This window comes from Tauraco erythrolophus, unplaced genomic scaffold (assembly GCF_009769465.1).
Source record: "Tauraco erythrolophus isolate bTauEry1 unplaced genomic scaffold, bTauEry1.pri scaffold_53_arrow_ctg1, whole genome shotgun sequence".
Lineage (NCBI taxonomy): Eukaryota > Metazoa > Chordata > Aves > Musophagiformes > Musophagidae > Tauraco > Tauraco erythrolophus.
The window spans coordinates 82,216-226,394 of NW_028238621.1; the positions used below are offsets into that span (position 1 = coordinate 82,216).

Sequence of the window (144,179 nt, forward strand, 5' to 3'; positions counted from 1 at the left end):
TGTGGTATTGAAGTTGCTATATGTTAGGTTAGTGGTGTTTACTAGCCCTCTAAAGGCTGCCACTTTCCATGTTGGCACTCCTATGAGACAGGTACGGAATGGGTTTCCAATACCACCCAGGGCTAGGCAGATTGATGACTGGTTTGTTTTGTTAGCAATGGTTATGTTGTCTCTCGGGCTGATGGAGTTGATTCCGTAGGTCATTTGGCACCAAACTAAGATTCCTGTTACTATAGGTATTGTCTTACCAATAAACTCCTCCATCCTTGTCATGATGTCTACACTGCCTCTGATATCTGGTACCCATCACTTGTGTCTTTTGTGCTACTTCTACAACAGTCAGTAGTTTTTGTAACCTAAAGGCTGCGTATGCTAATATAGCTTCTTCTGCACTTTCAAACAACGCAGTTAACCTTTGTCGTGAAGCGTTCTCTATTTTAAGCCAAGCAGCGAGCGCCTGGTATGGGTTAATATCTAAAGCGCGTCTACAATCTGCACAGCCTTGCACTGCATCACGTTGCGATTCATGACATATGCGACTACAACCTCCACACTCTATAGTTATAACCTGTAAATTTCTACATCTACACCTACAGTGCGTTAGCGGGTATAATTTTGCAGCTTTGCGCGTGCGTATCAGACTACGGATAAAGGCAAAATCTATCTCATCTGGATCAGAGTCGTCTAATATGTTCTTTGGAAGATTTAGCACTTCTTCTATTCTTCTGCAGAAAGGTCCGAGTCTTTGGGAACTCCTGGATTGCCTCCGCCTTCGCCTTTCAGTTCGCTCAGCCACGGTCGTACCCACTTGGCTGGAAGCCACCTTGGAACAGATGTACCTGTAACGACACAAGCGTAGCCCTGTCCCCAGGTCAATAAACGACTCCTGCAACCTTCCCATCCTCCTTTCACTGGATCCCAGGCTTCCACCCACACATCCCATTTGCTTAAATCATGTGGATTGCCAGTTAAATGATAGTCCATTGGAACAGCATCATCATCGCCGACGGGATTTTTCCAATTTAGAACATAGCAGGTCTTCATTAATACGGCGTTGGGGGACATCTCCCCCTCTTTTTTCAAAATGGCAGCGAGTCGCTTTACATCTTGATGGCACCGTTCAACAATAGCCTGACCCGTACTGTTGTACGGAACACCTTTTCTATGTTTAATTCCCCAATCCGCTAAAAACGCAGCACATGCTGTTCCTGCGTATGCAGGAGCATTGTCTGGTTTGATGACTTGTGGTAAGCCAAGGGCAGCAAATGCTGAAAGCCAATGTTGTTTTACACATCGGAAGGCGGTAGAAGGCGCTGGTGTCGCCCATACAGCTCTGCTGCAAGTGTCCACGGTGACGTGGATATGGCGCAGTCGACCAAAGGCGGGAAACTCAGTTACATCAGTTTGCCACACTCCTCTTGGTTGCAATCCTCGAGGGTTGGTGCCTTGATCTTGTAAGGCTATAAGACGGGCACAATCAGGACATGCAGCGACGATGGCACGGGCTTGTGCTCGCGACAGTGCAAACTCTGAAGAGCTCGAGCAGATTGGTGAAAAAATTTGTGTGATCGATGTGCTTTTGTCAGGAGAGGGGTGTCGGCAGTTACAGCTGAGAGGGGCTGGGAAACTGCCTGATCCATGACAGTGTTGCCCTTTCTTTTCTTGCACGAATAAAACCCTGTGTAGGAGGCTGGCAATTCCAGTTACTAGCATATTGTTTTGGTACAGCCTTGCAAAAGCAGTTTCTAGTATACTACTTCCCTTTCCGAGGGCCTTACTATTTCCACTATACCCAAGATTCTGCTGAGCAGGAGGGTGTCAATTGGCAGGGTCGTTGTGGAGAAGGGAGGCAGGCACGGCACCTTCAGGGCGTCCCCTGTTTATCTACACAGTGTGCTCTGCAGCCTCCCTCAGCTCCGCTCTGAGCCATCTCTTTTCACCCTCAGCAGAGTCTACGACAAAGGTACTGACACGGCGTTGCCGCACGCATGGCCAATGCGTGCAACAAGGCTGCCCAGTATGTGCTCTGCCGGCTAACAGCGATTTTTGCGAATCGCAACATGTTGTTCAATAACAATCCTCCTAGCTTCTCTTTTCAAAGTTACATGCTTACAACTAAGTCCAGTTAGTAATTCTTTGTCATTAATTTGGTACCAGTTAATTCTTTTCCTTCCAGTAGCTACGGGTGGAATCCATACACTTTCCGATCGGAGAAAAGACACAAAGCATATATACAAGCAACTTTCACACACATAATATACCTAACAATGAGAAACATAAGAACAGTTGATATATTAACATGAAATCTTCTATTACAAGTCTGTCCATTTGAACCATTCTCTTCATTCGGTGTTTCTGTGATCTCTGCTTGCTCTGCTAATTCTTGGATCTCCCCTTCTCTATTTGTAGTTTCAAAAGTCCTGGTTGGCTTTACGTTTCTTGCTGGTAACCAGTATGGACCTGTGGGAAGAACACAAACATACCCTCTTCCCCATGTAAGCAGAGGCGCAGGGCCATCCCATGAGTTGAGTCCAGCTTCTTATAACATGCTGTTGATTTTTCTGCAAAAATGGCACTGGGTTTAAAATTGTGATCCACAGCCATAGTATGTTGCCTAGAAGCAGACAAATTAAGAAAATTTAAAACATATGTGGCTTTGTCCAAGGATTCTTGCGGGGAAATATACGGAAGACTGCCCCTTTTTGTTTATCAAACATTTGTTTTAACGTTAAATGAGTTTGTTCAATAACAGCTTGTCCCATAGGTGAATGAGGGATACTGGTAGTGTGAGTCACTCCCCAATCCTGTAAAAAGGCACCATACCGGATCACTGTCTGTCCCAATTTTCTTTGGTACTCCCATGGTTTTCTTCAGTGTGAGCAGTAGCAATAACAAAGGCAGAAAACATATTTAGATCGATTAAACGATGGAATATAAGTAATATCAGATTGCCATAATTCATTGGCACATAAACCTGTTGGATTTACTCCTGCTGGAGTATTTGAAGGCACAATACATTGACGGTCAAGGTAGGCACGTACAATCTGCTAAGCTTGATTTACTGTCTGACCTGACAGAGAGCATCATCTAACACCAACTGACAAACTGTAGGACTATTCATCATTCCTTGAGGCAGTACAATCCAATGATATTGTTGCGTGGGTCATTCATTGTTAAGCACTGGAACTGAAAAGGCAAATCTAGGACAATCGTTAGGGTGTAAATAAATAAAAAAGTAAAAAAGTGAAATAACCCAATCTTTTAAATCAATCGCCATCAAATGCTAACATTCTGGAATCATAGTAGGATTTGGTACACCCGGTTGTAATGCACCCATTGGTGAAATGATTGTATTAATAGCTCTTAAATCTTTTAACATAAATCTCCATTTTCCTGATTTCTTTGGGATAACAAATATTGGAGGGAATTATATGTCCTAATTTGAGCTGTTCATTGACTAATTTTTGAGTTCAGTCCAGTCGCTCACCTTTTAGTGGCCACTGATCAACTCAGACCGGCTTGCCAGCTTGAGTCAGGGCTGGACATCAGTGATGTGTGCTAAAAATTTGAGGTTAGCCTCACATTCCACTGATTCAACAAATCCCGACCTCATAATGTACATGGGACATCAAAAACATATGGTTTCAAAACAGCTTGTTTGTTACCTGGGCCTACTACTAACAAGATCTGTGCACTCTGCTGTGGGATCTGTGTTCCACTTACTCCGATCACAGCTGCCAGGGCTTGTATCAGAGGCTGAGAGGGCGGCCAGTCAGGATTTTTCACTATAGATACATCAGCCCCTGTGTCAACTAGGCCAGAAAAGCCTCCCCATTAATGATTACTGTTAAAGGAGGCTGTGCAGCTGTGACTGTCTGTGTCCAAAATTCTTTTGTGATAGCAGAGTGACCTTTATTGTTGTTATACACGCAGCTTTTATAGATTATTACTCTGGCCACGATGTGTCCATGCGGCCCTCACCCAACTGTGATTGATTACAAACAATAATGCACGCACCTATTTTAATTTTACTATTGGCTATGCCTAAAAAGGAGCTATTTTTTACTTGCTAAACTAAACATCATTTTCTCACACACTCTATATCAGCTTCCCAAACTCCTCATGTCAACTTCTCACACTCCCTGCACCAGCTGTTCACACTCCCTTTTCTTTCTCATCCTCTTTATCGGTGTTTCCCAACTTCAGAAAAGAGCACAGGCTTAAATCATCAAGGTCAAACCTCAACTGTAGCTGTGTGTATGATGCCACAACTCCCCCTTTTTTGTTTTTCTGTGACCATTACTTGATGAACCGTACTCTGTACCGTCTGCTGGGAGCGTGACAATAGGCAGGGGGTGATTATTATTATGCATAAAAGAACTACTAGCAATATAATGTCTGCTTTATTAAAGATTTTAACCATCCTGTCAATTAAGAGCATTGATAAAGCAGAAGCTGTAGCATTAATCTGTTTTGCAAGCCAACAACCCAACTTATTCAGTGTAGTTAACACCTGTGCCACTCCAACTTCTGGTGCAAATATTGAAGCTGCAATGATTTTAGCTGGTTCCCAAAATTCTGCTTTATAGTGTTCCGAGCCTACATTGTGACATGCCTTTACTAAATCTGCAATCGTTTTTGCCCGATTTCTGATAAGATCAAGAGCTTGTTGGCAGTCTGTGTTAGCATTTTCAATGGCTAGCTGGAATACCAACACATCTGCAGTAGCCGGATTTTCTGTTTATCTCTGAACTGCCATTTGTAGCTGATCAAAGAAATGCTCATAAGGTTCCTGTGCTCCGTGCCGAATGGAAGCAAAGGAAGCCTCCCCTGTCCCAAAAATCAGGGACACGTCTTAATGCTCTCGTAGCCAATTCAGTCAGTTGTTGGAAAGCCACTTGCTGTAACCCTGCCTGTGCCTGATTTTGACATGAGTGACATTTTATTCATCCCAAAATATTTAGCTCTCGATTTAAGAGATTTAACACCTATAACACTTTAGCTATTGTTTCATTGGGAGATTTCCCCATCATTCCTCTTTCTTGTTTCAAAAGCATATTCTCCAAAGTACCATGTGCGTATTCTATGATTGGTTGCCCAGTAGGATTGTAAGAAATACCAGCAACATGCTCAATACTTTATGATGACAAAAATACATATGTCTGATAAGAAGTGTATGCCAAAGTTCCTGCGAGCGTAAACCATGAAGATTAACACCATTCACTGGTGGCATGATCATATTTTAACAGCTAGTACACAATTGTACGATTGAGCGGGCTTGTTGTCGTGTTAAACCAAATTGTCACTTAATAGCGTCAGCATCCTGATGGTAGAAGTCCTGCAAGATTTTGCCTGTATTAACGAGTTTGTTACAAGAGCTGCACTCGTGAGAGGCTCAGCTCGCCTGTTCCCTTCTGCTATAGGCCCTGGAAGCGTGGTGTGTGCTCGCAGATGTACAATGGAATGTGCATGTTTACGGTTTTGCAACACTGATATTAACTGTTGAAATTGCTGGAACAAAAGAGGATTAGTTATTTCCCGCGATGCCAATCGAGACGATCCAAGTTACGATGTGCTCTCTCTCGGGGGGGTTCAGCAGCGGCGGGGGGGGGGGGGGGGGGGGGGGCGGTGTCAGCCCTCCCTCGCCTCAGCCGGGCGGGGTGGCGATGACGACCCAGCAGCCCTGTGCCGCCCCCCCCCCTTGTTGTTGTTGCTCTTGTTGTTGTTGCCGCAGCTCCGGCCGCTCGCGCTCCGTAACCGCCGCCGCCCCCTCCCGCCGAGGGGACCATCAGCCGCGAACGAACCGGCGCAGCGGGGCCCGCCGCGCGTCTCCATCCTTTCCAGCCGCGGTTCGTTCCCGCACACGAGCGGCAGCGCCGAGGCAAACGCCGCCCGCGGCCCCGGCCGGCAGCAGCAGCGGCGTTCCCGGGGCGCCGCCGGGCGCGGTGGGCGGCGCGGCGCGGGAGTGCCGGTGTACCGACTTCGTTGGAGGAGGGGGAAAGAAATAAGTCTGTCTTTCGTTCGGGGCCCTGGATTAAAAGATTCGATGATGACTTTTCCAGGCCAGCAGCATCCCCACAGGTGGCTGCACGGCAAAGTTTAACGTCTATAGTGTCCCAAGTCCTTGTCAGGCCTCCGGTACATGGGCTGATACCCAAACCAGGAGTACCGGGAGTTTTATCAAGTTAGAACTGTTAGTAGTGCTGGTTTCTCTAGCACTTTGTCCCAGTCGCTTACCTCCTCCTGTTGAGGCAGTTGTCGCTTATTTGTTTGTTTTTTGTTTTTTTTTTTCTTTTTTTTTTCAGTCACTTACTTCTTCTTTCCTTTGGTTCCTAATTCTTCGTGTTTCTGATAATATCTTTTGCATACCCCCCTGCAATCAGGGGCCAATATCTTTTTCCAAGTTTTAATCCACGCTCCTCTAAGAAGCTTCCCAACAACGACAATGCAACGTCCCGTTCCATCATCTCGTTCCCAGGCTGTCATTGCAGCGTTCCCCATCCCGAACCAGACCTCGGTCTGCCTGACTCACCGGTCAGCCGTAGCGCTACGCTGTCGCCTCTCTCGGGCGATCCGCCTCTCACGGGCTATCCGCCTCTCTCGGGCCGTCCGCCTCTCACGGGCTATCCGCCCAATCCCTTGGGCGCCGGGATGGCCGTCCTCTCTCTCGTCCGCGTTGTGGTCGTTGCAAACCCTCTCGATCACGTCGGGGTCACCAGATGTCGCGGCCGAAGACGGGGAAGCAAGACGCATCAATATGATGAGTAAAAAGGCTTCAGCTTTATTCTGTGACACTGCTCTTTTTATAGCATAGCTCGGTTCTGTACATGCCTTCATGCGCTGTACTTAGCAAGTTAATTGGTCTAGCACTACTGTTCACGCGACAAGCACGAGTATGATATACACTGTGATTGGATAGAGATTTCTACGTTTGTTACAATGTTTCAACATTTTTGCGGTTAGTATGTTTTGCTCAGCATCTTGTTTTTCATAGTTTCATCCTACCTTCTTATCTCAAGGACAGTGCTCTTTTTATATTCGCTGATATACATTTCTTACTGTTAACACTTTGGCTCCAACAGGCTCCAGGCGCTGCCGAGCAGGGAGCCCACGGCCGGGTGAGGAGGCATGTGGAAAAGGCTGTGTGCCGCCCCTGCTCAGAGGGGATCCTCAGCACGGCAGGGCAGATTTTCACACCAGACCTGGGAGTGGCCCGAGGTGGTTCTCTGGAGAAGGGTCGTGCAGACTGGAAGCAGATGGAGGCGGGAGAAGGTCTCACGTCGAGCACAAGCACTGAGCTCTGACACTGCTGTTGTGTGACAGCCATTTTTTAACACCATAATACCCACATGTGTACAATACGTACATTTCAAGAAAAAAATATACATGAAAGTGACTGTACAAATATGTATGTATTTTTATTGATGATAGATACAATATTTAAAAGAGAGATACCTCGATGCATGTAAATATATATCAAAGCATTCATAAAGCCAGAGAAATTAAATATATATGGCCATTATAACAGAGGTATAAAATGGATAAAACCTTCCCTAAAAAGAGCTAATGGAATGAACACTCAGAGTTTAAATGTGAATAAAAACAACAGTACAAGGAGGGGTCGATGTCCCCCACTTTACCAGGTTCCTGGAGGTGGCCAGACATGTTTGGAATGAGGGGGACTTCAAGAGGTAGGGATGATAGGGGGATAGGGTTGTAACTCCTGAACCATAGGGAGAAAAACAGACAAAGAGGAGAGATAAGGACTAACAAGAACTAACATTTGTCTTCAAGCAATAACAAGTAAGAGACAGCCAGGTGTCCACTCAAGGCCAGGGAAACGGTTTGGCTCTACGGGCCCAGCCAAAACAAGAATTTTAGAGATTTAGGGAAGAAGTGAAAAACACACAGCGAGGAAGACCTGCGGCCTTCATCCCAAAGACCCCTGCCCACGACCACCAGGAGGCATGTCAAGGAGGAGCCTGAGGTGGATCCTGAGGCGAGGACTATGGAAATGATCTCCCGAGAGAGAGACTGCCCTTTTGGGGAGGGGGTTATGAGTGTGTCTGTATAAATACAAGAAAACTGCTACGGCGGGTGTGCACGCTAGGAGGAGAAATCCCCCGTGCATCCAGCGCTGCAATAAAGAATACCTGCTTTCTAAAACTTTAAAACGAGTCTTGGAAAGTCCAATTTCCTTTTCAGGTATCAGGGAGAACACAGAGAAGCTGGAACATGCCAGAGGGCTATTGTCTCCTCCCAGGAGGCCACCAAGGGGCCCTCTGCACTAATCCTCTTAAAGCGTAAAGAAGACCCCAATCCTGTGAACTGATCTAGGAAGCCCCTGAGTCCCAGCCCTGCCCAGTAGGATGACCATGCAGGGTTACTGGGGCAGACTCTGAGCTTTTCTCCGTGCTGCAAGACACAGGCAATGCTGTCTGTGAACATGGAAAACCAGTACAAAATGCATGCCAGCTTCAGAAGAATACGTGTATAGGAACAATATGGACAAGACCTGAAAGGGATCTCCAAAATGACCATGTGAACCAGAAGGACCAGGCAATGAACCCATGAGCTGCACTCTGGATTTTGAGGTGCTAAAGAGGAAGAGTGGTGGTGGGGAACTCCCTTTCCCCATGGTGCTGGAGGATCTCACAGCTACCTGCAAGACCACTGTGGGCTGCAGGCTGGTGCTCTATAGGTTCCCTTGTCCTTAGGTTGATGATGTGATTGTTTCAGAAAGCTCTGGCTGAGTGAGTGAGGGGAGTCAGAAGTGTGCCAGGACATGTCCAGGTCCACTGAGCCGCATCCGCCAAAGCCAGTATGTGTGTGTATGTCGTGTGAAAGGATGTGGAAGGTGGTGATGGTGGATGAAAGTGTATTGGATACTGTAGGACCTGAGCAGCATGCAAACAGGATGGATTAAGGGGTGGAGATTGCACTGGGTCTGGCTGGGATGGAGCTAATTTTATTGTCAGCAGCCCCTGTGGTGCTGTGCTTTGCCTTGGTGGCCAAACCAGCTTTGGTAACACACCAACGTTGTAGCTATTGCTGAGCAGCACTTGTACCGTGTCATGGCCGCCTCTGTTTCTCACTGCCCTGGCAGCAAGGAGGTGGGAGGTGGTGAGCGTCTGGGAGGGGACAAAGGCAGGACAGCTGCCATGACGTCATGGTCAGCAATAAAACTGGGGGAGTGGTGGGGCACTCTTCAAAGTGTCCTTTGCCCAGTACTGGCTGGGCATTGATACGCTGTTGTGAGTGATTACTCCACCTATTAAACTGTATTTCGATCCATGAGATTTTTTTCTTGCTTTTGTCCTTCTAGTTCCCTCTCCCAACCCACAGGTGGGGATTGAGCAGGTAAGTGGGTGGGGGCTGCCAGATGGGGTCACCCACCCATTATGTGAGTAAATCAAAAAAATAGGTTGGTATGTGCTTGTGTCTGAGTAGCTGATAGGGCAGCAGGTGGCACATAGCTTGTGTAGGTGCTTCTGATGTCACCAAAATCACATTTAAACAATGCCCAAATATGCCTTTTCAGAAGAACCATTCTCAGCAGAAGTCCATGTGCTGCACACACGTGCGATGATGTAACTCATACACACACATAGCAGTGGCTGTAGGAGAAGTGTGATGTCACTGTCACTATAACCCGTAAGCACACAGCAGTGGCAGTAGGAGGGCATGAGTTCACAGCACCAATGGCACCCCATGGCTCTGGGTTTCGGTGCAGAGCAGCCATGTGCTGTCACAAGGGCATCATGGAGGACAAGAGCTGCCTGGCCCCTTGTCTGCGAGGCCGAAGGAGCAGCCCCTGCAGCCCTGGCTGGAGCAGTCGGAGTAGGGTGGCTTGGGGGCACCGCAGGGATGCACCCGGGCATGGCGCCAGGAGAAAACCGCAGACTTCCTGCCCAGGCGCAGCAGGGGGAGCACGGCGAGCGCTGCGAGGTGACGTGGGCTGTGGTTTGTGCACCTGCAGGCTGCAGCTCCTGAGCCACCCGTGGGGAATAACGGCCCCTTGGTGACAGTCTGAGAGTCAGGGATCTGTCTGAGCCTCTGGTCTGAGTGTCTGCTGCCAGGACAGGGATGTGTCCCAGCTCTGGCTCCTGTGAGGGACCTTCCGTGGGGCTCTCCAGGGAGGGATGGGGGAGCCAGTGCTCCTGGGATGGGGCTCTGGCCTGGGCTAAGGCCCTTTCCCACCTCTGCTCCCAGCACAGCGGGGTGTGGATCAGGGGCAGGACCTGTTTCCTTCCTGACCCAGACTCCAGTGCAGTCCTAGCCCGGTGGTTCCCATGGCATGGGGATGGCTGGACACTCACCCATTGGGCTCTTGGATGTGCCCAGCATTGGAGATGTTCAGTGCTCCTGATCCACACGGTGAGGTTCAAGGAGTGAAAGACCCATTTCCCCCACTACAACCAGCCCTGTCCGTGACAGCCTCCCACCACAGTGACGTGACACCTGCGGTGGAGCCGTCCCTCATATATGGTCATGAATGGCGCTGGAGAAGTTCATTGGAGGGCTGGGCTGTGTCGGAGGCGAGATAGCTCCCAATAATGTCTAAAAAGGTGCTGCTGCTTCGATTGGCTGCTCCTGTAGCTGGGCTGGTGTCTGCAGAGATATATTGCCATCCCATCATTGTTGTTCCCTGAGTCCGCAGGAGCTGTTGCAGGGAGTGTGGTGCAGCAGGGATGTGCTGGCAGGGCAGGAGGCTCAGGATGGGCAGAGAGGGACTTCTGTCCCCTCGGATGCTGTGGCTGCTCCTCTGGGTGCAGCTGTGCAAGGGTAAGTACCGGGTCCCTTGTCCCACAGCCCAGGGCCAGCGGGTACCAGCATGGTCATCGGGATCTATCGGGAGTTTCTTTGCAAGATGCTCCTGAGAAGGGCCAGAAGGCGCTCAAGTCCATGGACCCCAGGCCCTTCTCTATGCCCATTGGTGTGGGAGAGAGTGTCTCCTTTTCCAGGGCTCCAGTGTTTAGGGCAGCCTGTGGCTGGCTGGATTCCTAGACACCCTGTCCTGGGGTACCATTTTGGGACTCACTCTTCCCTACCTCTGAGCTCTGGAGCTGGTGGTGGCCTAGCTCGTGATGGCAGCACCCAGAGATGCCCAAGGCACAGCCAACCGCTGGGGTCCCTGGAGGACCTGTGTGCTGCTCACTGGCCCCTTGTTCCAGGTGACCAATGACCCCATCAGGGCAGTTTGTGCCCCACAGAGAAAAGAAGACTGGGGCATCTTCAGTAGAGAGACATCCTTCCTGGAGCGTCCGGCCAAGTGCAGGGGCTGGACTGACACCCAGGGCGAGGAGGGGATGTGGGAGGCACGATCCTCTGGATCATCTCAGAGGGAACATGGAAAGCCTTGGGGGTGGGGGTGGGTTTGGATGGTGCCAGGGCAGGTGGTTTGCATGGGAAGCTGCAGGTTTGGGTACCTGGGGTTGTTCAAGGATTGCTGGGCTGGGGAGGAGTGGGTGCCCAGAGGAATAGGTGGTCAGTGCAGGGCTGGTCAGCATGCGGGAGGGCATGAGCAGAGGTAGGTGGCCATTAGGGTGGGGAAAGGTGCCTTGTGTGGTGAGATGGTGAATGACCCAGCAGGGCTGGACCTGGGCATACCCAGCCTTGCACAGTCCGTGGGGATAGAAGGGACCCCTGCACTGCAGTAGGGACAGCCCAGATGGCAGAGGGTTCCCACCCTGACTCTGCACGAGTGACAAATTCCCCCAGTCCTGCACTGCTGGGCCTCAGCGCTCTCCTAAGTGATCTCATGTTGGTGTTTGAAGGAGCTGCGGAGATGAGGCTGGTGAATGGCAGCAGGCGCTGTGCTGGGAGAGTGGAGGTGAAACACGAGGGCCAGTGGGGCACCATGTGTGATGACTACTGGAGCATGAACGATGCGGCAGTGGTTTGTAAGCAGCTGGACTGTGGATCTGCTGTTGGAGCTCCTCATTACGGACACTTTGGTCCAGGATCTGGCCCCATTTGGATGGATGATGTTGGCTGTAATGGCACGGAGTCTGCCGTGTCTGACTGCACACACAGAGGATGGGGTAAACATAACTGTGCTCACACTGAAGACGCTGGAGTGATGTGTTCAGGTAAGGAGACAACCTCTTCCTCACGTTTGGGGTCCAGATGGGAGAAGGGACCTTGCCGATGCCCTCAGGGAGCAACAGCAGACACCAGAGCAGGGCCTGGTGATGCTGGTCTAACTGCTGAGCTGGGATTGTCATTGCTGATGTCCTCAGGCCCTGGGAAAAGCCCAGAGAGAGTTTACCCAAGGCTGAACTGACCGTGCCACTGTGTCTCAGCCAGTGTCTTTGGCTGCAGATGATTCGTCCAATCCTGCCCCAGGATGTCCACTGATCTCTCCCGGTCTCCACTCATTCAGCCAGCTCCAAGCCAACAACGCTGAGGGTCCTTGTGTACCACTTTTCCTGACATATATATACACACAGACACACAGAGCGATATCATTTCTTGAATCTATGGGTCATCCCTCTAACGTGTTTGTTGAGTTCATTTCATCCATGACTTTGGGGCTCCATCTGTCATACCAGTCTTTCAGGTCAGGAGAGATGGTGTGCGGTGTTAGGTTGTTGCACGCTGCACCCGGAGCTCATGGCTGGTGTACCTGGCACGATCCATGTCCATGGGTTGAAGACGTCAAAAGTGGGAAAGCTGCTGGACACCAGTTGCTGAAGCCAGTTCTAGGCTCCATCATTGCTGCAATTTGCTTGGCTTCATCAAAGTCCGTGCATCGTTGGTTTGGGTGATTCTTGCAGTAAGACCATTAATATAGCATACAGCAATGGCTGTGATGATGACATACAGTATCAGGGTTATTTAGCAACTAACATAATCAATTTAATTCATGGGCTATTCTCTCCCAAAATCAAATCCCCTCGAGGCACACGTTGGATTTCCCCCTTGTTCTGCATCACCCACCAAGTGCACCCAAGTCCTTGGGCAAAAGCAATCCCATGGGTGGATTTGCCTTTGCCTGAGGCAGGACTAACCCAGACCACCGTCCCCAACATATTCTTCATGCGCACTACAGGGACTTTATCCCCTTCTACAGTACGTGGGAGTTGTGATGGGGCAGGGCCAGGTCGGTTGGCAGATCCACTAGTGTTAACTAGCCAGGCGACTTTTGCTAAATGATCATCCCAATGTTTGAAGGTTCCACCACCCATTGCTTTTAGTGTTGTTTTTAGCAGCCAATTGGATTGTTCAATTTTCCCAGAGGCCGGTGCGTGATGGGGGATGTGATACTCCCACTCGATGCCATGTTCTTTGGCCCAAGTGTCTATGAGGTTGTTGCGGAAATGAGTCCTGTAGTCTGACTCAATTCTGGGGTGCCATGCTGCCATAGGACTTGTTTGTCGAGGCTCAGGATAGTGTTCTGGGCAGTGGCATGGGGCACAGGATATGTTTCCAGCCATCCAGTCATTGCTTCCACCATTGTGAGCACATGGCACTTTTCTTGGTGAGTTTGTGGAACTGTGATGTAATCGATCTGCCAGGCCTCCCCATGCTTATATTTTGACCATCAGCCTCCATACCAGAAAGGCTTTAACCGCTTGGCCTGCTTGATTGTAGTGCATGTCTCACACTCATGGATAACCTGTGCAATCGCATCCAGTTGGGTCCACCCCTCAATCACAAGCCCATTTGTATGTGGCATCCCTTCCTTGATGGCCTGAGGTATCATGTGCCCAATGAGCTAAAAATTTTTCACCCTTATGTTGCCAGTCGAGCTCCACTTGAGCAACTTCAATCTTAGCAGCCTGATCCACTGTCTAGTTGGTTGCTTCAGTGTTCTTCAGTGGCCTGACTCTTGGGTACATGAGCATCTACATGACGTACTTTCACAACCAGCTTTTCTACTCGTGCAGCAATGTCTTGCCACAACGGGGCAGCCCAGATGGGTTTGCCTCTGCGTTGCCAGTTGCTCTGCTTCCACTGCTGTAGCCACTCCCACAGAGCATTTGCCACCATCCATTAGTAAGTACAGAGACAGAGCACTGGCCACTTTTCCCTCTCAGCAATATCTAAGGCCAGTTGGATGGCTTTTACCTCTGCAAACTGACCCGATTCACCTTCTCCTTCAGCAGCTTCTCCTTCAGCAGCTTCTGCAACTCGTTGCGTAGGACTTCACACAGCAGCTTTCCACCTTCGATGATTCCCTACAATGCAACAGGACCCGTCCGTGAACAGAGCACATCGCTTTTCACTCTCTGATAGTTCATTATACAGGGGGGCCTCTTCAGCGCGTGGCACCTCCTCCTCTGGTGACATTCCAAACTCTTTGCCTTCTGGCCCATTTGTGATCGCTTCCAAAATTCCCAGATGACTGAGGTTTCTTATTCGGGCCCTTTGTGTGATCAGTGCAACCCACTTACTCCATGTGGCACCGGTTGCATGATGTGTGGAGGGGATCCTTCCTTTGAACATCCAGCCCAGCACCAGCAGTCGGGGTGCCAGGAGGAGCTGCTTTTCAGTACCAACCACTTCTGAAGCAGCTCAGACTCCTTCATATGCTGCCAATATCTCCTTTTCAGTTGGAGTACAGTGGGCTTTAGATCCTCTGCACCCTTGACTCCAAAACCTGAGGGGCTGACCTCAAGCCTCCCCTGGTGCTTTCTGCCAGAGGGTCCAAGTAGGGCCATTCTCCCCGGCTGCAAGGTAGAGCACGTTTGTAACATCTTGTCCTGCCTGGACTGGCTCGAGGGCTATTGCATGAACACTCTCCCATTTAATTTGTTCAAAGGCTTGCTGTTGCTCAGGTCCCCATTTAAAATCGTTCTTCTTCTGGGTCACTTGGTAGAGAGGGCTCACAATTAGGCTGTAACTTGGAATGTGCCTCCTCCAAAAATGCACAACACCTAGGAAGGCTTGTGTTTCCTTCTTCATTGTTAGTGGGGACACAGCTGATATTTTGTTGATCACTTCCCCTGGAATGTGACATTTTATTCCTAAGAACTGGATCTCCTGTGCAGGTCCCTTGACCTTACCTCCCCTTCGTTTGCTGCCATTTTATACTTTTTCATATTTTTTTAGGTGGAGCTCGAGTGACTCTAGTCATACATAACTTTTATTAGGATTGGTGTAAATTTCTCTCATGAGGGGTGTTCACAAATTAGGATTGGTGTAAATTGCTTGTTTGAGGGGTGTTCGCAGCTCAGAGGCGGGTGGAGGTGTGACTTAGTAGCTGAAGGACACAATTTCGCCATCACTGCTGAGGCAGCGGTTGTGATTCACTTCCCTTGATGGCATTTTTGTGGTTATCTTTACCAGGCGCCTCTCATCCCTGACAACAAGGATGAGCCGTGATACCTCCGTACCACTCTACTCCCCATTTCAAGGGTATTGCGTAGGCCTTGTTCGTTATTTCTTATCCCCGATAAGAGGGATGAGCCATGATACCTTCGTATCACTCCACTCCCCATTTCAGGGATATTGAGGCCTTGTTTGTTCCTGGGAGCAGCAGCTGTGCTTCATGTCAGAGCTGCTCTAATATTAGCTGAATTCTGGGGAACAATATTCTCCCATTCCCCTCCAATTTCAGTCATTTTCCCACACCGACATAATGTTAAATGCAACGACTGAAACTGGGAAACAGTTTAAAAACCGCCCGAACTCATGTGCAGGCTGGAATGACAGCCGGAACGCTGGCAGGGGGAGTCGATCCATGTGTTCCTCTGACTGCCCCGCATTGGGATCCAGATGATAATACAGACTATCGCACGTTAAAGCGATATCAAAATTGGATAAAATTTGGATTAGAGAACGCGATCCCAAAGGCTGTAAATTGGTCAGCACTCCATGCTGTGAAGCAAGGGCAAACCGAAACCCCCATGGAATTCTTAGATTACGATGGACAATGCATAAATCTACCACCTTAGACCCCTCATCTGATGTAGGGCAGCAACAATTGGTATTGTTGGGTTTGGGCCAGTCATCAGAAGATATTAGAAGAAAACTCGAAAAACTAAAAGAGCCCAAAGTGTGGGATTTTGAAAAAGCACGGAGGGTGTACAGGAACAGAGGAAGAAATGAAAGAACAATCGCCACAGCAACAATCCCGGCATTAGGACAACGAAGTGCTGGACCCCAAGGACCCCCTGGAGGCAGAGGCAGAGGAGGGTCTTGGGGATCTCGAGGGGGTTTCCAAACATTATGATCAGACCAGTGTGCCTACTGTGGAAAACGAGGGCATTGGAGAAGGGAATGCCCTAAATTAAAGCCCGAGGTGGTTGCTGAAGCTAAATGACAGGGGAATCTACCCTGGTGAATCCACTGGTGAAATTAAAGCTGGGGAACCAGAATGAGGAAGTAGAATTTTTGATAGATTCGGGTGCCTCATATTCTGTATTAAATCAAGAACTAATACCTGTAGATCATGATTTCGTAGCTGTAATAGGAGCCACTGGCCAGCAGAAAAAGGCTTTCTTTCTACAGCCAATTAAATTTCAGTTTGGAAAACAAATAGGGATTCACCAATTCCTTTATTTACCAGAATCTCCGAAACCTTTACTTGGACAGGACCTGTTAGAGCAATTGGAGGCAGAAATAATTTTTGAAAAGGGTAAAGTAGAATTCAAAGCAAAAGATGATTGATTAATTGAAGTCTTAAGTTTGACTATGATCCAAATTGAAAACAAACTGAAGGTACCTCAGAGATGGAAGAAATCCCAGATCAAGTGTGTCCAGGGGTATGGGCTTCTGAGATTCCAGGGAAAGCAAAGAACTGTACCGATAAAGGTGGAAGTAAAACCTGGTTCTGGTGTGGTTAGAATAAAACAATATCCTTTAAGGTTGGAAGGCCGAAGGGGCATAAAGGAAACAACTGAAAAATTCCAAGAGTTTGGGTTACTGGTTGAATGTGAATCAGAATATAATACCTCAATTTTACCAGTAAAGAAACCAGATGGGAATTACGGAATAATACAAGATTTAAGAGCAGTAATCAGAATTGTGGAGGAACTGTATCCCGTAGTAGCAAACCCGTACACCTTGTTGTCCAGCCTGAAAGAAACGTGTGAATGATTCACAGTTCTGAATTTAAAGGATGCATTCTTGTGCCTCACCTCGGCCCCCAAAAGCCGTAATCTATTTGCTTTTGAATGGGAAAACCCCGATTTGGGACGTAAAACTCAACTCACATGGACAGTGTTACCCCAAGGATTTAAAAATAGCCCTACAATTTTTGGAAACTGATTAGCAAGGGAATTGGAACTTTGGGAAAGGCCTCCAGGCAATGGCATTCTTTCACAATACGTGGATGACATTTTGATAGCTACAGAAAGGAGAGAAGAGTGTAAAGAATGGACTGTGAGTTTATTGAACTTCCTTGGATTAAGCGGTTATCGAGTGTCATTACAGAAAGCCCAAATCCTGGAGAGGGAAGTGATCTACTTGGGATACCTGATTTCCAAAGGACACCGGCAGCTTGGAAATGAACGGAAAGAGGCCATCTGCCAGACTCCAGAACCAACTATGGGAAAGGAACTTTGAACTTCTCTAGGAACGACAGGTTGGTGTGGCTTATGGATTCATAATGACGGACTGTTAGTGAAACCTTTATATGAATTACTGAAAGACAATCAGAAACAATTAATCTGGACTGACGAGGCCAAAAGAGCATTCAAAGAGTTAAAATTAGAACTGCTGAGAGCCCCTGCTTTGGGCTTGCCAAATGTCACTAAACTTTTTTGGTTATGGAAAACAAGGAGTGACCCTGGGAATTTTAGCCCAACGGCTGGGACCCTGCAAGCGAGCAGCAGCGTATTTTTCCAAACAATTGGATGCAGTCAGCACAGGATGGCCAGGATGTCTCCGGGCAGTGGCGGCTGTCGTCATGATCATTCCAGAGGCTCACAAGTGTCGCACTTTGGGGAAGCGTGGCTGGAAAGCTGCACAGCAGAGAAGGACCTGGGGGTGCTGGTCAACAGCCGATTGAACATGAGCCAGCACTGTGCCCAAGCAGCCAAGAAAGCCAACGGAATCCTGGCATGGATCAGAAACAGTGTGGCCAGCAGGAGCACGGAAGTGATTGTCCCCCTATACTCAGCACTGGTGAGGCCACACCTGGAGTACTGTGTCCAGTTTTGGGCCACTCACTTCAAGAAGGACATTGAAGTGCTGGAGCGGGTTCAGAGAAGTGCAACGAAACTAGTGAAGGGTTTAGAGAACTTGTCCTATGAGGAGCAGCTGAGGGAGCTGGGACTGGTCAGTCTGGAGAAGAGGAGGCTCAGGGGGGACCTTATCGCTCTCTACAATTACCTGAAAGGAAGTTGTAGGGAGATGGGGGTCGGTCTCTTTTTCCACTTTATGAATGACAGGACGAGAGGGAATGGCCTCAAGTTGCGCCAGGGAAAATTTAGGTTAGATAAACCTTCTAGGCTGGTTCAGGATTTTCTTCTTGGTGGTCAGAGCCCACGCAGATAGTGAATGGCCTCACAGTGGCCTGCCTGGTGCTCTACAGCATGTATGAGCACTGATGGCAGGTGAACGTTCTTCTGGAGAGCCCTGGGAGGTGCCAGAAGAGCACAGGCAATCTGCAGGGACAGGTGTGTGAGGGAGTCAGCAGTAAAGGGAGTCCAGCCAGTGTGAGCCTGTCCATCCTGGAGTCACCCAGAGATAATTCTCAGGTGCTTCTGTGGTTTCTAATACACCAACAACCCTTGTGTCTTTGCTGCCACATGGATATCTATCCCCTACATCCATTGAGACAGCAGACCAATGACCTCACTAGCACATCTTCCCTCAAACACTGGCATACCACCCCTAGACTTATCCCTGGTGAACCTGATTTTATCCCTTTTCCCCTTCAAATCCAGTTTAAAGCTCTTTCAATGAGCCCTGCTGATTCCTGGGCAAAGATCCAAATGCATCACAGGGCACATGGGAGCCCTTCTGCAGCATGATCTGGTAGCAGACAGGCTACCTTGGGGTGGTGGAAGGCATCACCTGCCTTCAACACTGCTGGGGAGGCTGTGAAGAGGCCTCTCCAGCACAGCAGCACATTGTGCCCCCTTGGATGCTGTCTGTGAGGTCATTTCTGACCTTGAAAGCCATTACAGTACTATGTAATGAGGAGGATGAGGAGCTGACAAAGAGCTTATGGGTCAGGACTAAAGGGAGGGCAGGGACAGGTGACATTATAGTGGGGGTCTTCCACCCGACCAGTAAGATGGAGCAGATGAGATGATTTCCTCCTCCCAACAAGAGGAAAGATTTGGGGAGGTCAGCGTTAGGTGGCACACGATTTGGGGGAGGTAAGAGAGGTTTGTGCAACACAGATGAAAGATTTTGAAGAGGAAAGATATGTTTGGGTAATATTGATGCTACTGTGATGCTGACTGTGAAAACATTCACATTAGGTCTTTATGCTGTTTCTAACAAGTAACTTTAAACCATGACCCTACCTATAAATGGCACCCATCACCCTGACAGGAATCCACTACACTAATCCCAAACCTCAAACCTTACCTCTAGACCAAATCCCAAAACCACCAACACTTACTCTTACCCCATTACTCACTCTCATTCCTCGCCTTTATCCCAAACACTAAAATGCTCCCCTTGACCCTGACCCTCCCCCTACCCTACACACAACCCTTCTCCGCAAAGCGAGCCCATGCCCTAACACCAACTAGACACCCTCAGCAGAACACCAGACCCTCCCTTAAGCCCAACAGGACTGAGGTCTTTGTCCTCTTGGCTACGGCACCTGCCTCTGCCATTGAGGCCTTCCAGGAGAAACATGATCTTGAGGCTCTGCACTCAGTTTCTCAATCCCCTCTGCTTGGGTAGGCCAGGAGTTGTTTCCCAGTTTTTCTACACTTGCCATTGCTCGCCCTCACATCCCACTGCCCTCAGGAGGAGCCCTGATCCATGCAGGAAGGGCAGGATCTGCTGTCCCAGGGCCTGCAGGTTGGGACTTGGCCTTTCTGCACCATAAAACAAACCAAGGGGGTTTGCAGCATTACAGCCACCTGCACGGGCCTTTGCCCACCTGCAAGTACGGCCTCCAGTCCTCTGCTCTAACGAGTCCATGGGGAAGCTTTGTCAGTAATGGTCCTCAGTGGGGCCAATCAATGCTTCAGGGTTTTTCTTCTGGCTTCAACTTCTTGAGAGGTTTGTTCAGTCTCATCTCAGTATTGGAGTTTCACGGACTCAGGGCCAAACACACCATGGGGCTCATTAAAATACAGAAAGCCCTAATGAGCTATTTCTCTTCCTGTAATTCCCTTCAGCTCTTCAAGACTTGTACAGCTAATTGGAGCTGTTTCACAATGTAGTTAAGGAGGAAGATTTCCAAGTGCATCTAATAAAATATATTCTTTATTTTAAAGGTTATATTTATTAATTTCAGTTTTGAGAAGAGGTGCGAGAAGAATTCTCCAACTGATATTGATGCAGAGGGTCTCCTCAGGAGATCTGGACAGGGAGGAATAGTAGTCCCCTGAGGTCTGACACTGTATGGACAACGTTGCTCCTCACACCCTAACTTCTCCATGTCTCTCATTGGCCACCTGGGATTTACATCACTGTCTTTACATCAGACTTCACTGAACTCGGAGTTGAAGGTTACAGCTCCATTGCACCATCTCCCACCTGCTCTCCTTAGAGAACTGGCTGCACACAGGCACAGCTGGACTTTTCCTCTTTGCAAGCAAAGAAAATTAAGCGTGATGAAGGTTCATAAACAATAAAATACACTCCTCAGGCACATGCTAAGGACAATCTGTCTCTAATGAAATTGCCTTTCTACAGGAGATAATCGTAGGGAAATGCTTTAGATGGACAGATACAGAAAGGTAGATCGAAACATAATAAAATGTTGGCTAAAGAGACAATTATACTACAGAAAGACAGGCAAGCTTTACTTCCTGAAGCTCAAAGCAGCAGCAGAGGTGAGAAGCATCTGAATGCACACGAGCAAGGGCAGGAGAAAACGAGACTCTAGAACATGCCAAAGTCTGCTCTCCTGAAATCGAATGTAGGGAGCTTGCTGTGCACCCTCCTTGCTGCCCTCAGGATCTTGAACTCCACCATTTCATGGTCACTGCAGCCAAGGCTGCCCTTGAGCTTTTCACTCCCCACCAGCCTCTCCTTGTTGGTGAGAACAAGGTCCAGCATAGCACCTCTCCTCATTGGTTGCTCTATCACTAGGAGGGGGACATTTTCATCAACACCTTCCAGGAATCTCCTGGATTGCTTATGCTGTGCTGTGTTGTCCCTCCAACAGATCCTGAGGTGGTTGAAGTCCTCCATGAAGACCAGGGCTCGCAAACGTGATGCTGCTCTTATCTGTCTCTAGAGGGCCTCATCTGCTCCATCTTACTGGTCGGGTGGAAGACCCCCACTATAGTGTCACCTGTCCCTGCCCTCCCTTTAGTCCTGACCCATAAGCTCTTTGTCAGCTCCTCATCCATCCCAAGGCAGAGGTTGAACTGGTCGTTCACATAGACGATGACAATTTCTCTTTGTCTCCCCTGCCTGTCCTTCCTAAAGAGCCTGTATCCTTCCATTCCAACACTCCAGTCATAAGATTCGTACTCCCACGTCTCTGTGATGCCAATAAGATCATAACCCTGCAGGTGCACACACACCTGTAACTCCTCTTGTTTATTCCCCATGCTTTGTGGGTTTGCATAGAGGCACTTAAGTTGGGCCCCCACTGAGGCTGACTTCCCGGCTGGAGTGTCTGGAATTTCTTTCTGCTGCTCCTCAGGTGCTCTCAGCTTGTCTTGATGAAGCTTGACATTATCCCCAGCACCCTTCGAATATAGTTTAAAGCCCTGTCAAGGAGCCCCGCCAGCTGTTGCGCTAAGACCCTCGTTCCCCTTTGAGAATGGCGAATGCCATCTGGTGCCAGCAAGCCTGCTGCCATGTAGGCCATCCCATTATCAAAAAACCTAAAATTATGACAGTGGATACCAGCCATGGAGCCACGTATTAATAGGACTGGGGTGTGTCTGGTTCTTCCAATGTCCCTGCTCGCAACTGGCCAGAGAGAGGAAAAGGTAACCTGTGTCCCAGATCCCCTTACCAACTGTCTCAAGGCCCTGAAGTCTCTTTTGGTCGCCCTTAGACTACGTGTTGCAGTTTCATCACCACCCACATGGAAGAGCAATAAATAGTGCGAGGGCCGTACCAGGCTGGGAAGTTTCCTAGCGATGTCCTTAACCCAGGCGACAGGGAAGCAGCAGAATTCCCTAAGAGGAGGGTCTGCCCAGCATATTGAACCCTCTGTTCCCCTCAGAGGGGAGTTTGCCTACAACTATTACGCAATTTTCCTTCCTCGTGGAGGTGGTCATGATATGCCTTTCTGACCCTGACAACACCTCTGGTGTAAATGGACCGTCATCCACATCATCCATCGACAGGCCTTCCACATCCAGAGCCTCAAACCTGCTGTACAGAGGCACCTGGGAAGGTGAGGTGGGCAAGGAGGGGGTTTGCCTGTTGCCTTGAGCACAGACTTGCCTCCATTCACGCCTTTCCTTTAAGCTACGGCCTTCAGCCTGGTGAGGGGAGGATATAGGATCCCCTTCATCTTGGAGGCTTTTTTGAGGCTCTTCCTGTCCACTGTCTCAGGTTGGGCAAGCATGACACCACCATCTCTCTCTCTTTCTCAGACTCAGTGATGCTCCTTAACCTTTCCACTTCCTCTCGCAGCTCTGCCACCATGCTGAGCAGATCGTCCACCTGCTCACCCCTCATGTCGTGGGTTAGGCCAAACCTCACACACAGCTGGTCACTCACCCTCCCCCACTCCCAGGAATGAGGGAGAGAATTAAAGGAGAAACCGAAACCCGTGGGTCAGATAAGAACAATTTAATACAGATGATTTAATACACAGCGTAGGTGCTCACCACCCCCTCGTATCCGAAGCCCGTCTCGTCCCGAAGCTGCAATCCCGGACGAACTTGAGGCCCCGAAATAGAGAGGGGCAGAGAGAGATAGTACTGCAAGAGTGGGAGTTCTGGGAGAGAGAGGGGGAAAAAAGGCAATAGAGCAAAAGCGCAGCAAGCGCAAAGAGCAAAAGCAGTGAAAGAGCCAAAGCGCATAAACCTTCTTTCCGGCTGACCCTCACTTTTATACTGGGCATGACGCTGCAGGATATGGAATACTAATTGGCCAGTTTGGCCCTCAATCTTAAGTTCCACCACAAATCACAAGGGGAATCGTGTCCCCCTTGTCCCAACTATGCTCCCCCCTTATCCCACCGTGTTTTTTGCACTCCGGCACACTAAAAAGTCCTTGGAGTTTCAGGTCCAACCACAAACATCAACTTGCTATCAGCATCCTTCTCAGAGCAAGCCTCTGAGTAAACCAAAACACGGAGCTCTTCTAGCTGCTAAAAAGAAGAGCTAACCCTGTACTAGCTAAACCAGGACACCTCACCAGCTGTTCCCACCACTACGGCCACATCCCTCCTTCCGAGTGCAAAGGACTCAGCCTTCCGCCGGGTGGAGACCATAGCTGAGCTCCTCCTGAGAGAGTGATGGCCACCAACTAAACTGACGGTCTCGAGCTGGTGGGGTGACTGCGCCCTTCCCACACGCCTTTCCTCTGGAACTGCCATGAAAACTGCTGTGCCACGCACTGACTGCTGTACCACTCCTAACACCGCCATGCCATGCCATGTTTTTCTACCCTGTTCACAGCACTCCTGGTCAACAGCACTCCCCAGATTGCATTTTGTAGGGGTGAGGGTGGCGGCCATTGCTCTGGCAATGCCCAGGCCACGTAGGGCCATGCTCGCACCACACAGAAGATTGGGCTGGTGCCGGAGCAGCTCCCCTTGTGACTCTAATTTCTCCAAATTGTAGATGATCCATTTAGAGGGAGAACCCGTTTGGAATCATATAATCATAGGATCATAGAATGGTAAGGGCTGGAAGGGACCTTCAAAGGTCATCTAGTCCAACCCCCCTGCAAGAAACAGAGATATCTCCAACTAGATCAGGGCTGCTCAGGGCCTTGTCCAACCTGGCCTTGAACATCTCCAGGGATGGAGCATCCACCACCAATCTGGGCAACCTGTTCCAGTGTTCTACAAACTCTCATGGGTAAAAAATTTTTTCCTAGTATCCAGTCTGAATCTACCTCCCTCTATTTTAAAACCATTACCCCTTGTCCTATCACAACTGGCCCTCCTGAACAGCCTCTCCCCATCTTTCTTGTAGGCCCCCTTGAGGTACTGGAGACCGCTATAAGGTCACCCCAGAGCCTCCTCTTCTCCAGGCTGAACAGCCCCAACTCTTTCAGCCCGTCCTCATAGGAAAGGTGCTCCAGCCCTCTTATCATCTTCATAGCCCTCCTCTGGACCCTCTCCAACTGGTCCATGTCCTTCTTATGCTGGGGGCTCCAGAACTGGACGCAATACTCCAAGTGAGTCTCACGAGGGCAGAGTAGAGGGGGAGAATCACCTCTCTCGACCTGCTGGCCACACTCCTCTTGATGCAGCCCAGGATGCGGTTGGCCTTCTGGGCCGCAAGAGCACATTGCCGGCTCTATTGAGCTTCTCGTCCACCAGTACTCCCAAGTCCTTCTCCTCAGGGCTGCTCTCGATCCATTCACCACCCAGTCTGTATTTGTGCCTGGGATTGCCACGACCCAGATGTAGGACCTTGCATTTGCCTGGTTGAACTTCATGAGGTTGACATGGGCCCACCTCTCCAGCCTGTTGAGGTCCCTCTGGATGGCATCCCTCCCTTCCAGCGTGTCAATGGCAGCACACAGCTTGGTGTCATCGGCGAACTTGCTGAGGGTGCACTCCATGCCACTGTCCACGTCACCGACAAAGATGTTGAAGAGGACCGGGCCCAACACAGACCCCGAGGGACCGCCACTCGTGACCGGTCCTCCACTTGGACATCGAGCCGTTGACCACCACTCTCTGAGTGTGGCCATTGCGCCAATTCCTTATCCACCGAGTGGTCCATCCATCAAACCCATGCCTCTCTAGTTTAGAGAGAAGAATGTCGTGCGGACAGTGTCAAAAGCTTTGCACAAGTCCAGGTAAATGATATCCGTGGTCGACCCTTGTCCACCGATGCTGTCACCCCATCATAAAAGGCCACCAAGTTGGTCAGGCACGATCTGCCTTTGGTGAAGCCATGTTGGCTCTCACCCACCCACCTCCTTGCTCTCCATGTGCCTTAGCATGGTTCCCAGGAGAATCCGCTCCATGACCTTGCCAGGCACAGAGGTGAGGCTCACCGGCCTGTAGTTGCCCGGGTCCTCCTTGTTCCCCTTTTTAAATATGGGGGTTATGTTCCCTCTCTTCCAGTCATCGGGGACCTCGCCAGACCGCCACGACTTCTCAAATACAATGGCCAGTGGCTTGGCAACTTCATCCACCAGTTCCTTCAGGACCCGTGGATGGATCTCATCAGGTCCCATGGACTTGTGCACCTTAAAGTTCCTCAGATGTTCCCGAACCTTCTCTTCAAGTACAGTGGGCGGTGGTTCATCCTCACAGTCCCTGCTAGTTCTTTCCACAGCTTGGGTGGTAAGACAAGAGGCTTTATCAGTGAAGACTGAGACAAAAAAGTCATTGAGTAACTCAGCCTTCTCTATGTCCTGGGTAACCAGAGCACCAGTATCCTTCCAGAGGGGACCTACATTCTCCTTGGACTTCCTTTTGTCCCCTACATACCTATAAAAGCTTTTCTTATTGCTTTTTATATCCCTTGCCAAATTTAATTCCTTCAGGGCTTTAGCCTTCCTCACCTGATCCCTGGTTGCTCATACAGGAAGTTTTCCCGGTTTGGGGACAGAGGCCAGGTGGTGACTGAGGGCCTCAAGGGAGGGGCTGGTTCTGCTCTGTGCCCTTGGCCTGGTGCTCACAGTTGGGAACGGGCTTTCCAAAATCCTGCTGGAAGGAGCCAGACATGGCCACCCCCGGCACTGCCTCAGGATCTGCTGCCATCCTGCCTTCAGATCAGCTCTTCCCAGCTGGACACTGCCCAGGAGATACTTGGAGTTTTGCTGTTCTCCTTCAGGAAGCATGGTACACACCAACCACACCCACAGCTCTTCCTGTGGCAGGAGAAGATTTCAAGCACTGCTGTGGCTGATGTGCCCACCAGCTGTCCAGCGCAGGAAGATGCCACAAATGGGACATCAGCTAGTTGTCACTTCCCTGCAGGAAAAGGATTCAAGAGCAGAAGAGAAGCAGGAAGAAAGGGCTCTTTGAGATCAGAAGTGCATCAGACAACTGGCACAGTCACAATGAGAGCAGAGGGAAAAGAGAGAAAGATGCAGGTGCCACGGCTGGGACAATGCTTCCAAGGTAACATCTGCCCCACAAACACAAAGACAGAGAGAGGCACTGGGAGGTGGCTGAGCAGTGTGATAGGGTAGGTGCAGGATCTGCCTTGTACAGCTGCTTCTGATGCCACTGGTGTCTAGAGTGGCTGCTGGGTAGGAATGAAAACCCGGCTTTTGCAGGTGCTTTTGCTGTCAGTGATGACTGATGAGGTGGCAGGGCTGACACAGGCCCCTGGCTTGCAAAGGTCTTTTTGAGGTATCTCCTGTCTCAGTATCTGCTTGGCAATGAAAGGGCCCTGGCTTGTGGGGGTTCTTGTGTTGTCACATGGAGCTGCATATTGATAGATCTGGAGGAGGCACCTGGCCTTGTGATGCTTGTGCATCAAGGTGCTTGTGATGCAGGTGCTTGTGACGTTGTGAGTGACAGAGCAGCTGCAGAACTTGGCTAATACAGCTGCTTCTGATGTCACTGGTGTCATCACCAGTAGTAGCTGTTTAGGAAAGACTATCTGGCTTGTACAGTTGTTTGCGATGTCATAGGTGGCCAGGCAGGTCACAGGGAAAGTGCAGGTGCTGGCTTGTATGGCTGCTTCTGATGCCACTGGTGTCTAAGGAGCAGCTGGTTCCAAATGCCCACCTGTCTTTTGCAGGAGATTGTGATGTCATAGGTGGCCAAGTAGGTGACAGAGCAGCTGCAGGACCCGGTTTGTACAGCTGCTTCTGGTGTTGTTGGTGTCTGTGAAGCTGCTGGGTATGAATGACCACCTGGCTTTTGCATGTGCTCTTGATGTCACTGGTGCTGAGGAGCTGGAAGGGCTGAAATAGGCCCCTGACATGCAGAGGTACTTTTCAGGGATCAGTTTACCTTAGTATCTGCTGGGGAATGAAAGGACCTGCTGCTGGCGGAGGTTCTTGTTTTGTCACATTGATCTGCATATTGACAGGTCTGGTGGAGGCACCTGTCCTGTGCAGGTGCTTATGATGTCATAGGTGGCTGAGTATGTGATAGGGCACATGAAGGAACTGTCTTGTACACCAGCACCTGATGTCAGTGGTGTTTTAGTAGCTGCTGGTTATGATAATCACCTGCTTTGCAGGTGCTGCTGATGTCATAAGTGGCTAAGCAGGTGATAGGGCAGGTGCAGGACCTGACTTGTACAACTCCTTTTGATATAACTTGTGTCTAAGAAGCTGCTGGGTGTGAATGGCTCCCTGTCTTTTTCAGGTGCTTCTGATGTCTCTGGTTTCTGATGAGGTGGTGGTGCTGGGTTTATGGGTGGGGCTGTGGAAACAGCCCCTGTAAGTAGCTGTGAAAAGCTTACTGTGCTGGGTTTACGTGATGGGGTTTTGGTAGCACAGGAGGGGCTGTAAAAATGGTCCGGGTAAGTAGCTGTGAAAAAATTCCCCACCTCCAAATCCAGTTGAACCAGACTCTGGCCAGGTCAGACCCTCCTCATCCCCTCAGTCCAGGACTGAGCCAATCAGTACCTCTGCGAATGCCCTAATTAAGACGGGGTCGAAGGAGCCCGAGCTGGGGATGGACCTACACTGAAAAAGGGGAATGTGGGGGCTGGCTGTGTGCCGGAGCTGGGATTCCCCTGCAACCTTGCGGTGAGATGATCGACGGCCCCACTGCCACCTGTGGAGATTAACGGTGGAGCAGAGACCACCCGCAGCCCTTGGAGAACCTCGTGCTGGAGAAGAGACGCCTGTGCCTGAAGGAGGTCATAGAGAATGGTCTCTGTGAGCTGCTGGAGGCTGACGACGAAGCGGACAGGCATCTGAAGGCCGTGGAGAACCCCATGCCAGAGCAGGTGGCAGCTCCCTAAGAAGCCATGACTCTGTGGGGAAGAAGCTTGTGCTGGAGGCAATCTGATGGGTAAGGGATTGCATCCTGCAGGAAGGACTCACGTTGTAGAAGTTGTGGGCTGTCTGATGATGAGATGATCCATTGGGTCAGAGGAATAGGAGCTCGGAAGAAAGGACGGGTGAGGGGAAGGTGTTTTTTGAGATCTGGCTTTGTTTCGTTATCCTCTCTGAATGAGATGTTAAGGAATTAAATTGATTGGTCCCCAAGTTGAATCTGTTTGCCCAGGGCCATGGTTTGTGGGTGCTCCCCCCTGTTCTTATCTCAATCCTTGGACATTTTGTTACATTTTTCCTCCTCTCCACCACACTGAGGGGAAGGAGTGACAAAGGGTCCACAACTCCCCTTATGATTGAACTTGGCCTTAGGATTGAGGGCCAAATTGGCCATGGAGATTTCCATATCATGCAACATCATGCCAGTATATAGATGAGGGTTGACCGGAAGTTGAATTCTTTCTCTGCTGGGGGGACTAGTCTCGGACTCTTGGAGTCTCATCTCTCTCTCGTTCTCTTTCAGGCCTCTCACATGTTCACACGTCCAGGAGTGTGGTATTGAGACTTACCTATTCAGGATTGCTAGCTGGGATGGGACAGGCATTGGTCACCAGGTGGTGAGCGATTACACTGCACTTGGTTGTATATATAAACATCATTATATATACATTTACATATATTATTATTTCATCAGTAGTACTTTAATTTTGTATTACTATTATTATTATTAATATGTTCTTATCTCAACTGATGAGTCTCTTTCCCTTTTCACCTCTAATTCTCTTCCCCATTCCCTGGGTGGCGAGGAAGGTGAGCGAGCGGCTGCGTGGCCTTTAGTTGCTGGCCAGGTTAAACCACAACAGTACGGAGCAGAAGAATGTGTGAGCCTGGGCTTCCTCCATGTCCCCCCAGGGTCTTCCCAGGGCTGGAGGAGCTCCCAGCAGGGAACAGGGTAATGCTGTAGTGGGGGAGGAGACTGGCAACAGCCGCCTCCTCCCCTCTTCTCCTCAAGGGCCAGATCCTGCTGTTTGCAGCAGTGCTGAGCTGCAGCAGCTCCCCAGAGAGCCAACACACCTTCCAGTCTGCAGCAGGGGAGCCTTCTGGGGAAGAGCTGGAGGGGGGTGGAGACCCACCAGTTTAGGTGCCAGGTCCTTCCAGGTGTCAAACCCTTCACCCCGCCAAGTTCCTGTGTAAGACGTTTCTCAGCTCATGGGCGCTGGGCAGGTGAAAGCCTCAGCCAAGGGAGAGGGACCCTGGCTGTGCTCCCAGCAGCACCTTTATAATCCACATGTCTCTTCCAGCTTCCCAGGATTTGGGTTAGGACTCCTAAAGCCACTTGTTGTCTCTCGTGCATATATAGCTGAAAGGGCTTTTCCAAATTTGAAAGTCCTAATGCAGGAGCTTCCATAAGTCTTTTCTTGATTTCATCAAACCTTTATGGCACTCAACAGTCCATTCCAACAGTTTCTCTGGACCCTTGCTGGCAGCATATAGTGGTTTAACAATCAGTCCCAAATTCGGGATCCACAGCCGACATCGTCCAGCCATACCCACAAATTCTCTCTGCTGTTTTTTGATGTGGTACAGAAATTCTGCAAGTTGCCTCTTCCTGTTCTGCGCTCAGTTTCCTCTGGCCTTGCATGGTTTCAAATCCCAGGTATCGGACTCTGTCTTTTGCTATTTGGGCCTTTTTCTTGGAAACACGATATCCTGTAGTCCTAGAAAGTTTAACAATCTTCTTGAAGCTTCTCGACATTCACTGATGTTACTCGAGTCAATTAATAAATCATCAACATACTGCAACCAGGTTATGTGCCCATTATTATTGTGCCACTGTTCCAATTCTTTTGCCAATACATGACCAAATAACGTTGGGCTATTTGGAATCCTTGTGGTAGCACAGTCTGAGGAAAAATAACAGAAACTGAGGGGGGGGTGTGTGGGGGGAATGGAAGAATATTGTCCCCCAAAGTTCAGCATACCTCTTAACATGAGTTCTAATATTAGAGCAGCCTTGAGATGAGACACAGTTGCTGCCTCCAGGAACAGAACGCACTTGGAATGGACAAAGCCTGCATCTAGTGAAACGGAATGTGCAATATCCGTGACGTGGGGAACAGAGTGGTACGGAGGTACCATGGCTCATCCCTATTATCATGGATAAAGAACGTCCGGCGAGGATAACCACATATTTGATATCAAGGAAGATGGATCACAACTACTGCCTCAGCAATAATGGTGAATTCGTGTTCTGAAGCTGAACTTTGCTCATTATAACGTCATTATAACACTAAAACACACCTCCACCTCAAAAGCTACCCACCTCCGGGCTGCACAAAAGTATGTATGACTAAATTCACTCAAGCTCCACCTGAAAGTAAAGAAATAGTATAAAATGGCTAAGGGAAGGGGGATGTTGGGGAGAAGACCTGAGTACGTGATAGGGCATGTAAAGGAACTGTCTTGTACAGTTGCTTCTGATGTCACTGGTGGTTAAGTAGCTGCTGGTTATGAATAATTGCCTGGCTTTTGCAGGTGCTTCTGATGTCATAGGTGGCTGAGCAGGTGATAGGGCAGCTGCAGGACCTGGCTCGTAAAACTGCTTGTCCTGGTTTTAGCTGGGACAGAGTTAGCTCTTCTTTTTAGCAGCTAGAAGAGCTCCGTGTTTTGGTTTTACTCAGAGGTTCGCCTCTGAGAAGAATCTTATAGCAAGTTGATGTTTGTAGTTGGCCAAGGACTTTTCAGTGTGCCAGAGTGCAGAAGCACGGCGGGATAAGGGGGGAGCATAGCCGGGACAAGGGGGCTGTGGAAGGATACCTGAGAATCAACGGACATGTGAACAATCCAGCCTTTCCTGAGAGCACGTGCCTGGATGCGGAACAGGAATTTGACACCATGATGACGTTGCTTCCGGGATGCAACCAATCATACTGAGGGGTGAGCTATTGTTTGTATTGTAACCAATCATAGATTTCCAAGTCTTGTTTAGAAAGCTATAAATCACGCTGAGTGTAAACAAATAAAGGTTCACTTGTTTGATCACATTGATTGTGCCAGGTGTCCTCACCCATGTCCCGCAAATGGCACCCAAACAGGGACCTCAGATTCCTCACGGCAAAGTTGTGAGACTTGGCGAGGAAGAGGGTGGATGGCCGACCGAATGATCCGCTGCCCTGGCGGAATGAGCATTGACCTGCCCAGTCACTGAGTGGGAAAAGGTTGCACCTGTTTAGTCGTTGGTCGACGCTGGAATCTCGCCTAGAAGAGGTGAGCGGTCGGGGAGACAGATGAGGGTTGGATAAGCAACAAGAGGCTGTCCTAAATCTGCTCCAACACATGCTCTCTGTGAGAAAGCTTAAATATGAGTCCTCGGCTCTTAAAGGGCTGTTAATGTGGGCATGGAACAAGAGTTAATCCCCTCAGTAGGAGTCATTTTTGAACTCGCTACGTGGGAAGCCATAGGCACAGAGCTATGGGAGGATATCAGTTCGGGGGGAGCGAGCGCGAAGGAGGCGAATAAATATGCCACCCGTGGAAGTTAATTAAAGAAACGTTGCATACCATGGAAGTCGAACGAACTGTCGCTGCTGCTGCTTTTGCTGCCTTCACCCCCCTCTCCGATTGATTCTTCACCAACAACTATGAACACTTCCTCTATCTTTTCTACGCAAATTTCTGTGCCTGTACCACCACCCTTATCCCCTACTAACAAAGTAGAAACCGCGAGTTCAGGAGAAAAAAGGAACCCCATAGGACCACATCCTTAGAAGAGGGACTGCGCTGAATGACGAGAGCCAAAATGGCAACAGCACGTCTGCAGAAAAAGGGGACTCGAAAGAGAAGGCGGAAAGAACTACAAAGGGGCGTGGAAATAGGTAGACCATCATGGTCGACCTAAGTCCCGCCTCTACCCCGACCTCACACTGTCCCGCCCAGAGCCCCCCTGCAGCTCTGCCCAGAGCTCACCCACAGCTCCGCCCAGAGCTCCACCCAGTGGAGGAACCTTTGTCCCCACCGATTTCTTTAGGAGAACAACAGAAAAAGGAACTATTTGAAGAAGTCTTGCAGCAAGTCAGGACAAAATATCAGAATTGAAAATGACAGATGCCGACGACAAGAAAAATCCACAGTATTCTTCTGATACTACAGTCCACAATACACCTAATCTTTTTACTACGCCGTTATCACCGCCAGTGCCGACTGCCCCACCACCCTTTGCGCCACCGAATGAACAAGAGAGAAGCAAAAGCCCATTATCACAGACTTTGGGGGAAATAGAAAGTGGGAACCTTTTGACTGGAAAGTTTTAGAAAAGGCGCGTTCTGTGGTATCGCAATATGGGCTTCAGTCCAGTTATACTCAACAACTGTTGCAATTTATTTTCACAGCAGATGTGCTGTCGCCACATGAATCTCAACAAGTTGCCAATATTCTTTTGTCCCCTTCTCAGCAGCTTGTGCTCTCCAGGGCCTGGCAACAACTATGTGAACGTGAAGCTGCATGACCTCAACAGCAGGGAGATCCTCTATATGGTGTTCAAGCACCAAAGCTGATGGGTCAAGGTCCTTTTCCAAATACAGCATTACAGCAAGGGTTTCTGGGAGAAGTATTGCAGTTGTCACAACAATTAGCTTATCAAGCAATGACTTCAATTAGAGAACTGGGGAAAAGTATATTCCTTTGCAAATATTAAACAAGGCCCCCAGGAAAGTTTTCCTTCCTTTATTGATCGTTTACATCAGGCTGTTTGAGGTCATCCTGATTTGGATGACACAATGAAGGAACAAGTCTTTAAAATGTTTGCTTTTGAGAATGCCAATGATAAAGCAAAAAGGGTCTTGAGCACATTGCCTAAAGATGCCCAAGTGGTAGATATGTTAGAAGTTATGGAACGCACCACCGGTCCTCCATCTCTAGTTGCTGCTGCGGTATATAGTGCTGTTCGTCCTCTATAAGAACACAAAGGGGGAGGAGCTAAGCAAAAGAAATGCTTTAATTGTGGGAAACCAGGCCATTACAGAAACCAATGTAAACAGCCACAACAACAGCAGCAATATGGTAGCAAGAAACGGTGCAAAAATTGCAAAATGGATAATCATAATACCAACGAGTGCCAGAAGCTGGGAAACTGGAAATCGAGCGCGCCAGCCCCGCATGTGATGATAGTAAATCAGGAAGCAACACCAGCATCAACTCAGGAATTTGTCCCCTCCACGCCACCACCACAGGAAGTGCTGGCGTGGATGTGGAAACCACAGTGGATTCAACGTTCGTATCTGACAAAGTAGTAGTAACAGACACAAACGTAAAAGGACCATTAGGTGAGGGGTTATCAGCTTTATTAATTGGTCACTCATCTACATCACGTCAAGGTATTTTTGTATTACCAGGAGTTATTGATGCAGACTACACAGGGATTATTAAGATCATGGTATACACATTAACTCCACCTGTTTTTATTCCAAAGGGCAGTAAAATTGCTCAACTAGTGCCTTTCTGTGCCTGTGTGCCTTCATCTGATAATACTGAACGAAGAGAAGGGAGGCTTTGGCTCCACTGGTCAACCAGAAGTATACTTTGCTTTGGATCTAAAAGGACGAAACCTGAAATGGTGGTCTTCGCTTTGCTCGCTTTTGCAATCTTTGGGGTATCACTCACTGCACTGGGATACTGTATTCTCCCACTGGTCAAGCCATCATTGAGCGCTCCCACCACACATTAAAAACCAAGTTGTTAAAACAAAAAGGGGGAACTCAGGGTTGGCTGCCCAGTGATCAATTAATGAAAATGTTGTATGTCCTGAACTTTTTACGGCTGGCAGGAAACAATGATGAGCCGCCTATGATAGTACACAGTAAAGGAATGGGCTTGTTCTGGAAAGAAAAAATGCAAGGCCTAGTACTCTATAAAGATTTAAAACCACGGAAGTGGGAAGGACCAGTAGAATTAAAAGTAACAGGCAAGGATATATACGTTTATTTACAGGAAATGGACCACTGTGGGTTCCGGCGAAGTGGGTAAAACCATATATACCTGAAGCAAACTAGAATGTGGCTTCTTCCCACAGATACATACTGGTTACTGACAAGAATGTTTCAAAAGACTCAGTAATAGAAGATTTCATGTTAATATGTAAACTGTTTTTATGTTTCTTGTTGTTTGGTGTATTGTGGGTGTGGGGGTTGCTTGCATGCAATTCGAAAAATCCGCTGTTGGCCAGCAGAGCACATACTGGCAGCCTTGTTGCGCGCACTGGCCACGCATGCAGCAACGCCCAGTCAGTATCTTTTTCATAGACTCTGCTGAGGGTATAAAAGAGATGGCTCAGAGCAGAGTGGGGGGAGGCTGCAGATAAACAGGGGACGCCCTGAAGGTGCTGTGCCTGCCTCCCTTCTCCGCCATGACCCTGCTGTTTGACATACTCCTGCTCAGCGGAATCTTGGGCATAGTAATAGACAAAGCAAGCATTGGGTTTCAATATTTGCACCAGGATGAAAAGTCGTCTAGCAGTTTGAGTAGCTATTGCAATGATTCTCTTATAATTCCTTGTCTGTTACACTTGCTTACGAAAATGATTGAACCGGCAGTAAAACAAGTCCTGGATTCTTCAAAAACAAGAAGGGAGATGTGTGGAAGGATACCTAAGGGTTAACATGTGAACAATCCAGCCTTTCTGGAGAGCACATGCCCGGATGCAGAACAGGAATTGGACACCATGATGACATTGCTTCCGTGATGCAACCCATCTACTAAGGGGTGGACTATTGCTTGTATTGTAACCAATCATAGATTACAAAGTCTTGTTTAGAAAGCTATAAATCACCCTGAGGTGTAAACAAATAAAGGTTCAATTGTTTGATCACATTGATCGTGTCAGGTGTCCTCACTCATCTCCCGCAGCAGTGCACTGCCTGTGCATGTGCAAGGGAAGGGCTCGTGTCTCTGAACAGCCCTGTAAGATGAGTGCACAAGGGCAGGTCAGGGGCGGACACCTGACAGAGCCCTGACACTTCTGTGTGTGACTCCAGGAACAACATCCACCCTCCTGGTGAATTTTGTCTCACCCACTTTTGAGAGGTTCATTGGAAATGCTCCAGTCTGCTCCATTGGCTTTGTGGCCTGTCCCTGTCATTACATACCGTGAAAGAAGCACCTCTGTGGGGCATCTCACCTGTGCAGTCAGGAGGGGTTCTGCAAGCAGGAGTGATGATGCCCTTTAGAAGAAGGCATGTCTCACCTTCACAAGAGACAGAGCACATCCAGGGTGTTGGAAGCACTGAGGCAGACACACCTCTGTGTTTCATCTCTCTGAACTTCCTTCACAATGTCTTTAAGCAATTCACAAAGAACAAATGTTCTTCTTTGTAGGTGTCCTACAAGGAGAGAGGGGACAAAAGGGCCTAAAACCTGTGGAGAAAGGGCACTGAACTCTCAGACATCATGTAAGGTGTTTCCTTAGTGCAAATGGAGAATGTCTCCAACTCTTAGACAAATCCCTTTGTCCTCTTTCTCATGACCTGCCCCAGCATTGTGGTTGGCACATCTCATCATTTTGCTGGAGGGGAGCACTCGAACACTTGCTACAGCTCCACCACCATGCCACTGCTCCTTGCCAACTTCCTGACTGGGCACAGCCCCATCTCTGCTCGCAGCAGTGTTAGCACTGTTTTCTGCACCTTTTGCAGGTCCTAGGTGTTTCTTGCTGATAGCCACATCCTACAATCAGTACTGGGCTGGGTGGCCACCCTCTCTCACTTCACAAGACTCATGAACTGGAAGGTCTGTCTGTAGAAGGGAGCTACATCTTTGTTGGGAGATTTTTCTCATCTACAGCAACAACTTTGTTCTTGCCCCAGACATAGTTATGTGGCCCCAGTGCTGTGGACCACCTCTTCTGTGATTTCACTAGAGCTCTCCTGCAGTGACATGACACTCACAGAATCATAGAAGAGTTTGAGTATGAAGGGACCTCAAAGATCATCCAGTTCCAACCTCCCTGCCATGGGCAGAGACACCTTCCACTAAACCAGGTCGCTAAAAGCCTCATCCAACCTGGTCTTGAGCATTTCCAGGGATGGGGAAGACACAGCTTCTCTGGGCAGCCTGTCCAGTGCCTCACCACCCTCAGAGTGAAGAATTTCTTCCTTAGATCTAATCTAAATCTGCCCTCTTTGAGTTTAAAGCCACACTCTTTACTTTCATAACCTGCTCTTAAGAGCCAGTTCTCCCCTTCCTCTTCACACTGGAATCCTGTGTGTGCATCAGAGCTCCACCCTGGGCATCTCTCCTATCTGTTGAGGGCACACACAAGGCCTCCTCCAGCTGCTCTTCTCCCCCTGCCTAGTGCCACTGTTTCCTACAGCACCCTCATCCCTGTCTGTGTGAGGCCCAGAACAAGTCCTCCTGAGACAGTTTGACAAAGACCTTTTTCTACACCATCCTCAGGACCTCATCTACAGCTTGAGGACCAGAAAACAGGGGGCAGGGGAGCACTGAGAAAATGCTCAGGAATCATAGAATCATAGAATCATAGAATCATAGAATGATTAGGGCTGGAAGGGACCTTCAAAGGTCATCTAGTCCAACCCCCCTGCAAGGAACAGGGATATCTCCAACTAGATCGGGCTGCTCAGGGCCTCGTCCAACCTGGCCTTGAACGTCTCCAGGGATGGAGCATCCACCACCTCTCTGGGCAACCTGTTCCAGTGTTCTACAACTCTCATGGTAAAAATTTTTTCCTAATATCCACCTGAATCTACCTCCCTCTATTTTAAACCATTACCCCTTGTCCTATCACAACAGGCCCTCCTGAACAGCCTCTCCCCATCTTTCTTGTAGGATCCCTTGAGGTACTGGAAGACCGCTATAAGGTCACCCCGGAGCCTCCTCTTCTCCAGGCTGAACAGCCCCAACTCTTTCAGCCCGTCCTCATAGGAGAGGTGCTCCAGCCCTCTTATCATCTTCGTGGCCCTCCTCTGGACCCTCTCAACTGGTCCATGTCCTTCTTATATTGGGGGCTCCAGAACTGGGCGCAATACTCCAAGTGAGGTCTCACGAGGGCAGAGTAGAGGGGGAGAATCACCTCTCTCGACCTGCTGGCCACGCTCCTCTTGATGCAGCCCAGGATGTGGTTGGCCTTCTGGGCAGCAAGAGCACATTGCCAGCTCATATTGAGCTTCTCGTCCACCAGTACTCCCAAGTCCTTCTCCTCAGGGCTGCTCTCGATCCATTCACCACCCAGTCTGTATTTGTGCCTGGGATTGCCACGACCCAGATGTAGGACCTTGCATTTGGCCTGGTTGAACTTCATGAGGTTGACATGGGCCCACGTCTCCAGCCTGTTGAGGTCCCTCTGGATGGCATCCCTCCCTTCCAGCGTGTCGACGGCACCACACAGCTTGGTGTCATCGGCGAACTTGCTGAGGGTGCACTCCATGCCACTGTCCACGTCACCGACAAAGATGTTGAAGAGGGCCGGGCCCAACACAGACCCCTGAGGGACACCACTCGTGACCAGTCTCCACTTGGATATCGAGCCGTTGACCACCACTCTCTGAGTGTGGCCATTGAGCCAATTCCTTATCCACCGAGTTGTCCATCCATCAAACCCATGCCTCTCTAGTTTAGAGAGAAGAATGTCGTGCGGGACAGTGTCAAAAGCTTTGCACAAGTCCAGGTAGATGATATCCATTGGTCGATCCTTGTCCACCGATGCTGTCACCCCATCATAAAAGGCCACCAAGTTGGTCAGGCACGATCTGCCTTTGGTGAAGCCATGTTGGCTCTCACCCACCACCTCCTTGCTCTCCATGTGCCTTAGCATGGTTCCCAGGAGAATCCGCTCCATGACCTTGCCAGGCACAGAGGTGAGGCTCACCGGCCTGTAGTTGCCCGGGTCCTCCTTGTTCCCCTTTTTAAATATGGGGGTTATGTTTCCCTCTCTTCCAGTCATCGGGGACCTCGCCAGACCGCCACGACTTCTCAAATACAATGGCCAGTGGCTTGGCAACTTCATCCACCAGTTCCTTCAGGACCCGTGGATGGATCTCATCAGGTCCCATGGACTTGTGCACCTTAAAGTTCCTCAGATGTTCCCGAACCTTCTCTTCAAGTACAGTGGGCGGTGGTTCATCCTCACAGTCCCTGCTAGTTCTTTCCACAGCTTGGGTGGTAAGACAAGAGGCTTTATCAGTGAAGACTGAGGCAAAAATGTCATTGAGTAACTCATCCTTCTATGATTCTAAAAACCATAAACCCATGTTGACTGGGCCTGGTCACCCGGTTAACCTGTATGTGCTCATTAATAGCACTCAAGATAACCTCTAGATGCCTCAAGGCAGAGTGCCACACATTGACCACATCCCTCTGAACCTCACTAGCTGTCTCGTTATTTACCGATCTTCTCATGCATCCCTGCAGGCCATAATATCCTCTGTTGAGCACAAGAATATTGTGGGGGATGATGAAGTTGGAAACGTCACTGACTTCCAGGTTAAAAAGCAACCCCTGCTCTCCCTGTGTCCAGCAATCCTATGCTTTCATCACAGAAAGCACAGAGGATCGTGACACACAGGCTCTCCTGGGTAAAACCAGTCACCTTCTCTTTCAGACACCCAGAGATGGGATCTGAGTGGACACACTCTGGGGCACAGCCTGGAGCTTTGCTGCTCCTCTGTTGGGCATTGTCGAAACGTACATGCCATGTTTGGGTGCCATGACACACTGTGACTTTCTATAAGGAAACCTGTTACCAAGTGCCCAAGACCCCATAGGTGCAAAGGCTTTGCTTCAGAGCAGAGACACGGCCTGAACGGAAGAACTCGGAATGTCTTGCTATCCCTGCGACTCCAAATCCAGAATGAAATGCCTAAATTCACATAACTGAAGACATGCCCCCAGCTTGCAAATTAGATTCCTGCCTGTCACCTTCCGGGTGTCCTGTGTAATGAAAATATGATTCTTATGCCCAAATCTTTTCCCAATAGGAGAAATGACAGAGCTGGAAATGACTGTCTCTCCCCATTGGAGAGAGGGAACATCAGTGGTTGCTTCAGGCTGTTTCACAGCAGGTTCCCCTGGAGCCCCAGGGACACCTGGAAGGAGCCCAGAGGGGGCAGAGAAGGTGCTGCCTTGGGCTGGTCCTCTGCTGCTGAGCTGGGCCAGGCTCCTGGGACACAGGGAGCTCAAGGAAATAGGGAAGTGCTTTAAAGAGACAGCTGTTCCCAGGAGCAGCTCCTCTGCAAAGCCCAGCAGGGCTGAGGACACTATCTGCAGGCACCCAGGGGAGAGGAGGGAGGCAGAGAGGGGTTAAAGGCAGCGTGGGAGGGAGGATGTGCTGAGACCTCACTGAGGGAGAGATCTTCAAAGCCCTCTACATGGTAAGTCTCTGGCTGCAGGACACTGTACCTTGTGTTCCTGGAGAGATCTCCAAAAGCTGGCACATCCCTGTCGTGGGTTAGGTTGAAACCCCCCCACACACACAGTCGGTCACTCCCCCTCCCCCACTCCCAGGAATGAGGGAGAGAATTAAGGAGAAATGGGAAACCCGTGGGTTGAGATAAGAATGATTTAATACAGATGATTTAATACAGTGCAGGTGCTCACCACCCCCTCGTATGTGAAGCCCGTCTCGTCCCGAAGCTGCCATCCCGGACGAACGCGAGGCCCCGAAATAGAGAGGGGCAGAGAGAGAGAGAGAGAGAAAAAGGAAAGAAAAGCAACAGAGCAACAACGCAGCAAGCACAAAAGAGCCAAAGCGCAAAAGCGCCAAGCGCAACAGCCCTTCTGTCCGGCTGACCCTCACTTTTATACTGGGCATGACGCTGCATGATATGGAATACTAATTGGCCAGTTTGGCCCTCAATCTTAAGTTCCACCACAAATCACAAGGGGAATCGTGTCCCCCTTGTCCCAGCTATGCTCCCCCCTTATCCCACCGTGTTTTTGCACTCCGGCACACTGAAAGGTCCTTGGAGTTTCACTTCCAACCACAAACATCAGCTTGCTATCAACATTCTTCTCAGAGCGAGCCTCTGAGTAAAACCAAAACACGGAGCTCTTCTAGTTGTTAAAACTCTGTCCCAGCTAAAACCAGGACAGTATCCACCCCTTATTCCATACCATGCACGTCATGCTCAAACCTTACATATATACTATTCCCTTAGCCATGGGTCATCCCTCCAAAATGTGTCTTCATCTGTTACAGCAGTCTCTCAGGGCAGGAAAGATGACGCGGAATTCGCTCAGTCGGTAGAACGGATGACATGTAGTCTTTGTTGCGTGTGGCATCTGGAGCTCATAGTTGGTGTATCCAGCCGCCGTCTGCAGGTTGAAGATGTTGATCTCGAAGAAGTTGCTGGGTGTTTGGATTCTGACGAAGTTCATTCTTCATTAACCTCAATGATTCTTAATATAATGACATTAGCACAATGTGACAACCATAGCAATGATGGTATGCAGGGACAGGGTTATTCAGCAATTAATATCACACAATTCAATTGATTTTATCGTCTATTTTCACCCAACATCAAATCCCCTTGAGGCACACATCGGACTTCCCCGTCCTTCTGCATCACCCACCAAATGCACCCAGGTCCCTGAGCAAAAGCAATCCACGAATGGGTTACCTTTACCCGAGGCAGGAATAACCCAAACTGTCTTCCCGAGTATATTCCTCATGTGCACTACAGGGACTTTATCTCCTTCTACAGTACGTAGAAGTTCTGATTGGGCAGGACCAGCTCGATTGGCAGATCCTCTAGTGTTGACTAACCAGGTGGCTTTTGCTAAATGCGTATCCCAATGTTTGAATGTTCCACCACTCATTGCTTTCAGTGTGGTTTTTAGCAATCCATTATATCGTTCAATCTTCCCAGAAGATGGTGCATGATAGGGGATGTGATATACCCACTCCATGCCATGCTTTTTGGCCCAGGTGTCTGTAAGATTGTTACGGAAATGAGTCCCGTTGCCTGACTCAATTCTTTCTGGGGTGTCATGCCGCCACGAGACTTGCTTTTCAAGGCCCAAGATAGTGTTCCGGGTGGTGGCATGGGGCACAGCATAGGTTTCCAGCCATCCAGTGGTTGCTTCCACCATTGTAAGCATATGACGCTTGCCACTGCGAGTTTGTGGAAGTGTGACATAGTCAATTTGCCAAGCCTCTCCATACTGATATTTCAACCAACGCCCTGCCATACCAAAGAGGTTTCAACCGCTTGGCTTGCTTGATTGCAGCACGTTTCACATTCATGGATCACCTCTGCAATAGTGTCCATATCGAGGGTCCACCCCTCAATCGCGAGCCCATTTGTATGTGGCGTCCGTTCCTTGATGGCCTGAGGCATCATGGGCCCAACGAGCTAGAAATTTTTCACCTTTATGTTGCCAGTCCAGATCCACCTGAGCCACTTTAATCTTGGCGGCCTGATCCACCTGTTGATTGTTTTCATGTTCTTCTGTGGCCCGACTCTTGGGTACATGGGCATCTACATGTCGTACTTTTACAACCAGCTTCTCTACTCGAGCAGCAATGTCTTTCCACAACGGGGCAGCCCAGATGGGTTTACCTCTGCATTGCCAGCTGCTCTGCTTCCATTGCCGTAGCCATCCCCACAGGGCATTTGCTACCATCCAAGAGTCAGTATAGAGATAGAGCATTGGCCACTTTTCTCGTTCAGCGATGTCTAAAGCCAGTTGGATGGCTTTCACCTCTGCGAACTGACTTGATTCGCCTTCTCCTTCGGTAGCTTCTGCGACCCGTCGAGTAGGACTCCATACAGCAGCTCTCCATTTTCGATGTTTTCCTACAAGGCGACAGGATCCTTGTCGTATTTCTTCTCATTGTTTGATAGTTCATTATAAGGTGGAGCCTCCTCAGCACGTGTCACCTCCTCCTCCTCTGGTGACATTCCAAAGTCTTTACCTTCAGCCCAGTTAGTGATCACTTCCAAAATTCCTGGGCGATTGAGGTTTCCTATCCGAGCTCTTTGTGTGATCAGTGCAATCCACTTGCTCCATGTGGCATCAGTTGTGTGGTGTGTAGACGGGACGCTCCCTTTGAACATCCAGCCGAGCACTGGCAATCGGGGTTCCAGGAGCAACTGTGCTTCCGTACCAACCACTTCAGAAGCAGCTCGGACTCCTTCATATGCTGCCAGTATCTCTTTTTCAGTTGGAGTATAGTTGGTTTCAGATCCTTTGTATCCTCGACTCCAAAACCCAAGAGGTCGACCTCGCGTCTCCCCTGGCGCTTTTTGCCAGAGACTCCAGGTAGGACCATTCTCCCCGGCTGCGGTGTAGAGCACGTTTTTGACATCTTGTCCTGTCCGGACTGGTCCCAGGGCTACCGCATGGACTATTTCTTGTTTAATTTGTTCAAAGGCTTGTTTTTGCTCTGGGCCCCATTCAAAATTATTCTTTCGGGTTATTGATAGAGGGGTTTACAATCTGGCTGTAGTCGGGAATATGCATTCGCCAGAAACCCACAATGCCTAAGAAAGCTTGTGCTTCTTTTTTGTTGGTTGGTGGGGACATAGCTGTTATTTTATTAATCACGTCCATCAGAATCTGACGACACCCATCTTGCCGTTTTATTCCCCAAAACTGAATCTCCTGGGCAGGTCCCTTGACTTTACTCTGTTTTATGGCAAAGCCTGCTTTCAGAAGGATTTGGATTATCTTTTCACCTTTCTCAAAAACTTCTTCTGCTGTGTTGCCCCTTACAATGATGTCATCAATGTATTGCAAATGTTCTGGGGTATCACCCTGTTCCAGTGTGGTCTGGATCAGTCCATGGCCACTATTAGTGGGGCTGTGTTTCCGCCCCTGGGGCAGTCGATTCCAGGTATACTGGATGCCCCTCCAAGTGAAAGCAAACTGTGGCCTGCATTCCGGTGCCAAAGGAATTGAGAAAAACGCATTAGCGATATCAATTGTAGCGTACCACCTGGCTGCCTTTGACTCCAGTTCGTACTGAAGTTCCAGCATATCTGGCACGGCAGCACTCAATGGTGGTGTAACTTCATTCAAGCCACGATAGTCTACCGTCAGCCTCCACTCGCCATTGGACTTACATACAGGCCATATAGGGCTGTTAAAAGGTGAGCGGGTCTTTGTGATGACTCCTTGACTCTCCAGTTGACGAATCATCTTATGGATAGGAATTAGAGAGTCTCAGTTGGTATGATATTGCCGTCGGTGCACTGTTGTATTAGCAATTGGCACCTGTTGTTCTTTGACCCTCAGTAACCCCACAGCAGAAGGGTCCGTTGAGAGACCAGGCAAAGTAGACAGCTGCCTGCCTTCTTCTGTCTCTACTGCAGCTATGCCAAAGACCCTTTTGGGTCTTTGAAATACCCTCTCTTAAGATAATCTATACCAAGGATGCACGGTGCTTCTGGGCCAGTTACAATAGGGTGTTTTTGCCACTGCTCTCCAGTTAGGCTCACTTCAGCCTCTAACACAGTCAGTTGTTGAGACCCCCCTGTCACTCCAGAAATACAGATGGATTCTGCTCCTCTAAAGTTCGACGGTATCAAGGTGCATTGGGCACCAGTATCCACTAGAGCCTTATACTTTCTGGGGTATGATGTGCCAGGCCACTGAATCCGCACAGTCCAGTAAACTCGATTATCCCTCTCCTCCACCTGGCTGGAGGTAGGGCCCCTCTAATGCCTGTTGTCATATTCATCAGAGGAATCAGCAGGATTAGAGTCAGGGTGGCTAGGAGGATCAGCCCTCCCATTTTGACTAGTGGACTGCTCACTGTAGACTGGGGCAACAGCTGTCCTGGAGGAATTGGAGAAAGTTCTATTTCTGTTGGTTCTTCCTCCCAACTGGCGTACCCTTGCCTCTAAAGCGGAGGTGGGTTTTCCATCCCACCTTCTCATGTCTTCTCCATGATCACGGCGGTAGAACCACAGCTCACCCCGTGACCTGTACCGTCTCTCTTGTCTCTGTCGAGGAGGGTAACGCCTGGTTCTGACAGCTGAAATTCTAGAACGTTCAGGTGGTGGGAAATCTACTTTTTCTCTTAATTCTCGGACCTCCTCAGACAGCTTTTCCACAGCCGCAACACAGGTTCGTATAGAAGTATTATCATCATATCGTCGGAGGTAGGTGACCAGATTACCTATGGATAGTGGTGCTTCATCGTCTCCGAAGTCCATTATTGCCAATGAGGTGGAATATGCTGCTGGTGCACTCCGTATAATCTTCTGCCACATTGGTCGTGTGCACCGGACATCATCTGGATCTTCAAGTCTTGGTCCGCTTCTCGAGTCAAGATAAATAAATTCTCGCATAGCCAGTTCTCTCAGATACTGAATAGCTTTTTCTATGTTGGTCCTCTTGCTTACATTACATGGCACCTCGTCCTTGTAAGGATACCTTTCCTTTATAGCTGCCAGGAGCCGTCTCCAGAGGCTGCGAAGTTGTGTCTGCCTTCCAATTGCTTTATCAATGCCTCCATCCATGGCAAGGGCTCCCAGCTTTCTGGCTTCATTACCATCTAACTCCAGACTATTGGCTCCCATGTCCCAGCATCTGAGCAACCAAGAGACAATGGGCTCACCTTTAAGACGGCCATAATCTTTTCGAATATCTCACAGCTCGCTCATTTTTAGAGATCTGGTGGTTATCGTCTTATCTATGATGTCACTTCTCCTCCATTGAGATTTTCTTTGGGGCAAAACAGAACGCTCCTGCTTCATTTCTTGTGATGGCCCTGGTTGCTCTTTGTCATCATCATCCTCTCCTCTGCTTTCTGACTTTCGCACACATTTCCTCGGTTGCTCTTCCTCCAATCATTGTGATGGCCCTGATTGCTCTTCTTCATCTTCTAACTTTTGTACACATTTTCTTTTCCTTACGGGGGCAACTGATACCGTTGTAGTCTGAGTAGCAATAGTGCTTGTCATGGGAGTTGAGATGGCAAGCACAATAACCCGAGAAATAAATTGATATACACCCCTAAATGGTCGATTGATTTTGAATATATAGATAATTAAACACATATTCAGGAGACCTTGCAGGACAATCAAACCAGTTAAATTATTCCAATGATGTTCGGCATTATCAAAATCAACGTAAACTTTTGTGAATGAAAGTCACCGGTATAATTGGCGATGATATCCACCAGGTGACGCTCAAATTAATAAACGAGCTCCACATCACCATCCCCCTCTGCACCACTGAATACAAAGACTGAGCCAGTCCCAGCACCGATGATCTTATCAGTGTTACACCTACAGTATAGCAAAACCCTTAATTACCGATAACATACTTTTCATGCCGGTCCAACACCCAGAGCCAGAAAACCGCATAAACATTCCGCCCTAACATCATATAGAGTAAATAAGGCAATAATTATAAATGTCCTGAACATGTATGCAAGCATAACAAACAGCATTCCAGCCAGCAACATCATTATCTCAACCCCTTCGGGCTCCACGTTGGGCACCAATTAAGACTGTCGTGGGTTAGGTTGAAACCCCCCCACACACAGTCGGTCACTCCCCTCCCCCACCCCAGGAATGAGGGAGAGAATTAAAGGAGAAATGGGAAACCCGTGGGTTGAGATAAGAATGATTAATACCAGATGATTTAATACAGTGCAGGTGCTCACCACCCCCTCGTATGTGAAGCCTGTCTCGTCCCGAAGCTGCCATCCCGGACGCACGCGAGGCCCGAAATAGAGAGGGGCAGAGATAGAGAGAAGAGAAAGGAAAGAAAAAAAACAGAGCAACAACGCACAAGCGCAAAAGAGCAAAAGTGCAAAGAGCCAAAGCACAAAAGCCCTTTCTTCCCGGCTGACCCTCACTTTTATACATGGGCATGACGCTGCATGATTATGGAATACTAATTGGCCAGTTTGGCCCTCAATCTTAAGTTCCACCACAAATCACAAGGGGAATCGTTGTCCCCCTTGTCCAGCTATGCTCCCCCCTTATCCGCTGTGTTTCTGCACTCAGGCCACACTGAAAAGTCCTTGGAGTTTCTCTTCCAACCACAAAACATCAGCTTGCTATCAGCATTCTTCTCAGAGCGAGCCTCTGAGTAAAACCAAAAACGGAGCTCTTCTAGCTGTTAAAAACTCTGTCCCAGCTAAAACTAGGACAATCCCACAGCCTATGGGATCTTTCAGGAGGACTCTCAGTTTCTCTAGTGCAGAGGAGGAGGATGGGCTCCAGAGCAGGGCTTCCCTGCTGCACCATCAGAGGGACAGGGCATGATGGCTGCCTTCTCCCCGGGACAGGTGCAGTATGTGAATCCAGGTGTGCAGCCAGGGGTGCCCAGGGCTGTCCTTCCCAGCAGGTCCCTGCACCCTGGGCACTGTGATCTAGGGCAGGGACTCTGCTGTCTGCCAGGGTCAGCACTCAACTGCCCCAGGAGCTCCCCACGGTGTTCTGGGGAGAAGCTGTGGGTGGAAGGAGCAACCCCATGGCAGGGCAGGGTCCTTCTGCTGTTGAGAGCGTGCTGTGCAGCACAGGGCTGCTCTCAAATCCAGCTCATGCCCAGGTCATTTCCGAGGGGACGTTTCATGAGTACAATCAGGGCAGGTTTCCTGCTTGAGTCTCTGCTTTCCCGAATCTCTGCTTCCACTTTCCTGTGGCTCGGCTTGGTGGGTATGGCAGCTCAGCTGTGCAGTTAGAGAAGGGATTGAGACTCCTAAACCGTCACCCTGGGGTTTACTGGGAACCTCAGCAAGTGCCTTCACCCCCCTCCAGCCTACAGCTAAAATCAGCATCACCTTTCCAGTTTCCTGGGGGTTTGTGTGAGCTGCTGGTCAGCCCCTGCACACACACACAGAGGCTGCAGGGCAGAGCTGCGCACACAGGGGCTGGGACGGGCTCTGTGAGCGCTGGCAGGGAAGAGATGTGGAGCTGTGAAAATAACCTCTCAAATGGCCTCCTGCCACCCCCGTTCTTTAGCATTGGCAGTGCCGATGCAGACGAGCTCTTCTCTTTTGGGAGCACTTTCACCTGACAAAGTCAAAAACACACTGGCTCCTGCCCCAGCTGCTACTGAGCAGGGCTGATTCCTTGGCTACCAGCGGGCAGAGCCCCTGCTCCTGACCCCCTATGAACCAGGACCGACCAGAGCTCCAGCCACAGACCTGAAGGAAGGTCTCCTAGAAAGGCAAAGGGTGGTGTGTGCAGCAGGGGAGGGTTTATGGGAAATGGCTTTGATTTTGCTCAGAGAACTCTCCTCTATTGTCTCACGGCCTCTTCCTCCTTACACAGGTCCCCATGCTCAGAGCAGCAAATGTCCAATGACAGCTCCATCACTCAGTTCCTCCTCCTGGCATTCACAGACACACGGGAGCTGCAGCTCTTGCACTTCTGGCTCTTCCTGGGCATCTACCTGGCTGCCCTCCTGGGCAACGGCCTCATCATCACAGCCATAGCCTGTGACCACCATCTCTACACCCCCATGTACTTCTTCCTCCTCAACCTCTCCCTCCTCGACCTGGGCTCAATCTCCACACTGTCCCTAAAGCCATGGCCAATTCCCTGTGGGACATCAGGGCCATCTCCTACTCTGGATGTGCTGCCCAGGTCTTTCTATTTGTCTTTTTGATATCAGCAGAGTTTTATCTTCTCACCATCATGTCCTATGACTGCTACGTTGCCATCTGCAAACCGCTGCACTATGGGACCCTCCTGGGCCACAGAGCTTGTGTCCACATGGCAGCAGCTGCCTGGGCTGGTGGATTTCTCAACTCTCTCCTGCACACAGCCACTACGTTTTTCACTACCCTTCTGCCAAGGCAATGCTGTGGACCAGTTTCTTCTGTGAAATCCCCCAGATCCTCAAGCTCTCCTGCTCTCATTCCTACCTAAGGAAGTTGGACTTCTTGTGGTTACTGTCTGTTTGGCATTTGGGTGTTTTGTGTTCATTGTGTTGTCCTATGCTTTCGTGGTTTTTGGACTGAGGGTTGAGACAAAAACCGAGAGGAGCACCCACCAACCACGGGTCCCGGGCAAAACATGACTCAGGCTTTCTTCTTAAAACAAACAATTATTAACAGTTACTTAACAGGAGACATAAGGGAACGAAACGGTTACTTGAGAGGAGAAAAAGAGAAAACAAGGCCAGATCTTAAAACAACACCTCCCCACCCCGTTTCCTTTCGTTCCTGGCTCAACCTCCCCCCCGGCGGTGCAGGGGGACAGGGAATGGGGAGTGCAGGTCAGTTCATCCATGTTGTTAACTGCTGCTCCTTTCTTAAAGGAGGAGGAGTCTTACACCATTTTTTCCCTTGCTTCGGTGGATCCCCTACTCATGAAGAAAAAATGTCCCCAAACTTTTCCAACGTGAGTCCTGCCCGCAGGATTGCAATCCTTCCCCATGGATTGTACCAGTTCGGGCTTTACCAGTCTCAGCCTCTTAGGGAGCTGCTGCCACTCGCGTCGGCGTGGGTTGTCCCACGGACTCCAGATGCCTCCACAACTTCGTCGTGCATTTCCATGCCCATTATTAACAGTACCTCGTCGTGCATACCCTGCTCCACGACCTCTCCTGGGTTCAGGCATCCTCTTCCCTGACGTGGGTTTCTCCACGGGCCACGAGTGGGTCTCTGCTCCGCCAAGTACACCCTGGCTGCTGGGGGGCCGCCTGCCATCTTCACACTGATTGCAAGGGAAAAACTTCAGCTCCAGCACACCTCCTCCTGCTCCATCCTTAACTGACCTGGTCGTTGTGGTTGTTTCTCTTAGATCTTAATCTCCTCTAGAGGAGCTCGGTCCAGCGGGCACCCCAGGAGCGAGGTGCTTCCGAGCCCCCCATGCGGCTCCCCCGGCGCCATCTTGAGCACATGGTGCCGGCCCGGGGCCCGGGCAGTTGCCCGGCCGGGAGCCGGGAGCGAGGGCAGCGCCCTCCTGCTCTCTCCTCGCTCCTGAGGCAAAAAAGAAAGACATTTCCCGCCCTTTGTCCCAACTTAGATAAGGCAATTCGCAGAGGCGCCAATTTGGCTCAACCCCCCCCGGGGGGGATGAGACTCAGATCTGGTGGCACAGGGAGCTAATCCCCTCCCTGCCACCAGAACACCCCCCCACACATCAAACTATCACATATGTGCAGATCTTCAGGGCTGTGCTGGGGATCCCCTCTGAGCAGGGATGGCACAAAGCCTTTTCCAAGTTGCCTCCCTCAACCTGACCGTGATCTCCCCTGTTTATCAGCACCGCCATCTTTGCCTACCTGAAACCCCCCTTCATCTCTTCTCCATCCCTGGAACTGGTGATTGCAGTTCTGTACTTGGTGGTGCCCTGCCGCAGTGAATCTCCTCATCTACAGCATGAGGAACAGGAGCTCAAGGATGCCTTGAGAAAACTAATGACTGGATACTTTTCCAAAGCAATAAACTGCCCATCTTCTCTCCATCACTAATGATATATTCGTGACAGGTTCTAGTCTCTGTTTGTAGGTTTTTGTAGTGGTTGGGGTTTGGTTTTTGTTTTCGTGGGTTTTTTTTTGGAATTGAGGAGATTTGGTTGGCTTGCTGTATGCCATTGTGATAATATGCCACAAGAAACCTCATTATTGATGCCACTTCCATTCGTGTCCACCTTTACAGATTGATTCACAGTCTGTGTAAATTTGAAGGCATTCTCTCCGGGTATTTCCACACAATAAAGGACTCTGCAGTGACTGATTTGTCTGAGCTCCTTCCTCTGAGACCTTTGTGAAGCTGAAGGCAAAGTGCCTGGGTGCAGGGGTGGAGGGAAGAAGAGTCCCAGCACAGCAGCACTGCCAGGGAGCATCAGCCTTGTTCTTTCCAGAGCTGTTCACTTTCCACCTCCCCACTCTCCTCCTGAGCCCTGTGTTGGTGTGAGGCCTGAGTCATCTTGAGGCTCGGTCATAGACCGCTGTGTGACAATCCTGTGACCGCAGGCAGGAACAGGCAATGGGCACTTCTGTGACAGAGCTGGCCTCCGTAGCAGCAGTTCCTCATGCAAGGCGACATGCAGTGCCTGAAGGCTTTGGTCTTTTTCCAGAGTCGGTCCTCAAGAACATTCCGAAGGCATAGTGTATGAAGAGGCTCGTTCTTGTTGCTTTGTGGGCCTCAGTGTGATGAGATCAGGGTCCCAGGATGCTTTCTAGGGCCTTAGGGCTGGTTCTGGTTTTGCTTTTTGGTGGTTAGAGCCCACACAGATGGTGAAAGGTCTCACAGTGACCTGCCTGGTCCTCTACAGCACGTATGAGGCACTGATGGCAGGTGAGTGTTTTTCTGGAGGGCCTTGGGAGGTGCCAGAAGAGCACAGAGGATCTGCAGGGACAGGTTGTGTCGAGTCAGCAGTAAAGGGAGCCTGCCCCAGCGTAAGCCTGTCCATCCTGGAGTCCACCCAGAGATAATATGCTAACTCTGCGTGTTAACCAGCAAAGGAGAGCTCTGCAGCCACGCGGGCACAGCAGGCACAGGGAAAAGAGTCTGGAGAATCCCCCAAATCTGGGGACTTTCATTGACTGGACCCAGTGCAGCACTCCAACACATCTCACAGCTTTGGAATAAGGCAGGGCACTCAGAGCAGCCTTCCATTGTCACCTCAGAGCTTGCATGGGAGGTGGTCAGTGGCAGTGACCACCATCAGCTGTATCTGCCGCCCAGCATGGCCTGACCAGCACAGCCCCAGAATCACTCCGTGGCCCAGAGCACCAGAACCCCTCACTCTACAGAGCAAACCTCCAGCTCAGGAGCTCTGGGGAGCACAAGGACAGGGTGTAGGACTGGCCAGCCAGGCCAGTGCAGATCTGCTCTTCTTGAGGAAAGGCTCCCTGGGGAGACGGATGTCTGGGAGAAGAGCGGGGCACCATGTGGTGTGAGGAGAGACATGAAAAGAGAAACCCTCTGCTGTGGGTGCCAGTTTGGGACAGGTTGCTGTATCACTTGGGACATGAAGGACCAGCAGAGCAGGACTCTGATCTGTGCCTGTATTCACTGGGCACCCTGGGACACTGCCCGGGGCTATCATCACAGACCAGCCCTTTGCAACCTCCATTGTGATTGTTGTCCTCTCACCCACAGGCCGAGGGAAGTTATTCTTCCCTCCATGGAAGGACACCGAATGACGGGATCAGCAGTTCAGGTTCACACTGAGGTGGGATGTAGGCATGCACGTTGGTGGTGGCCTGTAGTGAGATGAACCTGAGTAAGCACAAAGGTCACCAGCTATTCCCGTGGGTGTCACAAAGGCCTGTGGGACAGACAGTGTCTCGAGGTCACTTCATCTTGGGATCACTTTCCCAGGAAACTACCTGAGTGCAGCACTGCCATGGGCTTCCTTGAACCAAGGTCCCTGTGGTCCCCTCAGGAGACCTGCTACAGCTTCACCAGCCAGCTCCATCTGCGGGTCAGCTTTGCACCATCCCTGCTCCCAACAGTGCAACTTTTGCAAGTACTGGGTTGGTTGTTTTTTTGGGTGCCACATCCTACGATCGCTCTGGGCTGTGTGCACCTGCTTTCTCTCTGCAAGACTCATGAACGTGGAAGGTGTGTTTTGAGAAGGCAGCTGCCACCTTGGCTAGGGGAATTTCTATCATCTACAATGGTCACTTCACTCAGATACAGGTCTGTGGCTGCAATGTCCTGCACAACTTCTTCTGTGATCTCACTGGAGCTCTCTCGCAGTGACACCCATGACACTGATACTCTTGCATTCATAAACTTCTTTTTAGATGGCAGTCTTCTCCTTCTTCTTCACATGGGCATCCTGTGCATGCATGCTCTCCCACCGAACATGAACCAGGCAGGAGGCCTTCTCCAACTGCTGCTCTCACCTCACTCAGAAAAATGTTTTCTACAGCATCCTCATCCTTGCCTGTGTGATGGCCCAAAAAGCCGTCCTCAGCTATTGACACAGAGGTGGCCCCTGCCCTATGTAGCTGAGGCACCCACGTGGGGAATCATAGAATTGTTCAGTTGGAAAACACCTTGAAGATCATTTAGTCCAACCCTTGACCCAGCACTGCCAAGTCCACCACTGAACCGTGTCCCTGAGCACCACATCTACATGGCTTTGAAATCCCTCCAGGGATGGTGACTCAAACCACTTCCCTGGGTGGCCTGTTCCAAAGCTTAAAACCCTTTTAGTGAAGGAATTTTTCCTAATATCCAATCTAGACCTGCCCTGGTACAACTTGAGGCCATTTCCTCCTTTCCTATCCCTTGTTACTTTTGAGAAGAGACTGACACTCGCCTCACTGTGTCCTTTCAGTAGTTGTAGAGAGCGACAAGACCTCCCCTCGGCTGCCTTTTCTCCAGGCTAAACAACCCCAGTTCCCTCAGCCTTGTAAGACTTGTGCTCTAGACCTTTCACCAAGCTTCGTTGTCCTTGAACACGATCCAGTATCTCAATGTCTTTTTTGTAGTGAGGGCCCAAAACTGGAAACGATATTCGAGGTGTGGCCTCACCAGTGCTGAGTTACAGGGAGACAACCACTCCCCTAGTCCTCTTGCCACACTCTTTCTCATACAAATCTGGATGCTCTTGGTCTTTCTTGGCCACCTGAGCACACTGCTGGCTCATATTCAGCTGGCTGTCAACCAACAGCCCCACGTCCTTTTTTGCCAGGCACTTTTCCAACCACTCTTCTCCCAGCCTGTAGTGTTGCATGGATTATTGTGGTGACCCAAGTGCAGGACCCGACACTTCGTCTTGTTGACCCTCATACAACTGGCCTCAGTCGATCTAGCGGTCTTCCAGTACCTCAAGGGATCTACAAGAAAGATGGTGAGAGGCTGTTCAGGAGGGCCCAGTTGTGACAGGACAAGGGGTAATGGTTTTAAATATAGAGGGAGGTAGATTTCAGGTGGATATTAGGAAAAAATTTTTTACCATGAGAGTTGTAGAACACTGGAACAGGTTGCCCAGAGAGGTGGTGATGCTCCATCCCTGGAGACGTTCAAGGCCAGGTTGGACGAGGCCCTGAGCAACTGATCTAGTTGGAGATATCCCTGTTCCTTGCAGGGGGGTTGGGACTAGATGCCTTTGAAGGTCCCTTTCAGCCCTAACCAATTCTATGATTCTATGATTCTATGATTCTATGATCAATCCAGGCCCGTCCAGATCCCTCCCTAGAGCCTCCTACCTCAAGTAGATCAACACTCCCACCCAGCTTGGTGTCATCAGCAAAACTTACTGAGGGGGGACTCCATCCTCTCGTCCATGTCATTGAGAATGATATTAAACAGAACTGGGGAACACCACTTGTGACCAGCCACCAACTGGATTGAACTCCATTCACCACAAGTCCTTGGGCTCAGCCATCTGGCCAGTTTTTTACCCAGCGTGGAGTACGCCCGTCCAAGCCATGAGCAGCCAGTTTCTCCAGGAGACGCTTTGGGAAATGGTGTCAAAGGCTTTGCTAAAGTCCAGGTAAGAACATCCACAGCCTTTCCCTCATCCACTAAGCAGGTCATCTTTTCCTAGAAGACGAGGTTAGTCAAGTAGGACCTGCCTTTCATAAACCCATGCTGACACGGTCTGATCACCTGGCAGTTCTGCACGTCTCACGTGATGACACTCAAGATGATCTGCTCCATAACCTTCCTGCCACTGAGGTCAGGCCGACAGGCTGGTAGGTCTCTGCATCCTCCTTCCAGTCCTTCCTGTAGATGGGCTTCACATTTTCTAACCTCCAGTCAACTGGGAACCTCCTTGCTTAGCCAGGACTGTTGATACATTGAAGTGACTTGGTGAGCACTTACACCAGTGCCCTCCAGTACTGTTGAGTGGAGCCCATCCGGCCCCATACACCTGTGTGTGTCTAAGTGGTGTAGCAGGTCACTAACATTTCCCCTTGGATTGTGGGACCTTCATTCTGCTCCCCATGCCTGTTTTCCAGCTCAGAGGACTGGGTACCCAGAGAGCAACTGGTCTTACTCTTAACAACTGAGGCAAAGAAGGCATTAAGTACCTCAACCTTTTCCTCATCTTTTGTTACTATGTTTCCCCCATGCATCCAATCAAGGATGGGGATTCTCCTCAGCCCTCCTTTTGTTGCTCATGTTTTTAGAGAAAATTTTTATTGTCTTTTATTTCAGTAGGCAGATTAATTTCTAGTCGGACTTTGGCTCTTCTAGTTTTCTCCCTGTAAAACTTCACAACATCTGTCTGAGTTACCTGCCCCTTCTTCCAAAGCTCACAAACTCCCTTTTTCTCCCTGAGTTCCAGCCAAAGCCCTCTGTTCAGCCAGGAGGATCGTCACTCCCACCGTCTTCTGGCACATGAGTATCACCTGCTCCTGTGACTTTAAGATTTCCTCCTTGAAGAACGTCCAGCCTTCCTGGACTCCTTTGCCGTTCAGGACTGCCTCCCAGGGGACTCTGTCAACCAGGTGCCTAAACAGGACAACATCTGCCCTCTGGAAGTTAGAAGTAACAGTTCTGCTGGGCCTTCTTTTTATTTCTCCAAGAGTCATAGAATCATAGAATCATAGAATCATAGAATCATAGAATCATAGAATCATAGAATCATAGAATCATAGAATCATAGAATGGTTTGGGTTAGAAAGGACCACAAAGATCATCTAGTTCCAACCCCCCTGCCATGGGAAGGGACACCCTCCACTACACCAGGTTGCTCAAAGCCCCATCCACCTGGCATTGAGCACTTCAGGGATGAAGCATCCACCACATCTCTGGGCAACCTGTTCCAGTGCCTCACCACCCTCAGAGTGAAAAATTTCTTCCTCATATCTAATTGAAATCTCCCCTCTTTCAGTTTAAAGTAGTGCCCCTTGTCCTATCCACTACATGCCCTTGTAATAAGTCCCTCTCCAGCTTTCCTATAGGGCCCCTTTAAGTACTGGAAGGCTGCAATAAGATCACCCCGGAGCCTTCTCTTCTCCGGGCTGAACAGGCCCCAACTCTCTCAGCCTGTATTCATAGCAAGAGATGCTCCAGCCCTCGGATCATCTCTGTGGCCTCCTCTGGACCCGCTCCAGCAGCTCCATGTCCTTCTGATGTTGGGGACCCCAGAGCTGAACACAGTATTCTAGGTGGGGTCTCCCCAGAGCAGAGTAAAGCGGCAGAATCACTTCCCTCGAACTGCTGCCCATGCTGCTTTGGATGCAGCCCAGGACACAGGTGGCTTTCTGGGCCGCCAGCACACATTGCCGGCTCATGTTGAGCTTCTCATCCACCAGCACCCCCAAGTCCTTTCCTCAGGACTGCTCTCAAACCATTCTCCACCCAGCCTGTACTTGTGCTTGGAATTGCCTTGACCCACGTGCAGGACCTTGCACTGGCCTGTTGAACTTGATGAGGTTTTCACAGGCCCACCCTCTCCAGCCTGTCAAGGTCCCTCTGGATGGCATCCCTTCCCTCCAGCATGTCCACAAAAAACCCACAATTTGGCGTCGTCAGCAAACTTGACGAGGGTGCACTCAATCTCACTGTCAATGTCCCCAACAAAGATGTTAAATAGCACCAGCCCCAGTACTGACCACTCGTCACTGGCATCTGATTATTGCTTATTATTGTCCTGCCCAGTACCATGGTTACAACACTGGCTTCGTCTTCCTGACAACCTCCCCATATGGTCTGGAAGGTCACTATGAGGTTCCCAAGTCTGTCCCTTCTGCAGGTTGAACAAGGTCCTTTCCCTCCATTTCTCCTCCCAGTCAAGTGCTCCAGCCCTGAGCATCTCAATGACTCTCCACTGAACTCACTCACAATTATGCGGGTCTTCCTCGCTGTGGTGGGTTGTGTCTGGCCAATAGCCCAGCAGCCACCCTGCTACTCACTCCCTCTTTCCTTTCTCCAGTTGAGGCCCAAAAATTAACAGAGTATTTACAAGTGATCTAGTGAACGATGAGCATGGGGAGACAATCACTTCCCTCACTCTTTTGGTGAGGCTCCTCTTCATAACTCTCCAGGACACTGCTTGCTATCTTTGCTACCAGATTGAATGTGGGATTGTGTTTGCCTTCTGTCTCCCAGCACTACCAGGACATTTTTTTGTAGAGCTACTATCCCCAGGGCCCCTGCAACTGCAGGGTGTCAGTCTATCTCAGGTGCAGGATCTGGCCTTTGTCCTTCTTGCATCTCATGATGTTCCTGATAGAACAGCCCTCCTGCTGTTAGGATTCTCTTGAATGGCATTCTAGGGCACAGGATATGTCGTCATCCCAGTTTAGTGTATTTGACAAATATGGTGAGAGTTGCCTCCTCCAGGTCATAGATACAGCTGTTAGACTCTATCTAGAGTCCAGGAGAGTCCCCTGTGCCGCCCACCATACCCTATCATGTCCCACTGGCTTCAAGGTAGGGTATGGTCCCCGTCACCGCTGCTCCCTTACCCTGATCCTCCCACTGGTGTTTTACCCATCTAGTTCCTCTACCCATCCAGACTAAAATGTCCTACTTGGGTACTAAAATATTGAGGAGATGATGCCAAGAGTTTTGCTGAGGCTTGAACTAAATGACATTCACTTTTCATCTCCTCATGGTCAACTGCAGGTTGTCAGGTCACGAGGCATCATTTACCCTGGAAAGTCCATCTGGACAGTTCTTCACCCAAGATGACATTAATTGATGTCACACTCTTCACCAATGTGAGATCGTACAGCCTGGGGTTCCCTAGGTGGCACTTTTGGCCTTTTTCAAAGATGACTGCAACACTTGCATGTCCTCTCTCACAAGAGACCTCTGCCAATCCCATGGTCTTTCAAAAGGGACATTCCAAAGAAATACTGACTTCCTCCTGTAACTTCATTGCCACTATTCTGCCTGTTATACCACATGCATAATTTTTCTGATCTTTCATCTCTTTACACCTGTTCAGGATACGATGACATTTCTCCAGTCACCTTTCCAGCAGAACTGTCTGAGCAAAGGCCCTTTCCATTTTATTTCCAGTTTTCTCCTTCCCTTATTCTTTCTTCATTCAGTTGCCTCTCACCAATGCTGCTGTTTTGACCTTCAGGGGGCAAAAGCTCACCTGTCTTTCTGTAGTCTTAATTGTCTCCTTAGGCAACTCCTTAATTGTGTTTATATCTGTCGTTTTGTATCTCCCTACCTAAAATATTTCTCAGAAGATATGCTCTTTAGAAAGGCGACCTCGTGAGAGACAGTTTGTATTTAGCATATGGAGGAGGAGTGTTTTATCGTTTCTGAATCTTTATCATGCTTTACTGTTCTTTATTTGCAAAGAGGAAGAATCCTTCTGTGCCTGTGTGCAGCCAGATCCCTGAGGAAAACAGGTGGGAGATGGTGCAAAGGAGCTGTAACCTCCAGCTGCAGAGACCAGTGGAGAAGTCTGATGTAAGGAAAAGTGATGCAAGTCCCCGGGGGGGACAAGGAGAGAAATGGTGGGGTTGGGAGGTGAGGAGCAAGGTTGTCCATACAGTGTCAGACCTCAAGGAACTGCTTCTCCTTCCAGTCCAGACCTCCTCAGGAGACACCCAGGATCATTACCACTCGGAGAATGCTGCTATAACCTCTTGAAACTAAAAACGAATGAAATCTTCCCTTTAAAGTAAAATATAATGTTTATTTAGTGCACTTTAAATCTTCCTCCTTACTACACTATGAAAGAGCTCCAATTAGCTACACTTGAAGTCTTGAAGAAAATTACAAAAAAATTACAAGAGCTCGTTAGGGCATTTGAGGCTCATCACATGAACCTCAGATACTGAGAGAAGACTGAACAAACCTCTCAACAAGTCCAAGTCAGAAGCAAACCCCAAAGTTCCTTGAAGCATTGATTGGCTCCACTGAGGGCCACTACTGACAAAGCCTCCCCAAGGACTCATTAGAGCACATCATTGGAGGCCATGATTGCAGGTAGGCAAAGGCCCTGAGCAGGTGGCTGTAATGGTGAGAAAACCCTTTGGTTTGTTTCCTGAAGCAGAAAGGCCAAGCCCTTACCCCCAGGCCCTGGGAAGGCACATCCTGAGACCCTCAAATGAACGTTTTGACTCACTGGCCTTGGTGGCAGCGGCAACTGCTATAGCCAAGGGGACAAAGACCTCGGTCCTCTTGGACCTTTCAGCCTTGCTAGAGCCCTTGGCCATCCCTACTGCAGGCTGTCCTACACTGTCCCACACCTGCACCTCTTTATCTACATGTTGTTGACTCCCTCATTGTTTTCCCACCTCACTCTCACCCCAGCATTCCTATACCTTCACTGATGTCTCTCTATTCTCACTGGTCATTCCTTGGAACACAAAGCCATGGGTGATCCAGACTCCCTCCGGGTGACCTCTTGTACCACGATATTACCCTTTGAGTGATATTTCTTTTTTCTCACCTGCGGTTGGAACCTTCCAAGCTGCACTTTGTGGAGGTTTCCTTCTCATCCTACTACCACAAAAAACTCCATCATCTCTGAAATTACCTTTGAAGCAGTTGCAGGCTACTACTGTAGTGCCCTGAGCCTGCACTTCACCAGGCTAAAGAAGCCCAAGTCCATCAGCCTCTCCACAGAGGTCCCGAACTCCATCCTGGCAGATCTCCTCTAGAACCTCCCATCATGAAGGGAAGCTCTGTTGTTGAAGGAAATTCAGAATCATCGAAGCTGGAAGAGACCTCAGGAGGTCTCTAGGTCAACATCCTCCTCTCAGCAGGGTCACCTATGAGGTCAGAGCAGGTTTCTCAGGGCTTTATTCATTTTAGATTTGAAAAGCTTGAAAAGGATGGAGATGACACAAACTCTCTGGGAAATCTGTTCCAGTGCTTGAGTGTCTTGAAGGGCAGAAAATTTTTCATCCTTTATTTCAGCTGATGCCCACTGGCCCTCATCCCCCAACCAGGCACAAAAGTGTGAACCTGGCTCCATTTTCTTGCTGATAACCAAGAAGGTGTGGGAAGGCTGGTTTTAGGTCTCCTCAAATCTTTTCTCCTGACTTTGCACCTTAAGCGGACAAGGGCATCCTGGGTTGCTTTTGGAAAAGCACTGCCAGCAGGTTGGTGGAGGTCATCCTTCTTCTCTACTCAGACCTGCTACAATTTGTCCTGCTGACTCGCCTCAGGGTTTTCTGCTATACCACCTCAATCACACTGCAGCCAAAGCTGCCTTCCGCATCTTCCACCACTCCTGCCTTGTCTTCTTGTGAAAGACATATCCAGGAGAGGATTCTCACCACATCGGGTCAGGGATCTCCTTCTACCTTCCCTCTGACTGAGGTCTTCTGGCACAGGTCCATGGTTTTAAAATCCCCAGTAATTCCCAGGGCCTTATATTGTGTCCCTTCCTCCAGCTGCCAAGAGGACAACTCGTCCTCTTCCCAACATTCCTTGGGGCAATGATCCTGACCAAACGACCGTTGGACCTCAAGGAGTGAGGGATCCACCTAACAGTAAACCTGAGCAGACCCAGGCCTGTGCTGTGCTCTGCGTCCAGCTTGGCCTTCAGGCTGTGCTGGGCAGATCATGCTCCTGGGTTGCAGAATGAATCTGAATGAGAAGTCCGCAGGAAGCTCCCATCTGGTACCAGTGATTAGGCCAACTGCATGTCCTTCCCTGTATCTGACACGGCCACAACAAATCCACATGGGAACAGCCTCTTTTGGGGCAGTAGAAATGAGTTGAATTTTTTCCTTGTAAGAAAACACTGCAAGTGATCACAGGAGCAAAATGGGGCAACCCTTCTACAGATGGATCTGCAGGACTTGCTGCACCAGCTGACTGGACAGAAGGAACCTCACCATGATCTTCCAAGCCACTAGCCTGCGGCTGGCCTTTCAGCTTCTCGCAGAAACCAACCAAAGCGTGTGCTGCTGTCCCATCAGGTGCTCAGGGGAAAGCACGTGACAACCACAGCCAAGCCCTCTTCTTGGATGGGCCTGCCAGGTGTTTAAAGGGATTCCCAATGTCAATGTGCCAATCAGTGTCTTCTGCTTTCCTATCAGAGACACTGGCAGATGTGAACCTAAAAACACATATCCCAGCCACAGTTCAAGCGCTGACCTATCAACTACTGCAGCAAGAAGTGACCTCACAGGCCTTTTTCCAGCCATGTTCCTGCTGCTGGCCTTTCAACTCCAGAGACAGCAGTGACCTCACAGCCACCTTCCCAGCCTTGTGCCTCCTGCTGTCCCATGAGATCCTGAGGCACCACTGACCTCACCATAGACTTCCCACCCATCTCCTCCCTGTGGTCTATGCCCTGATCAGATGCAGGTAACCTCACGTTCCTCTTCCAACACTATACGACTGTTCTGGGACCTCACCATGGCCCTCCTGCCCCACGGGGCCAAACAGCTTAAATCAGGGTTATAAAAGGGTTGAAGGTGAGAGGATCAGAGTGTGGGAAAGAAGAACTTTGGGCGATGGGTGTTCAAGTTAAGGTTTAGATATTAGAGCTCGCCTTTCATGGTTAGGGACTAGGCAAAGGTTTCTAGGGTTGATTTGGTGTCTTCTGAGAGTGTCTGGTTAGCGTGAGATTATGGGCTGGGTTTCTGGATTCGGGTTTTGTTTCGGGCTGAGGTGAGGGCTGGGGTTATGGACAATGTTTTAATGCCAAGTGTATGTGCAGGGGATTAGGGTGGTCAACAGGGTAAGAGCACAGGGAAGGGGTGATCTGTTTGGACTTTGGTTTAGCGGTGGATTTTGAGATGAGGGATCAGAGTAGTGGATTTCTTTCTGGGTGAGGGGTCGCATGTAGGGGTAGGGTTAGGATTTAAAGTTACTGGTTAGAAATAGGGTAAAGGCCTGACATGAATGTTTTCACAGTCAGTGTCACAGTGGCAACAAAATTACCTGAACGGATCTCTCCTCTTCCAAATCTCTCATCTCTGTTGGCCAGAAACTTCTTCCCTCCCCCAAATCTGCCATCTCCCTTGTCCCAGCTACCCCTGACCTCTCCAAATCTTTCGTCTTGTTGGGAACTGTATTGTAATGGCTTTTCCAGACCTCCAAGTACCTGTCTCCCCACTGCTGGCCAATCAGAAGTGACCTCACGGCCAGCATCCAAGGAGACACAAGGTGCTGCTCTGCTGGAGAGGTCTCTGCTCAGCCACCCCAGCAGTGCTGGAGGCAGGCGATGCCCTCCACCACCCCTGAGGTGCTCTGCCTGCTGACCAGCTCACGCTCCAGAAGGGCTCCTGTATGTCCTGGGACACATTTCCCACACGCGTGCTTCAGCTCCCCCAGGGCATCCTGGAGCCAGTGGCCACCTCTGTGTGGATAACTGAATAGAACCCTCAGTGTAGGTTTTAGGACAAATCTGAAACCTCTGCAGAAAAGAACTGAAATTAAAAATGGAAGAAGTCTTAATTTCCAACATTGCTGAATTTTTATAAATTTTTATTATTTTTTTTATTATTTTTTTTTATTAACAGCACCAAATGTATGAACTATCAAGCTGATCACGTGCGCTCTCACTATGTGAACAGCTTTTTGCAGCTGCTTGTCAAAACACATTTGCTGATGTTTCAAATGGAGAAACATGGCTCAGAGGAGCTACTGCCTTTCTGTTGGCACACTGTGTCTCTTGACTTCTGCCTCTGGGTCTTTTCTCCTTCCCGGCCTATCCTGTCTTCAGAGAGCTCGCCAAGGGAAAAATTCAATGAATGACAGAATAACTCCTGTTGGAAGAGACCTTGAGATCATCCTGTCCAACTCTCCTGCTCGAGGCAGGCTGACCTAGATGAGGTATCTCAAAGGCTCCCCTCAGCTTGCCCTCATCCACAAAGGAGCTGCGCCACCCCATCATACAGAGAGATAATAAAGCTGTCCAACAGCGTTGGCCCAAGTGCTGGTCACAGAGGAATGCCAAAAGTGACAGGCTGTTGGGAGGACTCCATGCCACTGATGTCATCTGAGCCTTTTTGTCCAGCATAACTCTCACTCTCTCACCTCATTGTCTACTTTTTCAGTTCGGCTATCACCACTCTGGCTATAAGGAGACCACAGGGGACCATGTTTAAGGCTTTGTTAAAGTCCAGGTAGGCAACAGCATCTACTTTCCCCTCCCACGTGGATTCAGCAATCTTTTTCTTTTCCTTCAAGTGCCTGGAGATGACTGCAGGAGGAGTTGTCTCTTTGCCTTCCCAGAGACCGAATGAGGCTGACCAGCCTGTAATTCTCCCAATCCTCCTTCTTGCCCTTCTTGATAATAGGTTTGATATTTTCCTTTTCCAAGCATTTTGGAACCTCTTTAATTGCTCTGGCTTTTCTGAGATGTTTGAGAGAGGTCTCATGATGACGCTGGTCAGCTCCAACAGCACCTCTACTCCTTCCAACACCAACACCCTTCTCTATATCCCACTCTTCCAAAAAGAGTTTCTTGGATACAGCACACTGCTGTACAGTCCTCAGAAGAAAAACAGAAGTGATTTCTTCTTTCAGGCCCAAACGTCAATGGCCTCTGTGCAGCTCACAGCTTTCCTGAGCATTTTTCTCAGTGCTCCCCTGCCCCCAATTTTCTATGATTCTATGAGTGTCAATGTCACTGCAGGAGAGCTCCAGTGATGTGGAAGGATACCTAAGGGTTAACATGTGAACAATCCACCCTTCCTGAGAGCACATGTCCGGATGCAGAACTGCAGAACAGGAATTGGACACCATGATGATGTTGCTTCTGGGATGCAACCAATCATACTAAGGGGTGGGCTATTGCTTGTATTGTAACCAATCATAGATTGTCAAGTCTTGTTTTAGAAGCTATAAAGACCGCTGAGTGTAAACAAATAAAGGTTCACTTGTTGATCACATTGATCGTGTCAGGTGTCCTCACTCCTCTCCCGCAAATGGCACCCAGAGTAGGGGACCCTCAGATTCCTCACGGTAAAGTTGCGAGACTTAGTGAGGAAAAGGTGGAAGGCTGACCGAATGATCCGCTGCCCCGGTGAAATGAGCGGTGACCTGCCCAGTTGCTGAATGGAAAAAGGTACAACTGTTTAGTTGCTGGTCGATGGATGGACCACTGGTGGATAAGGAATTGGCTCAATGGCCGCACTCAGAGAGTGGTGGTCAACGGCTCAATGTCCAAGTGGAGACCGGTCACGAGTGGCATCCCTCAGGGGTCCGTGTTGGGCCCGGCCCTCTTCAACATCTTTGTCGATGACATGGACAGTGGCATGGAGTGCACCCTCAGCAAGTTTGCTGACGACACCAAGCTGCGTGGTGCCGTCGACACGCTGGAAGGGAGGGATGCCATCCAGAGGGACCTCGACAGGCTGGAGACGTGGGCCCGTGTCAACCTCATGAAGTTCAACCAGGCCAAATGCAAGGTCCTACATCTGGGTCGTGGCAATCCCAGGCACAAATACAGACTGGGTGATGAATGGATCGAGAGCAGCCCTGAGGAGAAGGACTTGGGAGTACTGGTGGATGAGAAGCTCAATATGAGCCGGCAATGTGCTCTTGCGGCCCAGAAGGCCAACCGCACCCTGGGCTGCATCAAGAGGAGCGTGGCCAGCAGGTCGAGAGAGGTGATTCTCCCCCTCTACTCTGCCCTCGTGAGACCTCACCTGGAGGTATTGCGTCCAGTTCTGGAGCCCCCAACATAAGAAGGACATGGACCAGTTGGAGAGGGTCCAGAGGAGGGCCACGAAGATGATAGAGGGCTGGAGCACCTTTCCTATGAGGACAGGCTGAAAGAGTTGGGGCTGTTCAGCCTGGAGAAGGGGAGGCTCCGGGGTGACCTTATATCGGTCTTCCAGTACCTCAAGGGAGCCTACAGGAAAGATGGGGAGAGGCTGTTCAGGAGGGCCTGTTGTGATAGGACAAAGGGTAATGGTTTTTAAAATAGAGGGAGGTAGATTCAGATTGGATATTAGGAAAAATTTTTTTACCATGAGAGTTGTAGAACATTGGAACAGGTTGCCCAGAAAGGTAGTGGATGCTCCATCCCTGGAGACGTTCAAGGCCAAGTGGACGACGGCCCTGAGCAACCTGATCTAGTTGGAGATATCCCTGTTCCTTGCAGGGGGGTTGGACTAGATGACCTTTGAAGGTCCCTTCCAACCCTAACGATTCTATGATTCTATGATGCTGGAATCTCGCCTAGAAGAGGTGAGCGGTCGGGGAGACAGATGGGGTTGGATAAGCAACAAGAGGCCGTCCTAAATCTGCTCCAACACATGCTCTCTGTGAGAAAGCTTAAATATGAGTCCTCGGCTCTTAAAGGGCTGTTAATGTGGGCATGGAACAAAGAGTTAATCCCCTCAGTAGGAGTCGTTTTTGAACTCGCTACGTGGGAAGCCATAGGCACAGAGCTATGGAGGATATCAGTTCGGGGGGAGCGAGCGCGAAGGAGGCGAATAAATATGCCACCCTGTGGAAGTTAATTAAAGAAACGTTGCATAGCATGAAAGCCTAACGAACTGTCGCTGGCTGCTGTTTTGCTGCCTTCACCCCCTTTCCTATTGATTCTTTACCAACAACTATGAACACTTCCTCTATCTTTTCTACGCAAATTTCTGTGCCTGTTCCACCACCCTTATCCCCTGCTATCAAAGTAGAAACCGCGAATTCAGGAGAAAAAGGGAACCCCATAGGGATCACACCCTTAGAAGAGGAACTGCGCTGAAATGGCGACAGCCAAAATGGTGACAGCATACACCAAGATGGCGACAGCACGTGTGCAGAAAAAGGGGACTCAGAAGAGAAGGCGGAAGAACTACAAAAGGGCGTGGAACTAGGTAGACTGTCATGTCGACCTAAGTCCCGCCTCTACCCTGACCTCACACCGTCCAGCCCAGAGCTCTGCCCAGAGCTCCACCCAGTGGAGGAACCTTTGTCCCCACCGATTTCTTTGGGAGAACAACAGAAAAAGGAACTATTTGAAGAAGTCTTGCAGGAAGTCGTGGACAAATTATCAAAATTGAAAATGACAGATGCCGACGACAAGAAAAATCCACAGTATTCTTCTGATACTACAGTCCACAATACACCTAATCCTTTTGCTGCACCGTTATCGCCGCCAGTGCCGACTGCCCCGCCACCCTTTGCGCCACCGGATGAATGAGAAGCAAAAGATGGAAGGGAGTTATTCATGAAGCCTTATTCGAAGGAAATTTTCTACCGTCTGCCTTTCCCATTATCACAGACCATGGGGGAAATAGAAAGTGGGAACCTTCTGACTGGAAAATTTTAGAAAAGGCGTGTTCTGCGGTATCACAATATGGGCTCAATCCAGTTATACTCAACAACTGTTGCAATTTATTTTCACAGCAGATGTGCTGTTGCCACATGATTCTCAACAGTTGCCAATATTCTTTTGTCCCCTTCTCAGCAGCTTTTGCTCTCCAGGGCCTGGCAACAACTATGTGAATGTGAAGCTGCACGACCTCAGCAGCAGGGAGATCCTCTATGTGGTGTTCAAGCACAAATGCTGATGGGTCAAGGTCCTTTTCCAAATACGGCATTACAGCAAGGGTTTCTGGGAGAAGTATTGCAGTTGTCACAACAATTAGCTTATCAAGCAATGACTTCAATTAGAGAACTGGGGAAAAGTATATTCTTTGCAAATGTTAAACAAGGCCCCCAGGAAAGTTTTCCTTCCTTTATTGATCGTTTACATCAGGGTGTTCGAAGTCATCCTGATTTAGATGACACAATGAAGGAACAAGTCTTTAAAATGTTTGCATTTGAGAATGCCAATGATAAAGCAAAAAGAGTCTTGAGCACATTACCTAGAGATGCCCAAGTGGCAGATATGTTAGAGTTATGGAACGCACCACCGGTCCTGCATCTTTAGTTGCTGCTGCAGTATATAGTGCTGTTCGTCCTCTATTAGAACAAAAAAGGGGAAGGAGCTAAGCAAAAGATATGCCTTAATTGTGGGAAACCAGGCCATTACAGAAACCAATGTAAACAGCCGCAACAACAGCAGCAATATGGTAGCAAAAAAACGGTGCAAAAATTGCAAATGGATAATCATAATACCAACGAGTGCCGAAAGCTGGGAAACTGGAAATCGAGCGCGCCAGCCCCGAGCGTGATGGTGGTAAATCAGGGAGCAACACCAGTATCAAGTCTGAATTTAAACCAGAACCTAAGTCAGGAATTTGTCCCCTCCGCGCCGCCACCGCAGGAAGTGCCAGAGTGGATGCGGAAACCACAGTAGATTCAACGCTTGTATCTGTCATAGTAGTAGTAATAGACACAACGTAAAGGACCATAGTGAGGGATTATCAGGCTTTATTAATTGTCGCTCATCTACATCACGTCAAGGATTTTTGTATTACCAGGAGTTATTGATGCAGACTACACAGGGATTATTAAGGGCATGGTATACACGTTAACTCCACCTGTTTTATTTTCCAAAGGGCAGTAAAATTGCTCTATTAGTGCCTCTCTGTGCCTGCGTGCCTTCATCTGATGATGTTGAATGAAGAGAAGGAGGATTTGGCTCTACTGGATCACCAGAGGTATACTTTGCTTTGGATTTGAAAAGGACGAAATCCGAAATGATGGTAACAATGTAGAGCCAGACGGTGTTAAAATAACAAGAAAATGTTAAGCGAGCCACGCACTGATGTCACAATCATAGTTGCACACATTGGGCCGGCTAATTGGCCAACCCTTGATTCACAATTAGGAATATTTGGCACTGGGGGGGGAAATATCCGCCAGAATTAGCCAAAATGTGATTTCATTTCTTTCTCCAGAGGGGGTGCAAGTATCTACTAAGCCATATGCCATGAACACATCAATCACATTGTTGGTAGAGACTCGTTGAGTCAAATGAAAGCTCAAATTGTGACCCAGTCTTTTTAGCTGCGGCCACTGGGGAGCAGCCTATCTTCAAAATACATTGGAAAATGAACGACCCAGTGTGGATTGATCAGTGGCCGCTCTCCCAACAAAAGCTGCTCAAAGTACAGGAACTAGTATACGAACAGTTGTGTGCAGGCCATATTGTGCCATCAATAAGCCCTTGGAACACTCCAATTTTCACAATACCAACAAAGAACGGAAAGTGGAGACTGTTGCATGATCTGCGAGCAGTTAATGCAATAATGGAGGACATGGGAAGCTTACAACCAGGTTTACCGTCCCTATCATGATTCCAGAGAAAAGTGGATGTTGTTAGTAATTGACTCTAAAAGATTGTTTTTTTCACAATACCATTAGATCCAGATGATGTGGAATGTTTTGCGTTTACGATACCTTCTGTAATATAGAGCCGAGCCGGTGAAAAGATACCATTGGGTTGTGTTGCCGCAAGGCATGAAAATTCACCTGCAATATGCCAGATGTTCATTGCATGGGCCTTAGATCCAATTCGGAAAAAATACCACAGTAAATATATCACTATATGGATGATATATTGATTGCTGGGGAATACTTGATGCAAAAACGCTTATACCTGAACTTACTACACAGCTGGAAGGAAAGGGACTAAAAATTGCTCCGGAGAAAGCTCAAGAAAAGACACCGTGGCATAATCAGGGATGGATTATCACAGAATCCCAGATAAAACCACAAAAGGTCGAGCTGAAAACAAACATTAAAACATTGTCAGATCTACAAAAGTTGGGTCGGTTATATTCAGTGGGTCGCAATATTTGTGGAATTACAACTGATGACCTAAGTCCTCTAATTCAGTTATTGGGGACAAGACAACCATGCAAATGAATCCAGAGAAATTGAACCATCCCAAAAAATAGGTTTGCAAACAATTTCAGCAAAATTAGCTTCTCAATATGGATCGAGGTTCGTCAAAGATGAACCGATAACATTAGTAGTTAATTCTAACCAAACCAGAATGTATCCATTTGCTCTTTTTATGCCATGGACAAAATAAAAAGAGATCCTTTATCAATTTTGGAATGGGTTTCCTACCCTGCAACAGCATAAAAACCGTTACAACAAGAATAGAATTGCTTGCCCTTCTGACAATTAAGGGACGGACGGTCTATTAGAAATAGCAGGGAAAGATCCCGAAATAATAGTATTGCCAATCGCATCTGTCTGGCTTGGAATGGAGTTTATGACATTCATTAGAATTACAAACAACGCTATGTGAATTTTCAGGTCAATTAAGTAATCAGTTTCCGGCTTACCAGATGTTAACATTTTTAAGCTGACCAAGATTTTGTTTCAACTCCACAATTGTCGGAGGTTCCAGTGGAAGGACTTACGATATTCACTGCTGCAGGACAGAAATCAAAAAAGGCTGTGAGTACGTGGCAATCTTCAACAGGTACCTGGGAGGAACATGTCATCAAAGGAGGCCCAAAGGACTCATTACAGACTCTTGAACTGCAAGCCGTGGCATGGATATTTTGAAACTGGACTCAGCAACCTATCAATATTGTTTCAGATTCGTTATATGTGATAGGTATAGTACGTCGGTTAGAACGGGCTGTGTTAAAGGCAATATGTAATCCAGTCTTAAGCAAGTTGTTAGGTCAGCTGTTACACTTACTAAATATGCGCTCCGTTCCATACTTTATCACGCATATACGTAGTCATCTAACTCAACAGGGATTAGCAATTGGCAATAACTGTGCTGATCAATTAGTGGCACCTGCATAGACGGGACCACCTATAGATGCCTTCCAACAGGCTCGTATGTCTCATGACTTTTTCCACCAGTCAGCCAAGGTGCTCCAGAGACAATTTCATATCCCCTTAGCGGATGCACAAGGCATAGTAAAGTCCTGTGCTTCCTGTCAGAAGCTAGGCTTTGGTCTCGGTCTAGGTGTCAATCCACGAGGACTGCATGCGCTCCAGCTATGGCAAGATGGATGGTTACTCATGTAACAGAGTTTGAGTGTTGGAGATACATGCACGTCTGCATAGACACCTATTCTATGGCAATTTGCGCTACTGCACAAACTGGAGAGACCACACGACATGTTGAGTGACATTTATATGCTTGCTTGCAGTTCTAGGGGTTCCACACGAAATTAAGACAGATAATGGACCCGCTTATGCTTCGCTTCGCTTTGCTCGCTTTTGCAATCGCTGGGGTATCACTCACCGCACTGGGATACCGTATTCTCCCACTGGTCAAGCCATCATTGAGCACTCCCACCACACGTTAAAGACCATGTTGTTAAAACAAAAAGGGGGAACTCGGGACTGGCTGCCCAGTGATCTATTAATGAAAACGTTGTATGTCCTGAACTTTTTACAGCTGGCGGGAAACAGTGATGAATCACCTATGATAGTACACAGTAAAGGAATGGCTCACTCTGAAAGAAAAAACGCAGGGCCTAGTACTCTATAAAGATTCAAAACAGGGAAGTGGGAAGGACCGGAGAATTAAAAGTAACAGGCAGAGGATATATGTGTTTACTTACGAAACGACCACTGTGGGTTCCGGTAAAGTTCTATATACCAGAAGCAAACCACTGGTTATCGACAGAAATGTAAAACCACTAGGACTTTTGAAACTATAGATAGAGAAAGGGAGATCCAAGAATTAACAGAACAAGCAGAGGTGATAGAAATGCCAAATGTGGAGAATGATTCAAAAGACTCATAATAGAAGGATTTCGTGTTAATATGTAAACTGTTTTTATGTTTCTTATGTTTGGTATATTACAGGTGTGAAAGTTGCTTGTATATATGCTTTGTGTGTTTTTTTCTAATTGGAAGGTGTAAGGATTCCGCTCATAGCTAGTGGAAGGAAAATAATTGACTGGTATCAAATTAATGATAAAGAACTACAAACTGGACTTAGTTGTGAGTTCGTAACTTTGAAAAGGAAGCTAGGAGGATTGTTATTGCACAACATGTTGCAATTCAAAAAATCCGCTGTCAGCCAGCAGAGCACATATTGGGCAGCCTTGTTGCACGCACTGGCCACGTGGGCAGCAACACCAGTCAGTAACTTTTTCATAGACTCTGCTGAGGATGTAAAAGGGATGGCTCAGAGCAGAGCGGAAGGAGGCTGCAGAGGAGAGAAGAACCAGCAGAGTTGGAGTGAAGGAACATGTTTGGAGTCACTGGTGTGATGGGCTTTGTATTCCAGGCCTGCCCAGAAACTACTGGTTAGAGAAGGACAGACCTTGTACCACTGCAGTAGTGGGCTTCGATCATTTGCCTGGAGGCACGGAATCTGTCCCAGACGCCCTGGGTGTTGTCTAGACACTGGTCTGAACGGGGACAGGGTTCTGTTCTAGGACTTGTGCTGTCCATGGCAGCTGCATGCAGATGGGCTGGAGAGCCCTGGCATCCTGTGTAGCACTACAGGCCTGTTTTGGAACAGTTAATGAAGATTCCACTGCCCTGACGAGGCAATAAAGAAATTCACAGGAGACATCTGCATTATACTCAAAGGAGATGTAGAAAAAACAGCTGATGGAGAATAACGAAAGACTCGGCTCTCCTTGTTCCACATGGCTCCATTTGGACAGCTGAATACCTGCATAGAATGCCCTGCACATAAGCAGTAGTGACACGTTGAGTTGTCCTACACATGGGCACATTCTGTCATTTAAGTTGACCAAAAGTATTTCCCACCAGCCTCCATGAAGAAGACCCCAGCCTTCATGAAGATGCTGTGTTGTCTCTATGAACAGCATCGTTAGAGTTTGCAGTTCCCAGCATGTGCCTTGGTCACCTCTGGCACCAAATATGTCACCAGGTGTGTGTGTCTGAACACCTGACCCCTGCCCTCCCTCTCCAGGAATTAGAATGGGAGCTGAGACAAGGAACTCACATGCAGACGCCTATTTTGTGCACAGCTGAACTGAGGAAAGAGGAATCGCACCACTGTGTGTTTGCAGGGTACATGGGATGGAGCTAAATTCCATTTTGACTGCAGGACTACAAACCCAGAATGAGAAGCTGAATGACTCATCTGAATCCCTTCCTTCAGAACAGGTAAAGGAGATCCCTCTGTAGCACTGTCTGAGTGTTGTTTCTCATAGCAGGAAGTAAAAGGTGATTCCTCAACATAAACTTTTTCCTGATAGGAGAAATGCCCCTGTGGAAACGAAGTTCCCTCCCATCTGAGGGAGGGAACATCAGTGATTGCTTCAGACTGTTTCACAGCAGGTTCCCCTGGAGCCCCAGGGACACCTGGAGGGAGCCCAGAGGGGGCAGAGAAAGTGCTGCCCTGGGCTGGTCCTCTGCTGCCGAGCTGGGCCGGGCTCCTGGGACAACAGGGAGCTCATGGCAAGTGGGCAGTGCTGCAGAGAGACAGCTGTGCCCAAGAACAGCTCCTCTGCAAAGCCCAGCAGGGCTGAGGCACTGCCTGCAGGCACCCAGGAGAGAGGAAGGAGGCAGAGAGAGGGTAAATGCAGCCTGGGGTGGAAGGATTCATAGATTCATAGATTTCTAGGTTGGAAAAGACCTTAGAGATCATCGAGTCCAACCATCCCTAATCCCCATTAAACCATATCCTCAAGTAGATCATCCACCCTATTCTTAAACACATCCAGGGATGGGGACTCAACCACCTCCCTGGGCAGCCTATTCCACTGGCTGACAACCCTTTCAGAGAAGAAATACTTCCTAACATCCAACCTGAATCTCCCCTGACTAAGTTTATGCCCGTTTCCTCTTGTTCTATCACCCATCACTAATGTAAAGAGCCCTTCTCCCCACCTCCCCACCATCTTTTCTCAAGTATTTATAGGCCGTAATCAGGTCTCCCCTCAGCCTTCCTCTTCTCCAGGCTAAACAGCCCCAACTCCCTCAGCCGCTCCTCATAAGTTTTATTTTCCAGCCCCTTGACCAGTTAGTCGCCCTTCTTTGGACTTCGCTCCAGGAGCTCAATATCTCTCTTAAAGCGAGGGGCCCAAAACTGGACACAATATTCCAGGTGCAGCCTCACCAGTGCCGAGTACAGGGGCAGGATCACTTCCCTGCTCCTGCTGGTCACACTATTCTTGATACACGCCAGTATCCCATTGCCTTTTGGCCACCTGGGCACACTGCTGGCTCATATCAAGCCGGTAGTCAACAAACACCCCCAGGTCCTCTCCGCCAGGCAGCTCTCCAGCCACTCTTCCCCGAGCCTATAGCGATGCTTGGGGTTTTTACACGCCAAGTGAAGGACTCTGCACTTGGCCTTATTAAAGCTCATGCCATTGGCCTCAGCCCAACGATCCAGTCTGTTCAAATCCCTCTGAAGGGCCTCCCTACCCTCGAGCAGATTGACACAGCCTCCCAACTTGGTGTCGTCCGCAAATTTACTGAGGGTGCATTCAATCCCCTCATCCAGGTCATTGATAAAGATGTTAAACAGAACTGGACCCAGCACTGAGCCCTGGGGAACCCCACTGGTGACCGCCTCCAGCCGGATTTAGCCCCATTTACCACCACTCTTTGGGCCCGGCCATCCAGCCAGTTTTAACCCAAAGGAGGGTGTGCCTATCCAGGCCAGCAGTTATCAGTTTCTCAACCAGAACACTATGAGAAACTGTATCAAAGGCTTTACTGAGGTCAAGGAAAACTACATCCACAGCCCTTCCCTCGTCAACCAGGCGGGTCACCCTGTCATAGAAGGTGATCAGGTTTGATTGGCAAGACCTGCCTTTCATAAACCCATGTTGACTGGACCTGATCACCCGGTTAACCTGTATGTGCTCATTAATAGCACTCAAGATAACCTGTTCCATGACTTTGCCCGTCACCGAGGTCAGACTGACAGGCCTGTAGTTCCCCGGATCCTCCTTCCGCCCTTTTTTGTAAATGGGGTAACATCCGCCAGCCTCCAGTCCAGCGGAACTTCCCCAGTGAGCCAAGACTGCCCAAAGATAATGGACAGGGGTTTGGCAATGACATCCGCCAGCTCTCTCAGGACTCTCGGGTGGATACCATCAGGCCCCATAGACTTGTGGGCATCCAGCTGAAGTAGCAGATCCTTGACCCGTTCCTCTTGGATCACAGGAGCTTCGATTTGCTCTCCCTCTCTGCACTCAGACACTGAAGGCCAGCTCACCTGGGAACTACTGACCTTATTATTAAAGACTGAGGCAAAGAAGGCATTAAGGACCTCAGCCTTGTCCTCATCCCTAGTGACTAACGTACCCCCTGTGTCCAGTAGGGGCTGGAGGTGATCTTTAGCCCTCCTTTTGTTATTAATGTATTTATAGAAGGACTTTTTGTTGTCCCTTACGGAGCAGGCTAGTCTAAGTTCCAAATGGGCTTTTGCCCCCCTGATTATCTCCCCACATGTCCTAACTTCCTCCCTGTATTGATTCCTGGATGCCTGCCCATTCTTCCAAGACTTATAGACATCCCTCTTTCTTTTGAGATGTTCCCAAATCTCCTTGGTCATCCAAGCTGGTTTTCTACCCCAGTGGCTCGACTTCCGGCACACAGGGACAGCTCGCTCCTGTGCCTCCAGAATCTCCTTTTTGAATAGTAACCATCCCTCCTGCACCCCCTTACCCTTGAGAGCTGTCTCCCATTGGACTTTGTTAACCAGACTTCTAAACAGCCCAAAGTCAGCTCTCCCAAAGTCCAGCTTGGCCGTTTTAGTGTTCCCCCTCCTAACTGCCCCTAGAATTGAGAATTCTATTATCTCGTGGTCACTATGCCCCAGGCGTCCTCCAACCTTCACATCTCCCACGAGACCTTCTCTGTTCACAAACAGCAGGTCTAGGGGAGCACCTTCTCTAGTCGGTTCACTGACCAGTTGTGATAGGAAGTTGTCCTCCACACTCTGCAGGAACCGCCTAGACTGTTTCCTGACTGCCATGTTATACTTCCAACAGACATCAGGTAGGTTAAAGTCACCCATAAGGACAAGGGCTAGTGAGCGCGAGACTTCCCCTAGTTGTTTAAAGAATAGCTCATCAGCCTCACTGTCCTGATAGGGTGGCCTGTAGCAGATTCCCACTACAATATCCGCCTTCATAGGCCCCCCTTTGATTTTCACCCACAGACATTCTACTAGGTCATCCCCAACATTTAACTCTAAGCAGTTTAGACCTTCCCTTACATATAGGGCAACCCCACCACCCCTTCTACCTCTCCTATCCCTCCTGAAGAGCTTGTAGCCATCCATGGTAGCACTCCAGTTATATGAGTCATCCCACCATGTTTCAGTGATGGCAACTATGTCATAGTTTCCCCAGATAACAAGAGCTTCCAGTTCCTCTTGTTTATTGCCCATACTGCGTGCGTTCGTATAGAAGCACGTAAGTTGGGCTTTCGACCCCACTGCACCCCTAGGGGGGGAAGTTTTATTACCTGAGCTGTTATTTTTGGGAATCTCTTTTACCTCTAGGCAACTTGTGTGTTGCTCCTGACTACACATATCACCCCCTACTATCACTGAGGCGGCAGGCCGAAGGCACCTGCCTACACTCCTTTCATCAGACAATGGAGGGCCGTCCTCGGCTGTTAATCCTCTAAGTCTGACAATACCCCCCACCCCCTTCACATCTAGTTTAAAGCCCTGTTGATGATCCCAGCTAGTTCTGTAGCAAGCAGCCTTTTCCCCCCGTGGAGACAAACCCGCCCCATCCCTAGATAGAAGATCTGGCATTGAGGTGAGCCCGTGGTTAAAGAAGCCTAGGTTGTTTTCCTCACACCACTTTTGTAGCCAATTATTTAAATTCTCGATCTTTGTTTTCCATCCCGTGTCATGTCCCAGAGTCGGTATGATAGAAGAGAATATTACTTGGGCCCCCGATCCCTTCAACATTCTTCCCAAAACCCTGAGATCTTTCTTAATAGTCCGGATGTTTCTTTTCCTAATGTCATCCATACCAACTTGGAAAAGAAGAAGAGGGTAGTAATCGGTGGGCCTGACTATAGACGGGAGTTTTTTTATCACATCCCTCACTGTTGCCCCAGGAAGGGAGCAGACCTCCCTATGTAAAGGGTCAGGTCTACAAATCTGGCCCTCCACACCCCTCAAAAGAGAGTCTCCTAAAACAATCACCCGCCTTTTCTTCATAACTGAGGATGTCTTGATGATATGTGTGGTCCTAGGGAAGGATACTAGCGTGTGTGTATCGTCATCCTCCCTGGGGGTTGGTTCCACTTGCAGAGCTTCATATCTGTTGTGTAACGGAACCTGGGAGGTAGTTGCGGGAGCAGAGGGGGCAGGCTTGCCGCGCCGGGCAGGGACCTGCTGCCATTGCTCATTCCCACCTGGATTCCTCTTCCCGGCCAGGTGGGGAGAGGGTGGGGGCTCCTCAGTCTGAGAAGCTGTGGTAGCCTGTTGGGTCTGCGGGAGGGAGCACAGGGTGCTGATCCATTGGTCAATCTCCCTCTCGCACTCCCTGATGGCCCTCAACCTGTTTACCTCCTCTCTGAGCTCTGTCACCAGGCAGAGGAGTTCCTCCACCCTGGCACAGCTCCCACAGGTGAGTTCCCCGGTGGCGACCTGAGCCAATAAACCTGGGGGACAAGTCCTGCAGCTTACCTGGGTGGCAGCGTGCACCCAGCGGGGGTCCGTCTGGGAGGCTGCGTCGGTCCTGGCTGGCACCGGGCTGGAGGCAGCCTTCGCTTTATGCCTAGTGACCACCATGTTAGTCAGGGACTTCCGACCGGGCTTGACGGTCTGCCTGCTCGAACTGCCGCGCAAACTGCCGCGCCCCTCACTCTGCCGCGCCACGCCCCTGTTTGCCCGCTCCGGGTCGCAGCGCTCCGGGTCGCTGCGCTCCTCAGGGCAGTTTAAATCTCCCGCGCCTGATTCCGGGTCCGCCCCCCTGCATCAGCAGTCACGTAGGCACTGCCGGAACCGGGACACAGGAGATCCTGGCTCCCGCCGGGCGATGCCTGGCTTTTAGCTCACTCGACACTCGCTTTTTCCACCTCAATCTACCCCCCGGCCGCAGAACTTACCGTCCGTGCTACCGAGGCGTGCAGAAAGACCGTTGGTGCAACCTCACTGGGGGAGAGATCTTCAAAGCCCTCTACATAGTAAGTCTCTGGCTGCAGGACAATGTACCTTGTGTTCCTGGAGAGATGTCCAAAAGCTGGCACATCCCACAGCCTATGGGATCACAGAATCACAGAATGTCGGGAATTGGAAGGGGTCAGGTGTTCAGGATCATCTAGTGCTCAAAGGATCATCTAGTCCAATCTCCCTGCCAGAGCAGGACCACCTAGATCAGATCACACAAGAACGCGTCCAGGCAGGTTTTGAACATCTCCAGAGAAGGACACTCCACAACCTCTCTGGGCAGCCTGTTCCAGTGTTCTGTTACCCTTACCGTGAAGAAGTCCTTCCTCATGTATAAGCGGAACCTATGTTCAAGCTTATAGCCATTTCCCCTTGTCCTATCATTGGATGCCACTGAGAAGAGTATGGCTCCATCCTCATGACAGTCACCCTTTACATATTACAGAATCATAGAATGGTTTGGGCTGGAAGGGACTGCAAAGATTATCTAGTTCCAACACCCTCTGCCATGGGCAAGAACACCCTCAACTACACCAGGTTGCCCAAAGCCTCATCCAGCCTGGCCTTGAACACTGCCAGCGATGGGGCATCTACAACTTCTCTGGGAAACCTGTTCCAGTGCCTCACCACCCTCAGAGTGAAAAATTTCTTCCTCATATCTCATCTAAATCCACCTTCTTTCAATTTAAAGTAATTGCCCCTTGTCTTATCACTATATATAAGGTGCACAAGTCCATGGGACCTGATGAGATCCATCCGTGGGTCCTGAAGGAACTGGCGGATTAAGTTGCCAAGCCACTGGCTATTGTATTCGAGAAGTCGTGGCGGTCTGGCGAGGTCCCCGATGACTGGAAGAGAGGGAACATAACCCTCATTTTTAAAAAGGGGAACAAGGAGGACCCGGGCAACTACAGACCGGTCAGCCTCACCTCTGTGCCTGGCAAGGTCATGGAGCAGATTCTCCTGGGAACCATGCTAAGGCACATGGAGAGCAAGGAGGTGGTGGGTGACAGCCAACATGGCTTCACCAAAGGCAGATCGTGCCTGACTAACTTGGTGGCCTTTTACGATGGGGTGACAGCATCGGTGGACAAGGGTCGACCAATGGATGTCATCTACCTGGACTTGTGCAAAGCTTTTGACACTGTCCCGCACGACATTCTTCTCTCTAAATTAGAGAGTCATGGGTTTGATGGATGGACCACTCGGTGGATAAGGAATTGGCTCAATGGCCGCACTCAGAGAGTAGTGGTCAACGGCTCAATGTCCAAGTGGAGACCGGTCACGAGTGGCGTCCCTCAGGGGTCCGTGTTGGGCCCGGCCCTCTTCAACATCTTTGTCGGTGACGTGGACAGTGGCATGGAGTGCACCCTCAGCAAGTTCGCCGATGACACCAAGCTGTGTGGTGCCGTCGACACGCTGGAAGGGAGGGATGCCATCCAGAGGGACCTTGACAGGCTGGAGAGGTGGGCCCGTACCAACCTCATGAAGTTTAACCAGGCCAAATGCAAGGTCCTACATCTGGGTCGTGGCAATCCCAGGCATAAATACAGACTGGGTGGTGATTGGATCGAGAGCAGCCCTGAGGAGAAGGACTTGGGAGTACTGGTGGACGAGAAGCTCAATATGAGCCGGCAATGTGCTCTTGCGGCCCAGAAGGCCAACCGCGTCCTGGGCTGCATCAAGAGGAGCGTGGCCAGCAGGTCGAGGGAGGTGATTCTCCCCCTCTACTCTGCCCTCGTGAGACCTCACTTGGAGTACTGCGTCCAGTTCTGGAGTCCCCAACATAAGAAGGACATGGACCAGTTGGAGAGGGTCCAGAGGAGGGCCACGAAGATGATAAGAGGGCTGGAGCACCTTTCCTATGAGGACAGGCTGAAAGAGTTGGGGCTGTTCAGCCTGGAGAAGAGGAGGCTCCGGGGTGACCTTATAGTGGTCTTCCAGTACCTCAAGGGGGCCTACAGGAAAGATGGGGAGAGGCTGTTCAGGAGGGCCAGTTGTGATAGGACAAGGGGTAATGGTTTTAAAATAGAGGGAGGTAGGTTCAGGTTGGATATTAGGAAAAAATTTTTTACCATGAGAGTGGTAGAACACTGGAACAGGTTGCCCAGAGAGGTGGTGGATGCTCCATCCCTGGAGACGTTCAAGGCCAGGTTGGACAAGGCCCTGAGCAACCTGATCTAGTTGGAGATATCCCTGTTCCTTCAGGGGGGTTGGACTAGATGACCTTTGAAGGTCCCTTCCAGCCCTAACCATTCTATGATTCTATGATTCTATGAATCTATGATTCTATATGCCCTTGTAAAATGTCCCCTCTCCAGCTTTCCTGTAGGCCCCCTTTATGTACTGAAGACTGCTATAAAATCACCCCGGAGCCTTCTCTTCTCCAGGGTGAACAGCCCCAACTCTCTCAGCCTGTCTTCATAGCAGAGGTGCTCCAGCCGTCAGATCATCTTGGAGGCCCTCCTCTGGACTTGCTCCAGCAGCTCCATGTCCTTCTTGTGCTTGGGACTCCAGAGCTGAACATGGTATTCCAGGTGGGGTCTCCCCAGAGCAGAGTAGAGTGGCAGAATCACTTCCCTCGACCTGCTGCCCACGCTGCTTTGGATGCAGCCCAGAATACAGTGGCTTTCTGGGCTGGCAGCACATATTGCCGGCTCATGTTGAGCTTCACATTAATCAGCACTCCCAAGTCCTTTTCCTCAGGGCTGCTCTCAATCCATTCTCCACCCAGCTTGTACTTGTGCTTGGGATTGTCTCGACCCATGTGCAGGACCTTGCACGTGGCCTTGTTGAACTTGATGAGGTTCTCACATGCCCACTTCTCCAGCCTGTCGAGGTCCCTCTGGATGGCATCCCTTCATCCTTTCCCTCCAGCGTGTACACAACACCACACAACTTGGTGTTGTCAGCAAACTTGCTGAGGGTGCATTCGATCCCACTGTCCATGTCGCCAACAAAGATGTTAATAGCACCAGCCCCAGTACTGACCCCTGAGGAACACCACTCGTCATTGGCCTCCACTTGGACATTGAACTGTTGATCACAACTCTTGGAGTGCGGCCGTCCAGCCAATTCCTTATCCACCGAGTGGTCCATCCATCAAAACCATATCTCTCCAGTTTAGAGACAGTCATGTCGTGTGGGACTGTATCAAATGCTTTGGATAAGTCCAGTTAGACGGTGTCAGTTGCTCTTCCCCTATCCATCAATGCTATAACCTCATCATAGAAGGCCACCAAATTAGTCAGGCGGGATTTGCCCTTAGTGAAGCCATGTTGGCTGTCACCAATCACCTCCTCATTTTCCATGTGCCTTAGCATAGTCACCAGGAGGATCTGCTCCATTGTTGCGGGTTAGGCCGCTCCAGCAACCGAACCCACACAGCTGATCACTCACCCTCCCCCACCCCCGGGAATGAGGGAGAGAATTAAAAGAGAAACGAGAAACCCATGGGTTGAGATAAGAACAATTTAATACAGATGATTTAATACACAGTGTAGATGCTCACCACCCCCTCTTATCTGCAGCTCGTTTCGTCCCGAAGCTGCAATCCCGGACGAACGCGAGGCCCCGAAATAGAAAGAGGCAGAGAGAGAGAGATTACTCCGAGAGTGGGAGTACTGGGAGAGAAAGGAAAAAAAAGGCAATAAAGCAAAAGCGCAGCAAGCGCAAAAGAGCATAAGTGGCGAAAGAGCCAAAGTGCAAAAGCCCTTCTGTCCGGCTGTCCCTCACTTTTATACTGGGCATGACGCTGCATGATATGGAATACTAATTGGCCAGTTTGGCCCTCAATCTTCAGTTCCACCACAAATCACAAGGGGAATCGTGGCCCTTTGCCCCAGCTATGCTCCCCCCTTACCCCCACCGTGCTTCTGCACTCCGGCACACTGAAAAGTCCTTGGAGTCTCACATCCAACCACAAACATCAACTTGCTATCAGCATTCTTCTCAGAGCGAGCCTCTTGAGTAAAACCAAAACACGGAGCTCTTCTAGCTGCTAAAAAAGAAGAGCTAACTCTGTCCCAGCTAAAACCAATACATCCATGATCTTGCCGGGCACAGTGGTGAGACTGACTGGCCTGTAGTTCCCTGGGTCGTCTTTTTTCTCCCTTTTTAAAGATGGGGGCTATGTTCCCCTTTTCCAGTCAGTGGGAACTTGACCAGATTGCCACAACTCTGAAATATGATGGATAGTGGCTTAGCAACTTCATCTGTCAGTTCCCTCAGGACCCGCGGATGCACTCATCCGGTCCCATGGACTTGTCCACCTCCAGGTTCTTGAGATGGTCTCGAACCCAGTCTTCTCCTACAGTGGGCAGTTCTTCATTCTCCCAGTGCTGCCTTTGCCTTCTGTGATTTGGGCTGTGCAGCTGGAGCTCTTGCCAGTTAAGACTGAGGCAAAGATGTTGTTGAGAACCTCAGCCTTCTCCATATCCCGGGTAGCCAGATCCCCCGTTTCCTTCCGGAGAGGGTCTATATTTTCCCTAGATGTCTTTTTATCATGGACATATCTATAGAAGTTTTTCTTGTTGCCCTTGATGTCCCTGGCCAGATTTAACTCTATCAGGGTTTTTAGCTTTCCTAAGCTGATCTCTGGTTGCTTGGACAACTGCTCTATATTCTTCCCAGGCTACCTGTCCTTGCTTCCACCCTCTGGAGGCCGCCTTTTTTGTGCCCAAGTTGGTCCAGGAGCTCCTTGTTCATCCATGCAGGCCTCCTGGTGTTTCTACCTGTCTCTTTGTTGGGATGCACGGCTCCTGAGCTTTGAGGAGGTGATCCTTGAATATTAACCAGCTTTCTTGGGCCCTTCCCTTCAGGGCTTCATCCCATTGTACTCTACCAAGGAGATCCGTGGTCATTTGCCCCGACTGCAGATAGACCTGGCAGTCCTCCGCCCCCTGTGCGGGTAGACCTGGTAGCCCTATGCCGTTAGCGGGTAGACCTGGCAACCCTCTGCCCTGTTCGCGGGTAGACCCTGGCGGCCCCTCTGCCCTGTGCGCTCTAACCTGGCCGCTTCCCTGACTTCAAGTAGACCTGATGACCCTTTGCCCGCGTGAGCAGATAGACAGGGCAGCCTTTTGCCACCTGCGTGGGTAGACCTGGCGGTCCTTTGCCCCGATGGCGGGTAGACCTTGCGTTCCTTAGCCCCGTGTGGGTAGACCTGGCAGCCCTTTACCAGGTGCGCCGTTACACCTGGTAAACCTATGCCATGCGCGGGTAGATCTGGCCAACACTTGACACGTGTGCGGGAAGACGTGGCAGCCCTATGCCATGTGTACGGGTAGGCCTGGTAACCCTTTGCCCCTGTAAGCAGGTAGACCTGGCAGCCTTTGCCACCTACGTGGGTAGACCTGGCGGTCCTTTGCACCGATTGGGGGTAGACCTTGCGTTCCTTAGCCCTCACACCTTGTGGGTAGACCTGGCAGCCCTTTGCGAGTGTGCGGGTAGATCTGGTTTTCCTAGACTTCGGGTATACCTGGCAGCCCGACACGTGCGTGGGTAGACCTAGAAGCCCTATGCCATGTGCGCTAGTAGACCTGGTAGCCCTATGCCATGTGCGCATGTAGGCCTGGCAGCCTTGCCCGTGTGTGTGTGGGTAGACCTGGCAGCCCTGACATGTGCCTGGGTAGACCTGCCGGCGCTTTCCCGGTGCACGGGTAGACCTGGCGGACTTGTGCCCGATTGCGGTAGACCTGGTGTCTCTTTGCCCTGTGTGCGAGTCGACCTGGCGGTCATTTGCCCTGAATGCGGGTAGACCTGGCAGCCCTTTGGCACGTTTGTGTGTGTAGGTAGACCTGGCAGCCGTCATGTGTACAAGTAGACCTGGCAACTCATTGACCCGTGTGCGGGTAGACCTGGCAGCTTCATAACATGCGTTGGTAAGGCGGCCTTCCCCGTGCCCGGGTAGACCTGGCGGCCTTCTGCCCCGACAGCGGGGGCGGCCATATAGCAAATTAAAGCCTAATACGTCAGTACAGGCAGCACCGACTGGCACTTCACAGGTTAGTTTTTTCTCTCCTGAAGTCACAGAGCTGTTTTTGCTGTCAGACATCCTTTGGACAACTCCTTCAATTTCAGCAACTTTCACTTTGTGGCGACTGGGTTTGATGCTTAGATCCTCAGCAGTTTTTTCAGTTACTACAGACATTTTTAAACAATCAGGGAGACCACGAATTAGAGGTGTTAGTTGTGCTCGATCAATGGGAGCCAACACTGAGCATTTTCTTGTCAGGTCTCTCTCACGCATTGCTCGTATGCATGCCACCTTTGGCACTGAGGAAGCCAGATCAGAGAAACCCGTAGCGGTAATTCTCAGCAGATCGCCTTTTTCCTGAGGATCTATACCACCTGCCCAGTATGCTGCTCATACAGTTAAGGAACACTAATGACTTCCAGGTATAGCAGTTAAAAACACGCCAGAACCCCAGTATCCTTCTGCCTCCTCCTCACTTAGTAAAATTCAGTCTCCCCCTGTGAGAGAGATTCGCCAGACATATTCCGTTTCTGACTCCTCTGGGCATCTGGAGTAGTTTTCTGTTAATTTTGCCAATTCAGAGGGAGACCAGGGGACTGTACACACAGCGGTGTGAATTTCTTCATTGCTATCAACAGCAGTTTTGGTCTTAACTAAAGGTTTTAAAGGAAGTGGTTGAGAGTTGGGATCGGGGATCCCCATGATTTCATTATCATCACCATCACTCCAAATGTCCCTGTCCCAAGTCTCAGTGTCCATGTAGTGAACTGCCTTACAGACTTGTCTGACCAAAACAGAGGATTGTTTTTTCAACAGCTCCTTCTCTCTGTGCTGCGCTGCAGTGATCAGAGTTTTAAGATGGTTCACTGCAGTTTTAAGGTGGTCCACTTCACTTGTAAGATGATTAATTTTAGTTACAAGTTTAATATTTTCGGTCATAAGTTTATCAACCTGGTTTCCCAGTTTTTCTTTTGTCTCCTTCTCAAAGGCTAGTGATGATTTCAATGTCTCATTTTCTGATTTTAAAGCAGTATATTCTACATCTGCAATTTGTTTGGAGGAGACAGAGAGATCTTTAGCCTCTTTCTGCTGTTCCTCCTGCTGGAGATGAGGGGGTTCACAGCTGGAGGCATCACTGAGTACAGAACGGCCACCAGCAGGTCCAGGGGTGGGGAGGAGATGGAGGAGGACTCCAGGCACTGCCAAGCAGGGAGCCCACGGCCAGGTGAGGAGGCACGTGGAAAAGGCTGTGTGCCGCCCCTGCTCAGAGGGGATTCTCAGCACAGCAGGGCAGATTTTCACACCAGACCCAGGAGGGGCCCAAGGTGGTTCTCTGGAGAAGGGTCGTGCAGACTCAAAGCAGATGGAGGTGGGAGAAAGTCTTACGTCGGGCACAAACATTGAGCTCTGACACCACTGTTGGGTGACAGACATTTTTTAACACCATAATACCCACATGTGTACATGTCGTGGTTTAGGCCCATACAGCAACTAAACTCCACACAGCCACTCTCTCACTCCTTCTCCAGTAAAGTGGAGAGGAGAAAAATATAATAAAAGAACTGAGAGTCGAGACAAGAACAGAGGGAGCACCCACCAACCATGGTCCCGGGCAAAACAGACTCGTTTTTCTCGAAACAAAACAATTTATTAACGGTTACTTAAAAAGGACAAAGGGAAACAAAATCGGTTACTTGAGAGGATAAAGAGAAAACAAATCCAGATCTTAAAAAATAACTCGGCATTCTCAAAACAAGGTTTCCTTGTCCTTAGGTTGATGATGTTGTTACTGATACTTAGAATTTTGGCAATTAAAATTTAATCAATAGTTTGTAATTAATAGTTTGTAGTTGATTTTAGTTGATTTTTAGTTGATTTAGTTGATTTTTTATCAACTACAAATAGTTTTTGTAGTTGATATAGAGTTATAAGAAATATTTTAATGAAAAGTATGTTCGTACAATAACCAGATGCTGCTATGAAATTCCTGTATAGCACTGTACCAGGACCAAAGGGATAGGTCAGAATCATTTAGTAGGAACGTGTAGTACAAAGCACAAGTTGATTTGTAAATTGATTTATGATACCTATATAGAGCTAGAGGAATGCATGTAGCTATCAAGGTCTAGATTAATGAAGATGGGGAAAGCCAACCATAACGGTTTCGTAATGGTCTATGGGTACCTGCCAGAAACCGTGAACTTAAGCAAAAGGTAATTCTGGCAGGGGGAGATTGTGACCACCAACTCACAGACCACCTACCTATATTGCACCCCAGACTCATTTCTAGATGATTCTAACTTTGATTGCGCAGAATCGGAAATGGGAGGAGAATATGCTAATGATTTTCAGGAAATTATATGTTTATGTATGATTACTAATGGATTTGCATATGTAAGCTCTATATAAGAAGTTTAATTTCAGTGCAAGGGGCGCACAACTAGGAGGAGATATCCCTCGTGCACCCGGCTGCCACAATAAAGAGTGTCTGCCTTATCTACATTCCATTGGTGTGATAAGTTTGTTATTCCGGATTTTCGGTAACAATGTGATTGAATGTTTCAGATAGCTCTGGCTGAGTGAGTGAGGGGAGTCAGGATTGTGCCAGGGACTTGTCCAGGTCCAATGAGTTGCCACCTGCCAAAGCCAGTGTGTGTGTGTATATGTCATGTGAAAGGATGCGGAAGGTGGTGGTGGACGAAAGTGTATTGGATACTATAGGACCTGAGCAGAATGCAAACAGGATGGACTAAGGGGTGGAGATTGCACTGGGTCTGGCTGGGATGGAGCTAATTTTCTTGTCAGCAGCCCCTGTGGTGCTGTGCTTTGCCTTGGTGGCCAAACCAGCTTTGGTAACACGCCAACATTGTAGCTACTGCTGAGCAGCCCTTGCACCGCGTCACAGCCGCCTCTGTTTCTCACTGTTCTGGCAGCAAGGAGGTGGGGGGTGACAAGGGGCTGGGAGGGGACAAAGGCAGGACAGCTGACCCCAACTAACCCAAGGGATGATCCACACCATATGAAGTCATGGTCAGCAATAAACTGGGGAGTGGTGGGGCACTCTTCAAAGTGTCCTTTGCCCAGTACTGGCTGGGCATTAATACGCTGTTGTGAGTGATTACTCCACCTATTAAACTGTCTTTATTTCGATCCATGAGATTTTTTTTCTTGCTTTTGTCCTTCTAGTTCCCTCTCCCAACCCACAGGTGGGGATTGAGCAAGTGAGTGGGTGGGGGCTGCCAGACCCACCCCACTATGTGAGTAAATCGAAAAAAAAAGGTTGGTATGTGCTTGTGAGATGTGTTTGTGCCTGAGCAACTGACAGGGCAGGAGCTGGCAAATGACTTGTGTAAGTGGCTGTGAGATTGTTGATACCTGAACAGCTGACAGGCCCATGGCTTGTGTCAGAGCTTGTGAGGTCACTTGTGCTTTTGAATCTCATAGGCGAGCAGAGAGCAATAGGTGGGTATGTGGTGGTCAGGTCACTGGTTCCTGCGTAGCTGATAGGGCAGGAGCAGGCACATGGCTTGTGTAGGTGCTTCTGATGTCACCAAAATCATATTTAAACCACGCCCAAATATGGCTTTTCAGAAGAACCATTCTCAGCAGAAGTTCATACGTTGCACACACATGCGATGATGTAACATACACACACAGCGGTGGCAGTAGGAGGGGTGTGATGTCACTGTCACTATAATCCGTAAGCACACAGCAGTGGCAGGAGGAGGGCATGAGGTCACACCACCAATGGCACCCCATGGCTCTGGGGCTCGGTGCAGAGCAGCCATGTGCTGCCACAAGGGCATCATGGAGGACAAGAGCTGCCCGGCCCTGTGTCTGCGAGGCTGAAGGAGCAGCCCCTGCAGCCCTGGCTGGAGCAGTCGGAGTAGGGTGGCTTGGGGGCACCCCAGGGATGCTCCCGGGCACGGCGCCAGGAGAAAACCGCAGACTTCCTGCCCGGGCGCAGCAGGGTGGGGAGCACGGCGAGCGCTGCGAGGTGACGTGGGCTGTGGTTTGTGCACCTGCAGGCTGCAGCTCCCAAGCCACCCGTGGGGAATAACGGCCCCTCGGTGACAGTCTGAGAGTCAGGGATCTGTCTGAGCCTCTGGGCTGAGTCTCTACTGCCAGGACAGGGACATGTCCCAACTCTGGCTCCTGTGAGGGACCTTCCGTGGGGCTCTCCAGGGAGGGATGGGGGAGCCAGTGCTCCTGGGATGGGGCTCTGGCCTGGGCTAAGGCCCTTTCCCGCCTCTGTTCCCAGCACAGCGGGGTGTGGATCAGGAGGTGGGACTGTTCCCTTCCTGACCCAGCCCCCAGTGCAGTCCTAGCCCTGTGGTTCCCATGGCATGGGGATGGCTGGACACTCGCACCTTGGCTCTTGGATGTGCCCAGCATTGGAGATGTTCAGTGCTCCTGGTCCACACAGTGAGGTTCAAGGAGTGAAAGACCCATTTCCCCCACTACAACCAGCCCTGTCCGTGACAGCCTCCCACCACAGTGACGTGACACCTGCAGTGGAGCCGTCCCTCATATATGGTCATGAATGGCGCTGGAGAAGTTCATTGGAGGGCTGGGCTGTGTCGGAGGCGAGATAGCTCCCAATAATGTCTAAAAAGGTGCTGCTGCTTCGATTGGCTCCTGTTGTAGCTGGGCTGGCGTCTGCAGAGATATATTGCCATCCCATCGTTGCTGTTCCCTGAGTCCGCAGGAGCTGTGGCGGGGAGTGTGGCACAGCAGGGATGCGCTGGCAGGGCAGGAGGCTCAGGATGGGCAGAGAGGGACTTCTGTCCCCTCAGATGCTGTGGCTGCTCCTCTGGGTGCAGTTGTGCACGGGTAAGTACTGGGTCCCTTGTCCCACAGCCCAGGGCCAGTGGGTACCAGCACTGTCATTGGGATCTATCGGGAGTTTCTTTGCAAGATGCTCCTGAGACAAGGGCCAGTAGATGCTCAAGTCCATGGACCCTATGCCCTTCCCTGTGCCCTTCGGGGTGGGAGAGAGTGTCTCCTTTTCCAGGGCTCCAGTGTTTAAGGCAGTCTGTGGCTGGCTGGATTCCTAGACAACCCTGTCCTGGGGTACCATTTTGGGACTCACTGTTCCCCGGCTCTGTGTCTCTGGAGCTAGTGGTGGCCTAGCTCCTGATGGCAGCACCCAGAGATGCCCAAGGCACAGCCAACCTCTGGGGTCCCTGGAGGATTTGTGTGCTGCTCACTGCCCCCTTGTTCCAGGCGATCTGTGACCCCATGAGGACAGTTTGTGCTCCACAGAGAAAAGAGGACTGAAGCATCTTCAGTAGAGAGACATGCTTCCTGGAGGGCCCGGCCAAGTGCAGGGGCTGGGCTGACATCCGGGGCAAGGAGGGGATGTGGGAGGCGGGATCCTCTGGATTGTCTCAGAGGGAACACAGAAAGCCTTGGGGGTGGGGGTGGGTTTGAATAGTGCCAGGGCAGGTGGCCTGCATGGGAAACGGCAGGTTTGGGTACCTGGGGTTGTTCAGGGATTGCTGGGCTGGGGAGGAGTGAATGCCCAGAGGAATGAGTGTCCAGTGCAGGGCTTGGCAGTATGCAAGTAGGCATGGGCAGGGGTAGGTGGCCATTGGGGTGGGAAAAAGTGCCTTGTGCGGTGAGATGGTGAATGACCCAGCAGGGCTGGACCTGGGCAACCCCAGCCTTGCACAGCCCGTGGGGATAGAAGGGACCCCTGCACTGCAGTGGGGACAGCCCAGATGGCAGAGCGTTCCCACCCTGACTTTACACAAGCAGGGAGTTCCCCAAGTCCTGCACTGCTGGGCCTCTGCGATCTCCTAACTGATTTCATGTCGGTGTTTGAAGGAGCTGCGGAGGTGAGGCTGGTGAATGGCAACAGGCGCTGTGCTGGGAGAGTGGAGGTGAAACACGAGGGCCAGTGGGGCACTGTTTGTGGTGACTACTAGAGCATGAATGATGCAGCAGTGGTTTGTAAGCAGTTGGACTGTGGATCTGCTGTTGGAGCTCCTCAGTACGGACACTTTGGTCCAGGATCTGGCCCCATTTGGATGGATAATGTTGGCTGTAATGGCACGGAGTCTGCCCTGTCTGACTGCACACACAGAGGATGGGGTGAACATGTTTGTGATCACAGATGGGACGCTGGAGTGATCTGTTCAGGTAAGGGAAGAGCCTGTTTCTAACCTTTGGGGCCAGGATGGAAGAAGGGACCTTGGCTTTGCTCTCAGGGAGCAAGAAGTAGACGCCAGAGCAGGGCCTGGTGATGCTGGTCTAACTGCTGAGCTGGGATTGTCATTGCTCATGTTCCCAGTCTCTGGGAAAAGCCCAGAGGGAGTCTACTCCAGGGTGAACTGACCATGCCACAGTGTCTCACTGCGTCTCAGTCAGTGTCTTTGGCTGGAGATGAATCCTCTATTCCTGCCCAGGGTGTCCACCATTCTTTCCTGGTCTCCAATCATTTGGCCAGCTCCCAGTCAACAATGCTGAGGGTCCCTGTGCTGGAGAAGTGAGGAGAGACTTGCTCAGCACACCACACCTTGGAGAAACGTCATGAGATTGTTGACCCCCTTGGGTCATTCCGCTTCACAGGTGTCGTGGCTTCGGTTCTGAAACCAGGGAAGTCACAGGGAGCAAATTCCCTCTCCTGCCACCAGATCCCTTTCAAACAAACCCAGCACAACAGGCCTGAGTACCTCAACTAAATCAAAAGGGATTTTTCTCTGCACCACTGGGCAGAGAACTGTGTCCCTGCTCTGAGCAGGCATCAGAGGGGTCTTGAAAGGCACCAGTCATGGTAACAGCTACACCGTTTCTGTGCTCTGTGATGTCTCCCCCCTAACTGGAACCTTCCAACACGCCAGAACACCCTTGGGAGCTGGCTGCATTTCTAGCTGTGTCGAGGTGATGGCCCTGCTGGATTCCAAGCAATGCATGGACTGAGAAGGCTGCAGCAGTCATTGTCATCTGGGCCTATTCTTCAGGACCCAAACTATGCACACCACTGCAGTGATGGGGGGACCGTGCGAGGCAGTGCAGGGCACCATGTAGAGCAGCAGATTTTCTGAGCGGTGCCTGGTGCTGCGACAGACACATACCCTTGAGTGCTGTGATGATGTAGAGAAGGGATGCTGGGGGGCCTGGATGTTTTTGTGTCACCAACACTCCCTCAAAAGCTTCCTCTGGCATGTGCAATGTGTGATTTGGTCACAGCTTCCTTGGAGGTGATGTGGGGAATGGGCATTTAACTGCCAGAGGGCTCTCGGTTTCTTTTTTCCAGGATTATTCCGACTGGTGGAAGGGAAGAGCCGCTGCTCAGGACGTGTGGAGATCTTTGATGAGGACCTGTGGAAAACTGTCTGTGACTCACGCTTTGGTCCCAAAGCTGCTGACGTGGTCTGCAGGGAGTTGCAGTGCGGTGTGGCCCTGCCTGTTGCTGGGGGAGCTCACTTTGGAGAAGGAACTGGTCCCACCTGGGATGGAGAGCTGCAGTGTGTGGGGAATGAATCCCTCCTCTCCTCCTGCCTCAGGGATTCCCCCAGGGACCAGCCCTGCACCCACTCAAACAGTGCTGTTGTCACCTGCACACGTAAGGACTCGGGGTGGGGTGTCGAACACTGGGGCTGTGCTGGGTGCGGGGCATGGACTGCACTGGGCTTGGCATGAGAACAGGGTAAGGGGTGATGTGCTCTGCAGTCACCAGTTATGCAGAAAAAGACACTGAAGCCAATATCCTGCTTCTGTTCCATCCTCAAGAATTTGGTGTACAGCTGCAGAAAAATTCAGGATGAGGACAGAGGGACTGCTGCTCCTCTGAATGCAGCTGTGCAGGAGTAAATGCTTGTTCCCTTGTTCCCCAGCCATGAGGCCAAGGACCACCACAGGGATCTCTCTGGAAATGGGTCTTTGTCCCACGTGTCAATGTGGCTTTGACCCTGTACCTCCTTGAATGGTTGAAGGGCATTCCCAGGGCTCCCATGTTTATGGATTTTGGTGCTTAGGTTTGTCCATGGTTGTGCCATCCTTGGACACCTTTCCTGGAGCCCTTGCTGGACACCTTTCCTCACAGCCCTGTGAGCTGGCTGTGGCTCAACTGGTGGCTCTTTGTTCTGTGAGCCCAGAGGCACAGCCACCCTCAGGGATAGCCAGGACAGGGCTGTGGGCTTTTCCCTCTTGCCTGGAGTCAGCCTGAGAGGGAGGCTGGTTGTGCTTGTGGAGACAAGGGAACTGGGGTATCTGTTCTCACAGACTCACAAAGAGGTGACCTTCCTGAGGGATCCTAGATAGGGCAGGTCTGGGCTGATGCCCAAGGACAAGGAGGGGGCATGGATTGAGGGGGCTCACTGTGTTTCTCCACAGGGACACAGAAAGGGCTGAGGGCAGAGGATGAGCTGGGAGGTTACCAGGGCAGGTTGTGGTCCAGGGGAGGTGGGTGTCCCTGGGGAGAAGCGGGAGCATGTGCTTAGAGGAGAACTGTGGGGAGCAGATCTCTTCTCAGGGTACTGGCTGGGGAGGAGCGGGTGCCCTGGGCGGGCATGGGCCAGGGGCAAGAGCCAGGGGCCATTGGGATGGAAGGAGATACCAAAGTCTGTGGGGCCACAACTGACCCAGCAGGGCCAGAACTGCACACCCTCAGCCTTACACAGCTCTTGGGGATGGAGGGGACCCCTGCACTGCCGTGGGAACAGCCTGGAGGGGAGTGGGCTCCCACTCAGGCAGGGGTTCCCCCAGACCCACAGTGCTGGGGCTCAACGCTGTCCTGACTGGTCCTGTGTCAGTGTTTGAAGGGGCTGCGGAGGTGAGGCTGGTGAATGGCAGCAGGCGCTGTGCTGGGAGAGTGGAGGTGAAACAACAGGGCCAGTGGGGCACCGTGTGTGGTGACTACTGGGACATGAATGACGCCGCAGTGGTTTGTAAGCAGCTGGACTGTGGATCTGCTGTTGGAGCTCCTCAGTACGGACACTTTGGTCCAGGATCTGGCCCCATTTGGATGGATAATGTTGGCTGTAATGGTACAGAGTCTGCCCTGTCTGACTGCGCACACAGAGGATGGGGTGAACATAACTGCATCCATGCTCGTGACACTGGAGTGATGTGTTCAGGTAAGAGGACAGCGTGTTCCATACCTTTGGGGCTGGGATTGTGGAAGGAATGTGGCTGTGCCCTCAGGGAGCAACAGTCAGGCACCAGAGCATTATTCAATATGGCCGGTCGAACTGGTGAGCTGGAACTGTCATTTCTACTGTCCCAGTCCCTGAGCAAAGCCCAGTGGGAACCTGCCCAAGGGTGCCCATACCCTGCCTGGCCCCTGAGGTGGCTCATGTGAATCCCCCACCCTGCTCTGCATTGTCCTCGATTCCCGTCTTTCTCCTCCTGTTCCCCCAGGACCTCTCTGGCAGTGATGAGGGCCAGGTCCTGCCATGCCAGAGGCATCAAGAGTGACGTGTGGCCACCCCTAGTCCCTGCGAAGGGTGTGAGATGGCCAGCTACTTCTGGATTGTGTCCTCTGGCAAACAGGAGTCCCTTGGCAAAAGCAAGAGGTTGCTGGGCGAGGAAAGTGCTGGGCTTCAGCAGAAAAAGCAGGATGGCATGTGACACCTCGTTCCTCTCCCAGGGTCACCCCATGAGAGCACACCCACAGGCGCACCACGCCAGGCAGTGCTGACCTGCTGCCCAGACTCTCCTGCCCACCCCCAGCCCCTGGCTGCCCTGTGCCACAGGGGGTTTGTCAGCACTTACTGGCTCTCCTCTGTGCCCTAATCTTGTGCTGAGAGCTCGTGCAAGCCCAGGGCTGCTCTTCTGTCCGCTCTCCTGCCCTCTGCCCAGCATTTGGCCAGGGGATATGCATGCCAGCACTGCCCTCCAGCAATGGCTGAGGACCTCTTTCCAGGGTAGGACCTGAGCAGGGCGGTGGCACAGACACTGACTGCAGGTACAGCATCACCATATTTTTGTCCTGTGACATGTCCCATCACCAACAGCCCCAGGACACCCATGGATAAGGTGTAGGTTTCTGGTGGCACCAAGGGGTTCCTCAAGCCTGGCCCTGAGCTCATGGGGCCCTGACAAGCTACAACAGCCAACAGCACCTGGGCCCATTTCCTGGAGCCCAAGTGCTCTGGGGGCTGCAGTGCCCACGGACCAGATCGGGGGCAGCCCAAGGTGTCTGGGGCAGCAGTAGTTTGTCCGAGCGGTGCCTGTGGCTGTGGGTTTGGGAAAGAAGCATGCCCAGGAATTCTGTGATGGATTCCAAAGAGTAGCAGAGGATGCCCTGATGTATTTGTGCCCTCAGCACCTCCTTGAGAGTAGCTAGGGTGGTCATGGGGCTTTTTTGCCTTTGACCACCTTGGAGACCAGATAAGACATTGCAGGGCACTGCGAGAGGGTTGTGGGAACACTCAGGGGTCTTTGATTGCTCCAGGATTTGTTTGACTGATCAGAAGGAATAGCCTCTGCAAAGGATGTATAGTGATCCATGATGGGGACAATGGAAAACTGTCTGTGACTCACACTTTGGTCCCAAAGGCGCTGGACATGGTCTGCAGGCTCTGCTGTGGGTCTGCGCTAGACACATACACTTCAGGGCTGTGATGGTGTAGAGAAGAGGTGCTGGGGGCCTGGATGCATTTGTTTCACCAACACTCCCTCAAAAGCTTCCTCTGGGATGTACAATGGGTGATTTGGTCACAGCTTCCTTGGAAGTCATGTGGGATGTGGGCATTTAACTGCCAGAAGACTCTCGGTTGGTTTCTTTTTCCCAGGATTATTCCGACTGGTGGAAGGGAAGAGCCACTGCTCAGGACGTGTGGAGATCCTTGATGGGGACTTGTGGAAAACTGTCTGTGACTCACGCTTTGGTCCCAAAGCTGCTGACGTGGTCTGCAGGGAGTTGCAGTGTGGTGTGGCCCCTGCCTGTTTCTGGAGGATCTCACTTTGGAGAAGGGACTGGTCCCACCTGGGATGGAGAGCTGCAGTGTGTGGGGAATGAATCCCTCCTCGCCTCCTGCCTCAGAGGTTCCCCCAGGGACCAATCCTGCACCCACGCAAACAGTGCTGTTGTCACCTGCACACGTAAGGACTCGGGGTGGGGATGTTGAATACTGGGGCTGTGCTGAGGGTTGGGGAACAGAGCACAGACTGGTGCTGGGCCGGGTGTGAGGACAGGAGGGATGAGGGGTGTCTGCAGCAGGAATATAGTGCAGAAGGAGAAGAAAGGCGTGCTGTCTCTCTGGCCTCTCCGCCAGCTGCTGAGGGTACAGGGAGCACCAGTCCACCCTCTCTCCTCCTCTGTCCCAGAATACACAGGGTTCAGGCTGGTGAACGGCAGCACAGCGTGTGCAGGGAGGGTGGAGGTCCAGGTGCTGGGCACCTGGGGGACCCTCTGTGCCTCGCGCTGGGATCTCTCGGATGCCCACGTTCTCTGTCGTCAACTCGACTGTGGGTTTGCTGAGTCCATTCCTGGAGGAGAGCATTTTGGGAGAGAGACTGGCCCTGTCTGGAGAGACGCATTCCACTGTGACGGGACTGAAGCCCACCTGGGACAGTGCCCAGTGACCACCCTGGGGGCCTCACCATGCTCCCATGGGAACAACGCTGCTGTCATTTGCTCAGGTGAGTGCTGGAAAAATGCTGCATTAAGTCCGTTTGCCCTTGGTGTGTGACATGGCCACCCAAAGCAGGGGTCCCATGGCAGTTCCAGGCTGAATTTCTCCCTGGAGAAACCCTGGCTTCCCCAGGAGCCTTCTGGAGAGCTTTGCCTCCTCAGACTGACTGCTCTACTGTGGGAGAGCTGAGAACTGGACGGAGGCAGGCATCTGCCCCAGGCCAGTGGCTTAGGCTCTGGTGCCACTGCCAGGCCTGGGCTTTCCTGTTGTCCTGTGGGATGTTCCCGGACAGGGCTACGGGTTCCGCTCCCTCCCTCTGGCTGCAGACCACCACATCCCATCCCCACAGAGACCCCTGCAGAACCTCATTGCACCAGACAGGAGGAGCTGCCTGTGTGCCCCCGCAGCAGCAGAGCTGGGTGGGAGCTGCAGAACAGGCCCTGGGCTTTACCCTCTCTTCTTGTCGGCACAAGGCTCCATCTTATCCCGTTTGGTCAGAAAGTCCCCCCTTGCCCGGCTCCCTGACGGGTGCCGTGCTCCCCAGTGCCACCTCTGTCTGTGGCATCTCTGCTCTGCCCAGGTGCAACCGGCTTTGGATCCCTGCGGCTGATGGGCGGAGGGAGCCGGTGCGACAGGCGAGTGGAGTTCTTCCAGCACGAGACATGGGGCAGAGTCCTGGATGAGCAGTGGGACATGCAGGAGGCCAGCGTGGTGTGCCGGCAGCTGCGGTGCGGAGAGGCAGGGACAGCCTACAACCCCCCGAAGCCTGAGCGAGGGACAGGCCCTGTGGGGCTGCGAGGGGTGCAGTGCGCCGGGCATGAGGCCGACCTGACCCTTTGCAACACCTCTCTGCCCGAGAGCGCACGGGCAGCAGGGGTGGCACGAGGACGTGGGAGTCGTTTGCCGGGGTGATTGGTGCTGCACGGCTGCCCAGGCGGTGGGGTGTGGGGGCAGCTGGCCCCGGACAGCAACTGGGATTTGTACCCACTGCAGGGAGCCGGCGGGTCCGGCTGGTTAACGGGGCTGGGCGCTGCGCGGGGAGAGTGGAGATCTACTACAGGGCAGCTGGGGGACCGTCTGCGACGACGGCCTGGGACCTGTCTGATGCCGGCGTCGTTCTGCCACCAGCTGGGCTGCGGAGCGGCGGGTGGAGGCGGCCGGCTACGCTCGTTTCGGAGAAGGCTCCGGGCAGACTGGCTGGACGGCGTGAACTGCTCCGGGGCCGAAGCTGCTCTCTGGGATGCCCTGCCGGGCCCTGGGGGCAGCACGACTGCGGGCACAAGGAGGACGTGGGAGTCATCTGCTCAGGTCTGTGCTGGGAGATGCAGTGGGACCCTGGGGAGGCCGGGATGCAGGGAGAGCCGGGCATGGCCAAGGCTGTCCATGGCCGCCTCTGAGCCCCTGCCCGAGCCCGTCCCTGCCGACACACGTGCACAGGTGCCCTCAGTCCCACTGGGGTCCCTGGGGAGCTCAGCCGTCCCCAAGGGCTGGTGGGAAGGGCAGGGGGGTGTGTCCATCAGGGACTTCTCTGTGCCTCGGGGTGCACAGGGACACGCTGGCCATGGCCCTGCCTGACAGGGGGCCTGGGGAGTGCAGAGGTGTTCTGGCTCCCCCCGTCCCAGACCAGCCTGTTCCCCCTCTGTGCCTTTCCTCCCAGAGTTCGTGGCCCTGAGGCTGGAGAACAGCGACGACTGCTCCGGGCGCCTGCAGGTTTTCTACAACGGGACGTGGGGGAGCGTTTGCTCCAACTCGATGACTCTCGAGCCGGTGGTCACTGGCATGCAAGGAGCTGGGCTGCGGGGACGGAGGATCCCTGGAAAAACGCCTGCCCTATGGCAAGGTGTCTGGTCCTGCATGGCTGGATAATCTGCAGTGTGGGGAGAAAACCAGCTCCTTCTGGCAGTGTCCCTCCGCTCCCTGGGACCCACAGTCGTGCGATGACCTGCGAGAAGAGGTCCACATCATCTGCCAACGGTAACTCTGAGCCAGCAGGCACCAGTGTCACTCCAGCTCCTGCTCCCCACTGAGCACGGCCAAATGTAGAGGAAGACCTTGGAGAGGCTCTTCCTTTCCATGTCAGACCCTTCTGCTGCTGGTGGCACAAAGGTGACCAACAGCCACACATGTCCAGCAGCAGCCATCACCCAGGTTGACAGCAGGGCCCGGGGGAGGCAAAGGCAGCTCCAGGGGAGGTCTCAGAAGAGCCAGACAGGGTTCAGACGAGCCTCACCTCCACAGACAGGCTCCTACTGCTCTGTGAACCAGAGACCTTTTGGGGCTGAGCAGTCGGGATCCCCCCACAGTCCTGTGTGTGTCCCCTTGAATGACCAGGAACACGTACACCTCCATGAAGGTCCAGGAAGGCAGGAACAGAGCTCAGTCTCACTCTCTTCTGCACCATCTCCCAAACCAACCTCTTCACTGCAGTGTTTCTTTCCCCAGAGAGACGCCCAGAAACGTCCTCAGCCACCGTGGCCCTGTGCCCCAACTCCACGAGCTGCACAGGTAGCTGCTCCTCCGTGGTGCCCCTCTTGTCTGGCAGGGCTCTGCCTGCTGTCCCGCTGCCACGGGAGGTCTTTGCCTTCTCCAGACAGGAGAAGATTCGTGCCGTGGGTGGCCACGGACAGATGTTCAGGGAGAATGGAGGTCTGGCACCGCGGCTCCTGGGGGACAGTGTGTGATGACCCCTGGGACATGCGGGACGCCAAGGTGGCTTGCAGGCAGCTGGGCTGTGGCCCCGCAGTGTCTGCCCTGCATGAGGCCTGCGTTTGGGATGGGGATGGGCCCCATCTGGCTGGAGCAGCTGGAGTGCCGAGGGACGGAGCCGTCTCTGCAGGACTGCTGGGCACGGCCAGGAAGGCAGTGTGTGCCGGCATAAGGAAGACGCTGCTGTGCACTGCTCAGGTGAGCGGCAGGGCTGGGAGCCCTTGCTCGGGTGTTGGCAGGGAGCTGGGAGGGCCTTTTGTCCACTTGGTCCTGCCATGGCCCCTGACCTCCTAAGGGCAAAAGTGTTCCTGTGGTGTGCGGAGCCTGGTGCTAGGCAGGCAGCAGCCTTGGTGGAACTGGACTCCTCTGGCCACTGCCCGTGGGGCCCTGCAGCTCCAGGGCTATCCCCTGGGCTGCCTGTGCCATCCTGCCTGCTGCCCGGAGCAGAGACCCTTTCTAGCACCACAGGAGGGGCAGTTTGGGTGGGATGTGTCAGGGACATCTACAGACATGGACACGGTGTGATGGGGAGGAGGCTTCCAGCTAGCCACACACTCACCTTCTCAGCCCAGCTCTCCTTCTCTTTCTCTGCAGCTACACCCAGTACAACAGCAGCATCCCCATCTCGAGCAGGTAAACTTGTCCTCCCTCCGAGGCTGGATATCACTGGGATCAGGCTATTACCCACAGCTGGATGGAAGGGGCTCCTTGCTGGGGTGTGTGAATCTCCCAGGAGGAGGCACTGGCGAGGTGGAGGTGGAGTAAGGTAGGGTTGTCATTTACCCAGCAGGGCAGAATCACTCACACCTGTGGTGCTCCAACCTCTGCTGCCTTGTTTATGGGGGTCACAACTGGTGATGCGCCTTCCATGTTCTTGCCCACACAGATCCCACTAGAGGCCGTCTGACAGCAGTGGGAGAGTCTCAGTGCCCATCATCACCTGCATCACCCTGGGGGTCCTCCTCTGCCTGCTCTTGGCCCTCCTGGCCGGGCAAGTGCTAAGTGCCAGGGCTGGGCACAGAGGTGGGTCCTTCCACAGTGGTTCCAAGGGAGATACCTCCTGGAAGGGCTGTGGGTGCTGTCAGGTGTCAGGAAGGGGTACAAGCAGAGTGGAGGATGAGGACTGTGTGCTGCCACCTGCCCCATGTGCTGTTCCATTGAGTGCATGGCCAGGGTGCCCCACCAGCAAGGGCTGGAGAAAACCCAGAGGTGGGGGAGCTGGTGATGAGGTGAGAAGGAGAAATGGCAGGAGGGCTGGCCAAGGCTGACCAATACTCTAGGTAGTGCTGGAGGGGTGTCTTGGGCACGAGGAATGACAGGAGGAGTGCAGGGCAGCAGGGTCCATCTCTGAGGTGTTGGTCCCCCAGGCTGTCCCTGTGCCAGCCCCGCCTCTGTCCCCAGGCTCCAGGAGAGCTCAGGATCCCTTCCTCGAGGCTGTGTATGAGGAGATTGATTACAACCCAGCGTGGGAGAAGCAGGCGAGGTTTTGTCGTCAGGTGGGGTGTTGAGGTCCTCCCTGGAGGCACATCGCAGGACCTTTCTCCTGGCCCCAATCCTGAGCGGATGTCCAGAAGCTCTCCAGCCCGTAGTCCCTGCAGCGCTGGGGCCATGTGAGCTGTGAGGGAGGCATCTGGTCCTGGGCAGGGGAGAGGAGCTTTCTCCCAACGACTAGTGCTGACCATGAGCCAAGTCAGTGGGGCCTTGCTCCTCAACATCCGCTGTGCATCTCTCCAGGCTCCTATTTAGAGAGTCCCTGACCCAGATGCAGCCCTAACCTGGGTCGATGAAGAGGAAGATGGTCTGGGATCAGCACCAGGTACAGGAGGCAGGAAGGGGTCGATCGCCCTGCAGTCATGTGATGGACAGAGGTTTCACTGAGTGTCACTGTGGAGATGGGGAGGACATGGGGGCCTCCTGTGGTTCTGACACCACCAGTGCCTCTGCCCTGTGTCCTGGGCATCCTCCTGTCCTCTGCTCTGCAGGACGCATCTTCTCCCTGTCACAGCTCCCCTCTGCTTTCAGATGTTCTGTCCTTCTGGAGGTGACCCACTGGATGGTTATGATGATGCCAGGGAGGTTTCTGACCCTGGGGAAGAATGCTGCCCCTGGGCAGGGTTCTTGGGAAATGCCAGGGCACCACGGGAGGCAGCAGGGCCCAGAGATGATCCCAGAGGTGAGAGGGCATTTAGCACTGTGGTTCCTGGGGTGCCATCACTGGTGCCACCCAAGTCACTGCTCTACTGAGACTCCAAGTGCTGGCAAGAGGCAGGGAGTTTCCATGGAGGACTGGGGGTGGGAGAAGGAGCTGAATGTGGTGAGGAGCAGAGAGGAAGGTGATGTACAGGCCCTATGGCTGAACTGCAGTGTCATCCCTTGCTGCTTGCAGGGGCAGCCTGCGCTCCCGGAGCAGTGCTGTGGTCCCTGGAGCTGAAGGTGACACCTCGTCCCTGTCCCCGGGGAGCATGGGCTATGTGATGCTGAAGAGGTGTCTCTGCACGTCCCCATGAGGACACAAAGGCTGCGACACCAGAGCTTGGTGCACAAGAGTCCCTGAGCCCCGGGCCAGCAGAGCCCATCCCTGCCGTGCCCCTGGGAGAGCCATGAGCACCAGGGAACCGTTCTCCCTGGACTCATGGGCAGCAGAAACAGCCCCGAGTTTTCCTCTGGTTTTATTCCCATTTTTACGCTGTGCATCATATTTGTTGTTATTAAAGTCTGTGGGGGATTTGACCCAGAGCTTGTTCTTTGCCCGCCCAGGTGTTGGGGGCATCTTCCTGAGGCTGATGAGGGGGATCAGAGAACAAAGACATGGCGGTGGGAAGGAGCATGTCTCGGGGTCAGGCTGTGGGGCTGTGAGAGCCCACGGTCCCTGGGGAATCATCCTGCTGATAGAGACATTTCCATCCTGCTGATCACAGGCAGCTTCTAGTCCAAATGGCTCTGATAGGTCCCATGGTGCCCCCAGCACCGTTCCCTCAGCCTGGGCTTTCCCAGCTGCTCTTTGCCCCAGCCCTGCCTGGGCCATGCTGGTCCCACAGTGCAGAGGCCATGACAGAGTTGCCCATGTCAAGATGAGCTGTGGCCCCACAGAAGGGAGCCCTAAGGTGGCCTCAGCACCCTGAACACCCCAGACAGCCCCAGTGGATTCATGGCCCATGGATCACCTCCACAATGGTTAAAAGTCATGGAGGGATCTTCTCTTCAGTGCTTGGGAGGCAGAGGTGGGAGAAGTCAGGAGGATGGAGAAAGGATCTCCATGAGACATGGGCTGCAGCCCAAAGCCACAGTCCAGCCCCTGGTCTGGAGAAGGTCTAATGTGGGAGGATGCTCAAATGGTGCATATTTCCATGGTGGAGGAGATTTGGTTTGTCCCTCCAATAAAGGTGCTGCTGGGAGCTGAGGCAGGGTCCATCTCCCTTGGCTGAGGCTTTCACCTGCCCCAGCGCCCATGAGCAGAGAAACCTCTTACACAGGAGCTTGGCGAGGAGAAGGGTTTGATACCTGGGAAGGACCTGGCACCTAAACTGGTGGGTCTCCACCCCCCTCCAGCTCTTCCCCAAAAGGCTCCCCTGCTGCAGACTGGAAGGTGTGTTGGCTCTCTGGGGAGTTGCTGCAGCTCAGCACTGCTGCAAACAGCAGGATCTGGCCCTCAAGGAGAAGAGGGGAGGAGGTGGCTGTCACCAGTTCCCTCTCCCACTACATCATTGCCTGTTCCTGCTGGGAGCTCCTCCAGCCCTGGGATGACCTGGGGGGACATGGAGGAAGCCCAGGCTCACGCATCCCTCTGCTCCATACTGTTGTGGTTTAACCTGGCCGGCAACTAAGGCACGCAGCTGCTCGTTCACCTTCCTCGCCACCCAGGGAATGGGGAAGAGAATTAGAGGTGAAAAGGGAGACTCATCAGTTGGATAAGAACATATAAATAATACAAAATTAAAAGTAATACTGATTGAAACAATAATAATAATATACGTAAATAATATATAATGACGTTAATATATACAACCAAGTGATGCAGTGTATTTGCATCACACCCAGTAACCAATGCCTGTCCCATCCCAGCAAGCAATCCTGAAATAGGTAAGTCTCAACACCACAATCCCAGACGTGTGAACATGTGAAAGGCCTGAAAAGAGAACGAGAGAGAGATGAGACTCCAAGAGTCCGAGAATAGTTCCCCCAGCAGAGAAAGAATTCAACTTCGCGGTCAACCCTCATCTATATACTGGGCATGATATTGCATGATATGGAAATCTCCATTGGCCAATTTGGCCCTCAATCCTAAGTCCAAGTTCAAATCGTAAGAGGAGTTGTGAACCCTTTGTCACTCCTCCCCCCCGCAGTGAGGTGGAGAGGAAAAAAATCTAACAAAATGCCCGAGGGTTGAGAGAAGAACAGGGTGGGAGCACCCACAAACAATGGTGTTGTGAGTTAGGCCGCTCCAGCAACTGAACCCCACATAGTTGTTCACTTCACCCTCCCCAGCCCCAGAGATGAGAGAGGGGAACCCGTGAGTTGAGATAAGAACAATTTAATACAGATGATTTAATACACAGTGTAGATGCTCACCACCCCCTCCTATCCGCAGCCCGTCTCATCCCGAAGCTGCAATCCCGGACGAACGTGAGGCCCCGAAATAGAGAGGGGCAGAGAGAGATGGTACTCCCAGAGGGGAGTACTGGGAGAGAGAGGAAAAAAAGCAATAGAGCAAAAGCGCAGAAGCGCAAAAGATCAAAAGTGGCGAAAGAGCCAAAGCGCAAAAGTCCTTCTTTCCGGCTGACCCTCACTTTTATACTGGGCATGATGATACGGGGATAGGTATAGGAGTAGGCATAAGACTACATAAGACTATATTAGCTGTTAATTTCTATGGATAGGTATAAGAATAGGCATAAGACGGCATAAGATTCTGGGAAATACATAGCTCTGTGAAACAGCTCTGTGAATTGCTAGAAGTTATCAAATACCTAATCCCTGCTTTGACAACTAACTACCTGAAAAGAAGGCCGGTAAGAGAGACACATCAATGATGGCAAGGTTGTAACTCATGACCCATAGGGAGAAAAACAGGACAAAGAGGAGAGATAACGACTAACAAGAACTAATATTTGTCTTCAAACAATAACAAGTAGGAGACAACAGGTGTCCACTCAAGGCCAGGCCAGGCTAGGAAAATGGTTTGCTCTGCAAGCCCAGCCAAAACAGGAATTTTGGGGAAGAAGTGAAAACACACAGCAAGGAAGACATACGGCCTTCATCCCAAAGACCCTGCCCACGACCACCAGGAGGCGTGTCAAGGAGGAAGCCTGAGGCGGATCCTGAGGTGGGGGCTATGGAAATGATCTCCTGGGAGAGACTGCCCTTTTGGGGGAGGGGGTGAGAGTATGTCTGTATAAATACAAGAAAAATTGCTACGGCGGGTGTGCCGTTTGTGGTGGAGCGATCCCCCCGTGCACCCCAGCGCTGCAATAAACATACCTACTTTACAACTTTCCAAGTTGTGGAGTCTGTTTCTGCACATCAATGATGCTGCATGATATGGAATACTGATTGGCCAGTTGGCCCTCAATCTTAAGTTCCACCACAAATCACAAGGGGAATCGTGTCCCCCTTGTCCCAGTATGCTCCCCCCTTATCCCGCCGTGCATCCTGCACCCTGGCCAGGCCATGGCACACTGAAAAGTCCTTGGCCAACCACAAACATCAGCTTGCTATCAACATTCTTCTCAGAGTGAGCCTCTGAGTAAAACCAAACATGGAGCTCTTCTGGCTGCTAAAAGAAGAGCTAACTCTGTCCCAGCTAAAACCAGGACACATGGCCCCAGGTAAAATGGACTCTACTTGGGGATGAATCAATTTGATTCGTTAACGTCTCATTCAGAGAGGATACGAAACAAGCCAGATCTCAAAAAAACACCCTCTGATACGGGGATAGGTATAGGAGTAGGCATAATACTACATAAGACTATATTAGCTATGATTTCTATGGATAGGTATAAGAACAGGCATAAGACTCTGGGAAATACAGAGCTCCCTGCTTGAAACTACTCGAAAAGAAGGCCTGTAAGAGAGACAAAATAAATGATGGCAAGGTTGTAACTCATGACCCATAGGGAGAAAAAACAGACAAAGAGGAGAGATAATGACTAACGAGAACTAACATTGTCTTCAAGCAATAACAAGTAGGAGACAACCAGAGGTCCACTCAAGGCCAGGGAAACGGTTTTGGCTCTACAGGCCCAGCCAAAACAAGAGTTGTAGAGTTTTAGGGAAAAAGTGAAAACACACAGCGATGAAGACCTACGGCCTTCATCCCAAAGACCCCTGCCCACGACCACCACGGAGGCGTGTCAAGGAGGAGCCTGAGGCGGATCCTGAGGCGGGGGCTATGGAAATGTTCTCCAGGGAGAGACTGCCCTTTTGGGGGAGGGGGTGATGAGTATGTCTGTATAAATACAAGAAAAACTGCTACAGCGGGTGTGCACGTTTGTGGTGGAGCGATCCCCCGTGCACCCCAGCGCTGCAATAACATACCTACTTTACAGCTTTCCAAGTTGTGGAGTCTGTTTCCGCACCTCAGTTTTGGCGAGCCAGCCAGGAGACTCTCTGCTCGACTGTGGAACCGACTGCGGAGCGGACGCCCCTAGGTGCGCCCCGAGAACTTTCCTCAGAGGAGCCTCCTCTCCTCAGCCGATTACCCAGAGGCAGACAAGGACTTCCTGAGCCGCGGACAAACGGTATGTTTGGGTAAGAATGGCCGGAGACGTCCGGCGTATGGGGCTGCTGGTAAATCGCGCGGAGACGTCCGGCGTGCAGCATTGTCCCCGGGCAGGGCAGGGTGCCCTGCGGTAAGGAGGGCCCTGGGGAGTTTGCTGCCTTAGAGGATCAGAGACTGGTGAGCTGGAATCTGTGCCAGCAAGATCCAGAGACTGAAACAGAGACTGGTGAGCTGGAATCTGTGCCGGCAAGAACCAGAGACTGAGACCAGGGACTGGTGAGCTGGAATCCAGATCCGGAGACTGGGCCAGCAAGAACCAGGGACTGGCAGGCCGCTAGCGATCTTGCGAGCAGATCGAGCAAACTCAGAGGCTTTCGCTACTTCCCTGAATGGCGAGGCGCCGTTTTGGCATTTCACTTGGGCGCCCGAACACTGAGTCTGACACAGAGGGGTGGGTAAGTAGCGCAACCTCACAGTCATATGGCTTATGGAATATTAGCAGCTGCAGAAGGGGTAATAGCTGGATCGGTAATTGTCTGTTATCTGCTCTGTTATACGTTCTCTTGTTCCTGTCGTTCTGTGTTTTGTGTAAGTAACAAGAGAAGACATTTCGTTCCAGCCGCACCTGGCCCTATACCCTGAAAAGGGTGAGAGGTGTCAGAAAGCAATGGGGACGATTTGAAATCTCTATATACTGTTATCTATTGCAAAATCTGGTACTGTGTATTTCGTAAAGTTTATACCATTCAAAGTTTATATCGTCTAACATCAGCGCATGTAATAAGGCCTTTTAATGTTTGTATAAGTTTGCCAGGCTAGCCCTGAAATGTGTGATTAATCACTGAGTGAGTGTTTAAGCGAGTGAGACGCAGCCTGCTGCGGAGCAAGTGTGCCATTCGATCCATGGTCCCGTGTTCTCCGTGAGGAGAGCGGCCGAAGACGAGTGAAGCGTGTGATACCGTAAAAGCGTACGTGTGAGTGGGTGGACGTGTAGTTGTGCACAAAGCGAGTGCAGAGTCTGAATCCGTGGTTCAGTTCTCCCACGAGGGAAACAGCCGGAGACAGACAAAGCGAGTGACAAACTAAAAATTGTATTATTATTATTCACATGAGCATCAGACAGAATATTAAGGTGCAGTTAAAGGGAGAAATGGAGTAAAGGGAAAGTAAGTGAAATGGGGGGAGGAAAAAGTAAACCTTATGAAAAATCCCCTTTGGGATGTATATTAACACACTGGAAAGATATAGTGGGACAAGGAGGCACAGAGAATACAAAGAAACTAATCGAATATTGTAACCAATGGTGGCTGCTTTATAAGCTAGAAAATGAAGCTAAATGGCCCAGTGAGGGTGGAACACTAAACTATGACACGCTTTTACAATTAATGTGTTGTTCCTAAGAAGGGAAGAAAAATGGGATAAAGTTAAATACGCAGATATGCTCTTTGTTCTCCGAAATAACCCGAATGACAGAGAGATTGCAGACTAATGCCTCCACGGGATCCCATAGTCCTTGCATTAGAAAGGAAAACAAGAGGGAGAACATTTTTCTCAGAGAATAGCATTAGGGATACTGGCATGGGACCTGGGACCATGCAGACGAGCTGTGGCGTACTTTTCACAAACAACTGGATGTTGCCGCAAAAGGATGGCCCAGTTGCCTGAGGGCAGTGGGCAGCAGTCATCCTGAATATTCAAGAGGCCCGGAAGTTTACCTTAGGCCAGAAAATGACTGTTTTCGTGTCCCACACAGTGTCCACGGTCCTTGAAGCAAAAGGGGGACATTGGCTCTCCCGCAGAGGTTCCTGAGGTATCATGGCCCGAACAGGATGATGTGAAATTATAACTACTAACATTGTTAACCAGCTTGATTTCTCAGTGGGAACACTGGAGAACGAGTGAATCGTGACTTTCTCGAAACAACTGAGGCGACGCACTCCAGCCGCGCTGACTTCAAAGATGCCCCCATGAAGGGGGTAGAACACTGGTTCACAGACGGAAGCAGTTATGAGTGGAATGCGACATTTGGGATACAGCCGTCACCACTTCTGAAAAGGTAATAGAATCGGGACCATTACCAACTGACACCTTGGCACAGAAAGCTGAAATCATACCCTGACTCGAGCTCTAGAAAGAGCTAAAGGAAAAGCTATCAAGCAGGCAGAGAGACTTTAAAATTTTTAATGCAGTACAACTTCCTGAAAAAGTGGCAATTATGCACATCGGCACACCAGAAGGTGAGCACAGAATTGGAAAGAGGGAATGAACTGGTGGATAGAGAGGCAAACAGGCTGCTAGAAAAGAGATACAGGTAGAAGGGGCACTAATCCCCAATGGATGATATCTTTAGAAGGTAAGCCAGAATATACAAAAGATGACCGTAAACTCATTACAGATCTAGAAGGGATCATATAATGAGGATGGGTGGGCCATGACACCACACAAAAACTTACAGTTCCTTCTTATATGGTTGGGCCATTAGCCCGAGAAGAACACAAGAAGGCCATTGTGGGGTGGAAGCATTATACAAATATCTTATCAAAAGTATAGTAGCTCAAAATCTGTATACCGCTGTCAGACAAGTAACTCAGCAATGTGATCTCTGCCTCCAGACTAGTCCAAAGACCCATTGCACAGCCAGAAATAGGCCAAATTGGGGAAAGGGAATGCTCCAGGACAACATTGCAAATTGATTTTCTCGGAACTTCCTAGAAAAGGGGGGTATCAATATTGCTTGTACTAACTGATACCTTTTCAGGCTGGCCAGAAACCTTTCCATGTAGAACAGCTAAAGCTCGATAAATAACCAAAGCTTACTCCAAGAAATAATACCCAGGTTTGGAGTCCCAGCAGTAATATCCTCAGACAGAGGAACCACACTTCATCTCTGAGGTAGTGCAACAAATTAGTCACCATCTAGGAATAGATTGGCAATTACATACTCCATATTGGCCACAACTGAGTGGCCAAGTAGAGAAAATGAATCATTTGATTAAACAACAAATTGTTAAATTGGGATAGGAAACTAATTTGGCTTGGCCCCAATCTATGGGCGGCCTATGGAGTACAAAAGGGGGTGTCTTCACAATTGGTGAAGAAATTATGACTTCCTATATGGTGGCATTAAGCAAACAACTCAGAGAAATTGAAAAACATGTATTTGGAACTCGGAGCAGAGGTCTAGATGGACCTGTACATAATATACAACCTGGAGATTTTGTATATGTCAAGTCTCTTGCAGAAAGAACTTTGGAACCACAATGGGAAGGACCATTCCAAGTACTCCTCACCTCCTACACAGCAATCAAGATCAAGGAGCAGAACGCCTGGATTCATCACACCAGAGTAAAAAGTCCATAGATCTCCATGGAAGGTCATGCAAGTCCAACCAGGGAAATTACTTTTCTCACAGTCATAATTATAATTCAGGGGTGGGAAAGCACTTATAGCCAGAATGACACTGAGTGGCCTTGGTAGGTATATTGGATCCATGGAGAAATACTCTGCTCGAGAAGGTTTAAATCTATCTACTGTGGTTATGTATGGAAATCAAGAATATTTAAAACAAGAATGGAGTAAGGATACAAAGGGAATTCACCAACTTCAGGGAAGTGTAGAAAAAAAATCAAAGTAGGATGCCAAATTATTAATTGCCCCACCCATAAAAAGGCATCCCAAATTACCAAAATTACTATCTCAATTACTCCCACAAATAATGTGCTTCTAAAGAATTAGATTGTTGGCATAATTTCACACTAGTGCAAAACCACTGAAGTGGCTTGTCTCTGAGCCAATAGTGCTATGGACTTTCATTTAAATTTAAAATAAACGCTGGGCCAGTTACAACAATGCCCGCTGCGATAGTTACACATCATAAAGAGATAAGTCTACCACACGACCTATGCCAGTACCTAAGCTAGAACCCAAATTTATGAAATTGGTCCAGGTGTAATAAGAAACACAGGACAGCAGTAAGTGTTATTCAACCCAGAATAGTCTCTCAAAAGGGTTGAGTTATCAATGCAGATAATGTATCAGAAATCCAACCATTGTGTTCTCCTTTCTTACAAACCTTTTATGAAGGATGGGCTACTTGGCTAAGAAAGAGGAAAGGTATTTCTCAAAGACAAAAACCAAGAGACCTGACGGGGCTATTAGGAACAGGGTTGGGAATTCTGAGTACCATAGACTCAGAAGTAATAATGACAAGCTGGCCGCTGTCACTACAGATCTGTCAAAACTGCAATGGCCCTTACAATCCTCGTTATTGACTTTAGGAGCTCACCAGTGGTTAGCATCACAAATCTTACCAGATTGGGAACAAACAAACATAAGAGACCACAATATAATTGTGGATGTGATCGACGGGCTACAAGCCAATATCTCACTAGCCCTGAGTTGTGTTCAGGCCCAACTATGAATGTAATCAGATACTATAGTATCGCCTCTATTATAAGAGAAGGAGAAGAAGGGATATTTCCCACTGAAATCCGAAAGGTAGTCTGGGATGGTGCCACAAGTAAAGAAAGAGAGCTTCAATCCTGGTGGAATATGGTAAATTTTACTTGTAGCCCCACCACGCACACAGTTACAGCCTTTGTACTAACCATTTGTAATGTTCTAAAAACTGTGATCCATCCCATTATAGCTTTAGAACCCTGCTTATCCTTCGAACATAGAACATGGGCCCAAAGGGTAAGAGACAGATGACAAGCTCTAAAATCCTGCATTGTGTGAGAACAAGGATTTCTAAGTGAAAGTAATACCCTATGAGCACAAGATATCTGTCTTGATACTGATCAAAAGGTGTGTCATTTTGAAATTCGCCCTGATGTTGGCTCAAAGACAATCATAATATATGCAGGGAAAGGTTGTGCATGTCTACGAACAAAATGTAGCTCCATATTTGTAGAAGAAACGGAAGTAGGCACTAAAAATCATTCAAACTTCTGCATCTGTAATTTCACTCGAATCACGGGATGTGACTTCCACTATTCTGCTCCCGTCACATCCCATCATATTCTAAATCAGACTATACATTGATCTATGAGTTAATACCCACACCTATAGGAACAAATCTAACTTTGATAAAGAAATTGCTACAGCATCCTGGTTTATAGCAATACTGGGCAAATTAGAAAGAGCGGACAGAAAACTCTGGTGACAGTTCATTATGATGCAAACAAGATAAAGAAAATTGTATAAAGAGAGTAGAGAAGGATGGAGAACATAAATGGTGGGAAGCACTTTTGGATGGTCAGGATTTTTCAATCATCTAATACATCCTGTTATAATACTGTTAATAGCTACAGCTGCCTTGATGCTGTTACTAACACTGCTGTACGTATGGATTTGGTATGTGTTTCGAAGGGTCCTCTTCAATGCACAAAGCGTTATATCAATCGGGAAACTTAGGCAAGTAAAAGAATTTACTTGATTCAATAGAAAAGGGGGGACTGATACGGGGATAGGTATAGGAGTAGGCATAAGACTACATAAGACTATATTAGCTATTATTTCTATGGATAGGGATAAGAATAGGCATAAGACTCTGGGAAATACAGAGCTCTGTGAAATAGCTCTGTGAATTGCTAGAAGTTATCAATACTAATCCCTGCTTTGAAACTACTCGAAAAGAAGGCCTGTAAGAGAGACAAAATAAATGATGGCAAGGTTGTAACTCATGACCCATAGGGAGAAAAAACAGACAAAGAGGAGAGATAAGGACTAACGAGAACTAACATTTGTCTTCAAGCAATAACAAGTAGGAGACAACCAGATGTCCACTCAAGGCCAGGGAAACGGTTTGGCTCTACAGGCCCAGCCAAAACAAGAGTTGTAGAGTTTTAGGGAAAAAGTGAAAACACACAGCGAGGAAGACCTACGGCCTTCATCCCAAAGACCCCTGCCCACGACCACCAGGAGGCGTGTCAAGGAGGAGCCTGAGGCGGATCCTGAGGCGGGGGCTATGGAAATGTTCTCCAGGGAGAGACTGCCCTTTTGGGGGAGGGGGTGATGAGTATGTCTGTATAAATACAAGAAAAACTGCTACGGCGGGTGTGCACGTTTGTGGTGGAGCGATCCCCCGTGCACCCAGCGCTGCAATAAACATACCTACTTTACAACTTTCCAAGTTGTGGAGTCTGTTTCCGCACCTCACCCTCCCCTCACCCGTCCTTTCTTCCCGGCTCTATTCCTCTGACCCAATGGATCATCTCATCATCAGACAGTCCACAAACTTCTACAACGTGAGTCCTTCCAGCTGGATGCAATCCTTACCCATCGGATTGCTCCAGCACAAGCTTCTTCCCCACAGAGTCACGGCTTCTTAGGGAGCTGCCATCTGCTCTGGCATGGGGTTCTCCACGGCCTTCAGATGCCTGTCCGCTTTGTTGTCAGCCTCCAGCAGCTCACAGAGACCATTCTCTATGACCTCCTTCAGGCACAGGCGTTCTCTTCTCCAGCACGAGGTTCTCCAAGGGCTGCGGGTGGATCTCTGCTCCACCGTTAATCTCCACGGGTGGCAGCGGGGCCGTCGATCATCTCACCGCAGGTTGCAGGGGAATCCCAGCTCCGGCACACAGCCAGCCCCCACATTCCCCTTTTTCAGTGTAGGTCCATCCCCAGCTCGGGCTCCTTCGACCCCGTCTTAATTAGGGCATTCGCAGAGGTACTGATTGGCTCAGTCCTGGACTGAGGGATGAGGAGGGTCTGACCTGGCCAGAGTCTGGTTCAACTGGATTTGGAGGTGGGGAATTTTTTCACAGCTACTTACCCGGACCATTTTTACAGCCCCTCCTGTGCTACCAAAACCCCATCATGCAAACCCAGCACAGTAAGCTTTTCACAGCTACTTACAGGGGCTGTTTCCACAGCCCCCACCCATAAACCAGCACACCACCTCATCAGAAACCAGAGACATCAAAAGCACCTGCAAAAGACTGGTAGCCATTCACACCCAGCAGCTTATTAGACACCAGTTATATCAAAAGGAGTTGTACAAGCCAGGTCCTGCACCTGCCCTATCACCTGCTCAGCCACTTATGACATCAGCAGCACCTGCAAAAGCCAGGTGATTATTCATAACCAGCAGCTACTTAAACACCACTGACATCAGATGCTGCTGTACAAGACAGTTCTTTCACGTGCCCTATCACGTACTCAGCCACCTATGACATCACAAACACCTGCACAGGACAGGTGTCTCACCAGACCTGTCAATATGTAGATCAATGTGACAAAACAAGAACCTCCACAAAGCAGCAGGTCCTTTCATTCCCCAGCAGATACTAAGAAAACTGATCCCTGAAAAGTACCTCTGCATGTCAGGGGCCTATTTCAGCCCTTCCAGCTCCTCAGTCACCGGTGACATCAGAGCACATGCAAAAGCCAGGTGGTCATTCATACCCAGCACCTTCACAGACACCAACAGCACCAGAAGCAGCTGTACAAAACCGGGTGCTGCAGCTGCTCTATCACCTGCTTGGCCACCTATGACATCACAATCTCCTGCAAAAGAACGGTGGGCATTCGGAACCAGCTGCTCCTTAGACACCAGTAGCATCAGAAGCAGCCGTACAAGCCAGCACCTGCACTTTCCCTGTGACCTGCCTGGCCACCTATGACATCGCAAGCACCTGTACAAGCCAGAGTCTTTCCTAAACAGCTACTACTGGTGATGACACCAGTGACATCAGAAGCAGCTGTATGAGCCAAGTTCTGCAGCCTCCCTGTCACTCACTCAGCCACTTACGACATCACAAGCACCTTGAGCACAAGCATCACAAGGGCCAGGTGCCTCCTCCATATCTATAAATATGCAGCTTCGTGTGACAACACAAGAAGCCCCACAAGCCAGGGGCCCTTTCATTGCCAAGCAGATACTCAGGACAAGAGACACCTCAAAAAGACCTTTGCAAGCCAGGGCCTGTGTCAGCCCTGCACCTCATCCAGTCATCACTGACAGCAAAAGCACCCGCAAAGCCGGGTTTTCATTCCTACCCAGCAGCCACTCTAGACACCAGTGGCATCAGAAGCAGCTGTACAAGGCAGATCCTGCACCTGCCCTATCACCCTGCTCAGCCACCTCCCAGTGCCTCTCTCTGTCTTTGTGTTTGTGGGGGCAGATGTTACCTTGGAAGCATTGTCCCAGCCATGGCACCTGCATCTCTCTCTCTTTTCCCTCTGCTCTCATTGTGACTGTGCCAGTTGTCTGATGCACTTCTGATCTCAAAGGGCCCTTTCTTCCTGCTTCTCTTCTGCTCTTGAATCCTTTTCCTGCAGAGAAGTGACAACTAGTTGATGTCCTATTTGTGGCATCTTCCTGAGCTGGACAGCTGGTGGGCACACCAGCCGCAGCAGTGCTTGAATTCTTCTCCTGCCACAGGAAGAGCTGTGGGTGTGGTTGGTGTGTACCATGCTTCCTGAAGGAGAACAGCAAAACTCCAAGTATCTCCTGGACAATGTCCAGCTGGGAAGAGATGATTTGAAGGCAGGATGGCAGCGGATCCTGAGGCAGTTCTGGGAGTGATCACATCTGGCTCCTTGCAGCAGGATTTTGGAAAGCCCGTTCCCAGCTGTGAGCACCAGGCCAAGGGCACGGGGCAGAACCAGCCCCTCCCCTGAGGCCCTCAGTCACCACCTGGCCTCTGTCCCCAAACTGGGAAAACTTCCAAATGAGTTCTCCCTCTAAATGGATTATCTTCAGTTTGGAGAAACGAAGAGTCACCAAAGGGAGCTGCTCCGGCACCGGCCCAACCTGCTGTGTGTCATGGATGTGGTCCTACGCTGATGTGGCCTGGGCATGGCCAGAGCAATGGCTGCCACCCTCACCCCTACAAAAGGCAATCTGAGGAGTGCTGGTGACCAGGAGTGCTGTGAATAGGGCATGGCTCAGCTGTCAGGGCGTGGCACAGCAGTTTTCATGGCAGTTGGAGAGTAAGGCCTGTTGATAGATGATATGGATGACGGTCCGTCTACACCAGAGGTGTTGTCAGGGTCAGAAAGGCATATCAAAATCACCTCCACGAGGAAGAAAATGGGTAATAGTTGTAGGCAACTCCCCTCTGAGGGGAACAGAGGGTTCAATATGCCGGGCAGACCCTCCTCTTAGGGAATTCTGCTGCCTCCCTGTTGCTTGGGTTAAGGACATCGCTAGGAAACTTCCCAGCCTGGTACGGCCCTCAGATTATTTATTGCTCTTCCATGTGGGTGGTGATGAAACTGCAACACGTAATCTAAGGGCAATCAAAAGAGACTTCAGGGCCTTGAGACCATTGGTAAGGGGATCTGGGACACAGGTTATCTTTTCCTCTCTCTGGCCAGTTGCGAGCAGGGACATTGGAAGAACCAGACACACACAGTCTATTAATACGTGGCTCCATGGCTGGTATCACTGTCACAATTTCAGGTTTTTTGATAATGGGATGGCCTACATGGCAGCAGGCTTGCTGGCACCAGATGGCATTCACCATTCTCAAAGGGGAACGAGGGTCTTAGCATAACAGCTGGCGGGGCTCCTTGACAGGGCTTTAAACTAGATTCAAAGGGTGCTGGAGATAATATCAAGCTTCATCAAGACAAGCTGAGAGCACCTGAGGAGCAGTGGAACGAAATTCCAGACACTCCAGCCAGGAAGTCAGCCTCAGTGGGGGCCCAACTTAAGTGCCTCTACACAAACCCACAAAGCACGGGGAATAAACAAGAGGAGTTGAACAAGAGGAGTAGAAGCCTGGACTTCAGTAGGGCCAACTTTGATCTTTTCAGACAATTGCTAGGAGAAATCTCATGGGACAGAGTCCTGGAAGGTAAAGGGGCCCAAGATAGTTGGTTAGCCTTCAAGGACCTCTTCTTCCGAGTTCAAGACCGGTGCATCCCAACAGGTAGGAAGTCAAGAAAGGGCACCAAGAGACCTGGGCGGTTAAATGGGGAACTCTTGGGCAAACTCAAGTGGAAAAAGAGAGTGTACAGATCATGGAAGGAGGGGCAGGCCACTTGGGAGGAATATAGGTCTGCTGTCGGAGGATGTAGGGAGGCAACTAGGAAAGCTAAGACCTCCTTGGAATTAAACCTTGCAAGAAAGGTCAAGGACAACAGAAAGGGCTTCTTCAAATACATTGCAGATCAAACTAACACTAGAGGCAATGTAGGCCCACTGGGGAATGAGGAGGATGCTGTCCTAGTTTTAGCTAGGACAGAGGTTTTTTTAACAGCCAGAAGAGCTCCGTGTTTTGGTTTTACTTAGAGGCTCACTCTGAGAAGAACGCTGATAGCAAGCTGCCAAGGACTTTTCAGTGTGCCAGAGTGCAGAAACGCGGCAGGATAAGGGGGGGAGCATAGTTGGGACAAGGGGGACACGATTCCCCTTGTGATTTGTGTGGAACTTAAGATTGAGGGCCAAACTGGCCAATTAGTATTCCATATCATGCAGCGTCATGCCCAGTATAAAAGCGAGGGGCAGCCGGGAAGAAGGGCTTTTGCACTTTTGCACTTTTGCTCTTTTGCGCTTGCTGCGCTGTTGCTCTGCTGGTTTTTTTTCTTTCTTTTCTCTCTCTCTCTCTCTGCCCCTCTCTATTTCGGGGCCTCGCGTTCGTCCGGGATTTGCAGTTTTCGGGACGAGACGGGCTTTGCATACGAGGGGGTGGTGAGCATCTACACTGTGTATTAAATCATCTGTATTAAATCATTCTTATCTCAACCCACGGGTTTCCCGTTTATCCCTTAATTCTCTCCCTCATTCCTGGGGGTGGGGGAGGGGCAGTGACCAGCTGTGTCGGAGAGGGGGGAAGGAAGTTTTCAACCTAACCCACGACAGGTGCCTTGGTGACAGAGGATAAGAAGAACGCAGAGTTACTGAATGCCTTCGTTGCCTCAGTCTATACTGCTGGAGGCTATCCTGATGAGCCCCGGAACCCTAAGGCTCCTGAGGAAGTCAGGATAGAGGAGGAGTCTACCCTGGTTGATGAGGCCTTGGTTAGGGACCAGTTAAGCAACCTGGCCATCCATAAGTCCATAGACCTGATGGGATGCACCCGCGGGTGCTGAGGGAGCTGGCGGATGTCATTGCCAGGCCACTTGCCATCATTTTTGCTAAATTGTGGGGAATGGGATAGGTGCCTGAGGACTGGAGGAAAGCAAATGTCACTCTGATCTTCAAAAAGGGCAAGAAGGAAGACCCGGTCAGCCTCACCTCCATCCCTAGAAAGATAATGGAACAACTTATCCTTGGTGCTGTCTCTAGGCATATCAAGGATAAGAGGGTCATTAGGGGCAGTCAACATGGCTTCACTAAGGGGAAGTCGTGACTGACAAACCTGATAGACTTTGACGAGGACATCAGCCAGTGGGTGGATGGTGGTAGAGCAGTGGATGTGGTCTATCTTGACTTCAGTAAAGCATTTGACACAGTCTCCCACAGCATCCTCACAGCTAAACTGAGGAAGTGTGGTCTGGATGATCGGATAGTGAGGTGGATTGTGAACTGGCTGAAGGATAGAAGCCAGAGAGGTAGTGGTCAATGGGACAGAGTCCAGTTGGAGGCCTGTATCCAGTGGAGTCCCTCAAGGGTCGGTACTGGGACCTGTATTGTTCAACATATTCATCAATGACTTGGATGAGGGAATAGAGTGCACAGTCAGCAAGTTTGCTGATGACACTAAACTGGGAGGAGTGGCTGACTCACCTGAAGGCTGTGGTGCCATTCAGAGAGACCTGGACAGGCTGGAGAGTTGGGTGGGGAGAAATTTAATGAAATACAACAAGGGCAAGTGTAGAGTCTTGCGTCTGGGTAAGAACAACCCCATGTACCAGTACAAGTTGAGGACTGAACTGTTGGGGAACAGCACAGGGGAAAGGGACCTGTGGGGTCCTGTTGGACAGCAGGATGACCATGAGCCAGCAATGCGCCCTGGTGGCCAAGAAGGCCAATGGCACCCTGGGGTGTATTAGAAGGGGTTGTTGAGTAGGTCGAGAGAGGTTCTCCTCCCCCTCTACTCTGCCCTGGTGAGGCCGCATCTGGAATATTGTGTCCAGTTCTGGGCCCCTCAGTTCAAGAAGGACAAGGAACTGCTGGAGAGAGTCCAGCGCAGGGCCACAAAGATGATGAAGGGTGTGGAGCATCTCCCTTCTGAGGAAAGGGCTGAGGGAGCTGGGTCTCTTTAGCTTGGAGAAGAGAAGACTGAGGGGGGACCTCATTAATGTTTATAAATATGGAAAGGGTGACTGCCACGAGATGGAGCCAGGCTCTTCTCACTGACATCCGATGATAGGACAAGGGGAAATGGATATAAGCTGGAACATAAGAGGTTCCGCTTAAACATGAGGAAGAACTTCTTCCCAGTAAGGGTAACTGAACACTGGAATGGGCTGCCCAGAGAGGTTGTGGAGTCTCCTTCTCTGGAGATGTTCAAAACCCGCCTGGATGTATTCTTGTGTGATCTGGTCTAGGTGGTCCTGCTCTGGCAGGGGGATTGGACTAGATGATCCTTTGAGATCCTTTCCGATCCCTGACATTCTGTGATTCTGTGATTCTTGAGGCTGTGCCCAGAGCGTGTCCACTCAGATCCCATCTCTGGCTGTCTGAAAGAGAAGGTGACTGGTTTTACCCAGGAGAGCCTGTGTCTCTCCGTCTTCTGTGCTTTCCGTGATGAAAGGACAGGATTGCTGGACACAGGGAGAGCAGGGGTTGTTTTTTAACCTGGAATTCAGTGAAGTTTCCAACTTCATCATCCCCCACAATATTCTTGTGCCAATGGAGGATATCATGGCCTGCAGGGATGCATGAGAAGATCAGTAAATAACTCCAAAAAATCGGGAGACACCGAGGGAGTGAAGAGACTCCCCCCAGGAGCCGGCAGCTCTCGTGGGAGACAATGAGATGGCCTGGGCGTTGCCAGAGCAACGGTGATCCAGTCCACCCCTAGAACAGACTGGCCCAGGGAGCGCGAGCGACCAGGAGCGGCGAACAGAGTGGGCAAACAGGGCGTGGCGCGGCAGCCAGGGCGTGGCGCGGCAGTTGGCGCAGCAGTTGGCGGGAGAAGGGCGCTGAGGCGCTGCTGACCCGGGTCAGTGAGGAATGGTGCCCACTCGGCAGAGCCCTGCTGCCTCATCAAGAGCTACACCCGCCATGACGGATGCAGCTGCACAAACAGAATGCCGTGGAATCACGCAGCCACCCGGGCGTCAGGCTGCAGGGGGTGCCCTGGTACGACACCAGTACAGGATGGCAGGGGTGAGTGTTCCTGTGGGAGATGTGCCCAGGTAGAGGAATTCCTCCGACTAGTGACAAAGCTTCAAGAGGAGGTGGACAGACTGAGGAGCATCAGGGTGTGTGAGCGGGAGATCGATTACTGGGACAGCATCCTGCCTTCCCTGGGACAGACCCCGCTGACTACAGAAACGCAAGATACTGAAGGCTCCCTGTCCCATCTTCACCGGGTGAACATAAGATCAGGATGATGAGGGGCAATGGCAACAAGTTCGTGCCCACCGTATCAGGCGTGTTGCCTTAGCAAGTCCCCCCCCCTTCCAGGTGCCCATAAGTAATAGATATGAGGCTCTGCAGGTTGAGGCAACCAACCACAAGAGAGAGAACTCGTTAAGAAGGGAAACTTCAATTAGGATCAATTAAAATAAGCCTAACTTAAAAACTGCTGCAACAAAGAAGAAACGTTGGGTCATTGTCATAGGTGACTCTCTTCTGAAGGGAACTGAGGGCCCAATATGCACACCTGACCCACTGCACAGGGAGTCTGCTGCCTGCCCCGGGTCCGAGTTAGAGATGTGGTGAAGAAGCTTCAACTCTTGTGCAGCCTACAGATTATTACCCGCTATTAACATTCCAACTAGGCAGTGATGAAATTTCCCAAGCACGAAGCCTGAGAAAAATCAAAAGAGATTTCAGGGCCCTTGGGAGATGGCTTAGGGATCGGGAGCGCAAGTGATGTTCTCCTCAATCCCTTTAATGGCAGAGAATGAAGAGGGAATAAACAGAAAGACCCACCAAGTCAACACCTGTCTTCGAGCCTGGTGTCTTGCACAGGGCTTCAGGTTCTTTGATCATGGGTTGCTTTTTACTACACCAGGTTTTCTGGCATCTGATGGGGTACACCTGACAAATAAGGGGAGGAGGATCCTTGCACAGGAGTTGTCAGGGCTCATTGATAGGTCACAAGTGGTGTTCTGCAGAGCTCAGTGTTGGAGCCTGTTCTCTTTAACATCATTATCAGTGATCTGGATGAGGGAATTGAGTGCACCCTCAGCAAGTTTGCAGATGACTCTAAACTGGGAGGTAGTGTTGATCTGCCTGAGGGTCGGGAGGCTCTACAGAGCGACCTGGACAGACTGGTTCGATGAGCTGAGGCCAACTGTATGAAATCCAACAAGATCAAGTGCCGGGTCTTGCACTTGGGCCACAACAACCCCCTGCAGCGTTACAGGCTTGGGGAAGTGTGGCTGGAAAGCTGCACAGCAGAGAAGGACCTGGGGGTGCTGGTCGACTGCCGATTGAACAGGAGCCAGCAGTGTGCCGAAGCAGCCAAGAAAGCCAATGGAATCCTGGCATGGATCAGAAACAGTGTGGCCAGCAGCAGCAGGGAAGTGATTGTCCCCCTATACTCAGCACTGGTGAGGCCACACCTGGAGTACTGGGTCAAGTTTTGCACCCCTCACTTCAAGAAGGATGTTGAGGTGCTGGAGCGGGTTCAGAGAAGGGCAATGAAACTAGTGAAGGGTTTAGAGAACTGGTCCTACGAGGAGCAGATGAGGAACTGGGACTGTTTAGCCTGGAGAAGAGGCTCAGGGGGGAACTTATCGCTCTCTACAATTACCTGAAGTTGTAGGGAGATGGGGATTGGTCTCTTCTCCCACATTATTGATGACAGGACGAGAGGGAATGGCTTCAAGTTACGCCAGGGAAAATTTAGGTTAGATATCAGGAAAAATTTCTTTCCAGAGAGGGTTGTGAAGTATTGGACCAGGCTGCCCAGGAAGGTGGTGGAGTCCCCATCCCTGGAGGTGTTTAACAGCCGTGTGGATTTGGTGTTGAGCAACATGGTTTAGGGACCCTGACAGTGCCGGGTGAATGGTTGGACTCGATGATCTTGAGGGTCTCTTCCAACCGAATGATTCTATGGAGAATGCCGACTGCTGGGGGTGGCTCTGCTCAGTAATTCACGTGAGCTGAGCTTGCTGACCAGCATCCTTGGATGCAACCTGTCCGATCCCATGGACCATGGGAAGGGTGGTGTTTGCTGAAGTAACCCCTAGCTCGATCCCCATCCACTGCCAGCAGTTCCTTTCCAGAGTCCTGCCTCAAAGCACAAAGGCCTGGGAGACCTCAATGCTGCTGAGGTAAAGAGGGCATAAATCTGTCTACATCTCCTCTTATTAAATCCAGCATTGGTCCCACATTCTCTCTGTTCCTTCTTTAACTGTTCCTGATGTAGCAACAGCTCATCTTGGTTCTCATTGCCTTCCCTTTCCAGTTTCAACTGAGTTTTTAGAAGGATCATTGCTGTGCCTAAAGGACGCTGCCCTTGCAGACAAGATGTATCCAGGCACATTGTGAAAATGATTGGTGTGTTCCTTGACTGTGTCATCAAGGGAGTTAGTGAAGACCCTGGCGTGATGCGCTTCATGTCCATGCAATGTCTGCAGCTGTTGGGTAGAGGAGGGACAGCCCCATCTCTGAGAACTGATGCCTCTGACTGATGGCCACAGTCAATGGCACACAGGCAGCAGATCGCCCTCCCTGCAATGTTGTTGGGGTGTCTGTGATACCTGAAAAGGAAACCGAACTTTCCAAGACTCGTTTAGAAAGCAGGTATTCTTTATCGCAGCGCTGGGTGCACGGGGGATTTCTCCTCCTAGCGTGCACACTGGCTTCTGGACAGAAAATTAGTTATACACTACAATCATGCATAATTCATAACATATTTACATATTCTTAAATTTTCTCCCGCTTTTCATGTAAATTACTTCCCATGCTCAGTTTTCCTTCTCCGCCACTTTCTTTGGGTCTGGGGTGTAGTTAGAGTAGGTGGTCCATGAGTCGGTGGTCGCGATCTCCCCCTGCCAGAATTACCTTTTCCCCCAAGTCACTGCATGTTCACAGTTTAGAAAAACCTGATAACAAAGTTTATGCAGTTTCTGCAGTTTCTGGGATGTTCCCTCCAAGGGCAGACAGTTCTTGATAAGAGTCTCTGTTTTAATCACTGCTGACAGCTTCAAGGATGGATGTCTTGTTAGTTTCTTTAGGTATGTGTAAATCACCTACTGCCAACTGAACCCTTCATGAAACTGTTACACAAAACTTTAACCCCTTTATTGTTGGGTAACATCTGCCACAAGCGTGCTTGGAGTGGGAACTGCTTTCCTGTAAGTCTTCTAGTGTTCCTGCAAGCCTGACATCTTATGTAGCTCTATGGGCCCAGATTTGAACACGGAGTTGAGGAGATACCCTGAACTCTGTAAGGCAAGGTGGAGTTGAACATGAAACAACTGCCAAAGTAGTCAGTGGTGATCTAATAAATAGAGCAGAAGGAGAAGAGTGAAACTGAGTTTCCCTATGGCACATGACTCAAATCAGTCCAACAAATACCTCTCTAGGAGATCCCTTCTTGTCCCTGTCTGTCCTGTCTAAAGATGGAACAAGAAAAGGTGATTCTTGGAGCTGATACTTTTCCTGACAGGAGAAATGCCAGAGCTGAAAAGAAGTGTCTCTCCCCATCTGAGGAAAGGAACATCAGTGGTTGCTTCAGGCTGTTTCACAGCAGGTTCCGCTGGAGCCCCAGGGACACCTGGAGGGAGACCAGAGGGGGCAGAGAAGGTGCTGCCTTGGGCTGGTCCTCTGCTGCTGAGAGGCCGGGCTCCTGGGACACAGGGACCTCATGGCAAGCGGGCAGCGCTGCAGAGAGACAGCTGTGCCCAGGAGCAGCTCCTCTGCAAAGCCCAGCAGGGCTGAGGGCACTACCTGCGGGCATCCAGGGGAGAGGAGGGAGCAGAGAGGGGTTAAAGGCAGCCTAGGGTGGGACGACGATGAGAGCTCAGTGCAGGAGAGTCAACCAGGTGAGTCTCTGGCTGCAGGTCAGTGCAGGTGGGGTACATGGAGGGATCTCCTAAAGCTGCTACATCCCACAGTTTACAGGATCTGCCAGGATGACTCCCCCAGTTTCTCTATTGCAGAGGAGAACTCGCTCCTGAGCAGGATTTCCTGCTGCACCATCAGAGGGACAGGGCATGATGGCTGCCTTCTGCTGGGCACGGCTGCAGGGGTGTGCAGCCACGGGGGCCCAGGCCTGTCCTTCCAAGCAGGGTCCCTGCCCCTGTGTGGTCTTTGATATGGGGCAGGGACTCTGCTGCCTGCCAGGGTCAACACTCAGCTGCCTGAGGAGCTCCACACAGCACTGCCGGGAGAAGCTGTGGGTGGAAGGAGCCACCTCCAGTAGGACAGGGTCCTTCTGCTGTCAAGAGGGTGCTGTGTGGGTCAGGGCTGCTCACAGCTCCACGTTCCCACTAGCAAACTGCCAAGAGGACGTTTCAAGAGGAAGGTCAAGGCAGGATTCACTGTAGAGATAAAGAGATTTTCCAATTCAGATTTTTCAGATTTCTACTCTGAGGGTAGGGGGCAGGAGTGGGGATTGGGGTGAGGGAAGGAAAAAAATAGAAAAGGAAGGTGTCAAGTTTGAACAAGAACTTGAGACTCCTGATCTGGACCTTATGAGTGGTCAGGAGGTCTGCTAACAGCCACATAAAAGGCCTTCAGCCACTCCTCTGCCTCTGGACAGCACCAGGATCACCTTTACTGGACCCAGTAGGATGTTTCTGACCTGCCCTTCTCCACCTGCAACCAGGAGCCTGTGCCCACACAGTGCCCTGCAAACAGGCAGGTTTCTGTAGGGCCAAGGTGAGTGTACAGAGGGTGGGACGGGTTCCATGAGCACTAACAGGAGAAAGAGATGGACTGGAAAGCACCATCCACGGTGAGAATTTCCAGGCAGCAGAGGTATGACCAGGGTATGAGAGGAAACTGAAACCAGAAATGTTGTGGGAGGGAGAATTCAGAAAACTCCGTATCAACCCCCTCCAAAGGAGACCTCTCCTCTCAACAAGCCCCTTGTCTCCTCTCCCACCAGCAAAGCCCTCAGGGCTGTGGGGTCCGAGACATGACCCACCTTCTCTGCAACCAGAGTTCCCACAGAGTCGCGGTGCAGCTCTCCAGCCACGTGCCCCGGTCCCTCCACAGAGCACAGGGGCTGAGAGCAACTGCCCGGCACTGCTGGTGTCTGGGAGGTGGCAGGCATGGCTGGGCCAGGGGAACACTGTGCCCACCTGCCTCTGCTCTGGCTTCTCCCAGCCAGACCCTCGCTGGAGTTCTCCTTCTTTCTCCACTTGTCTGTGGCGTTGCTGCTGTTATCTTGTTCGTGCTGTCAGGCTCTGTGGGGATGGGAGTTTCAGCTGCAGAGGCACACGCTGATCTGGTGGGTCCTTTCCTGCAGGTGTGTCCATGGGAACAAGCATCCCAGCTTTCCTCTCCTCTGTGGGGCTGTGGACAGTGCAGTCGTCTCCTCTGTGGGGCTGGGGAAGGTGCTGGTTTTCCCTTAGTGAGACGCCGTCATGAAATCACTTCTGTATCTCCTTGAGGTGTCCTGAGCTGTGAGCTGCCCTCCACAATGCAAATCTGTCCCACAGCACCTTTGTGTTTTCTGAAAGCCCCACGGGTAAGCACAGAGATGCTGTGACCAAGGAAATGCTGTTGGGTTGGTGCAATGAGCCGTGTGTGTCCTGGGCTGGAAGTGGGGTGCTGAGACCTTGAGAAAGGGTGAGACATTTCGAGGTGTGCAGTGGATCCCTCCGCTCTCAGCAGTGTCCTGATGACTTTTCTAGGAAACATGACAGTGTGATGGCCCTCGATCTCGGAAAGGTGCAAGCCCAGGGTGTCTGGAACTGAGGGACAGCCCAGCTTCCCCCACTTCATCTAAGCCACAGGCCATCCTCTTGCCTTGCAGGATTCACCCCGTTCTCCCTGAGTGCAGCAGAAATACTGAGGGTTTCTGACATCCCAAAGCAATCCTCAGATAGGATGGTGGAATTTTTTTTTTTTTAAACCCCTTCAATCTGCCTTCTTCCATCCTCGTTCCTTAGCACTGGGAGAGCAGGTGCTGACCAGCCCTTCTGCGTTAGGGGTGGTTTCATCTGACAATGTTGAACACCAGGACCGGTCCCTGCTTCCACCGTTTCCCGTGAACTCACTGCTGCAGAGCAGGGCTGACGCCTCGGCAGCCAGCGGGCAGAGGCCCAGCTCCTCCCAGCACATTCAACCAGCACGAAACCAGAGCTTCAGCCATGGACCTGATGAAGGTATCCTAGAAAAGGGAAACATGGGGGTGGGCTGTGTTGCAAGGGGAAGGTCTGTAGGACATGGCTTTGGTTTTGCTAAGAAAAGTCTACCCTAACTTGTCGATGGCTTTCCTTCCTTGCACTGGTCCCCATGCTCAGATGCTGCAAATATCCAACAGCAGCTCCATCACTGAATTCCTCCTCCTGGCATTCTCACACACACGGGAGCTGCAGCTCTTGACCTTCTGGCTCTTCTGGGCATCTACCTGGCTACCCTCCTAAGAAACGGCCTCATCATCACAACCATAGTCTGTGACCACCACCTCCACACCCCCATGTACTTCTTCCTCCTCAACCTCTCCTTCCTTGACCTGGGCTCCATCTCCACCACTGTTCCAAAAGCCATGGCCAATTCCCTGTGAAACATCAGGGCCATCTCCTACTGGGGAGGTTCTGCCCAGCTCTTTCTGTTTCTCTTTTGATGTCAGCAGAGTTTTATCTTCTCACTGTCACAGCCTACGACAGTGTGCTTGCCATCTGCAAATCCCTGCACTACGGGACCATCCTGGGCAGCAGAGCTTGTGTCCACATGGCAGCAGCTGCCTAGGCCAGTGGGTTTCTCAATTCTCTCCTGCACACGGCAAACACATTTTCACTACCACTCTGCAAGGGACTCTGCAAGATCCACTCTGCAAGGTCCAATCTGTGGACCAGTTCTTCTGTGAAGTCTCCCAGATCCTCAAGCTCTCCTGCTCACACTCCTACCTCAGGGAATTTCGGCTTTTTCTATTTAGTGCTTTCATCTTTTTGGGGTGTTTCGTGTTCATTGTGGTGTCAGATGTGCAGATCTTGAGGGCTGTGATGAGGATCCCCTCTGAGCAGGGAAGGAACAAAGCCTTTTCCACGTGTTTCCCTCACCTGGCCGTGGTGTCCTTGTTTTTGAGCTCTGCCATGATTGCCTACCTGAAGCCCCTCTCCATCTCCTCCCCATCCCTGAATCTAGTCATTGCTGATCTGTACTCGTTGGTGCCTCCAGCAGTGAACCCCCTCATCTACAGCATGAGGAACCAGGAGCTCAAGGAAGCACTGTGGAAACTGATGACAGGATGTTTTCCAGAAGTTACAGTGTGTCCATCTTCAACGTATGACTCATAGTGTAACTCATTACTGGCTCAGTCTTTCTTTATTACTATTGTGATGGTCATTCTTGCTTGGTAGGGATTTTAGTTTATCTTAATTTATGTTTATTAATTCTAATCTATGTTATTCATTTTATTTTATTAATTCTAATATATTCTTTTTTATAATATTGTCAACAAATAAATAGGAACACTCCACTTTTTCTTGATTATCTGTCTCACTCGTATGACCCAGCGACCGTGTAATTAAGGAGCTTTACTCCTTCTCTAATTAAACAAACTAAATGTACCTGCATTGACTTGTCTATCTGAGACTCAAACAACTAAAACTGAATCAAATGTTTTGCCTCATTGGTTCCCTACAAAGGCAGAGGGGAAAAGAAACATCTAAAACCATCCTTGGAGAAAGGATAATGGGACAATCATGGAGTCTATCCCTACCCGGAAAGGAGATTGTTCTCAGCCCTTAGACAAATCTCTTCCTCCTCTCACTCATGATCTACAAGGTGTTTGGAAAAACCCTCACCATCATGCTGGTGGTGACAAACCAGCATCTGCACACCCCCATGAGCTTCTTCTTGAGGCATTTGTCTTCCTTGGAGACCTTCTATAGATCCACCAGTCTACCTCAGATGATGGCCAGTCTCTTGACTGGGGACAGCACCATCTCTGCTCATCATGGCCTTAGTAGTGTTTCCTGCACCTTTTGCATGTAGAGAGGCTTTACTACTGGTGACCACATCCTGTGAATCAGTACTGGGCTCTGTGCCACCCTCTGCTCTCTACAAGACTCACCGAACTGGGGTATCTGTCTCCAGAGGGCAGCTACACCTTTGCTAGGAGCATTTCTGTCATCTCCAGTAATCATTCCAGTCATGTCACAGACACAGCTCTGTGGCCTTGATGGAGTGGATGTCTTCTTCTGGGAAGTCATCCTGTTACTGGAGCTCTCACACAGTGACACCGTGACACTCATGCTCTTCCCTTTCATAACCTGCTCTTCAGATGTCATCCTCACCCCCTCCAGAGATCCTTGGAGATGTCCTACCGCTATCCTGCACTCAGCATCACACCCCCCATCTCACTGCCCCCAGGAGAGCCCTGAGTGTCCCGTGAGGGAAAGAATCCCCCTTCCCTGGGGATGGGGGTCAGGGCCGGAACATCCGTCTTGATGGAACGTGTCAAGTGTTTTCACAGCCACTGGTGAAATGGAAGGAGTGGCCACCCCTTACGGCTGACCCAGCAGTACATCAGACCCAGAAGGCCCTTCCCGTACATACCCCGGGGCTGCCACTTTGTTTTGGCCACCATTTATGGGAGCTGCCGTTTTATGGGAGTGAGCTGGTCATGTTCTTAAACATCATCCTGCTCGGTGGTTGGCTGACGGCCATTGCTTGACAGCATCAACCCACGTGTTCTCAGGAAATCTTATCGTTGACCAGCAAGAGGAGCCTCCTCCTCCCAGTGCCCCAGAGGTGCGTCAGCCAAGGATCCTCCTGTCCCTACCTACAGGGAGGCCATTGCGTTTGACCACTCATTCTCCACATTTTCAAACTGCACTGTGGTTGATGGCAGCCATTTTTTGACACCATAGTGCCCACATGTTCTCATGGAGTCCCGTGATAGGCTGCCTGCCTGCTTTGGAAGAGGAAATGTTCAGATATGAAAATAAATACCTGTGTTAAAAAGACGGATTTTAAGTAAAAAAATATAAAAGTGAGTGTGCAAATATGTATAAATATATTTTAACCTATGAAAGACACAGTGTTTTTATCTATATCTCTATACACATATATCTCTCTATACGTTTTTATATCTATATAAAACAGTTATAAAGCCAGAGGAAATTAAATATATATAGTCATTATAACAGAGGTATAAAATGGATCAAAACCTTCTACAAAAAGAGCTAATGGAATGAACAATTAGAGTTGAAACGTGAATAGAAAGAACAGTATGAGGATGGGGTCTATGTCCCCCACTTTACCAGGCTACTGAAGAAGGCCAGCCATGTCTGGAGTGGGGAGAACTTCAAGAGGATGGTGGACAACACAGACAAGGCCGGAACATGAAGTCCTCAAGGGAAGCCATGGCTGCAGTGACCATGAAATGTTGGAGTTCAAGATCCTTAGGGCAGCAAGGAGAGCAGACAACAAGCTCGCTGCACTGGATGGACTTCAGGAGAGCAGACTTTGGGCTCTTAAGGGATCTGCTTGGTAGAGTACCATGAGATAAAGCCTGGAGGGAAGAGGGCCCAAGAAAGCTGGTTCATATTCAAGGATCACCTCCTCCAAACTCCAGAGCAGTGCATCCCGACAAAGAGGAAGTCGGCAGGAACGCCAGGAGGCTTGCGTGGATGAACAAGGAGCTCCTGGAAAAGCTCAAAGACAAAAAGAAAGGCTCCAGAGGGGGAAGCAGGGACAGGTATCCTGGGGAGGAAATACAGAGCAGTTGTCCGAGCAACCAGGGATCAGGTTAGGAAAGCTAAAGCCCTGAAAGAATTAAATCTGGCCAAAGATGTCAAGGGTGATAAGAAAAGCTTCTTCTCTAGGTATAGTCAGTGATAAAAGGAGGACTAGGGAAAATGTGGGCCCTCTCCAGATGGAAATGGGAGACCTGGTTACCCGAGATATGGAGAAGGCTGAGGTACTCAAAGACTTGTTTCCTCAGTCTTCACTGTCAAGAGCTCCAGCTGCACAGCCCAAGTCACAGAAGGCAAGGCAGGGACTGGGAGATGAAGAACCGCCCACTGTAGGAGATCAGGATTGAGAGCATCTAAGGAACCTGAAGGTGCACAAGTCCATGGCACCTGATGAGGTGCACCCATGGCTCCTGAGGAACTAGTGGATGATGTTGCTAATCATCCATCATATTTCAGAAGTCATGGCAGTCCAGTAAGAAACTTGGCAGTCTCCTACTGAGCTCACTCCCAGTTATCCACATCTTCCTTGATGTGGTGGGTTAACTCTGATCAATAACCCAGTAGGCACACAACTGCTCACACTGTCTTCCCTTTGCACAGTGGGATGGAGGAGAGAGCAGGAAGACGTTGCGAGAGATGAAAGAGGACACCTGACACGATCAATGTGATCAAACAAGTGAACCTATCTTTATTTACATTCAGCGTGTTTTATAACCTTGCAAGCAAATAGCCCACCTCTTAGTGTGATTGGTTGTACCGAAGGAAGCAACTTGAAGAGCAGGTACTTGAAGAGCAGGTTCGGGAACATCTGAGGAAATTGAAGGTGCAAAAAGTCCATGGGACCTGATGAGATCCATCTGCGGGTCCTGAAGGAACTGGCGGATGAAGTTGCCAAGCCACTGGCCTTTGTATTTGAGAAGTCGTGGCGGTCTGGCAAGGTCCCCAATGACTGGAAGAGAGGAAACATAACCCCCATTTTAAAAAGGGGAACAAGGAGGACCCGGGCAACTACAGGTCGGTCAGCCTCACCTCTGTGCCTGGCAAGGTCATGGAGCGGATTCTCCTGGGAACCATGCTAAGGCACATGGAGAGCAAGGAGGTGGTGGGTGACAGCCAACATGGCTTCACCAAAGGCAAATTGTGCCTGACCAACTTGGTGGTCTTTTATGATGGGGTGACAGCATCGGTGGACAAGGGTCAACCAATGGATATCATCTACCTGGACTTGTGCAAAGCTTTTGACACTGTCCCGCACGACATTCTTCTCTCAAAACTAGAGAGGCATGGGTTTGATGGATGGACCACTCGGTGGATAAGGAATTGGCTCAATGGCCGCACTCAGAGAGTAGTGGTCAACGGCTCGATGTCCAAAGTGGAGACCAGTCACGAGTGGCGTCCCTCAGGGGTCCGTGTTGGGCCCGGCCCTCTTCAACATCTTTGTCGGTGATGTGGACATTGGCCATGGAGTGCACCCTCAGCAAGTTTGCTGATGACACCAAGCTATGTGGTGCCATCAACACGCTGGAAAGGGAGGGATGCCATCCAGAGGGACCTCGACAAGCTGGAGAGGTGGGCCCGTACCAACCTCATGAAGTTCAACCAGGCCAAGTGCAAGGTCCTACATCTGGGTCATGGCAATCCCAGGCACAAATACAGACTGGGTGGTGAATGGATCGAGAGGCAGCCCTGAGGAGAAAGGGCTTGGGAGTACTGGCGGACGAGAAGCTCAATATGAGCTGGCAATGTGCTCTTGCGGCCCAGAAGGCCAACCCGCATCCTGGGCTGCATCAAGAGAGAGTGCACAGGTCGAGGGAGGTGATTCTTCCCCTCTACTCTGCCCTCGTGAGACCTCACCTGGAGTATGCTCCAGTTCTGGAGCCCCCAACATAAGAAGGACATGGACCAGTTGGAGAGGGTCCAGAGGAGGGCCACGAGGATGATAAGAGGGCTGGAGCACCTTTCCTATGAGGACAGGCTGAAAGAGATGGGGCTGTTCAGTCTGGAGAAGAGGAGGCTCCGGGGTGACCTTATAGCGGTCTTCCAGTACCTCAGGGGGCCTACGAGAAAGATGGGGAGAGGCTGTTCAGGAGGGCCTTTGTGATAGGACAAAGGGTAATGGTTTTAAAATAGAGGGAGGTAGATTCAGATTGATATTAGGAAAAAATTTTTACCATGAGAGTTGTAGAACATTGGGAACAGGTTGCCCAGAGAGGTAGTGGATGCTCCATCCCTGAGACATTCAAGGCCAAGTTGGACGAGGCCCTAGCAACCTGATCTAGTTGGAGATATCCCTGTCCTTGCAGGGGGGTTGGACTAGATGACCTTTGAAGGTCCCTTCCAGCCCTAACCATTCTATGATTCTAAGCGCATCACTATAGTGTCCATTTTCCGTTCTGCATCTCAGGGTTGTCCACGCCTCCCCCAGCTCTTCCGCATTCCAGCATACGTCATCATGAAAGGCTGGATTGTTCACCTGTCTGTTAACCCTTAGATATCCTCCGACACATCCCCCTTCTTGTTTTTGAACAATCCAGACTTATTTTACAACCTGTTCACGTCATATTCAACAGACAAAAGTGATTAAGAGAAACATTTTGTTAGGTACTAAAACTAATAGAAGGCTTTCACTCTTGTGGAAATATCGAAGCCTAAATTCTACTCTGGAATACACTAGCTATTACAAACATGCATGCTTCGCCTATTCCAGGTGTGCACATAAATCTTCCCTTATATGTAAAAAATACCTTGCCAAACTCTATCATAACCCTACAGAAACACTTACTGACATATTGTTTCGGTACAGCCTTGCAGAAGCAGTTGCTAACATTTGTTTTGGTACAGCCTTGCAGAAGCACTTACTAGCATATTGTTTCCCTTTCTGGGAGCCTTACTATCTCGACTATGCCCAAGACTCCGCAGAGCAGGAGGGTGTCATCAGCAGGGTCATCATGGAGAAGGGAGGCAGGCACAGCACCTTCAGGCGTTCCCTGTTTATCCACAAAGTGTGCTCTGCAGCTCCTTCCGCTCCAAGACATCTCTTTCACACCCTCAACGGAATCTATGAGAAAGATACTGACTGGGCGTTGCTGCACGCGTGGCCAGTGCTTGCAACAAGGCTGCCAGGTATGTGCTCAGCTGGCCAACAGCTGTTTTTGCAGATTGCAACATGTTGTTCAATAACAATCCTCCTAGCTTCCTTTTTCAAAGGTTACGAACTCACAACTAAGTCCAGTTTGTAATTCTTTGTTATTGATTTGGTACCAGTCAATTCTTTTCCTTCCTGTAGCTGCGGGTGGAATCCATACACATTTCGATCGGAAAAACACACAAAGCATATATACAAACAACTTTCACACACATAGAATGCCAAACAATTAAAACATAAGAACAGTTTATATATCAATATGAAATCTTCTATTACGAATCTTGTGAGCCATTCTCCTCATCTGGCGTCTCTGTCATCTCTGCTTGTTCTGTAAAATCTTGGATCTCCCTATCTCTATCTGTAGTTTCAGAAGTCCTAGCTGGTCTTACATTTCCTGTCGGTAACAAATGGTTTGCTTCAGGTATATATGGTTTTACCCACTTCGGCGGAACCCGCAGTGGTCTGTTTCCTGTAAGCAAACACATATATCTCCTGCCTGTTACCTTTAATTCTACTGGTCCTTCCCCATTCCCTGTTTTTAAATCTTTATAGAGTACTAGGCCTTGTGTTTTTTCTTTCCAGAATGAGCTCATTCCTTACTGTGTACCAGCATAGACGGCTCATCACTGTTTCCCGCCAGCTGTAAAAAGTTCAGGACGTACAACGTTTTCATTAATCGATTGCCGGGCAGCCAGCCCTGAGTTCCTCCTTTTTGTTTTAACAACATGGTCTTTAACGTGTGGTGGGAGTGCTCAACAATGACTTGACCAGTAGGGGAATGCAGTATCCCAGTGCAGTGAGTGATACCCCAGCGATTGCAAAAACAAGCAAAGCGAAGTGAAGAATAAGCTGGTCCGTTATCTGTCTTAATTTCATGCGGAACCCCTAGAACTGCAAAGCAAGCATATAAATGCCGCTCAACATGTTGTGTGGTCTCTCCAGTTTGTGCGGTGGCCCAAATTGCCATAGAATAGGTGTCTATGCAGACATGCACGTATTTCCAGCGTCCAAACTCTGTTACATGAGTAACATCCATCTGCCATAGCTGGAGCACATGCAGTCCTCGTGGTTTGGCACCTTGATTGAGACCAAAACCTAGTTTCTGACAGGAAGCACAGGACTTTACTATGCCTTGTGCATCCGCTAAGGGGATATGAAATTGTCTCTGGAGCACCTTGGCTGACTGGTGGAAAAAGTCATGAGACATACGAGCCTGTTGGAAGGCATCTATAGGTGGTCCCGTCCATGCAGGTGCCACTAATTAATCAGCACGGTTATTGCCAATTGCTAAGCCCCGTTGAGAACGGAGCGCATATTTAGTAAGTGTAACAGCTGACCTAACAACTTACTTAAGACTGGGTTAGATATTGCATTTATCATAGCCTGTTCTAATCGACGTACTATACCTATCACATATAATGAATCTGAAACAATATTGATAGGTTGCTGAGTCCAGTTTCAAAATGTCCGTACTACTGCTTGCAGTTCAAGAGTCTGTAATGAGTCCTTCGGGCCTCCTTCAATGACATGTTCCTCCCAGGCACCTGATAAAGATTGCCACGTACTAACAGCCTCTTTTGATTTCCGTCCTGCATCAGTGAATATTGTAAGTCCTTCTACAGGAACCACCGACAATTTGGAGTTGAAACAAAATCTTGGTCAGTTAAAAATGTTAACATTTTGTGAGCAGGAAATTGATTACATAGTCGACCTGAAAATTCACATAGGGCCGTCTGTAATTCTAAAGAATGTTGCAAATTCCATTCTAGCCAGACAGACGCGATTGGCAATACTATTATTTCTGGATCTTTCCCTGCTATTTCTAATAGACCGCGTCTGTCCCTTCATTATCAGAAGGGCAAGTAATCTATTCTTGTTGTGACAGTTTTGTGCGGTTGCATGGGTAGGAAAACCCATTCCAAAATTGATAAAGGGTCCTTTTTTTATTTGTCCATTGCATAAAAAGAGCAAATGGATATTTTCTCTTTTGACTAGAATTGACAATTACTAATGTTATTGGTTCATCTTGACGAACCTTGATCCAGATTGAGAAATTAATTTCACTGAAATTGTTTGCAAAGCTATTTTTGGGTTGGTCCAATTCATTTGGCATGGTTGCTTGTCCCCAATAACTGAATTAGAGGACTTAGGTCATCATTTGTAATTCCACAAATATTACATATACCTGAATTTCACCAACCAGCTTTTGTACATCCGACAACGTTTTAATGTTTGTTTCAGTTCAATCTTTTGTGGTCTTATCTCGGATTCTGTGATAATCCATCCCAGATAATGCCACGGTGCCTTTTCTTGACTTTCTCCGGAGCAATTTTTAGTCCCTTTCCTTCCAGCTGTGTAATAATTTCAGGTATGTCGTGGTTTTTTTGGACTGAGAGTCGAGACAAGAACTGAGAGGGAGCACTCACCAACCATGGTCCCGGGCAAAACATGACTCAGGCTTTCTTCTTAAAACAAAACAATTTATTAACAGTTACTGAACAAGAGACACAAGGAACGAAACCAATTACTTGAGAGGAGAAAGAGAAAACACGGCCAGATCTTAAAACAACACCTCCCCACCCCCTATTTCCTTTCGTTCCTGGCTCTGCCTTCCCCCCAGCGGCGCAGGGAGACAGGGAATGGGGGAGTACAGGTCAGTTCATCCATGTTGTTAACTACCACTCCTTTCTTAAAGGAGGAGGAGTCTTTACAACCATTTTTCCCTTGCTTCAGTGGATCCCCTACTCATGAAGAAAAAAGTCCCCAAACTTTTCCAACGTGAGTCCTGCCCGCAGGATTGCAATCCTTCCCCAAGGATTGTACCAGTTCAGCCTTTACCAGTCTCGGCCTCTTAGGGAGCTGCTGCCACTCGCGTCGGCGTGGGTCGTCCCACGGATTCCAGATGCCTCCACGACCTCATCATGCATTCCATGCCCCATTATTAACAGTACCTGGTCGCACATCCCCTGCTCCACTACCTCTCCTGGGCTCGGGCATCTCTTTTCCGACGTGGGTTTCTCCACGGGCCACGAGTGGGTCTCTGCTCCGCCGAGTACACCCTGGCTGCAGGGGGGCCACCTGCCATCTTCACACCGATTGCAAGGGAAACCTCAGCTCCAGTATACCTCTTCCTGCTCCATCTTGACTGACCCGGTTGTTGTGGTTGTTTTCCTCTTAGATCTTAATCCCCTCTAGAGGAGCTCGGCCTGGCGGGCACCCCGGGAGTGGGGCGTTTCCCAAGCCCCCCCCATGCGGCTCCCCCGGCGCCATCTTGAGCACATGGCGCCGGCCCAGGCCCGGGCAGTCGCCCGGACGGGAGCTGGGAGCGAGGGCAGCGCCCTCCTCCCCTCTTCTCCCTCCTGAGCAAAAAGCCCTTTCCCGCCCCTTTGTCCCAACTTAAATAGGGCAATTCGCAGAGGCGCCAATTTGGCTCAACCTCCCCTGGGGGGGATGGGACTCAGATCTGGTGGCACAGGGAGCAAATCCCCTCCCCTGCCATCAGAACACCCCCCCACACACATCAAACTATCTCAAGGTATAAGCGTTTTGGCTTCAAGTCATATAATATCATCATCCATATAATGATATATTAAGTACTGTGGGTATCTTTTCCGAATTGAATCTAAGGCCCATGCAACGAACATCTGGCATATTGCAGGTGAATTTTTCATGCCTTGCGGCAAAACAAGAAGAGGAGAAGAGGAGGCTGAGGGGAGACCTGATTACAGCCTACAAATACTTGAGAAGGGATGGTGGGGAGCTGGGGGAAGGGCTCTTTACATTAGTGATGGGTGATAGAACAAGAGGAAATGGGTATAAGCTTAGTCAGGGGAGATTCAGGTTGGATGTTAGAAAGTATTCTTCTCTGAAAGGGTTGTCAGCCACTGGAATAGGCTGCCCAGGGAGGTGGTTGAGTCCCCATCCCTGGATGTGTTTAAGAATAGGGTGGTTGATCTACTTAGGGATATGGTTTAATGGGGATTAGGAACGGTTGGACTCGATGATCTCTAAGGTCTTTTCCAACCTAGAAATCTATGAAATCTATGAAACGCAACCCAATGATATCTTTTTGCCGGCTTGGCTCTATTTACAGCAGGTACCATAAACGCAAAAAGTTCCGCATCATCTGGATGTAATGGTATTGTGAAAAAACAATCTTTTAAGTCAATTGCTAACAACTTCCACTATTCTGGTATCATTGATGGGGACGGTAAACCTGGTTGTAAGGTTCCCATGTCCTCCATAATAGCATTGACTGCACATAGATCATGCAACAATTTCCGCTCTTTTTTGGTATTATGAAAATTGGGGTGTTCCAGGGACTTGTTGATGGCACAATATGGCCTGCACACAACACTTCGTATACTAATTTCTGTACTTGAACAGCTTTTCTTGGGAGAGCAGCCACTGATCAATCCACACTGGGTCGTTCATTTTCCAATGTAATTTGAGGACAGGCTGCTCCCCAGTGGCCGCAGCTAAAAAGGCCGGGTCACGATCTGTGCTTTCATCTGTTTCAACAAGTCTCTACCAACCAATGTGATTGATGTATTCATGACATATGGCTTAGTAGATACCTGCGCCCCATCTGGAAAAAATGAATGAAATCACATATTGGCTGATTCTGGTGGATTGAGTTCCCTCAATACCAAATACTCCTAAAAGTGAATTGAGGGTGGGCCAATGGGCGGCCAATTATGTGCAGCTATGATTGTGACATCAGCACCTGGATCAATTAACATTTTCCTTGTTATTTTAACACCGTCTGGCCCTAACATTGTTACCATCATTTCAGGTTTCGTCCTTTTCAAATCCAAAGCAAAATATACCTCTGGTTGCCCAGTGGAGCCAAATCCTCCTTCTCCTCATTCAACATCATCAGATAAAGGCACGCAGCTATGGAAAGGCACTAATTGAGCAATTTTACTGCCCTTTGGAATAAAAATGGGTGGAGTTAATGTGTAAACCATGATCTTAATAATCCCTGTGTAGTCTGCATCAATAACTCCTGGTAGAACAAAAGTGCCTTGACGTGATGTAGACGAACGACCAACTAGTAAAGTTGATAACCCCTCCCCTAGTTGTCCCTTTACGGTTTGTGTCTATACTACTACTATGACAGATATGAGTGTTGAATCTACTGTGGTTTCCACATCCACTCCGGTGCTTCCTGCGGTGGCGGCACGGAAGGAACAAATTCCTGACTTTGGCTCTAGTTTAAATTCAGGCTTGATAATGGTGTTGCCCCTGATTTACTATCATCGCGCACGGGGCTGGCCGCGCTCGGTTTCCAGTTTCCCTGCACCAGATATTATGATTATCCATTTTGCAATTTTTGCACCATTTCCTGCTACCCCCGTTGCTGCTGTTGTTGTGGCTGTTTACATTGGTTTCTGTAGTGGCCTAATTTCCCACAATTGACGCATTTCTTTTGTTTGGCTCCTCCCCTTTTTTTCTCTAACAGAGGACGAACAGCACCATATACCGCAGCAGCAACTAGAGATGCAGGACCGGTGGTGCATTCTATAACTTCTAACATATCTGCCACTTGGACATCTCTAGGTAATGTGCTTATGACCCTTTTTGCTTTATCATTGGCATTCTCGATGGCAAACATTTTAAAGACTTGTTCCTTCATTGTCTCGTCTAAATCAGGATGACTTCGAACAGCCTGATGTAAACAATCAATAAAGGAAGGAAAACTTTCCTGGGGGCCTTGTTTAATATTTGCAAAGGAATATACTTTCCCCAGTTCTCTAATTGAAATCATTGCTTGATAAGCTAATTGCTGAGACAACTGCAATACTTCTGCCAGAAAGCCTTGTTGTAATGTCGTGACCTTGGCCCATCAGCATTTGCGTTTGAATGCCATATAGAGAGTCTCCCTGCTGCCGAGGTCCTGCAGCTTCACGTTCACATAGTTGCTGCCAGGCCCTGGAGAACAAAAGCTGCTGAGAAGGGGACAAAGAATTTTAGCAACTTGTTGAGAATCATGTGGCAACAGCACATCTGCTGCGAAAATAAATTGTAACAGTTGTTGAGTATAACTGAATTGAAGCCCATATTGTGATACCGCAGAACACGTCTTTTCTAAAATTTTCCAGTCAAAAGTTCCCACTTCTATTTCCCCCATGGTCTGTGATAATGCGAAAGGCAGATGGCAAAAAATATCCTTCGAATAAGGCTTCATGAATAACTCCCTTCCATCTTCTGCTTCGCTCTTGTTCGTCTGGTGGCACAAGGGCGGTGGGGCAGTCGGCACAGATAGGTGTTGCAGAGGCATCGGTGGTGACAAAGGCATAGAAAAAGGATTAGGTGTATTGTGGACTGTAGTATCTGAAGAATATTGTGGATTATTGTTGTCATCGGCATCTGATTACTTCAACTCTGACAGCTTGTCCATAACGTTGCAAGACTTCTTCAAAAAGTTCTTTTTTCTGTTGTTCTCCCAATGAAATTAGCGGGGGCATGGGTTCCTCCCCTGGGTGAAGCTCTGAACAGAGCCCAGGACGGAGCTGTGGGCGGGGCTCTGGGCGGACCTGTGGGCAGATCTGTGGCAGAGCTGTGGGTGGGGCTCTGTGAGGTCAGGATAGAGGCAGGACTTAGGTCGACAAGACGGTCCACCTATTTCCACGTCCCTTTGTAGTTCTTCCGCCTTCTCTTCCAGGACCCTTTGTTGAACAAATGTGCTGTCGCCATTTTGGTTGCCACCATCTTGGCTGACGCCATCTTGGCTGCCGCCATTGTGGCGCAGTTCCTCTTCTAAGGGTGTGGTCCCTATAGGGTCCCTTTTTTCTCCCGAATCCGCGGTTTCTACCTTGGTAGCAGAAGGCAAGGGTGGTGCTAGAGGCACAGAAATTCGCGTAGAAAAGATAGAGGAAGTGTTCGTAGATGTCGGTAAAGAATCAGTAGAAGAAGGAGCGAAGGCAGCGAAAGCAGCAGCAGCGACAGTTCGTTCGACTTCCATGGTATGCAACGTTTCTTTAATTAACTTCCACAGGGTAGCATATTTATTCGCCTCCTTCGCACCCGCTCCCCCCGAGCTGATGTCATCCCATAGCTCTCTACCTATGGCTTCCCACGTAGAGAGTTCAAAAGCGACTCCTACTGTGGGGATCAAGTCTCTGTTCCAAGCCCACAATAGCTGTCCTTTAAGAGCCGAGGATTCGTATTTAAATTTTCTCACAGAGAGCATATGTTGGAGCAGATTTAGGACAGCCTCTTGTTGCTTATCCAACCCCACCTGTCTCCCCGCCACTCACCTATCCTCCTAGGCAAGATTCCAGTGTCAATCCAACGACTAGAACGAGGTGCACCTTTTTCCACTCAGTGACTATGCAGGTCACCGTTCATTCCGCCGGGGCAGCGGATCATTCAACCAGCCTTTCACCCCTCTTCCTCGCCAAGTCTCGCAACTTTGCCGTGAGGAATCTGAGTGTCCCTACTCTGAGCGCCAATTGCGGGAGATGAAAGAGGACACCTGACATGATCAATGTGATCAAACAAGTGAACCTATCTTTATTTACAGTCAGCGTGTTTTATAACCTTGCAAGCAAATAGCCCACCTTAGTGTGATTGGTTGTACTGAAGGAAGCAGCGTCACTATAGTGTCCATTTCTGTTCTGCATCCCGGGGTTGTCCACATCTCCCCGCAGCTCTGTAGCTCTTCCGCATTCCAGCATACGTCATCAGGAAAGGCTGGATTGTTCACGTGTCCGTTAACCCTTAGATATCCTCCGACAAGAAGTAAATAGTGACAAGTTGTGGGTCAAGGTAGAGACAGCTTAGTAGGTGAAAAAAAGTTTTTTTAAAAAAATCAAGAATTGATTATAGCAAGTATAGAATCATAGAATGGTTTGGGTTGGAAGGGGACCTTCAAGATCATCTAGTTCCACCCCCCTGCCATGGGAAGGGACACCTTCCCCTAGATCAACTAGTCTTCATAGGAGAGGTGTTCCATCCTTCAGATTATCTTCTCCAGGTGGGGCAGTGGGCATAATCTTTTCTAAGCACCCCAAGGAAGGCTCCATGTAGAAGCTTGGCCCTCACTGAGGACTTTAATATCCCTGGCATCTTCTGGAAGAGGAACACAGCAGCAGGCAAACAGTCCAGGTGGATTCTTGAGTGTTGTGGGAGAACTTCTTAGCACAGGTGCCAGATGGGCCACCCAGGGTCAGTCAAATCTGGATCTGGTACTTGCAAACAAGGAAAAGCTGATCACGGAGGCTGTTGTGACTCTGAAATAGTGGAGTCCCACCTCCCGAGAGGAGTGAGGAAGCAGGATAGAAGATTGCAGATGCTGGTTATCAGTAGAGCAGACTTTGGCTTATTGTGGGGAGTTTTAGTGGGGATCCCAAGGTCAGCAGCATTGATAGGCAGCAAAGGTGAATAGCTCTGGTGTTCAAGGAGAGCGTCCACCAAGCACAGCCATCATCTCTATCAAAACTCCGTTGAAACTTGAAAGGGAATTCCAGGGAGTCTTAACAAGCTGTCACTTCTTCAGGAACAGTTGAAGAAGAAATGAGCTAATATGTGGTCAGAGCTGAATTTAGTGAGTAGGTGGAGATAGATCTGAGATACTTCATGTCCTCTTTGCTTCATATTTCATCAACAAGTTCTCCTAAGCCTTCGTGCCTCAAGGGAGGACTCTGGAGGAAAAGAGCCGGGGGAGGGTAGGAATGAAATAAGGAGCTGCTTGAGTGAACTCCAACGCTACCAGTCAAACAGGACCAGAACTACAAATTTCTGTTTACACAGGAGAGAAGATGACTTCACATCACTGGTTCATTTCCACGGCCTATGAAAAAATCATGACTGTTTTCAGACCAGCATCAAAGTTCATCAAAGCATCTTCCTTTCACAATGGAAACCCACCGGCTCATAGGGCATCCATCATAACTCCCATGCCCTTCTGCCCAGGGCACTCTTCAGTCAGGTGACAGCCTGTCCTGGTGTATGAGGTTATTCTGCCCCCAGTGCTGACTTGTCCCCTTGCCTTGTAAAACTTCAGGAGTTTTCTGTTGACTAAGTGCCAACGTGTATCAAGGTCCCTGTGGTCTGAAGCTCCAACATCTCAGCATTTCACACTTGTGGGCCAGTGTCTCACACAAGATAAGAATATGGGGAATGGCAGGACACTACGAGTAAGGAAAGAGAACGATGTGCTTAATGGAGTTGCTACCCAAGGTGGGAAACACCACAGCAATCGTCTCAGAAATACCAAAAGATGGAATGAAACAAGAAATGCACAGCCAATAGGGATCCAGCTCATGCCCGGGTCATTTCTGAGGGGACGTTTCATGAGTACGATCAGGGCAGGTTTCCTGCTTGAGTCTCTGCTTTCCCAAACCTCTGCTTCCACTTTCCCCTGGCTCGGCTTGGTGGGAATGGCAGCTCAGCTGTGCAGTTAGAGAAGGGGTGAGACTCCTAAACCGTCACCCTGGGGTTTACTGGGAACCTCAGCAAGTGCCTTCACCCCCCTCCAGCCTACAGCTAAACCAGCATCACCTTTCCAGTTTCCTGGGGGTTTGTGTGAGCTGCTGGTCAGTCCCCGCACACACACACAGAGGCTGCAGGGCAGAGCTGGGCACACAGGGGCTGGGACGGGCTCTGTGAGCGCTGGCAGGGAAGAGATGTGGAGCTGTGAAAATAACCTCTCAAATTGGGAAATGGCTTTGATTTTGCTCAGAGAACTCTCCTCTATTGTCTCACGGCCTCTTCCTCCTTACACAGGTCCCCATGCTCAGAGGCAGCATACGTCCAATGACAGCTCCATCACTCAGTTCCTCCTCTTGGCATTCACAGACACACGGGAGCTGCAGCTCTTGCACTTCTGTCTCTTCCTGGGCATCTACCTGGCTGCCCTCCTGGGCAACGGCCTCATCATCACAGCCATAGCCTGTGACCACCATCTCTACACCCCCATGTACTTCTTCCTCCTCAACCTCTCCCTCCTCGACCTGGGCTCAATCTCCACCACTGTCCCTAAAGCCATGGGCCAATTCCCTGTGGGACATCAGGGCCATCTCCTACTCTGGATGTGCTGCCCAGGTCTTTCTATTTGTCTTTTTGATATCAGCAGAGTTTTATCTTCTCACCATCATGGCCTACCACCGCTACATTGCCATCTGCAAATCCCTGCACTATGGGACCCTCCTGGGCCACAGAGCTTGTGTCCACATGGCCACAGCTGCCTGGGCCACTGGGTTTCTCAACTCTCTCCTTCACACGGCCACTACATTTTCACTGCCACTCTGCAAGGCAATGCTGTGGACCAGTTCTTCTGTGAAGGCCCCCAGATCCTCAAGCTCTCCTGCTCACACTCCTATCTCAGGGAAGTTGGGCTTCTTGTGGTTAGTGTTCTCTTTAGGATCTGGGTGTTTTGTGTTCATTGTGTTGTCCTATATTGAGATCGTCAGGGCCGTGCTGAGGATCCCCTCTGAGCAGGGACGGCACAAAGCCTTTTCCACGGCCTCCCTCACCTGGCCGTGGTCTCCTTGTTTATCAGCACCTCCATCTTTGCCTACCTGAAACCCTCCCTTCATCTCTTCTCCATCCCTGGACCTTGTGATGGCAGTTCTGTACTAGTTGGTGCCTCCAGCAGTGAATCCTCTCATCTATAGCATGAGGAACCAGGAGCTCAAGGAGCCCTTGAGAAAACTAATGACTGGATACTTTTCCAAAGAAATAACCGCCCATCTTCTCCCCATCACAAAATGATATATCTCGTGACAGGTCTAGTCTCTGTTTTGTAGGTTTTGTAGTGGTTGTTTTTTTGTTTTTGGGGGGGGTTTTTGGGTGTTTTTCGGAAATGAGGAGATTTGGTTCGCTTTGTTGTATTTAATTGTGATAATATTGCCCAGAAAGAAAACGTCGTTATTGATCCCACTTCCAATTCAGTGTCCACCCTTACGGATTGATTCACAGTCTGTGTAAATTTGAAGGCATTCTCTCCGGGTAGTTCCACATAATAAAGGACCCTGCAGTGACTGGTTTTGCCTGAGCGCCTTCTGCTGAGACCTTTGTGGAACCGAAGGCAAAGTGCCTGGGTGCAGGGGTAGAGGGAAGAAGAGTGCCAGCGCAGCAGCACTGCCAGGGAGCATCAGCCTTGTTCTTTCCAGAGCTGTTCACTTTCCACCTCCCCACTCTCCTCCTGAGCCCTGTGTTGGTGTGAGGCCTGAGTCACCTTGAGGCTCAGTCATGGACCTGCTGTGTGACAATCCTGTGGACCGCAGGCAGGGACAGGCAATGGGCACTTCTGTGACAGAGCCTGGCCTCCATAGCAGCAGTTCCTCACGCAAGTGGACATGCAGTGCCTGAAGGCTTCGGTCTCTCTTCCAGAGTCGTCCTCAAGAACATTCCGAAGGAATAGTGTCTGAAGAGGCTCGTTCTTTTCCTTGTTGCTTTGTGGGCTCAGTGTGATGAGATCAGGGTCCCAGGATGGCTTTCTAGGGCCTTAGGGCTGGTTCTGGTTTTGCTTTTTGGTGGTTAGAGCCCACACAGATGGTGAAAGGTCTCACAGTGACCTGCCTGGTGCTCTACAGCATGTGTGAGCACTGATGGCAGATGAGTGTTTTTCTGGAGGGCCTTGGGAGGTGCCAGAAGAGCACAGAGGATCTGCAGGGACAGGTTGTGTGAGGCAGTCTGCGGTAAAGGGAGCCCGCCTCGGTTGAGCCTGTCCATCCTGGAGTCACCCAGAGATAATATGCTAATTCTGGATGTTGACCAGCAAAGGAGAGCTCTGCAGCGACAGCGGGCACAGCAGGCACAGGGAAAAGAGTCTGGAGAATCCCTAAATCTGGGGACTTTCATTGACTGGACCCGGTGCAGGGATGAGGAGCTCACCTTCGGCTCCCTTGGCAAGTTGAGGGGAGCTCTTGAGCTCTCTCCTCTAGTTCACCCTGCCTTGAGCCGGAGAGGTGGACAAGACAATGTTCAAGTCTCTTCCAACCTGAGTTCTTCTGCCATGCAATGAGTCTTTCTCTTGGACAGTTCATTGAAGTCAGAAGAGGCAGAGGAAGGAGAAAAGAGGGAGAGGCAGAAAGAGGGACATAAAATGTGCAGTCTAAATACAGTAGTTCTTCTGAGCGATGGTTCTGCCTTTGAATAATTGGGAAGAAAATGTATGTTGGTAAGAGGCTGCATAAAACTGTTCACACAGCGGGAGGGAGCGTGATCAGCGTGCCAGTACACGCCCTTGCTGCTGGTAGTAGAAAACTTTTGAAAGGTCATGACCATTCATGAAAGCTAGCCATGCTGGAAAGGAGACTTTTTCAGCTTTTGCATTGAGTTCTTTCTGCAGAGGTTTCACATTGTTCCTACAAAATCAACATCCAGGGCCAGGTTCCGTTACTGACACAGAGGTGGCCCCTGCCCTATGTAGCTGAGGAACCCACGTGGGGAATCAGAGATTGTTCAGTTTGGAAAAACACCTTGAAGATCATTGAGTCCAACCCTTGACCCAGCACTGCCAAGTCCACCACTGAACCGTGTCCCTGAGGCTTTGAATCCCTCCAGGGATGGTGACTCAACCTTCCCTGGGTGGCCTGTTCCAAAGCTTAACAACCCTTTTAGTGAAGGAGTTTTCCTAATATCCAATCTAGACCTGCCCTGGTACAACTTGAGACCATTTCCTCCTTTCCTATCCCTTGTTACTTTTGAGAAGAGGACTGACACACACCTACAATGTCCTTTCAAGTAGTTGTAGAGCGCGACAAGACCTCCCCTCGGTCGCCTGTTGTCCAGGCTAAACAACCCCAGTTCCCTTAGCTCCTCCTTGTAAGACTTGTGCTCTAGACCTTTCACCAGCTTCGTTGTCCTTTGGACACGCTCCAGCATCTCAATGTCTTTTTTGTAGTGAAGGGCCCAAAACTGAACACGGTATTCGAGGTGTGGCCTCACCAGTGCTGAGTACAGGGAGACAACCACTCCCCTAGTCCTCTTTGCCACACTCTTTCTGATACAAATCTGGATGTTCTTCATCTTCTTGGCCACCTGAGCACACTGCTGGCTCATATTCAGCCGGCTGTCAACCAACAGCCCCACGTCCTTTTTTGCCAGGCACTTTTCCAACCACTCTTCTCCCAGCCTGTAGTGTTGCATGGATTTATTGTGGTGACCCAAGTGCAGGACCTGACACTTCGTCTTGTTGACCCTCATACAACTGGCCTCAGTCGATCAGCCTGTACACGCTTAATCTTGTTTAACCACTTTTAAGTCAGCTCAGCTCAAGCCATATGTCTGTAAGTTGCACAGCCCTTGTGTAAGATAAGCAGGAGGCAAGATAAAGAACAGGGACGGTCCTGATTACTCCGCAGAGAACAGTCATGATGACTTCACTGGTTTTCAGGGAGGTGAAAAGGTCATCACAAGGAAGACATACAGCATTCATCCCTGAGACCCTTACGCACCACCACCAGGAGACACTGCTCCCGCGCAACTGGGGGAGAGTTAGGGGTGGAGACTATGGAAATGACTTCTCGGAACTCATTGTAATAAGACTGCCTTTTCTCGGAAATAATTAAGAATATATATGAGTAAAAGAAATATAAACCAGAAACAGGAACTGTACGGTGTGCGTCTTGGTGGAGCAGAGACTCCCGGTGCACCCAGCGCTGTTTGCTTGCCTCTATTTGCTTAATAAATTGTGAACTTTAATTGGAATCCTGTTTGGGACTAAGTCATTTATCACATGATATAATGCAGAAGTGGACAGCAGGAAGAGAAGGGAAAGAATTACCAGACTCTGATGAATCTGAGGGTGAAGGCTCTGAAGGGGATGATGAGTTATTTGAAGGAACACTGACCCCGGACAGCACAGGAAGCATACCCGCCGCTTCTCTGCTGCCCTCGGGGACTGAGAGACTCGTGGGAACTGCACAGGGGTCCTACCCCTCACCAGTGGAACAGTTAGCAAAATTAACTGGACAAAGCAAAGCGCTGGAGCATCCCCCACTCCTCGCGGCCCCCCTCCCCCCCTTCTCCGCGCTACAGCCGCCATTCGCTCCACAGCCGGGCCAGATGCCGCTCACCTGCCCTACGGCCCTGCAGCCGGCCCCGGCGCCGTTTGCTCCACAACCAGGCCAAGCGGTGCCGCCTGCCGCTCCGCAATCAGCCCTGGCAGCACCGCAAGGACCGTCCACGCCGCTCCCAGGCACGGCCATAGCGCCCTGCTCTTCTGCGGCTCTGTTTCCGGTGCCTTCATGTCCCGTGCCATCACCCATAGCGCTCGGCTATCCGGCACATGCGCCAGCATCTGGGTATTCCCCAGAGAAGGCGCAGCCGGCGCAGCCGCCGATGGGAGATTCCTTGGAACACCAACTTCTGGCAGCTTTGTGAGAGGTATCACAGCAACTAACGGCGCTGCCGGAGGTGTTGCGGCAGGCTACCGCTGTTGGACCCCTGCCGGGATGACCTGGGCTGGCTATCCTCATCCCTAGTGAGTCCAGTAGGGGCTGGAGGTGATCTTTAGCCCTCCTTTTGTTATTAATATATTTATAGAAGACTTTTTGTTGTGTCTTACGGAGCAGGCTAGTCTAAGTTCCAATTGGGCTTTTGCCCCCCTGATTATCTCCATACATGTCCTAACTTCCTCCCTGTATTGATTCCTCGATGCCTGCTCATTCTTCCAAGACTTATAGACATCCCTTTTCTTTTGAGATGTTCCCAAATCTCCTTTGTCATCCAAGCTGGTTTTCTACCCGGCAGCTCGACTTCCGGCACACAGGGACAGCTCGCCCCTGTGCCTCCAGAATTTCCTTTTTGAGTAGTAATCATCCCTCCTGCGTCCCCTTACCCTTGAGAGCTGTCTCCCATTGGACTTTATTAACCAGACTTCTAAACAGCCCAAAGTCTGCTCTCCCAAAGTCCAGCTTGGCCGTTTTAGTGTTCCCCCTCCTAACTTCCCCTAGAATTGAGAATTCTATTATCTCATGGTCACTATGTCCCAGACGTCCTCCAACCTTCACATCTCCCACAAGACCTTCTCTGTTCACAAACAGCAGGTCTAGGGGAGCACCTTCTCTAGTCGGTTCGCTGACCAGTTGTGATAGGAAGTTGTCCTCCACACTCTGCAGGAATCGCCTAGACTGTTTCCTGACTGCCATGTCAGACATCAGGTAGGTTAAAGTCACCCATGAGGACAAGGGCTAGTGAGCGCGAGACTTCCCCCAGTTGTTTAAAGAATAGTTCATCAGCCTCACTGTTCTGATAGGGTGGCCTGTAGAAGATTCCCACTACAATATCCACCTTCATAGGCCCCCCCTTTGATTTTCACCCA

The 144,179-nt window shown here is 50.2% G+C and overlaps 2 protein-coding genes and 1 pseudogene across 2 annotated transcripts in view; all 3 read left to right on the plus strand.

The window, feature by feature from the left end:
* The first annotated feature begins 11,508 nt into the window (after positions 1–11,508).
* On the plus strand, positions 11,509–96,118 carry LOC147525881 (scavenger receptor cysteine-rich type 1 protein M130-like). Its single transcript, XM_086630841.1, is given in 8 exon segments — positions 11,509–11,530; positions 11,778–12,092; positions 18,304–18,309; positions 87,682–87,996; positions 89,114–89,251; positions 94,018–94,326; positions 95,095–95,272; positions 95,980–96,118. Coding segments are annotated over 8 exon segments (1,422 nt in total).
* A 26,201-nt stretch (positions 96,119–122,319) lies between these two features.
* On the plus strand, positions 122,320–123,351 carry LOC147525882 (olfactory receptor 14A16-like; annotated as a pseudogene).
* Positions 123,352–138,021: 14,670 nt separating this feature from the next.
* Positions 138,022–144,179, plus strand: part of LOC147525883 (uncharacterized) — a 13,910-nt gene continuing 7,752 nt past the window's right edge. The window contains 2 exon segments of the mRNA XM_086630842.1: positions 138,022–138,088; positions 138,635–138,909. Coding sequence (XP_086486968.1) covers positions 138,022–138,088; positions 138,635–138,909 — 342 coding nt within the window.